The 144,179-nt window shown below is 36.5% G+C and overlaps 3 protein-coding genes, 5 non-coding genes and 3 pseudogenes across 10 annotated transcripts in view; 6 read left to right on the plus strand and 5 right to left on the minus strand.

The window, feature by feature from the left end:
- Nucleotides 1-38,004: 38,004 nt before the first annotated feature.
- Nucleotides 38,005-63,959, plus strand: LOC143575655 (serine carboxypeptidase-like 13; annotated as a pseudogene).
- Nucleotides 63,960-65,114: 1,155 nt separating this feature from the next.
- On the plus strand, nt 65,115-72,281 carry LOC143575660 (magnesium transporter MRS2-3-like). The gene is made up of 6 exons (XM_077059968.1): nt 65,115-65,543; nt 70,283-70,522; nt 70,619-70,747; nt 70,870-71,036; nt 71,666-71,891; nt 71,964-72,281. The coding sequence occupies exons 1-6, from the start codon at nt 65,115-65,117 to the stop codon at nt 72,264-72,266; spliced, it is 1,494 nt and encodes a 497-aa protein (XP_076916083.1). The 3' UTR covers nt 72,267-72,281.
- Nucleotides 72,282-82,230: 9,949 nt separating this feature from the next.
- Nucleotides 82,231-84,692, minus strand: LOC143575663 (cyclin-D4-1-like). Its single transcript, XM_077059972.1, has 5 exons — nt 84,546-84,692; nt 84,365-84,451; nt 83,064-83,364; nt 82,700-82,809; nt 82,231-82,490 (listed from the first exon to the last, which is right to left on the minus strand). The coding sequence occupies exons 1-5, from the start codon at nt 84,690-84,692 to the stop codon at nt 82,245-82,247; spliced, it is 891 nt and encodes a 296-aa protein (XP_076916087.1). The 3' UTR covers nt 82,231-82,244.
- Nucleotides 84,693-96,408: 11,716 nt separating this feature from the next.
- Nucleotides 96,409-97,644, plus strand: LOC143575656 (telomere repeat-binding factor 1-like; annotated as a pseudogene).
- Nucleotides 97,645-99,099: 1,455 nt separating this feature from the next.
- Nucleotides 99,100-99,171, plus strand: TRNAM-CAU (transfer RNA methionine (anticodon CAU)). The gene has a single exon. It is a non-coding gene; the product is annotated as a tRNA-Met (tRNA).
- Nucleotides 99,172-99,236: 65 nt separating this feature from the next.
- TRNAP-UGG (transfer RNA proline (anticodon UGG)) lies at nt 99,237-99,308 on the minus strand. Its single transcript has one exon. It is a non-coding gene; the product is annotated as a tRNA-Pro (tRNA).
- Nucleotides 99,309-104,210: 4,902 nt separating this feature from the next.
- On the minus strand, nt 104,211-104,282 carry TRNAP-CGG (transfer RNA proline (anticodon CGG)). The gene has a single exon. It is a non-coding gene; the product is annotated as a tRNA-Pro (tRNA).
- Nucleotides 104,283-106,635: 2,353 nt separating this feature from the next.
- TRNAP-AGG (transfer RNA proline (anticodon AGG)) lies at nt 106,636-106,707 on the plus strand. Its single transcript has one exon. It is a non-coding gene; the product is annotated as a tRNA-Pro (tRNA).
- An 86-nt stretch (nt 106,708-106,793) lies between these two features.
- TRNAG-UCC (transfer RNA glycine (anticodon UCC)) lies at nt 106,794-106,865 on the minus strand. The gene has a single exon. It is a non-coding gene; the product is annotated as a tRNA-Gly (tRNA).
- Nucleotides 106,866-108,194: 1,329 nt separating this feature from the next.
- LOC143575657 (zinc finger protein AZF2 pseudogene) lies at nt 108,195-108,578 on the minus strand (annotated as a pseudogene).
- Nucleotides 108,579-142,116: 33,538 nt separating this feature from the next.
- LOC143575662 (phototropic-responsive NPH3 family protein NPY2-like) overlaps nt 142,117-144,179 on the plus strand; it is a 3,041-nt gene continuing 978 nt past the window's right edge. For 2 of the 3 annotated variants that reach the window (XM_077059971.1, XM_077059970.1), the window contains exons 1-3: nt 142,117-142,460; nt 142,667-142,736; nt 142,816-143,985. In XM_077059971.1, coding sequence (XP_076916086.1) covers nt 142,402-142,460; nt 142,667-142,736; nt 142,816-143,985 — 1,299 coding nt within the window. In that variant the 5' untranslated portion in view covers nt 142,117-142,401. The remainder of the gene's footprint in view (nt 142,461-142,666; nt 142,737-142,815; nt 143,986-144,179) is intronic. The other variant, XM_077059969.1, reaches the window with a different exon arrangement.

Raw genomic sequence — 144,179 nt, forward strand, 5'->3', positions numbered from 1 at the left:
TATTTTAAAATATGCAAAAATTATCAAGCAACAAAAACTGCTGCAGACCATTTATGTAATTAACTCTAACCTAAAGGGATAACAAAAATGGGCTTTTCGATTTAAAACTAAAAGTGACGTGAGGGAAAATGAGTTGAGTTTGTTAGAATTGTCAACCATGATTTTATCGAGAGTGCAAGAAACAATTTTATGAAGACTTACATAAAGTAGTTAGCATGGTAGTCGTCACCACAAGCGACGCAAGCATTTACAATAAGAGCATATAATATAAAATTGATACGCATTCATTTTTATACGGCAAAATAGAATTGCGCATTTGTCAGTTACTGACGCAATGTACGGAACAGTATCACAAATATATATACACTTATAAATATGCGTGTGTATAAATAGAATGCCGTTAAGCGCAGTTAGTAACTTATTTATGCAACTGAAATGACAATCTATTATCAGACACTAGTTTACAATGTGACATGATATATGTGTTGATATATTACTTTATACTCATGTTATAAGTGCACGTGTTAAGATGGATTACAAAGAATCTCAATATGGTGTTAAACAAGATGGATTACCAAGAATCTCAATATGGTGTTAAACTGTTAGATAAGCAAATAGTTTGTTAAGATGGATTCAAAGAATCTCAATATGGTGTTAAACTGTTAGATAAGCACATTGTTACAAATATCTATATTATGTATGCCCTTTAACTACAATTTAACCGGGACTATTTATTGAGACTTAAATGTAGTAGTTAGCATGGAGCCATGGAAGTTCAAAAAAGCGGCACAAACATGGCGTCAATCAAATGTGTACGTAATGCAACGCACATGATTTTCATTGACCAAATAAAGTCATTAAAACAAATCACACTTTTATTTCAAAATGGCATAATAGTATCCTGCAACTGTTACTTATCAGCTGATCAGGTCATGGACCAAAAACAGAATTATGGAAACATATATTTTTAAAGGTAGAATAATAATGAAGCCATCATCTACCATGTCATATAACTGGGTTCACGTGCTACTAGCTAGTCATTCGTTTACCACTAAAATAAAGTTATTAGTATATCACAGTGACACAGTATTTAACATTCATGTTAAAAGTAATAAAGTGTACTTGTAAACTAAAACTCTAAAAGATCTAAAAAGAGAAGCATTATAACAAATAAGGATAGCGTGCATTTGCGTTGTGTTCCGAGTTTAACAAATAAAAGAAAAAGAAGGGAAACAGGATTAAAGGAGAGAAAAGAAAAGAAAAGAAAAGAAAGAGAGGGGAAAGGAAAAATATAATGTAATTTCTTGTTCCAGAGTTCGAGGGAAAGAAAAGAAACAAATGTGATCCCAAGTTGAAAGGAAGATAACCAAAAGTTACAAATTTACAACTATAACCCTTCGTCCAAATTTTTATACCAAGACCAAGTGGAAGGATAAAATTAGTAAATGGTAAAATATTATATTATTATATTGTATTTGATTACTTTTTCTCCAAATCCGTTCATCTTGGAAGGAAAGTTAAAAGGGAAGATTATTAGAAACATTCCTTTCTCTTCTTTCCACTTCCTTCCATTAAAAAACTCAAAACGCAAATCTTTCCGGTTCCTTTAAAAAGGACTCGAGAACCCAACGTAAAGATAAGAAAAAAACATTAATATACTTCTTCTATCAAAAGAATCGTGTATGTTCTAAAGTCACTCGACTTCATTAGGTGTCCAATTTGTTGAAATTCTTTTATAAATAAAATTAACATGAAGTAGAAGTTAATAGTGAAGAAAAAAAAATCACTAAAAAATGTTGAATTTGAATCAAATTGGAAAAGAATAATTAAATAGTAATCATTAATCAAGATTCATGCATGTTTCATTTGCCTCACTTAATTTTTTAAAAGAAAAGGCAAAAGATTGAAATTACCCCAAATATTGGTGTTAGGCCCCGTTTTGTATATTTCGTCTTTTGTATTAATTCAGTTATGTTTTTGGGCCGATTGGTCATTTTGTACGTTGTTGGGCCACGGTCCATTGTAAAGAAGCCCATTGGGCATTAAATTTGTTTTACTTCTCATACATGCTTCCCTATAAATAGGAAGCATGCCATGAGAAGTAAGGGGTTGTGAAATACAATAGAAAATTCTTTCTCTTCTTCTCTCTCTCGGCTTTCTCTCTCTCTCACCTCTCCCTAACCGAAAATAAACTCAAGATCCGAGACCTCTTGGTTGCTTAGTGTGATTTCCGCTAGCACTAAGTTAGGTTGATCCAAAGACGTTGTTAGATCCACCCGAATAGGGACCTACAATTGGTATCAGAGCTTCGGCTCACTAGTTGAGGGTTTTTGGATCACAACCTTGGGTTTTGATCTTGAGAAGAAGAAAATAAGTGTTCAAGTGTTCTTGATAAGAAAATATCAAAAATACAAAATGAATTGGCAAAAACTTCATAAAATGTCTTAGAAAGTGTTCTTGGTGGAAGTCTTAAGTGTTAAAGGTGGTGTTTACGGGTTCCAAGTTTGTTGGATTGATAAGTTAAAATTTCGCTTCGCTCAAGCATTGTACCAAACCTTGTACTTGCACTGACAAAAGTGGGTGGAGCAGATCCCAAGGAAGATTTGCTTTCAGAAAGATAAAATTCTTTCGCTTCGCTTGGATTCTTTCGCTTTGCTTAGATTCTTTCGCTTCGCCTTAGAATCCTTTCGCTTCGCTTGAATTCTTTCGCTTCGCTTGAAGCTGTTTCGCTTCACTTGAAGTTGTTTGTGCGAAAAAGTTGACTGTTTTGAAGATTAAGCTTTGTTGAAGGCTTATAACTACTTAGACCATGGCTAGCACTGATTCAGAACTATTGAAGGGTTATTTGCTGTTGGAAAATCAAGTGGGAACACCTCAAAAACCTCCTAAGTTTATGACCTTAGATGATAACTTCATTGATTTTAAATGGAGGTTCATGAACTTTATCTCATTAACTGAAACTGATTTGATGAGATGTTCTGAAGTGGGTCCTCATATTCCAGTAACTCGCACTGATGCTGGGGAACAACCTAAGGCACCTGAAAATTATGATCAAGATGATATGGATAAGTTAGCACAAGACAAGAAAGCGTTTCTGCTGTTGACAGTTTTTCTTTCAAATGAGATCACTGAGACTCTACGTGAACACATAAGTGCCAAGGGATTATGGGAAGCTCTTGTTGAGATGGTTGAAGGAAATGCTGAAATTAGAGAAAACAAGAAAGCACTATTGAAGGAAGAATTCAACATGTTCAACCATCGTCAAGGTGAAGTTGTGCTAGACTTAGTGAAGAGGTTTGAGAAGCTCATGGTCAAAGTAAGAGCTGCAGGTGTTAACATTCCCAACACTAAGGTCAATCACAAGTTGATAAACTCTTTGCCTTATAGTTGGAGTGTAAACACAATAACGATCAAGAGAACCACCAATCTGAATAGGATGACAAACAGTGAATTGATATCCACTTTCAAATCATTTGAAATGGATGAACAGATGAGAATGAACAATCACATGAATTCTCTGAATCAAGCCAGAGTGAGTACTACATCTTCAAGTGTGCCAACTGCTTTTGTCAGCAAAACCCAACCGAATATGTATCCTGTAACCAATCCAAAGTACTCACCAGGTGTTCCTTCACAATCAACAACATTCATCTCCACCAGCAACCCATCAACTCCATCCAGTGCAAGTTCGTTTCAAAAGGCAGTTGACAGTGCAGTTGCTCAAGCTCTGAAGGCACATGGAATTTCTGCAACAAAACCTCAAGCAAACAAGCCCTCCAGCTATTGTGAAACCATTCCCATGCTAAATGATTCAAATGTAACACTTGTTAAAGCTTTTCTGTCTTGTCATGAAGAGCTATTACAAGGGAATCTGTTACCGGCTCAGTTTGAGATAGGTGATTTGAAAGACATCAATCAAAAGGATCTTGAGAAAATGGACATCAAGTACCAGATGGCCATGGCTGTGCAAAGGGCCACCAACTTCATCAAAACCTATGGGAAGGACAGCTTTAATGATTCTGATCGAAAGCGAATTGGTTTCGACAAGAGCAAGCTTCGATGCTACAATTGTGCAGAAATGGGTCACTTTGCCAGGGAGTGCACAAATCCTCCCAAACCAGCAAACGATATTCATGTGACAGAAGTAACTGATGAAGAGAATGAGAAAGCTGCTGGAAAGAGGCTTGAGGAACAAAAACCAAACAACTCAGCTCCAAGAATCGGGAATCGTCCACACAAGGGCAGCTCAAGTTCAAACTCAAGAGCCCTTGTCTCTCAAACAAAGGTCCACACTGGTATGGATTGGGACGAACAGTTTCAAGAGCTGCAGAATCTACTGAATATGGCTAGCATGGTTTTCACTTCAAACAATGAAGCCTCTTCATCTACCGCTGGTTCAAGTACATCACACCTTGATGAGGTAAAACGAAATCTTTGCATGGAAGCTTGTCTTAACAAGGTTACATACTATAGATACTTACAAGACGAAGTTTTGAAAGAAAATGCAAGATTTCGTCAGTTGAACACTGAATATGTAAAAGCTGATAAGATCTACATTGAAAAGATCAAAACTCATCACGATGATGTAGCTAATCTTAGACTTGAAATTTTTCGAGAAAAACATAATGTCATTTATTATAAAGACATAATTAATGATTTAAAAGAAGAAATTACAAAATTAAAACTCGAAGTTTCTGATAAGAAAGAAAAGGAAAAACAAGTCGAAAGATTTGAGGCATCATCTGAGAAATTAGATGATCTTATTGGAGCCCAGAGAAGTACTAAAGTTAAAGCGGGGTTGGGGTACGATTACACTGCTGTACCACCACCATTCAATGATAACTACACCAGTTTGCCCCACTTTAGCTATAATACTTCTCCTGATGAAGAAATGGCATACGGGGTTGGTAAGATACCAAAACCTGTGACATTTGTTGCCGCGGCATCTTAAACTGTTGCTCCAATCCAATCATTTGATAAATCTAACGTCAATGTGTCTTATGGAGCAGGTGATGTAAACAATGGTGATTGTGGGAAGGTTAATCAGGGTTTTAAGCAAAATGGAGGATTAGAACCACGCTTTGAGTCTTGTGTGGGTTTAACAAAAACTATTAACAACCCTGTCTGTAATAAAGTTTGTGAATCCATGTTAGGATGTTTGATGTCGGGATCAAAAACTGTATTTTGTGAAACCACTAGTGAAGACAGTTGTAATGATGTATGTAATGAAAGTGAATTTTCTTCGTCTGATTCTGAGTGTGAAACAGTTTTTGATGAAACAAAAGAGGCAAAAGTTGATGTACAGACAAGTTCTAGTTGCTCGTCAACTGATCATGATATTGAGAACTTAAGAAAACAAGAAACTGTCTTTGAAAATGAAAAACCAAGCACGTCGTGTAAATATGTGCCTTCAAAGAAAACTTCATTTTCACAAAATACTAATTATAGTAAAAGTTCTCAATTTTTATGATCAATTTGATAGTACCTACTAGTACTCTGGTCAGAAACCAAGGCAATCAAGTTACTTTGCATATAATCATTCAAATGTGTTCTCAGATAAAGTTTATCAAAATGTTAACCCTACCACATCACATCACCCCACATATTTCAATGATCAACATGTCTATGATTGTAACAAAAGAAAATGTTGTTTTGTGTGTGGAAATCCGTCTCATCTTGCGAGACACTGCAAGAACTAGCATAAGCAACAAAGAGACGCAAAAATTAAGTTTGGTCAGACATTTACTAAGTTAAATGTTCAACCTAAGAAATTGTCTTATCAAACTTGTACCTCAGCCAGTAAGATGGATTCAAGAATTAAAAGAACCGACAAACCCAAGAAACCCTTTTGGCTAACACAAAGAGAAAGGAAGCGGTTAGCCAAAGGGTCAGAAGCTGAAAACCCTAAAAACCCCTCTAAACCGTTTTCCAAAGCAAACACAGAAGATTTGATGGTTAAATTCAAACCAAAACGAAGGAAATCAAGAAAATCTTTTCAGAGCCGAGGAAATCTTAACACAAGTTCCTCGAGTGATTGCACTTCAGATTCAGATTCTCCAAAAGATTACATTTTTAAGAATCATAAAATAAAGTTGGGTGATTTTCTGTTTGCTTTTCCCGAGACAAGTTCGTCTCGGGACCCTTCTACTAACTAGCTGCTCATGTATGTAGGGTCAGCCTGGAAGACCTGTCAACAGTATTTGGTACTTGGACAGTGGCTGTACCCGACATATGACAGGAGATGAGTCCCTGTTGTTTGACATTAAACCATTCGATGGCGGACATGTTTCCTTTGCTGGTGACGTAGGAGGAGAAATCATGAAACAAGGCAAGGTCTCAAATGGCACATTGACCATCGACGAAGTCAATCTTGTGGAACAACTCAACCACAACTTACTCAGTGTCTCTCAAATATGCGATAAGAAATTTTCAACTCTTTTCACTGAAAATGAATGTCTTATTCTTAAACCAGGCTTTAAAGTCCCTGAAGAGTGGATTATGTTGCGTACTCTAAGGCACAATGACGATTATATTCTGGACATGAGAAGCAATTATTCCATGCGGACTGCTTCTTGTTTGATGTCCAAGGCCTCGGAGAACGATTCATCCTTATGGCATCGTCGTCTAGGGCATGTCAACTTTAAGAACTTAAATAAGTTGGTTAAAGGTGACCATGTGAGGGGCTTGCCTGTAAAATCTTTTCATTGTGCTGAAAGATGTTTATCTTGCTCTAAATGCAAACAGCACAAACTCCCTCACCACCCCAAGACTGTCAATTCCATAAACTCCACTCTTCAACTGTTACATATGGACCTTTTTGGTCCCGTTCAACCAATGGCAATAGGTTGAAAAGCCTATTGTCTGGTTATTACTGATGATTACTCGCGTTTCAGTTGGACTTTTCTGCTAGGACACAAGGATGAGACATCTCAGTTTCTTATCAGATTTATCGTGTTAGTTGAGAATCAGACGGACAAAAGCGTCAAGTTCATTAGAGGTGACAATGGAACAGAAATCTGCAACAAAGTTATCAACGAAGTCTGTTACAACAAGGGGATTCTTCGTCAATTCAGTGCACCCTACACTCCTGAACAAAATGGGGTGGCTGAACAACGAAATCGTACACTGGTTGAAGCCGCACGAACCATGCTGTCATACTCCAAACTCCCTTTATTCTTCTGGGGGGAAGCCATTAACACTGCTTGTTACACTCAGAATCGTGTGTTGCTGAACAAAAGACTGAATAAGACACCTTATGAAGTCTTTTATGGGAACAAGCCAAGGGTAAATTTCTTCAAGACATTCGGATGTCCTTGCACAGTGCTTCAGTCAAATGTTGCTACAATTTCAAAGTTTGCTGAAAAGGCAGATGAGTGCTACTTTGTTGGTTATTTCGCTGACAAAAAGTGCTTATCGTGTCTTCAACAAGAAATCCTGAGTGATTTTGGAATCCTTCAACATTGATTGGCAAGAACTGAACCCTACCGATGCACACAATGATCCTGATTGGATGTTTGATTATGAAGGCTTGTTCAGGCAGTTTCGAGGAATGTATGTACCACCTTCTGCACCAGTGATGTCTCCTGTTGTTTCTGCACTAACTCCGACAAATGTTGATCAATAAATCTTGATGCACGCCGTTATGAAAGGTCTGACAGATATTCAGATTGCTGCACCTACACCCGCACTTAATGTTCTACACGTGGCAAATCAACCAGTTCCAGCAGTCAATGTGCAAACATCTGCAGACTCTACTGAAATACCCGCTGTCGAAGACACAGATTATTCAGACACCGACTCATTTATGTCAGCTGACAATGTGGAAAATAACCAGACCAATCAAGCGGTGGATCAACAAACCCACCAAATGGAAACTTCCCAAGCTGATAATCCGAGTATAGTTGAATCAGTTCCTACACCTTCTTCTGAGGAAGACATTCATGGATCTGCTGAAGAAGCTATTCAAGAGAATGTGCAGAATGACACCGTTCCTATTGGAACTTCTCGCAGCACTGACTCATCGTCGGTTCTTGCAATCGTCGTACCTTTCTACGACAACCTATGGGAAGGCGCCATCGCTCAGGAACATTTGGTTGATCAAGAAAAAGATGCAAGCGATCCCCAACCAGATACTGCTGTCGATGTGACCGCAGTCTTTCATCCCATAGAGAGCTTGACCATTGAGCTTGAGGCAACACCAGTCGAGAGTGTCGAACAAATTCCACAGTTACCAATCCATCGCGGACATCCGACTGAGAACATCATTGGAGATCCGATCGCTGGCATCCAAACACGCAGCACCTCTGATAACGTTAACAGATGTCTTTTTGCTTGTTTTATTTCACAGGTAGAGCCCAAGGACTACAAAGTTGCGTTGAAGGAGAACTCTTGGGTTGAAGCAATGCAAGAAGAGATGATGCAGTTCAAGAAGTTGAACGTTTGGAGGCTAGTGAAGAAACCAGATCACAAGAAGCCGATCAGAACAAAATGGGTGTTCCGTAATAAGAAAGACGACAAGGGAGTGATTATTAGAAATAAAGCCCGGTTAGTTGTGCAAGGTTTTTGGCAACGAAAAGGACTTGATTACGATGAACTTTATGCACCGGTGGCCAGATTGGAAGCAATTCGTATCTTTTTGGCCTATGCCTCGTACATGAATTTCAAAGTATATCAGATGGATGTGAAGACTGCTTTCTTGTACGGGAAAGTAAAAGAAGAAATTTATGTGAGCCAACCACCAGGTTTTGAAGACCCAAATTATCCTAACCACGTTTACCGTCTTGACAAAGCACTTTATGGTCTTCACCAAGCTCCTCGTGCTTGGTAAGCCACACTGGCTGATCATTTAGTAAAGAATGGATACAAGAGAGGCATTATTGATCAAACTCTTTTTGTCAAGAAAGTGAAGGATGATTTGATTATCGTTCAAATATATGTTGACAACATTATCTTCGGGTCCACGAATGAGACTCTATGCAAGGAGTTTTCTGAGATCATGCAGAAGCTATTTGAAATGAGTTCCTTAGGGGAGATGACTTTCTTCCTGGGCTTACAAGTTGAGCAAAAGAAGGACGAGACTTTAATTCATCAAGAAAAGTACGTTCATGACATTGTTCAGAAATTTGGATTCAAGGACTCAACAGCTTTCATGACACCAATCGCTACGCGTCCTGTTCTCGCTCCTGATCCATCAGGAAAACCAGTCGATCAACACCTTTATAGGTCAATGATTGGTTCCTTGATGTATCTCACTGCAAGCAGACCGGACATCATGTTCCCTGTTTGTCAGTGTGCCAGATATCAGTCTGACCCAAGAGAATCCCACATGACTGCTGTCAAGCGTATCTTCAGATACTTGAAAGGGAGACCACGTTTGGTTCTTTGGTATCCAAAAGATTCTCCCTTCGAACTTCATGCGTACACCGACAGTGATTATGGGGGTTGCAACTTGGACAGAAAATCCACATCTGGTGGGTGTCAATTCCTGGGAGATCGGTTGATCTCATGGCAGTGCAAGAAACAAGTTACTGTGTCTACATCCACAGCCGAAGCCGAGTACATCGCCGCATCCAGCTGCTGCTCTCAAGTGATATGGATCCAGCATCAGCTGCTGGATTATGGTTTGAATTTCTATGGATCAACGATCAAATGTGATAATGAGGCGGCTGTTGCTATTGTCAAAAACCCGGTCCAGCAATCAAAGACTAAGCACATTGACATCCGGATACATTTTATTCGTGATTGTTATAATCGCAAGCTTGTCGACATAAAACGGGTCCATACTGATTTTAACTTTGCAGATCTCTTTACAAAAGCTTTCAGTCGTGCCCGATTTTTGTTTCTCGTTGAGTCATTGGGCATGATTTCCTTTCAGTAAATTTTATCGTCTATCTTTTAATTTAAAACTGTAAATATTTTTCAAATATGTCACACTTTTAGAGGGAGAAAATGAGTTAACTTTAACTCACCAAAAAGATTTTAAATTTACTTTCAGTAAAACAGAAACAAGTTATTTGACTTAACAAAAAGATTTTATTTTTATATTTCAAGAAAATTCAAAACAAATTATCCCGTTTAGAGGGAGCTTCTGTTTAGAGGGAGTCGGATAATTAAAGTTTTTCAATCAAGAATTTGATCCGACTTTATGGAAAGTGATAGTACATTGGTTTGTAATGACTCTAGCGCGTTAAAAGAATAGAACAAAAGGCTACAAGGTCAGTCATTGATGTGTAGGTAGGCTTGACAAACAAGTAAGTGTCGGGTGATATAAACTTAAACTAATGCCGGTACTAGTGGATATACAATTATGAAGCAGTTTCTTGATTCCGTAAAGTCATATTCATGAAGGCAAAAATGTAACTATACATGTCATACCCAAGCCTCTCTTTACCTTATCACAGTCGTCTTATGAAAGTCAGTGTCAATTTTAGTTTTCATTGAGTCAAGTAAAAAGTCAAGAAAAGCAAGAAAAAGAAAACAAAAGAGTCAGAAACACAGAAGAAAAGAAGTAAGAAAAAGAGTCAGTCCTAGGAATTTTAACTTCTGCTTTATTTCTTCACTTATTTTCGACTCAAGCCTTGGACTTTCTACGTTTGTTGTCATACAAGATCTGATTGTTAAGGCCCTGAGTCTTCTGTTTTGTTTTATTTTCTTTCTTTTGTTCAAGCCTTGGACTTTCTCTGCGCGATAATATGGTATTATCCGACCTGATTGTTATGGCCTGAACTTCTACCTTATTTTAATCTTTCTAGATCGAGTCAAGTGTGCAAAGCACAAAGTGTCATATGTACACTGCACAATAAGTCAAGTTTGTTAATAAGATTACTGTGATCAACTAAGAAAGGTCTAAGTCAAGTTGAGGTGATATGTTAACACAAAGTAGGCCTGAGATATGATGGAATCAGTAACATGTCCGATTAAGTGGGGACCACATAAGCACCGTGCCTAATTGTACTTTAAATGTATCATTTCTGGCATCAAAACACTTGTCAAGTTAAAAAGAAGGTCAATATCTATAGTCAATGATGAACTTGTGTCACAATAATTTCAAAATGGTAACGCGATCTAGGGCTTTGCAAATCAATATGATTCCATATCGTGATCATTCTTTGAAAATTAACCAAAGAAAATTATATATAAATTAATTTACTTTTATTAATTTTAACTTTAAAATGCTTTAACTTTTTAAGTATCTGCATAGTTTAATTTTTAATTTTTTTTAATTTTTATTTATTTTATTTTATTTTATCTTATCATATCTTTAATTTTATTTTAGTATCTTCTTTTATTATATTTTGTTTTAACAAAAGAGATCGAACGTGCAAATGTTAACAGTTAAGGACCGACAAAAGAAAAACCTTATAAATAATCATGTGCTTGGATTCGGTGGGTAAATGTTTTTCGGGTTTGAAAATGCAAACATTTTTAAAGACCGAGGACTGAGAGTCACTCACGATGTTTTGACCTTATCGCGAGATAGGCTGACCCTATATATAAGGGAAACCTAAAATATCCTTCACTATTCACCAAACACTTTTGAGTTTTTATACTCTTCTCTCTCACATCTTCAAACTCTCAACCCAGATCTTCTTCCATTTTTCAAAAGATCTGGCCCTCATAATCATAATCATGTCGTTGAATCCAGAATATCCACCTTCGGTATAACATCAAAACACCATAAATCATTTCATCTTCATGTTTCTGGGTTCTCGTGGATCGAGACGACGGTTCAGATGAACCGTCGGCTAGATTTATGACTGATCTTCATATGAAATTGATTGATATGTTATGAATAATCTGTCTTTGGACTTATTGATCTTGAGTATCATCATTAATTATTAGAATTAGGGTTGTTTGTATAAAGTTTGTAGATCTCAGTTTTAGTTCATATGTTCTAAGGGCAAATTGACCTAGTAAACAAAGGAGTTTTAAGTTCAAACGTTTCAGAAACCTAATTCGCATATAGGCGATCTTGAGTAAAGAAAGGCAAGGATCAAAAGGGGCTAAGTACAGGTCTTTGCATGAAAGGGTCTTTCGCTTTGCTTGAACCCTTGCGAAGCAAAACACCTTTCTGTTTCGCTTCGCTTGACCCCATGCGAAGCGAAACAGAAAGGTGTTTCACTTCGCATGGGGTCAAGCGACGTGAAACAGAAAAGTGTTTCGCTTCGCAAGGGTTCAAGCGAAGCGAAAGACCCTTTCATGCGAAGACCTTCGCATGGGGTTATACGGCATGAGATGAATACTGGCACCAAGATCAGCCAGCGCATGAACCAACGTATCATCATTCAAGGTGCAGGGAATTGTGAAACTCCCTGGATTGGCCCTCTTCTCTGGTAACTTCCTCTGTAAGATAGCAAAACAATTAGCACTCAAAGGGGTGGAAGCGGCCTCAGCTAACTTCTCATTGTTCGAGAGAATATCCTTAAGGAACTTCGCGTGTTTAGGCATCTGAGTGAGTGCCTCAAGGAATGGGATATTGAGGTAAAGCTGCTTCAAAAGATCAAGGAATTTGGAGTTCTGCTCCTCATCTCTATCTCTACGGACTCTCCCGGGGTATGGCAATCGGGGTTTGTAAACTCTCGGTGGCTCGCTCGGTGACTGCTATTTCTCGGCCAGTGCTGAACTCCCTGGGCTGCTCCTCTGATGCACCTGGGCCGGCGGAGACTCCATCTGAATCTCCTCATCCACCTGCTCCTCTCCATCGACTGCAGGCTCCTCGACAACTCCTCTTCTAGATCTCTGCTGGATCACGGGCTCATCTCGTGCCCCTGCACCGCTCCTCGTCGTCACAGCCTTCACGAATCCTCTCGGGTTCTGCTTGGTATTACTCGGCAGCGTACCCTGCGGCCTCTCATTTAATCGACTGGCTATCTCCCCCATCTACCGCTCGAGATTCTGAATTGACGATGTCTGATTCCTTATGAACTACTCGTGCTCTCGAAGCTTCTCCTGCGTCTCCTTGTGTCGGGAATCCTCACGCGTCATAAGCTGCGACAACATCTGTGTTTGCTGGGCCATCATCTCCTCCAAAGTGGGCTTCTTCTCCCCACTGCTCGCTCCCTCACCGGCATCCTGAAATAAACTCTGGCGTTGCTGAAACCCGGGCTCGTTGCCGCTCCTCCAGTTGGAGTTCTGATTGCCTCTCCATCCCGAATTATAAGAATTGGAAGAATTTGGATTTCGGTTTGGATTTCCTATGAAGTCTATGGCCTCCTCCTGTGAACTGACTAGGCACTGAACGGTATCATGCCCCCCTTTGCAGATCTCACACAACTTGCTCTTCGTCTGCATATCCTTCACCATCTTCGCCAACGCCTCGACCTGTGCCGTCAGTGCGGTGGTCGTGTCCATCGAATGCATGCCTCGTGAGATGGAATCGACGGTCTTACCTCCTCTTGCGGGTGGTCTCTGGTATCCACTCATAGCTAGTCCATTGAATAAAGCGATACACTCATCAGGGTCCTTAGTCGTCAACAGATTTCCTCCCGCCGCCGTGTCGAGCATACTCTGCGTTACGTACGTCACTCCATTATAAAATTTCTCGACGACCGCCCAATCTTGCAAGCCGTGGTTCGGGCACAACGCTAATAGATTCTTGAATCGCTCCCAGGTCTCGTAAAAACTCTCGGTGTCCTCCATCTGAAAAGAATGTATCTGGTTACGCAAACGAGCGGCTTTAGCCGGAGGATCGTATTTTTCAAGAAATTGGGTCTGCATGGCAGCCCAAGTAGCTATAGATCCCTGTGGAAGGGACTCGAGCCACAGACTCGCTTGATCAGCGAGTGAAAACGGAAAGACGCGGAGCTTAACGACGTCTTCGGAAACGCCCGTAAGATGGAAAGTGTCGCAGATACGCACGATGCGGGTGAGATGAGAGTGCGGGTTCTCATGAAGCAACCCGTGAAACTGAGCAGAATGAGCGATGGTATTTAGAATGTTCGACGGGATCTGCCAGTTCGTAGCAACTCCAATGGCGGGTGGTACGATGCTGGATCTCGCGCCAGCATTGGCCGGTCGGGCCCGGTCCGCAACTGTCCTCCTCGGTGGAATGTCGCCCATGATCCTATCCCTGTCGTCGGGGTCAACGGATGAAGAAGTGGACGAGGGTGAAACAGGACGATGTCTCTCACGAAACTCTCTCTCTGGCTCGGGAAATGCTTCAGTGTCGGGTGGTCCACGAGATCGAGTCTGTCGCATAAAAACTGTAATTAGAAATAAGATTATCTAAACTATTCTAACAAATAAGTAAAATAAAACAAAAATAATTACAAGTAGCACAAAAGGTAAGTCCTAACTCGGATTGCTCTCAAAACGCCTAAAACCGTGTCCCCCGGCAACGGCGCCAAAAACTTGATGTGTGTCTAATAACCCTATAAAAATGACCCTCACAACTAAGCTTTAATACTAAAACGAAAATCCTGAAACCACACACAACCGGCAAGTGTACCGATCGCAAGTAGTATAGACCTAGGAAGTCCGAGTATCGAACACGTGGACACGTAAGACGCTAACGATTACTAACCCTAGACAAGACCTGCCTTAGAATAATATTTAATTGATTTTTGATTTCTTTTAACTTAATTGAACTAACCTAACTGACTGACAAAATTTATCAAAAATAGAAAACTTAACGGAAAACTAACTGTGTTAACTTAGGATGGAGAAAAACGTCTACCTAGGTCTGAATCAAATTGTAGGCCTAACAAGCTAATGGATTGAATGACTTCAAGACACCGGTCCCTAAAGATGACACGACTAAGGATCGCTCGGGCTCACTGGATCACCTCTCGGTCTCACTCAACAAGCCTAAACTACTCAAAATCGTCTAAAACGACCAATCCGGGAAACAATTGCTAACGTGTTCTAATGAAGAATCACCTCTCGGTCTCACCAACACTCGACCCTAATGGAAATGAATACTACACAACCAAGGATAGAGGAACAATTCAACTTAAACCAAAATAGATCAACTAATCGCTCAAAACACCTAAACCTGACAAGAAACGAACTCGCTCTCGCGCAATCCTTATTCTAGCATGCAAAGGCAATGAGACAACCCTAACTTCTTATCACCTCTCGGTCTCAAAGAAGGTGCCTAACCGCTGTACTTTAACCAAATAATCATGCAACAAAACCCTACGGTTGTTCCTACCGCAAACAAACCCTAAACACCAAGTCTAGAATTAAACAATGCACCAATCAATCAATACAAAACTAATCAATCAACACACGAGGTTTATGCAATAAATTGATATAATTTCCAGCCACTAAACACAACCTATTTCATGTCTAAATCAAACTTTACAATAGCAATTCAAGTCCATCAATCAAACAATCCATAAAACTCGTCAAACACTAACAATTAACATCATCCCTAGGTAGAACTAACAAGTTTAGCCGATCATATTATTTGGACAGCAGCATATACTCAATAAAAACTCCATAAAACTCATACCAATCATCTTAACAATCGTCCAACAATCAATTCTAATCATAAACATTTCAATCTCTCAAGTAATTGCAAAACAATTCAACAATTAAGCAAGAAACTAAAAGTGTATGAACAATAGAAAAGATGTAAGGATATGAGATGTTCCGGGGCTGCTCTCGGCTGTAAAAAACAGTGGTGAATGATCCTGAGGCTTGGTTCTTGTGTCTTCTTCCTTCCCTAGCCGACTAAACCTTCAAACCCTAAGCCGAAAAAACTTTTTTTCCTTGCCTCCTTGCTGCCTGGTCTGCGATCGCAGCTTCCTCCTGCTGCTAGGTTTTTTTAAATTTTTTTATATTATAATATGATATAAGGTTTGGGCCTCCATGGTGCATACAGGCCGGGCCTTGAGCTTTGTCTTGAACTTGTATGCGTAAAAGGCTCGTAAAATGCTCGAAAAGTCCCGGTTTCTTCCTTTCTTTTACCCAAAACCTACAAGATTAATAAATGTATGTAAAACCTATCTAAAACACGTAAAAACATATAAAATATAATATAATATGTAGATAAAACGTGCGGAAAATACGTGTGTTTTACAACACATCAGTTTCAAACATAGAGCCACTGATCTGTTTTTACTCAAATAAACTGTTTGGTCCAGTGGACTGTTTTGAACTTGATCTTTGTACAGTATGATCTAATTAACTTATAGATTAACTTTTTAACTCATTTAATCTAAATTGTACAGTATAAAATCTAATCTATCTAATATGTAAATACTTAATGTCTATGTACATATCTTGTTTGTTTTGTTTTGTCTTAATGATGATTCTCATGATCTTTTGATTTTCAATTTAAGGGTCATAACAACTTCTGTGTTCTCGAGTTGCCTAAGGCAAAGGCTGATAAGGTGTTCACTCCTATGGTCAAGGGGCTCAGGCAATCACCCCTTGCCTATGCTATCACTGCAGATCCTGCCATTTACTACAAGTGGGTCTTAGATTTCTGGGCATTCGCCAGGGTTGCAGATGATTCTCTATCATTTACAACAACCATTGCCAGACATGAATTAACTATCACCGACGATGACATTAGAAGGGTGTTAAAGATTGACAACCAGCCCGATTACAAGTATGAGAGAGGAAACAAAAAGAAGCTGGAAGGTTTCGTTGCTCAGATGGGGTACAACACGGAATGGAAGAGCTTAGAGAAGGGTCATCTGTCGCCATACTGGAGAGTTCTCTTCCACATCATCACTCATTGTTTCACAGACATTCGAGGTGGTTTTGACAGCATGAGTACGGACTGGGTTCGTGTTATGTCCGCATTGACCAACAAGGAGAAGTTCAATTACTCAAGACGGATATTTTTATGCATGCTCGCGAACATCAAGAGCGGGGCTACATGGTTGATGTACCCGAGATTCGTGCAGATGTTGATAGATGATATGATTCCAGATGTTCAAAGGCCGGGATTCAAGAAGGCAAAGGATAAGAAGTCACACCCTGAGCCATTTCATGTACACCAAGGGCAGAGGTCATCAGTATACGGGACCACGACCTGGGCCCAAGTTTGGTTTGTTTGAAGAGACAGAGCCTGCTGGGGATGAGGCGTCTGGTGAAGGTGAAGGTGATGAAGAACCCGTAGCTGAAGGTGGTCAAGATTCATCTGATGAGCCGGCCGAAGATCGAACAAAGGCCAAGCATGATTTGAAGAGAAAGGCGGCTGAAAAAGGAAAATTGATAGAACTTGAGGAGGAGGAAGAAGACCAGCCGCCTCTGAAGCGTTTGAGGAGACTTGGAGACTCCCAGAAGTCAACCAAGTCTCATGTCAAGTCTCCCTCACAAGACAAGCCCTCAGACCAACCAAAAATAACCAAAGAAGCCTTGGCCCAAGCCCTCAAAACCCTAGATGTGACTAAAATACAAATCCCTGCCCACAAACCACCAAAAACCAAAAAGAAAACCAAAGCCAAGAAAACCAAGACCCTACTTCATGACTCACCTGAATCCTCACCTAAACCCTCACCCATAGACCAACCAATTTCAACATTCCTACCCCAAATACCTTCCTTACCACACTCACCACCACAACAACAAACCCAACCCGAACCAACTCAAGCTTCAACACCACCTACACAACCAACCTCATCCATATTTACTTCATCAGTCTTTAGCTCCCCAATACAAACAACAAGCATATGGAGCAAAACCATCCTTACTTCCCCAACCCAATCCGTCACACCATCTGCAATAAGACCAACACCACCCACCACTATAACTCCACCAATCCTTACTCAAGCCATCACCTTACCATTGCCAACAACCTCACCACCCCTAACAACCACCACCCCACCATCCACCATTATCTCACCCAAACCCATCTCCCGAGGGATGTCTTCGACACCTCTAGTGTACGTTGATCCTATCCTCGATAGGATCGTCGCACTGGAGGAATCAAACGCCAAACGGGCGGAACGAGAGATTGCGCTCCTCAAGCTCATCAAAGATATGAAGCAAAAGGCTCTTGAGGATGAAAAGGAAAAGGCTGATCTGAGGGAAAGGATCGGGGTGTTGGAAGAACAGAAGGCAACAAGCGATGAAATTGCTGAAAATCAACGGTTATTGACCAACACCTTCCACATCCGAATCCAGAATCTACAAACGTTGATGAATCATGAGGCCTCTGAAAACGCTAATCTGAGAGCCGATCACACTAGACTTGGAGATAGACTGACTACACTTGAAAGAGATTTACCAAGTGCTAGTAATCTCAGATCAAGCGTAAACAAGAAGATTGAAGATGCTACGAGAAGGTGGGATGTTGAAAAGGAAGCTACAAACTCAAGAGTTGCTGATTTGGAAAATCAACTTGCTTCCTCCACCTCTCTCGATACACTCAGAGCAGACATGGAGGCCATTAAAGAAAGAATCAAGGAACAAGTCCGTATGAATGAGCTACAGCTCAAGACTAATGAAGAGATGGTAAGCAAGTACCAGGCGGCCTCAGACCTCATGGGCATTCAAGAAGACAAATTTCACGGTCTAGAGGATAGGCTTGACGCTGTGTTTAGAAATTGGAGAAGGTCTGGTGAGACTTCTCAAGTTGGTGGTTCACAACCTGCCGCAGGTCCTTCTGTGACCATGCGAGGCATACAGGTTGCGGTGTCTGAAGGAGAGGCGACTGTTGGTCGGTTAGTACAACAGGGAGGCCAATCTAGCGATGTTGGTGGTGGCTATGATGGTGATGATGATGATGATGATGATGATGATGAAGATGACAACGACGTTGAAGTTCATGACAGCTTTGATGATGATGATGGTGGTGGTGGCAACGGTGGTGGTGGAGATGGAGGGGCCGGGGCGGTAGGAGGTGGAGGTGGAGATAACACTCAATCACCTCCACACTCTCAACATGATACTCAAGACCCTGCTAACCCCGGTTCAGCCAGCAAAGTCAGAGAGGATGACTCACTACTCGATAGCTTGTATAAAGATATCATCTCTCCGACTGACAATACAGGTGTGATCGTTGATTTTATTAATGCAGGTATGAGCTTTGAGGAGTTCATCGAAGGAACGGGAACGGAGAAGGCAACAAATGAACAAGACGATGACATTAACTACTCGCCAAATCCGGATACTCCTCCCGCTCAAGCTTCAGAGGCTCCTGCAACAGATCCTGTCATTGACCTACCGCCAAAGAAAAAGCGAAAGACGCACATTGTCTCAAGCTGTGCATCTGCCCGCGTGCTCAACTATCCATATCACGATGACTCGCTGATTGTATATGCAAGGTATGATCAGCGGAATAAAGTTTGGGCCATCAGACATTACAGCGGGGACCTCATCTATCTCAGTCATCACGAGCTGAAGACTCTACCTGAGCTTGATCTGAACTATCTTCAGAAAGCTCTGGGTCATGGTGCTACTGGAAGTACGCTGGAAAGTTGGGTACCGACTTATCTACAGCGTCAATCGAGAGTCAACTACAAGGACTTCGAGCCGAATAAGGGTCGCAGGTACAAGAACCCAAGAGAGATAAACCTGGCTACCGGAGAGCCTCGCATGATGTGGAGATACAAGACGCCAAAAGAATGTCACGAGATTTATCATGGCGAGCCTTATCTTCCCAACACTCTCCGAGACTTCATAGATTGGGAGTTAGATAACACAACCGGCGAGGCCGTCATTCACTGCCGTGATATGCACGAGATCAGAGTGTTTGACAAGCATGAGCTTAAGGGACTACACATTGAAGATGTGAAGAAGCTCTACAACAAGCCGCCGGGAACCGTCGAGGATTTGGGACGTCAGAATACCGACCGGATAGTGGAAGCGTTCAACAAGTTCGTGCGTAGACTTGTTGAACTTCCACTAACCGAGGACGAATGCTTGGTATACGACACCGAAGGGTTTCAATACTAAAGACTAGAGGGAGATTGTTAGGCCCCGTTTTGTATATTTAGTCTTTTGTATTGATTCAGTTATGTTTTTGGGCCGATTGGTCATTTTGTACGTTTTTGGGCCACGGTCCATTGTAAAGAAGCCCATTGGGCATTAAATTTGTTTTACTTCTCATACATGCTTCCCTATAAATAGGAAGCTTCCCTATAAATAGGAAGCATGCCATGAGAAGTAAGGGGTTGTGAAATACAATAGAAAATTCTTTCTCTTCTTATCTCTCTCGGCTTTCTCTCTCTCTCACCTCTCCCTAACCGAAAATAAACTCAAGATCCGAGACCTCTTGGTTGCTTAGTGTGATTTCCGCTAGCACTAAGTTAGGTTGATCCAAAGACGTTGTTAGATCCACCCGAATAGGGACCTACAATTGGTCAGTTAGGGTTTCAATAATCACCACAACAATAACACACAGAAACAAGATTACAAATTTCCCAGCTTAGAAGATATACGTTACTTGAATGTTCCGATCAGTTAAGAGTGCCAGCAATAAGCAGCGAACAGAACGGGTCGTTGTTCATGTCAATACTACCCATGTGGAATGAACAAAACCTCAAACCCGACCCATCTGACCTGACCGAAGTAACTCAAATTGGTTCATAGGGGGTGTTTGACCTAGCTTTTTTTTACAAGTTTGGTTTAGCTTTTTAAGCTATGCTTATAAGCTTATATAAGCTAATTTGAAGAAGCTTATTTGAAGATGGTTGTTTAGCTTATTTGATTTGTCCTCAAATGATGGTGGATTAATAATTATTGAAGCAACTTATTAGTATAACAAATTAAAGAATTGTGGATTTAATTACTTATTATCAACTTGTAGGATATAAGCTAATCCAAACACTTAAAAAAAGCTTATCAAATAATATAAAATAAGCTATAAGCTACTTTAAAAATATAAGCATAAGCCAAAAAAATAAGAGTTAGGCCAAACACCTCCTTAATATTCGGGTTGGGTTCGAGTCTAGGTTTTTAAAAACCATGCCCTATGCATCAGGTTCGGGTCGGGTATAGAACTATGTATTCTAAAATCGGGTATTTGAATATCCTATTTTCGGGTATTGAAAAAACCATATGTTCGGGTTTTTTCCAAGTACATTTTGGGTATATATTGGGTTTTTTTAAAGGGGCTACACTTTTTTTTTGGTATTTTTGTGGTATTTTTCATTTATTTATCAGGTAATTTCGATTATAGATCAGGTATTTGAAATACCCAGTCTCGGTTATTTGGAAAAAACAGGTTCCTGGTATGGAACCGGTACTAGTTTTCGAGTATTATCGGGTACAAATCAAGTCCGGTTCCGGGTATGAGTTTTGGTGCTGAAATACATACTCTATCCTTACCCTACGGGTAGGGTCTGGTACGAGTTCGTGTAGTAAAAATCCGGGTATAAAAAAACCGGTTACGGGTTTTTTTTCGGGTCCGGCTCCTAGTTCATGTTTTTTGTACACATCTGCGGATCTACTTGGGTATGATATCTGGGTTTCATGTATACCCAAAAAACCCAAATAAACTTTTAGTTTTAAAACAGAATATATTTTTAGGTATAACAAGCTAACCTTGGCCACTAAGGTTATCAGAATTTGACTCAGGTCTACTATTCTCGTTCTACCTATTATGGATCAGCTGTTTATTGTTTATTTGTGTTTTCAAGTTATGACTAATCACGTCCCTTATCGAACAGCCCTAATCATGGTAACGACCTAGTGGTTCATTCGAGTTATGATATAAATGTTTTTCTTATTATGGTTTAAATGATGTGTGATTATGATTTTTGATTGGTAGGGTCAATTATGGTTTGATTATCATTCACTATCAAGCTCGATTATGGTATATTTTGTTTAATCGAATATGATTCAATAACAAATTTGATTATGGTATTGGTAACTTTATTTGATCTGTTAATAGGTTCACACGTTCAGTTAAGTTCGAGCGTGGTATAATGACTTTTTATGATTTCAAGTGAAAAAAAATGTGTAGCTTTTTTTTTATTTTTTGGTAGCTCTTTTTTTAAATATATTTTTACATACTCAAAACCCGATTAACCTTACTCGAAATAACCATGAGAGATTTGAGTTGAGTTTAGGGCCTAAATTCTAGATTAAAAACTTTGAAACTCAAAGAACCCAATCTAAAAAACCCGAAAAACATCCTTACATGTAGTTAAACAAACTAAAAACTTTCAATATTTAATTTTGTTTGGTTTTCTTCTGGTTTACTGATACCAAGTTGTGTATGTTGTGGTGTTTTTACTCATGAGATTAAGAGTTAGTTTTTTAACACCCGATTTAAGGTTGACTAAGTTAATTTATTGTAAAACTAGGATAGAGCCCGTGTTATACACGGGTGGTTAAAAAGTAAAATAAAAAAGTTAAATTTAATAATATACATATTAACATATCTTATGAATTCATAAAATATAAATAATCACCTAAAATACATAGATTAGTAAGAATAATTTGTATTTGTATTTTAAAAGTAATAAAATGAAAGATTGTGAATCTATACCAATTAAGAAAAAAGAAGACTAACATCAATTCATCATTGTTGGCTTGGTAAGCCATAAACATTTTAAAAAAAGCAAGGTAGTGAGTTCAAATAGGTAGATGGTGATATTAAGGTAGAGTTTGGTATACAGGAATGACAGTAGGAATGGAATTATTCATTACGTGGGACTGAAAAAAGTGGTGTTTGGTTGCTCAATGGAATGGAATCATCCATTACACATGGAATCCCATTCCATCAAAACCATTCCTTCCCACCCCCCTTCTTTTTTTTCATTTCATTCCCCCTTCACCCTACTTTCTCAACAACACTCCCACCTAACAACCACCACCACCACTACCATCGGCACCACCACCAACTCCGTCGACACCACCGCCGCAGCGGCGGCTTAATCCGAAGATGCAGGAGGTCGTGAAGAAGGAGATCATCAAACTCCTTGATGCGGGGATCATTTTCCCCATTTTCTGATAGTTCGTGGGTTAGTCCAGTCCAAGTGGTTCCCAAAAAGGGTGGCATGACTGTCGTCACCAATGAGAAGAACGAGCTCATTCCTACTAGGACTGTGACCGGTTGGAGAGTCTGCATCGACTACCGCAGACTGAATGATGCCACGAGGAAAGACCACTTCCCTCTACCTTTCATTGATCAGATGTTGGAGCGTTTGGCAGGTCAGCAGTACTACTGCTTCTTAGATGGTTTCTCCGGGTACTTTCAGATTCCTGTTGCTCCCGATGACCAGGAGAAAACCACGTTTACCTGCCCATACGGTACGTTTGCCTATCGACGTATGCCGTTCGGACTGTGTAACGCTCCAGCCACATTTCAGAGGTGCATGGTGGCTATATTTCATGACATGATCGAGGACTCCATGGAGGTGTTCATGAACGATTTTTCTGTATTTGGGAGCTCTTTCGATCGGTGTCACTCCAACCTTGAGAGGATGTTGGCCCGATGCGTTGACACCAACCTAGTTCTTAACTGGGAGAAGTGTCACTTCATGGTATGCGAGGGCATCATTTTGGGGTATCGTATTTCGAGTGCGGGGATAGAGGTCGACCGAGCAAAGGTCGATACCATCTCTAATCTTCCCCCGCCCACTTCCGTGAGATCCATCCGGAGTTTTCTGGGTCATGCTGGGTTCTATCGCCGGTTCATTAAAGATTTTTCTAAGATTGCGAGACCTATGACCAAACTCTTGGAGAAGGATGCCCCATTTGTGTTTTCTGAGCAGTGTGTCGAGGCGTTTGATCTTTTAAAAGACAAACTCGTTAACGCCCCGATCATGATTGCTCCCGACTGGTCGCTTCCTTTTGAGTTGATGTGTGATACGAGCGACTTCGCAGTCGGAGCGGTTCTTGGACAGCGGAAGGATAAACACTTCCATCCGATTTACTATGGGAGCCGGACCCTGAATGGTGCACAGGAGAGTTACACCACCACCAAGAAAGAGCTTTTAGCTGTGGTGTTTGCATTCGATAAATTCAGGTCCTATCTTATTCTGTCCAAGACGATTGTGTACACGGATCATTCTGCCATTCGTTATTTCTTTAGCAAACAGGATGCTAAGCCACGTCTTATCCGTTGGATCCTTTTGCTTCAAGAGTTTGATATTGAAATCCGTGATAAAAAAGGGGGCCGAAAATGTGGCGGCCGATCATCTTTCGTGTCTTAAGGTAGCTGAGTTAGGAGAGCCGGGGGTCATGATTAATGACCACTTTCCGACAGAGATTCTTATGTTTGTTTCAGCTCAGGATGAGGGTTTCCCATGGTTCGCCGACTTTGCGAACTATCTTGCTGACGGGTACTACCCGAAGATGTCTTACCAGCAAAAGAAGAAATTCTTTGATGATGTTAAGTTTTACCTGTGGGACGACCCGTATCTTTTTCGTATAGGTGCTGACCAGTTGATCAGGAGGTGTGTTGACGATAAGGAGGGATGGAAGATTCTAAACCATTGCCATGTTGGACCGACAGGAGGTCACCACGGTGCGAGTTTGACGGCAAATAAGGTGTTTGATTGTGGATTCTATTGGCCTTCGATTTTTAAAGATGAGCACGCGTTTGTGAGGAGTTGTGATCGTTGCCAGCGGGTCGGCAACATTTCTTCGCGAAATGAAATGCCCCAGAATGCTATTCAGGCTTGTGAGGTTTTTGATGTTTGGGGCATTGATTTCATGGGACCGTTTCCATCTTCGCGTGGAAACAAGTACATACTCGTGGCGGTCGACTACGTTTCGAAGTGGGTTGAGGCCAAGGCCTTACCCACGAATGATGCCCGAGTTGTACTCCGTTTTCTCAAGAGCCTTTTTGCTCGTTTTGGTGTCCCGAAGGCGTTGATCAGTGATAGAGGAACTCACTTCTGCAATGTGCAGAGAAGGCGTTGCGACGCTATGGGGTCACCCATCGGCTTGTGACCGCCTACCACCCACAGACTAGTGGGCAGGTAGAAGTGAGTAACCGGGGATCAAACGTATTCTTGAGAAAACGGTTGGTTCGAATCGTCGGGATTGGTCCGACAAGCTGGATGACGCGTTGTGGGCCTTCCGTACAGCCTACAAGACTCCGACCGGTTCCACACCGTTTCGGATGATTTATGGGAAGGCCTGCCACCTGCCTGTTGAGTTAGAGCACCGTGCTTCTTGGGCCCTACAGAGGGTTAACTTCGATATGTCTGCCGCAGAGAGCACTCGTTTCCACCAGTTGCACGAGTTAAAGGAGCTGAGAGATCACGCTTACGCGCAGTCATTTAGGTTTCAGGAGCGGACGAAGGAACTGCACGATAAGAAGTTAAAGGGTAACAAGCAGTTCAAGTGTGGGGATTTGGTTTTATTGTATAACTCCCGGTTGAGGTTATTCCCGGGAAAGTTGAGATCCCGATGGTCGGGACCGTTCACGGTCACTGAGGTCTTCCCGTACGGCACTGTTGAGATAGAGGATAAAGGCGGGAAGTTTAAGGTGAACGGTCACAGACTGAAGCACTATATAGGAGAGCCGGTGACTGATCAGACGGTCGAGGCATTCTACCTTGACGCGCTCTCCGAGACTTAGACGCGATGGATGCACACTCGGGAGACTGCCCGAGTTGTAGAGTTTGTATTTATGTATTTGTGTGATGCTATCTGTTTTCTTTGTTTTAAGGAGTATCCTATATATAAAAAAAAATTATAAAAACCAAAAACACAAAAATATGTTTATTTGTTTATGTTTTTGTTTTCTGTGTTGTACGCCGCTACATGCGAGCGATTTTGAGTTTTGCAGGTTATATTATGCGCATAGTAGCTATGGTGGCGTTTTGGAACAGGTTCTCCCGAGGTTGCGGCCGCGAATGAAATGCTATACGGTCGTTTGGATACTACTCAGCTGTTGAAGATTCTGCACACAAACCAGGGGAGTAACCCGTTCTTTGTTTTTACTCTTGTATACTTTATTTTCATTTTCTGTTTTATTTTATTTTATTTCTTTTCCTTATACTTATCGAGGACGATTTCGTTCTAAGTGTGGGGATGGGGTTTATTTTACTTAGTTGTAGAAAAAATTTTGAAAAAAAAATAAATAAAAAATAAATAAATAAATAAATAATTTTTTAAAAAAATAGTCCCTTGAAATTTGTTTTCTCTACGTTAAACAAGAGATGATATTATTACCGAGTAGTAGTTATTTTATAAATTCTTGGTGGGTTCAAAAATATATATATATAATAAATAAGAACAGTGCCCATTAGACCCGCACGTAATGTATGGTAACCGAACGGTTTAGACTCAGTAATCGGGTGTCGATAAGCTTAGCCTTTGAGAATGAAAGGGCGGTTTGGTTGTTGACCTAATTGAACCTCTTAAATGGCCTGACTATAGTGGGAAACATCTTAGGGGTTTTGTTTGTTTAACTAAGCTCGTGACAGGACTGGAATGAAAAGCTGGGTCATACTCAAGTCTCGAGTCACATGATCGTCTGAATATATTAGTTGTTTTATCTTTTGTATTTGTTTCTGTTTATGCAAAAGCCATGTAATATGAGTAAAAAAAATTGCAAAAAGCCAAAAGGCAGAAAAAGAAATAAAAGAAAGAATGCATTTGTAATTATGTGCACTTGAAAGAAAGCTAGAGTTTATAGTTTGTATATGAGTCGAAATGTTTAATCATGTGGCAAAAGGTTTAAGTCAAGTTGGGGTGGCTTGGCCCGGTAAAACCATAATGGAATTGGTGAAGTGGCAGCAGGGCTTTTAGATGTGAGTTCCACTTAGTCATACAAATTAATAGAATTGTCACGCCTTATTTGCCTCGGTAAGTATTGGGGGCATGGGTTTAAAGTGGACAACAATACCGGCAATCGACCTGATCTAGCTTATTAGGTGAAAGTTGGAAGGGGTAACGGGTCACTTGTTCTAATACTTTAAAAAGAAGAAAAAAAAATATATTATTAATAATAATAAATAAATAAAACCAAGAGTTGTCGGTTAAAACTCGGATATGATCCTGTGTAGTATTCTTTTTCAGGGACGAAAAAGTCTTAAGTGTGGGGATATTTGATGTGTTATAAAACACACGTATTTTCCGCACGTTTTATCTACGTTTTACATTATATTTTATATGTTTTAACTCATTTTAGATAGGTTTTACGTAAGTTTAATAACCTTGTAGGTTTTAGGTGAAAGAAAGAAGAAAACCAGGACTTTTCGAGCATTCTACGAGCCTTTTACGCATACAAGTTCAAGACAAAGCTCAAGGCCCGACCCGTATGCATCATGGAGGCCCAAGACCATATTATATTATAACATAAAAAAAATTAAAAAAACCCTAAGCTGGCAGGAGGCCGATCGGAAATCACAGCAGGGAAGGAAGCAAAGGAAAATCTTTTTTCGGCTAGGGTTTGGAAGTTGTGGAGCTAGGGAAGGAAGAAGAAGGCAAGGACAAGTCTCGGGATCATTCACCATCAATTTTACAGCCAAGGAGCAGCCCAGAATCACTCAATATCCTTCCATCTTTTACTTTGTTCATCAAACTTTATTTTCTTGATCAATTGTTAATTTGTTTTGCAATTGTGTTAGAGATTGAAATGTTTATGATTGTTATTGATCGTTTAATGAATTTTGAGATGATTGGTATGAGTTTAATGATGTGTTTATTAAATGTTCATGGCTGTCCAAATAATATGATCGGCTAATCTTGTTAGTTCTACCTAGGGATGATGATTATTGTTAGTGTTTGATAGGTTTTATGGATTGTTTGATTGATAGACTTGAATTGTTATTGTAAAGTTTAATTTAGACATGAAATAGGTTGTGTTTAAGGGCTGGAAATTTTGGTGATTCATTGCATAAACCCCGTGTGTCAGTTGATTAGTTTTGTATTGATTGATCGGTGCATTGTTTGATTCTAGACTTGGTGTTTAGGGTTTGTTTGCGGTAGGAACAACCGTAGGGTTTTGTTGCATGATTATTTGGTTAAAGTACAGCGGTTAGGCACCTTCTTTGAGACCGATAGGTGATAAGAAGTTAGGGTTGTCTCATTGCCTTTGCATGCTAGAATAAGGATTGCGCGAGAGCGAGTTCGTTTCTTGTCAGGTTTTGGTGTTTTGAGCGACTAGTTGATCTATTTTAGTTTAAGTTGAATTGTTCCTCTATCCTTGGTTGTGTAGTATTCATTGCCATTAGGGTCGAGTGTTGGTGAGACCGAGAGGTGATTCTTCATTAGAACACGTTAGCAATTGTTTCCCGGATTGGTCGTTTTAGACGATTTTGAGTAGTTTAGGCTTGTTGAGTGAGACCGAGAGGTGATCCAGTGAGCCGGAGCGATCCTTATTCGTGTCATCTTTAGGGACCGGTGTCTTGAAGTCATTCAATCCATTAGCTTGTTAGGCCTACAATTTGATTCAGACCTAGGTAGACGTTTTTCTCCATCCTAAGTTAACACAGTTAGTTTGTCGTTAAGTTTTCTATTTTTGGTAAGTTTTGTTAGTTAGTCTAGTTAGTTCAGTTAAGTTAAAAGAAATCAAAAATCAATATAATATTATTCTAAGGCAGGTCTTGTCTAGGGTTAGTAATCGTTAGCGTCTTACGTGTCCACGTGTTCGATACTCGGACTTCCTATGTCTATACTACTTGCGATCGGTACACTTGCCGGTTGTGTGTGGTTTTAGGATTTTCGTTTTAATATTAAAGCTTAGTTGTGAGGGTCATTATTATAGGGTTATTAGACACACATCACCCACATTTCACCTAATTTCTAATATCTCATCTCATTCATTCTAGCTATTCATGGGTCAAAGCCATTTTGTCAAATGGGTTATAACATAGTGTGGATTATATTCATTATTGAATCAAGTGTCATTTTCATACATAAGGTTTGACCAACTACACAACTTTAGTACTTTTTTTGAAATTTCTTGCAAATCAACACATGGTGTTTCTAAAATCATGCTATTTTAGTACTTTTCGTTAACCCTGTTTGTTTTTTACATTAAGTCTACATTAAATTAATTCACAAGTATTTTGAGAATCACAACTGAAATAACAGACCTTATTTATCTCTATCATTTGACAAAACCCGTGTAATACACGGGTTCAAAAGCTAGTTAACTCATATATTAATCTAACCAATTAACAAACATGCTATATTTTTCATATTGTGTCTTTTGTTTGGTATACTATCACAGCGCATGAGTTTCGTAGTGCGGCTTTTGAAGCTGCATTCTAAAAGAGAAAGAAAAACGTATGTTTGGATAGCCTTTTAATTATATTACCATTATGTTTTTAGATAATCTGATAATCTCTTTGTTTTACTATCATATTTACATCAAAACCGAAAAATTTTACGCATGCAACAAGGTGTGACTTCTATCTTACTACATATGTATATTACAAAAATTTTTGATGAACAGTAACATATAAATCAAAATTTAACATGTGTAAAGTTAAATCTATTTTTTTTTAATTTCAATTTATATAATAGTTAATATAAAACTTAATCCATTTATTTAACATTTAATTTTGTTTTTCTAACATTTTTCTCTTTAATTTTTTTTAACTTTTAAATACACAGCAATTTTTATATATTTTTTTTCCAACATCCAAATGTAAATTTTACTGAAAACAGATTTTTTTTCATAATAAAATAATTTTTTTTGGTATCTTAAACTAGATATTATCATTTTTTACCGAATAACAGTACCATATAGATATCGACCAAACAACATTGTAATAATTGTTTTATTTTTTGGTTACACACGAGAGATTTTTCGTACCATGCGTGAAAGTTGGTACTTGCTGTTGATGAATCATAATAGTTGACTCATAATGTTTCTAGATGGACATGTGTGATTACAATTTACAAAGGTCTATAAATCTTCCTATAATGTTTAAAAATTGATTATGGCTGAATTTCTAACTGCATTTGCAACTGATGACGTCTTTGTGACATTCCATTTATAAAGAATAATCTACATCTACAATATTAATATAGCCCTTTTGTCAAAATAATTACTGTTACATGCACCGTAAAATATATTTTGTTTTTATATTCTCAAATATTTATTGACTTGGTTTTTGTTAGTCGTGTTTACATTCATAGTTGATTTTTAATTAGTTTTCTTCATGGAAAAATAAAAAATCAACCCTAACCTCACCAATATTTCACCATCGTAAGTTTAGATATTATAAAATAAAAAAAGTTCAACGCGTATGACTTCACGAAATAATATAACATATATATATACACAACGTATCTAGCTTTTCCAGATAGGTGCAAACATACCTCTTTGTGGTATGAGATCGGTCTATAAGAAAAAAAGAGTTTTAATATTGTTATAGTGTGAAAATTCCGATCGTCTCATGTAAGTATATAGCGATAATAAATTGAGAAAATTGCAAAGCCACTGGATGGATACGTGTAAAAATCAATTCAGAATATTGATTAAACCAATTCAATGGTCAATATTAGCGCATTGGTTGTTTTAAAACTAAGTAGAAGTTACTAACGATTGGAAGGGTAAAGGGGGAATTTGTCATTATTTTACTTTTTTCATTAATATACTTAGGTTAGTACTTTTAATCTCTATTAACTGTTATATACTTAATTTTATTAAAAAAATATATACCATAGAACTGGAATACTTATTTCAAATACGACGTTATTATAAAAGGTGTAATTCATGGTACGATATACGCTGCAATTTTCCTATTTAAACAATGCATGCGTCCCATTTTATGCGGTGAAGATTTATTGTGTCAACGAATTTACATGGTGTAGATGCATGTCCTTTACATAGCGAAGATTTATGTCCATGTCTGAATAGTTTATTTTATTACGCTAACCACGTTGTGATTACAATTTACATAAACATATGTGTTATTGTATGTTATATTAAAGTAACATTATGTCATTTGATGTCATTTTTGACTGCATGAAATTTGACCTCTAAAAAAGGGGAAAAAGAGAGATTTGTATCACTTCATGTACGGTTACTTAATGTGCACTCTTTTTAAGTAGTTGAGACACTAGTAGTTCATACTTCCATAGATGTTTGTTGCTTAAAAATTGCACAATAAATGTTTACCATACATGGTTGACATTAATAACAACACTAGTGGATATATGACGAACTCAGAAGTCAGAACCTTTCAACCGAGCTATAGTGTAACCCTTTTACATTCGTTTCAATTGCTCTATCGACAATACTTTTTAGAGTAACATAATAAAAAACTAAGCATTAAAATAATCCTATTAATTAGAAATCTGACCAGCCAAACAGTCAAGATAATATATATATTTTTTTTTTTGGGGGGGGAGGGGGGGTTGGCATCATACTTATACCTTATGCAATAACATCACTTATACCTTATAATCTTATTATTTTTCTTCTCAATCCAAATACCCATCTCTACTACTAGGTTAAACAAAAATTTTAAAAATGTAATTTATATATGGAGATAAAGATTATATTAAGAATGCTCTAAAGCATGTAGTATGAAGCCAGCCTAATTAAGATATCCTTTTGTAACCTTGAGCCAAGTGTGTGTCTAAACTTATTTGACCTCCTGTTTCTAAGATCAATAGTGTCCATTTCTTGAAAAATTACAAATAATTTTCAACCATCAAAGGGTTAGCATTTGTTTTGGGGGCCTCTCTCCCACCAACCATTTTTGTTTTGCTATTTATTTCATCCAACTTCATATTGTTAAATTCCTATCTTGCCCTACTTCATTATAGAAAATGTCTATAAATTCCCACCCCTCATCCGACCCTGAGATCAAACAAGGAATCAAACATGTCTAAGACCATTAGAATCACCACCCTTTGCATGCTAGCAATCCTTCTCTTGTCAATGTCATCCTTCACCGACGCCCGTCCCATCCCAACGTTCAAAGACGTTACCCCCGTCAAAACTCATCACACCGTAAGTGAACATGTTTTTTCCTTATAAACATGATAATTATATACATCAATATAAAAAGTTCGTTGATTTGGGAATATAACATATCAAAAAACGTTAAATGTTCCAATTAACCCACATAAAATCTTCAAAACGTGATATTATGAAATATCTAAGGATTAACTTGATCATCTCTTATGAATATGTAAGGACGAAGAGGTGGCAAAGGCCAACGCGGTTGAGAATTGTTCAGGACCGGGAGAAGAAGAGTGCTTGATGAGAAGAACCCTTACTGCTCATCTTGATTATATGTATACCAAGAAGAATCAACCATGAAATCTTTAATCAATAAATTTTCCTTTCGCAGTTTGCAAATGACGTCTTTAAAATAAGAGAATAAGATGTAGGTTTATGTAATGTTTCTTAATTAGTTTTGTATGTTATAATGGTTAATTTCCGTATTTTCCATGAATAATTAGCTTCTATATATAACTATGATCCATATATATAATTTGGCATATGTGCTTTCAAATAACGCTATTCCATCTTAATTATAGACTTCATAATCAGCATCTCGATAGGGCGTTCTTGGTGTTCTTGAGCTCAAGTGAAGGAGAGCAAGCTGGAGAGGGAACGTGGTGGATGAGAGAGAGTATGAACGTAGTTGTGTAAAAACGTTAAATGTTCAAAGAGGTTATGTAAGAGGGGACAGAGAAAGGTTGCATTTTTTAAGCCTCATGAAATTGCAAATCAAACCCACCCGCTCAGCTCATCACGATCATAAGGTGTACAGACAAAGATCTCATATGACATTTCAGTAGATAGAATACGGGAAAGGTTAAAATACAAAATGAGACAAAAACGAAAAGCGTGAGATAGATTTGTGGCCACACAAAAAACTTTTCAAAAAAATTCCAAAAAACTAATAAAAAAAATCATAACTAAAAATATAAAAAAAAACGAAAAAAAAAAAAACAAACGCCGAAAAGACACAATGCAGAAACAAAAGACACAGTGACGAACATGAACAAAATAAACAATTATAATTAAAAAAGACACAATAGATTGCAAAATATAACACAACTCCGAATAAAATATAACACAATGTTGAGTAACATAACGCAATATCAAGAAAAAAAAGACACAATGCAGAAAAAAAACACAATCAATGACGAAAATAAACACAAAACACAATGATAAACAAAAAGACGCAGTGATATTTTTCCCTCAACATTGTTTTTTTTTTAGAACGAGAAAGACGGTGGAAACATTTTTGTGTGTTTACTTTTTTTGTTTTTTAGTAAATTTTGAGTTATGATTTTTTATTTATTTATTTTTTATTTTTTAACTTTTTTGAGGGGGTTTTGTGTGACTATAAATCATTCTTATCTTTCTTACTTTTGTCCTCGTTTGTAAAATAACTTGACCCGATAGAATACAACGTATATTAATATATAACAGTCGTTAGGTCTTGTTTTCATGAAATTATAAAAGGAAATGCAAAAACAAAATAAAATAGGCATCTTAAAGTTTTGAACAATTTATGTTTGACACTTTTAATTTTTTTAATATATTTAATCGTTTTTATCCTCCGTATTACGGAGGGTGTTTTATATTATTCGTTTCTAATATTTATATATATTTTTTGGATTTTAATTTCATTTATTGTAAGGAAGTTAATAATATACTTAGAGTTTGATGATGAAATGGTTTCACAAATAAATGAGATGTTATAAGCCGGTTTAAAAACTATATGGGTTTGGTGAAATCAATAACCTGTTTATTTTTTTTACTATAAAATTGTTTCATAAAAATAATTTTTTTAATTGGATATTAATTTTTAGTATATCCCTATTTTATATAATTTTTATATCAAATTTTTGATGAAATTTAATTTTTAATTTAATGAGATGTGATAACCTGTTTAAGAGCTATCTGTGTATGGCGAGACTCATACCCGAGACTCATACCCGTGAATTTGAGTCAAATGCATAAGAAGCCTTTATTTACAAATAAAGCAATTTGGTGGCTTGAAAGGAGATGCAGAGCAACCAAAAAGCTTTTAAAAATTTCGTTAATATACATTTAGGGGGTGCTTGGCCTAGCTTTTTTTATCAAGGCTTATAGTTTTTTTAGCTATTTTTTTACCAAATAAGCTTAACTTGGTGTTTGTTTTAGCTTTTTAAGCTTATGCTTATAAGCTTATATAAGCTAATTTAAAGAAGCTTATTTGAAGATGGTTTTTTAGCTTATTTGAATAAGCTTATACGTGTAAGGGTGTAAATTACTTATTTGCCCTCAAATGATGATGAATTAATAATTATTGAGGCAACTTATTACTAACAAACTAAAGAATGATGGATTTAACAACTTATTATCAACTTGTAGAATATAAGCTAATCCAAACACTTCAAAAGAGCTTATCAAATAATAAAAAATAAGTTATAAGCTACTTTAAAATATAAGCATAAGCCAAAAAATAAAAGATAGGCCAAACACCCCCTTAAGATTTATATGGAATAGTTAGGAGGAACTTGCATCCCCGATTTTATAATAGCAGTATAAGCTTTTTCATTCCTTAGGTTTGATAATTTTATACTACTTTCATTAAAACTTTTTCTTTTTTGCTTCTAAAACCTTAAGTTGCATTATTCTTGTCAATTTCAATGAAAGTGGCAGGTGGTGACAAAACCTTGAAAAAAAAAAAGCACCTTTGTGACAAACTCTTAAACCAACACCCACCTTAGCCTTCATTATCCAGCAGCCTCTTCTCCTATGGTTAACTTATCACTAACATTTTGTCTCATGCCAACTTTGAGTTGTAATTTTTGATTAATCTGCTTTCCGGGTTCATTTTTTACTTGGCCCTGCATGCCAATTTCAATACAGGAATCCGTAATATACACTTCCCACAAGCATCTTTTAACTATTGTGTCAGTTTTACTAACAACAACAATTATTGAATCAATGTGAAACTTGTACTTATCACATAATTAAAAGATTTCACATACATAACTTTCTACATCAAACAAATTAGTAGATTATGTGACAATTTCACATATTGCACATTGAAAGTCTTAACCCGTGCACAAGTTCATGGGTTGTTAACAACTTGTGAATTCATATGCAATATTCACTAATAAATTTATCTGGCATACTTCATCCCTGTTACCACTTATTGTTTCAACTAGCACCACATTACAATTTTGTGTTTACACTATTTTACATAACAGTCTGACGCAACCTATATTTAGTAAACTAAACCCGTGCTCACTTTCAATAATTCGCCACTTTCACAACTTTTGCATAGAAATTTTATCATAGTAATTTTCAAAGTTTACCAAAATACGATCTACCACAACATTTCATTTCTACCACACATAGTATGCCGATGTCATATTTTTTTAACTCACAATCGATGAATCATCGGTAATCGTATTGGTTTTGTCGGGGAAGAGTGGCCAATCTTCGGACAGGAACCCGATTGCCTACTATTGTGTCTCTTGGTATTCCCTTGGTAATTTGTCGTCAATAAAAATTACCTAAACTGTATTACCGACATTCATTCACCATCAAATTCTTGTCGATGTTGACCTTCACTGATGAATTGCTAACAAAAGAGTCCATCGGTATCACTCGTTTCTTTAGTAGTGTCAGAACCGTTTCATACACTCTATTAACATAATGTAATGTTTATGTTATAACATAACATTATAATAAAATAATAAAATTGTATAATATTATAATAAAGTTATATGATAAATAAAGTTCTACAATATTATGCAAGAAAATAATATAATATAATTGTAATGTAATATCATAGAATAAAATGAATTATAGTCACTTTTCTTTTAATTTATATTTGATTTTTGTTAGCAAATTTTTAGTACGTTGTAGTAATTGCAAAGAGAATCACTCATTTGTTTAGTAATGTTATAAACGTTTTGTGTATTCCAATCTACCTATACTATTAAAGCAACACAATTTTTTCACATGTCATTCAATTAGACCCTCCACATAGGCTCTAAGTATACAAATTTTAATTTTTACAATTTTCCTTCATGAAGGATAAAATGAAAAATATACTGGTGAAAATTGAATTCACTACCTTGCTTTAAAAATATTTATAGCTTATTAATCCAACTAGGATGAATTGATGTTAACTTTCTCTTTTTCTTAATCGGTATAGATTCACAACCTTCCATTTTATACTTTTAAAATACAAATACAAATTATTTTTACTAATCTATGTATTTTAGAAATTTATTTATATCTTATGAATTCATAAAATATGTTAATATGTATATTATTAAATTTAACTTTTTTATTATACTTTTTAACCATCCGTGTACACACAAACTCTATCCTAGTAACATAGTATTACACATAGTGTAATGTAATGTAACATAACATAATTAATATAATATCGCATAACCTAATATGATATGATAAAATATGGCATCGTATAATATTATCTAAGTAATGGTATATTATAATAAAACGTAATATTAGTATAGAAAAAGAAAATTTAACATAGTCACTTTAGTTTGCATTCCTATTTTATTTTTGTCACCAAAACTTTAGTGCACTGCATTAATTACGAAGAGGGACACTCAATATTATGTTATTAGATAATCTTCATCCCTTGAAAACTTTCGTTGTTTCATTCTTTTCATTTCTATTGTACGACTACTTCCTCAAATGTTATAGTTTTCAATAGTTAGATTCTAATAGCAACTGACCTCATGTTTTACGTTTTAGAGTCTTGACTGTTCTCGTTTCTTCCTTTTTCTTATTATCCTGGTTATATGTCAACTCTTTATAGTACATTGTCAAATCACCAATGAAGCAATAAACAAATCAAAAGTATCATTTACAAATGGGAGTGTTTTGTGCGCCGCGTTCTTTTTTCTTTTCGCTTTTAAATCATGAAAACAACCAAGCTGACTTTTGACTTTTGAGTTTACGAAAATGACTTTGACTAATAAAAAAATAATTTTTACATTTTTTAATTAAGAAAATGTTCCAACTAAACAGAGGTTGACACATGGCCTTTTGCTAAGGAAAATTCATGTGGGGCCAGATTCTCAAGTAGAAAGCTAGACTTATTTATAAATTGTGTTTGTAATTGGGATTCTTTTTTCATACATCATTTTTAGTATTATTCTTGCTCTTTTTATTGTAAACAGCAGTTTAAACAATAGTAAACATCAGTTTACTATGTATTTTTTCTGTCTTTTTCTTTATGGGTGTATGAAAACTAAAATAAATAATTATGTTATAATAAATATATTATTTACTTATTTTTATCTTAAAATTGATTAAAAAGTAATAACAAATTAACCTTTTTATTATTTATATTTTGTTGTTAAAATTATTTTTAATATCGTCTTTTAAGATATATATTTTATATTTTATTTCTTTAAAAAATTATTTTTAAAATAAAGTCAATATTCATATTTGTTATCCTTTTTTATTGTTTTTTTATATTTGTTGCTTTTATTTCTTTATTAACAACTTTTAGTTTGTTAAATATATGATTTAATATATAAAAATCACAAAAAAATAAACTAAATTAATATGAATGTTTTATAAGAAAAAACTAATTTTTTTTTATAAAATATTACACACACATTTTTACAAAATAGCTATTGTAAAGTAAATAAATAATAAAAAAACATTTTCAAATATAAGCTTGGCGGGCACCTAGCGCGGCTGACTGTTGTGCTAGCATAAATTTATTGTAATATAATGTACTTTTGATGCGCCCGTATGAAAATATGTTGCTCCATAGGAGACGTGCCAAGCAACAGTTGATTAGTAATTTTAAAAAATGAAGGTGGTTTTCTTAAATTTAACCATCAAAATGATCATTTTGGTGATTTTAACTTTCACTTTGATCTTAATTGATGCGTGTGTGTGTTTTTTTTCCTTTTTAACTATTTTACACAAGTGAAAGCGAGTCAATGAAAACTTGACCAAATCATACAAGATTAAAATGGTTAAAAAACAAAAGGTATTGTGGTGTGGAAATTACCACCCTTCACATGATATGTTTATGATCTATATTTTAAATTCCCCTTAAGTAATATTCACACTTTTCATGCTAATTAATTTAAACTTTGTATAATAATTATTCATCTGTAATTCTAATTGATTCATTTGACTATATATGTTATGATAGTGATAGATCAGGCCTCTTGAGTCCCATGCAAACAATTAACAAGTGTAGAAGTCAAGTAAGACCAATGTTTGCTGTTTTTCTTCTATTATTGTCCATAGATTTAATCAAGTCACAATTCCTTATTAGGACACTACCTGGCTTGGTTGGTGATCTACCTTTCACACTTAATTGAAACTGGTTAAGCTCATGCTCTTATACTTGGCCTCATTTTAATTCATTGTTGGTATTTGTTTATGATTATACCAACTTAAAGAAAACATTTAATGTGGTAAAAGTTACGTTGCGGTTGGAGAATCTGATGACGTGCAATTATTTAACTACTTCATTGAGTCTGAAGGGAACCCGAAAGATGACCCGCTTATCCTTTGGATTACTGGAGGCCCTGGTTATTCTTCTCTTGTTGGCCTCATATATGAAATAGGTGTTTCTTGAGTATAATTTAGTAATTTAGGGGTGAGGATGGATTAATTCGATTTGGCTTGGGACTAATACATTTTAGCTTTTAAATTTTCATCACTAATCAACTTTTTTATTTGTTATAAAAGGTTCGGTTATTGGTCATGATTATTTCAAACTAATTTCATTTATAACTCGGTTAAAATAAAAATATTAACAGTTTTTAAAAGGAGAATAAGTGACAACTAATACGTTATTTATATAAATTATTAAAAAGAACATAAATATCGGTCTGACGTTTCATTACCGTAAATATCAGTGATTGAAAAATCATAACACATGCTATATACAAGTGGTGTATAACTTTTTATCTAATATTATGTGTAGGCGTTTTTGGTTTCGAACGAATTATATTAAAACAGTTAGCTAGATCAAGAACATATATGTTAAAGACGTTAGCTAGACAGCTCTTGATCGATAAAACGGAACATCCGAACATGATCTGGCTATATTCTCGTTATCTATAACCACAATGTGTGCAATACAAATGTATTGATTATTCAAATTTATGTGCAATAGTTACAATTTTTGGTGGTTTCATGCAGGCCCGCTCACTTTTAACTCAGAAATGTCAACTGTTGAAAACCCTATACTTGAGATAGTCCGTGACAGGTTGACAAAGGTGTCTAATATTTACCCTACCTTTGCATATATACAACGTGAGCACACGCATTAGTTCTTGAATCTTATCGCAATATTTTTAATTAGGTTGGTAGTATCTTTGAAGTTAAAACTTGTTTGATGTTAACAAGCAGACAAGTATAACTTCCTATGTGTAATGTAGTCATAATTACATTTCAGGTAGCTAGCATAATTCTTCTTGATCAACCTGTTGGGTCTGGATTCTCTTATGCCAAAACGCCTCGAGCCTGCATGATGAATGTGTTGGAATATTGTTAGTGACTAGTCAAGATGAAAGAGCCGTTAAACTATTTGAGGACCAAGTCTATTTTTCTGTTTAATAAGCCGAGTCTTAGGGATATTGGCACGTTGTTTTTAGTTTGTTTCTTAGTCTTCCTGTTTTTCAGTTTATTTCCTATTTTGTAGATAGTAGTTTTCTTTATCCGTTGTAGTTTGTTGGCTATAAAAGGCCGGTTGATTAATGAAGTTATTATGCACTTTCAATTGAATTGTACTCTCTACACACTTGACACTTCAAGTGGTATCAGAGCACAAGAACGATCTGTAGTGTAATCGGTGTTGTCTAGCCATGGCCGAAGAAGGAAGCAGCAGCGGCAATTTTCAAGCTACCCACGTACCAAAGTTCTATGGGGATTACGACCATTGGAATATGGTAATGAAGACCCTCATCCAATCCAAAGAATGTTGGAGTGTTGTAAATGACGGGTATGCGGTAATCAGGCCGAACGAACACGCCACAGCTCCACAATGCAAGAACTATGAAGACAACAAGCTTAAAGATTTAAAGGTATTGAATTATCTATTCCAATCCATTGATAAGTCAATACTCAAGACAATCACTCATAAAGAAACCTCTAAGCAAGTGTGGGACGCTATGAAGAACAAATACCAAGGTAGTGCTCGGGTGAAACGGGCACAATTACAAAGGCTCCGAAGAATATTCTAAGTGCTAGAGACGAAGACGGGAGAAGGTGTGACCGATTACCTTGGGAGGGTAATGGTTATTGCAAATGAGATGAGATCCTGTGGTGACGACATGACGGACGTAACTATCGTTGAGAAGGTGCTTAGAACACTCACTGAAAATTTCAATTTCATTGTACGTTCTATCGAAGAGTCAAAGGATCTTGATAAGGTGTCCGTAGATGAGTTACAAAGCTCTCTCCTTGTCCAAGAACAGAAGTTGATGAGAAGATCAACTAAAGAGCAAGCACTTAAGGCGGAACAAGAAACTTCATGGGGAAGGGGTCGAGGTCGAGGACGGTCTTCATTCAGTAGAGGTAGAGGAAGAGGAAGAGGTCGAGGCGCGTTTGATAGGAGCACCATGGAATGTTTTAGATGCCACAAATTGGGGCATTTTCAATATGAACGCCCACTGGAAGAAAAAACCGTGAATTATGCCGAGTTCAATGAAAACGAGGAGCTTAATTTAATGGTAGAAATTGATGTTGAAAAGTTTGAACATGAAGAAAGGATTCTCATGGCTGAATCGGAATCAGTAAGAAACAGAAGGGAGGAAATTTTGTTTCTCGATTCGGCTTGATCAAATCACATGACCGGAAACAAGTCTTGGTTTACTCGACTTGAAACTTTCTCTCATTCGGTAAAGTTAGGGAATGATAAAAGGCTCGAAGTACAAGGGGTCAGAGATGTAAGATTACAAGTGGACGGGATATGTCAGGTCATAAGTAAAGTGTATTTCGCTCCGGATTTAACGGCAAATGTGCTAAGTGTAGGGCAGTTACAAGAAAAAGGGGTCACGTTCATGTTTAAAGAGGGTCATGCAAAGGCTTACCATCAAGAAAGAGGGCTATTTATGACATCAACAATGACAAAGAACAAGATGTTTCCGATTTTTGTCAATACGAGTGCCACGATGAGTTGTATGCATGCCGTCGTAGGGGAGGATTTATCGCACAGGAGGTTTGCACATGTCAATCATAAGGCTCTGAGAATCATGAAATTCAATCATATGGTTGAAGGTCTTTCAACGGCGACTGAAAAAACACGAGTATGTGAAGTTTGCTCCCTTGGAAAGCAAGATCGAGTAGAGATACCCAAGAAAGGAAATTGGCACGCTTCAGAAAAGTTGCAGTTGATTCACACCGACATATGCGGACCCATCAACCCAAACTCCATGAGCAACAAGAGGTATGTGTTAGTATTTGTTGATGATTTTACTAGAAATACGTGGGTGTATACTTTGGGAACAAAAGGGGAGGCATTTGAATGGTCTAGGAAGTTTAAAGCGAAAGTTGAGAAAGAAACGGGAAATAGTATCAAGTGTTTAAGAAGTGATAGAGGGGGAGAATTTTTGTCAACAGATTTTAAGTTGTTTTGTGAAGAAGAGGGAATTAAACGACAACTAACGACCGCCTATACACCCCAACAAAATGGGGTGGCCGAGAGGCGTAACCGAACGCTCATAAATATGGTTAGATGTCTCTTAACTGAAAAGGAGATGCCTAAACACTTCTGGGCTGAGGCCGTAAGTTGGGCATGTCACGTACTTAACCGGTGTGTAAGTAGGAGTCTCGATAAAAGAGTTCCCGAAGAATTATGGAAAGGTAGAAAGCCAAGTGTTAGTTATTTCAAGATCTTTGGATGTATTGGGTATGCTAATATACCGAAGCAATTAAGAAGCAAGTTAGATGATAAAAGTCATAAGTGTATATTCCTCGATGTGAGTGCTGATGTTCGGTTTATTTGTACATATTTATGTGTGTTAACTTACTCGTTTTACTCGTTTAGTTTAGGAACTATGGTACTTCATACATGTTTATTGTGTTTCAGGTCACAGGTACTTAACACGCTTAATTTGGACCTGTACGAGCATGGAATGAAGACCCGGGATGTCCAGCACGCTTACCGAGACAGTTATTTGAAGTTGCTGAGAAGAGAGACCCATCGCGCAGCGCGATGGGTGTTGAAGGTGGGACATCGCACTACGCGATGCCCTGTATTTTACTGGCGTTGACTTTGGTCCATCGCGTAGCGCGATGGACCAAGAGAGAGGACCATCGCGTTACGCGATGGTCCCTAAAATCGTGAAAGTTAGGGTTTTATTTTATATTACGTTTTGACGATCCTAGATGGCATTCTACACCTTCCAGGCGATTTTCAGAGCAGAAGAGAGAGCCCCCATCACTTCCAATCATCTCTAAGCAACATACATGGCCTACCAAATCATAACCAAAGCCCGAGAGATGCCGATGCGTGGCTAGTTCCTTCGAGTCATACCCGGGATGTAGAGTATTGTATCTTTCAGTTTTTCTCATGTATTAAGAACGAATTGATTGTAACTATCTTTGATGTTAATCTATGAGTATTGATGTCTAGTATTATTGTGCATAACGTCAGTTTAGGTTTATTTCGATCGGAACGATTAGTGTGCCAGTTGCTATGATAATTGCTTGTAGGATTGTTTTGACTTGTTAATTGCAAGAAAGCATACGTTTGCCCTTAGTTGAGTCACACTGGCATGGACCGTTTGATAACCAGTTCCGTGTGTTAGCGAGCGTGGATGCCTAAGGTTTAACCGGTTAGTCAGTCTGTAGTTGACACAAGATAGTTTATCTGTTAAGTTGCATGAGTTTGCTGTTAGGTTACGTACTTGGATTCCTGGGTGTGATTTGCTTTGTTGATTGATTGAATCTTTGATTATTTGTTTAGCTATTATAAAACCAAACTGTTTGCTAGTGTGATCGGCACTTTAATTGAATTACTTCATAATGTTAGGAATCGTTCACACTTTACACTGACCACATACTCCTCGTGGTTCGACACCCTACTTACCCTAGCTTGCTTAGGTGATTAGGACCTTGATATAATTGTTTTTTACTAGATAGCGACAGTCTAGCATCAAAATGGTGCCTTTACCGGGGAGTTAGTGCGCTTAGTGTTTTTGTGATTAATTGATTTCTTAGTTAAGTTAGTTTAATTTAGTTGTTATTTTTATTTTTATTTGTAGTTTAGTTTTATTTTCCCATTTTACGCGGGGTGTGTTATTTGTGCAGGTAACAGGTTTATGCACACCCGCCATTCAGGAAGAAACTCTCCACTGATTTACGATCCAGAAATTGAATGGTTAGCTCGGCAGAACCGAGCTCAGATCAGATAGCCAGATATGGAAGGTCAGAACCAAAACCAAGAACCACCACCCGAAATTAATGTTTTCCAACTCTAACCAAACCCATCGAATAATCAAAAACCACCAAATAATGACCTACCACCACCAATAAATACCAATCAACAACCCCAAAATTCAGCCCGACACTCAAGAAATCGAAACCGAAACATTGACAGACCCGGGCCATCAGCCCCGAACAATACCCCTCGTCACCGACAGCCGATTATTCAAGAGTTTGACCATGTTAGTATTCACACTGTAGATGAAGAAGATGGAGATGAGGAGGAATTTGGCCCGAGAAATGAAAATGCGGGTTTGCGTGTTGAAGAGGTTGATAAGGTTGAGGAACCGGTTAGGGTGAGAGGTAACAGGTGGAGGAACAGAAATCTTGATTGAGGTGGTATAGGCAGGTATCGGGAGGAACAGAGACAGCCGATTCAGGTTAATCGGGGAGGTTTTAAGGAACCGAGGGCTAGACAAAGGAATTACAGGCCTCCGGTTCAGGGTGTTAATAGTCGGTTCAGACCGGCTATTTCAGATGGTGCATCACCGATTGTCCCACAGGTGCGTGTTCAGGGACAACCGACATTTAAATCCCGTTCGTCCTACATCAACATAGTTCCACATTTTCACGGACTGGGATCAGAAGACCCGTATTCACACTTGTCAGATTTTTCAGCTATTTGCGGGTCTATTGGTGATGGTACTTATGATCAAGATGAGGTTCGGTTGCGGTTGTTCCAGTTTTCATTAAAAGACAAAGCAAAACACTGGTTCAACTCGCTACCGATGCACAGTATTGAGAGCTGGGCCGAGATGCAGCAGGTTTTCTTTAACGAGTATTATTCGCAGTCGAAGACTAACGAAGCCCGGATGGAGATTCGACATTTTGCACAGTCACCGGGTGAGTTATTAAATGAGGCATTTATTGAGTTGTGGGAGTTAGTGAAATGTTTCGTTGACGGGTTGACTTATGAGGACCGAAAGTATTTGAAATCGTCATGTAATGGAATGTTATTGAACCAACCAGAAGAGGATGATTGGGATTTTCTTGAGTTTATGTGTGAGGATTCCAAGTCAGAAGTAGCAGTTGAACGAAGACGAAAAGTCGGGGTCACCCGAATAGTTAAATCAGCCTCGAGCGAGTCAGACAGAATTGCAGAGTTGGAACGGGAACTCACGGGTTATCGGAAAGAGAAAAAGAAGGAGGTTGGTAAAGTCGGGGTGAAATTCCCGGTTTATTTAGATTGTGGTGGATTGGGGTATAAGGTTGAAGATTGCCCCGGGTTCGATGATAACGAGTATACCGATGAGGAGGAAGTCAGTTACACGTACGGGGAGTCCAAGGGCCAAGGGTCCAATTCGAACACTTATCACCCGGGCCTAAGGAATCACCCGAATTTCAAATACGGGAACGCGTCGAACCAGTTGAACCCAAACTTTCAGGGTTCCGGTTAGAACCGACAGCAGAGCAGCTACCGACAGGGTGGTTCGAACAGTCAGTATAACGGTCGGGGATATTACAGAGATGGTTACCGGGGTAACAGTTCGTCAGGTTATCAGAATCAGGATCAGCAGAAGGGTAGTTCGGGAATTTCAGATGAGTCGATACATTCAAATTTAGATGCGTTGTTGAAGGTCGTGACTGATAATCAGAAGGAAATGCAGAGACAGTTCAAGTTGAGAGACAAGTCAGCAGAAGCAATGTCAGCTTGCAGCAGATATGGCAAAGTTGCAGAAAACCGCGGGTCAGTTACCGAGTGATACCACAGTGAACATGCAGCACCTCAGTTCGAGTTCGAGTTCGAAGAAGCACGTCAGTCAGGTAAGTATTTTATGAAATGGGAAAAAGTATGATAATAAGGTTGGGGGTCCACCATTTCGGGTCGGTGGGGTGGTGAAAGATGTTAATGAAACAGTTGTCAGTGATGACGAGCCAGAACCGGTTATAATTGAAAATAATAAAAGTAAAATTAAAATAAACGAAGCGGTTCTGAAGGATGGTAACAACAAGTCTAGGACACGGGGAAGGCCAAAACCGTCCCCTATCCCGATGCCTTGTTGTCGCCATCAAAGGCGAAGATGGCATCTAAACGGGGCCCATAGTAGGAGGAAATGTGGGAAACGTTTAGACAGGTTAAAATTAATATTCCTCTTTTAGATGCTATAAAACAAGTTCCCGCCTATGCGAAGTACTTGAAAGATTTGTGTACACAGAAATGGAACCGAAAGATCCCTAAACAGATTGATTTAACAGATAATGTGAGTGCAATTCTTTCGGGTGCTCTTCCACCTAAGCTACAAGATCCGGGAACGCCCATTATATCCATTCAGGTGGGTGATTTTAAAATGACACGGGCACTCTTAGATCTTGGAGCTAGCAATAGCATCCTCCCGGGAAGTCTATACGATCAGTATGACTTCGGTCCGCTTCGGGCAGCCGCGACTACGGTTGTTCTCGCGGACCAGACACCGAAACTTCCGAGGGGAATGTTACATGACGTGATTGTTAAGGTGGAAGATTTTTACTATCCAGTTGACTTTTTGGTTCTCGATTATATTTCGGGTGAGAGAACCAAACAGCCCACGGTTATCCTCGGTAGGCCATTTTTGGCCACCGCAAATGCCAAAATCGATTGTCGAATCGGTACTGTAGACGTGGCATTTGGTAACCATAAGCTTAGACTTAATGTTTTCACACATGTAAATAATTCTCTGGTCGATAATAAATGCTTTATGGCAGACATTATTGACGAGTGCATTCCGTTATACGACTCTGTCGTGGATCCGGACGGCACAACGGAGACGTGCTTTATGTTTGACAGATTACAGGTGGAGACTGATAAGCAGCTAGAAGAGGAGGAGAAGAAGCTGGAGGTTGCAGCTTTACGGGGAGATCGACCCTCGTGGTCGGTTCAGGTGGAACCGCTTCCCGAGAAGATTGATACCGGGTTGAAACCATCTTTACAGGAAGCACCGAAAGTCGAGCTGAAGGAGCTACCGAGGCATCTGAAATACGCGTTTTTGGGTAAGAATGACACATTGCCTGTTATTATAGCTTCTAACTTGTCTTTGGAATAGGAATCTGCTTTGCTGAAGGTGCTGGTGGCGAATAAGGAGGCGATCGGGTGGACCATCGCGGATCTGAAAGGGATTAGTCCCTCGATAGTGATGCACAAAATTTTGACATATCCGGATGTTAAACCCGCGCACGATGCACAGAGACGGTTGAACCCGAACATGCGGGAAGTTGTGAAGAAAGAGGTGCTGAAGTGGCTCGATGCTGGAATTATTTTTGCCATTTCAGACAGCACATGGGTGAGCCCGACTCAGCAGTCCCAAAGAAGGTGGGCATCCAAGTCGTCAAGGACAACTCAGGTAACGAGGTTGCCACCCGGCCGGTAACCGGGTGGCGTATTTGTATTGATTATCGAAAAATGAACGCGGCAACATCGAAAGATCACTTTCCGCTTTCGTTTATCGATCAGATTGTAGAAAAGCTATCGGGTCAAAAATTCTATTGTTTTTTAGATGGTTATACGGGTTATAACCAGATAGCTATTCATCCTGAAGATCAGGAGAAGACTACGTTCACATGTCCGTATGGCACCTTCGCATTCAGGCGAATGCCATTCGGACTGTGTAACGCCCCCGCCACCTTTCAAAGGTGCATGATGAGTATTTTTTTTTCCGATATGGTGGGGGAGTCTTTAGAAATTTTCATGGATGATTTCTTAATCTTTGGCACATCTTTCGAGTCTTGTTTACATCAGCTTGAAAGAGTTCTAGAAAGATGTGTCGAAACAAATTTGGTTCTTAGCTGGGAAAAGAGCCATTTCATGGTCCAGGAAGGGATTGTATTGGGCCATGTTGTGTCGAGTCGTGGGATCGAGGTGGACCGAGCCAAGGTTCAAGTTATTTCCACCCTACCTCATCCCAAAAATGTCAAAGGCATTATATCTTTCCTCGGGCACGCCGGGTTTCATAGAAGGTTTATTAAAGGTTTTAGTGTGATCACCAAACCCTTATGTAACCTATTGTTAAAGGATGCCCCATTTGATTTTAATGAGGAATGTGCTAAGGCCTTCGACATTCTGAAACAGAAGTTAGTGGAAGCCCCGATTTGCAATCACCCGACTGGAAATTGCCTTTTGAAATTATGTGTGACGCGAGTGATTATGCAGTCGGGGCTGTTTTGGGTCAACGGGTTGAGAAGAAACCCGTTGCCATATACTATGCAAGCAAAACTGTGATATTTGAACCAAAACAAGGTACACCTCAGTATGTATTTACCGATTAAGCAAATAAACGCTTTTTGCGTAACAAACGAACGATTAACCGAACGGGTCTGGTTGTGACCCAGATATCATGGGGGGCCATCTATAAGTGATATACGATCTATACAAGCTAAAATATTAGAAATATGGTCTTAGTTTGATAGCAAACAAGCTAAACGAAAACATGCTCGTTTAACTACCCGCTATAGATTTAAACACAAAAGATAGTTACAAACCAAACATTGTATCATCCGTTAAGCCAAAAAAGACTTACCAAACACTTACTTGAAATGTTTTAAGCGATCCGCGCTATTTAACGCACCCGATAAGTTTTTCGCGCCAAAAACCGAACCCGAACTAAATTTGGACCGGGCTTTTCATATTTGGGCTTGAGAAATCAGAAACTTGGGCCAAAATGGGCCCAAAGTAGGCCCATTTGACTTCCTATCGGACAGCCACACCCCACCCCCCATTTTTTTTATAAAACTTATTCCACAAGCTTGTTTATTCATTTTGGTTTATAAAAGTTGAGGTCCAAGCAGCTGCAAGCTGATTTTCCAAAAATCTTTCAAACCCTAAGGTAAGGAGCTTAAATAAGTAGCTTTTGTACTTGTTTAACCTTGATTAATACCATAAAAACATGTCTTGATTACTAAAAATCATTTCTAACCATGTGAAAATCCCAAAAATGGTCCATAAACATGTTTTGATCATACACATGGTAAGGAACCTGTTTTGATAGTTTTTTTGGCCATAAACACGGATTAAAGGGTTGAAACGGCGTTTTTACGGTTCAAAAGTTCGTTTTTGTGCACTAGCCGAAACCCTAAGTTAAGGGCTGTTATGTTGATGAAAAATTGCTTGGTTTGTGATATAGGAATTATACCTAGCTTGCATAGAAGCACAAGAACCTGAAAACTTGATTAAAAAGTCGGAAACGAGCCAAACCCGCTAAGGTAATGCCGAAACACTCGCTTACGGGTTGTTTAGGTTAAGGTTGTTATGGGCATATTTTTAGCCCTTGAAATTTTGCAGGGACATCAGGGACCATGTCAATGAGTCCCTGTTCAAATTTGGTAATTTTTTGACCATCCCAGAATATTTGGCGAATTTATTACCGAATTGGGACGTTTATTTGGGAAAAATAGCTAAAATACTTCAAAAATTATGAAATTTTTCTGGGAACTCAGATTTGATGTATTTTGATCACATATGAATTTTGGGATCATTTGGAGAAGTCTAAAGGTGTTTTGTGTATATGCGTTCATGTGAATTTATATCCGAATTTGGGCCGAAAAGAATATCGCACGAACTTTTTACATTTTGAAATTGATACAGGTTGATTTGGGACATGATTTGAGTATTCGGGAATTTTTTTGGAATTTTTTGAAATTTTTTTGGGTAAACGGACGATTTTCAAGCGAAATATAGCCGATAAAATGAATTTTTATAAATTAATAAATCATTAAATAATTCCAAAAATAATTTTATAAAAATCTATATATTTTAATTGATAAGTGGCTAAATTTTCATAATTTAATGATTAACGGTTAACTAATTATGTTAATTTAAAGATTAAACAAATTCAGTTTTTATAAAAACCGGCAAGTTTGCGACTAGCGAATATGCGGGAATATCAAAACACCAAGAGTGATCAAAAATCATATTTTTGGACTAATTAAGTAAAAACGAACTTTTCTATGAGAAACCTGGACAATCCGGGTGGATTGTGCGCGTTTCTTCTTAAATCAAACTGAATAAACGAAAACGGGCCCCGTGGCTAATTCGGGACCCCAGTATGTGATCCTTCTTTATAACTTAATCATTTTATTAACCAATACATTTACCTAAGCTTATTTTCTCATAACTGTTTTCTGAATGCGTAAACGAACAACTTGGCCCAGCTGGGAAACGGGAATCTGAGCCAAGTTCAGTTTTAAGTATTAGACATTGAACAACATCCCAACCTAAGCCTATTGCCACTTTCTGGGCATTCCAGCTATACCCAGATTAGTTATACAGCCCAGTTTAGTATTGATATTATAATAATATTAAAATATTAATATTATTATAATATTGATTTTAGGAACTACTGATAGCGAACCGAACAAACCACGAGCTGATACAGTACTGATTATCTACTAAACCGTGAGTTTCATGACTCCACTTTTAAACTGTTTTACGAACTTTTGGGGTGAAAAGCATGTTTGATTACATATACATACCTAAAACATGTATTGATGTGAATTATCTAAGTGCTAACAAACGAAAGTCCCCACGATCACAGTGATTAACTTCGAGTCGGTGGCTTGTGAATAGTACTATTGGTTTGACAAACCCAAACGGAATCGGCCTGGTTTCCGTGTCACATAGCGCCGTTTGCACATGACCATATTTATACAAACAGGCTATGTAGTGTTAGACATAGCTACCAGGGCATGTTGTGGGCGGAAAGGGGCCACAGTGGTTAATTGAGCGTGGGAAGTGGATGCACGCAGCACATACAGTCAAGGCTTTATTGTAGCTTAGCATAATTACATCATTTACATACATACATACTTATTTCATGATTACAAGTGTTGACTTGTGAATACTCATTACTGTTTTCTTGAAACTCGTGAAAATCACCAACTCTAGTAGTTGACCCGTTTTAAACTGCTTTTCAGGTGTACCTAAATCGGAATGATTTGGTGATCTGTTACTTGCCCAAGGTGTGTGGTTGATGCTATGTGAATATAGGCAAGGGTGTTAGTAGTAAGAACGTATAGTTAACAAACTAGTTTTGTTTGTATCACCTAGACTGTAAAACAATGATAGAACAAAGAAATGTAATATATTGTAAATTAGTTTGTAATGTTTCTTTATAAACAATGTGTTGATACCAGAGATGTCTGTTACATTCCCGTTTTACGCTTCCGCATTGTGCTAGTCGGGATGTGACAAAAACCCTCTCGGACGCTCAGTTGAATTATACTACAACCGAGAAGGAGTTGCTTGCGGTAGTGTATGCTTTGGATAAATTCCGTTCTTATATATGGGGTAGCAAAGTAATTGTTTATTCGGATCATTCTACAGCTAGGTACCTCATGGACAAGAAAGACGCGAAACCCTGGTTAATCAGATGGGTTTTGTTGTTGCAGGATTTTGATTTGGAAATCCGGGACAAAAAGGCAACAGAGAATGTCGTTGCAGATCATTTGTCCCGGATTGTGATTGAAGATGGAGATAGGGATGGACCTATAAACGAGTCTTTCCTGACGAACAGATTTTGGCGGTTTCCCAAAACCCGTGGTTTGCTCATATTGTCAATTTTAAAGTTGCAGGTGATTTGCCCGAACACTGGCCAAGGAGGAAAAAGAAACATTTGATGTCACAGGCAAAGCAGTATATTTAGGACGACCCCGATCTGTTCAAGATTGGAGCTGATTAGATGATTAGAAGATGCATATCTGAAGAGGATGTTAGATCAGTATTGGAGCACGCGCATTCATCCGCGTGTGGTGGTCATTTTAGCGGACAGAAAACCGCTAGAAAAGTGTTGACTAGTGGTTTTTATTGGCCAACACTGTTTCGGGACGCTCACGAGTTTGCGACACGTTGTTTGAAGTGTCAACAACTCTGGAGTATCTCCAAGAGGGATGAGATGCTTTTGAAACCGATCCTAGTAATTAATATTTTTGACGTGTGGGGGATCGATTTCATGGGCCCATTCCCGAACTCGTATGGTAATTTATACATCCTAGTGGCTGTCGATTATGTTTCTAAATGGGTCGAAGCGATAGCCACCAGGACAAATAATCACTCTGTAGTTTGTAATTCGTACAAAGCAACATTTTTTCAAGGTTTGGAATTCCCCGAACTATTATTAGTGACGGGGGGTTCCCATTTTAAAAATTTTAGATTTGGAAAGTTGCTTAAAAGGTATGGAGTGGATCATAGAATTGCAACATCTTACCATCCACAAATGAGTGGACAGGTTGAGGTCTCAAATCGGCAGATTAAACACATTTTATAGAAAACTGTTCGGACGGACCGAAAGGATTGGTCAACGAAGTTGACCGATGCCTTATGGGCCTACCGAACCGCTTTTAACACGCCGATTGGGACCACACCATATAGACTTGTGTATGGAAAGGATTGTCATTTACCGTTTGAGATTGCACAACGTGCTTATTGGGCTACTAAGGAAGTTAATACTAGCTATGATGATGCAGGTAAAGCTAGGAAATTAGCATTGTGTGAGATCGAGGAGTTGCGGGATGAAGCGTATGAGTGTGCATTGGCTTACAAGGCGAAAATGAAAAAGGTTCATGACACAAAGATCCGGTTGAAAAGCTTTGAGATTGGTCAAAAGGTATGGTTATACAACACTAGAATGAAGCTTTTCCCGGGTAAGTTGAAGAGTAAGTGGACAGGCCCATTCTTGATTGTTGGAGTTGGTAACATGGGCAATTTGAGATCGAGGACTTTGATAACCACATTCGGCAAGTGGTAAATGGCTACAGGTTGAAGCCATATTTGGAGATGGAGGATATTCATAAGATGGACAAGGAATCGGTGAGCTTCATTGTGACCTCACCGGTTTATGAGGATAATTGAAGCATTCGAAGCGTTGTCGAGCTGTAGACACGCAATTCAGCGCTGACCGGGAAGCAACCTGGGGTTTGTAAGTGTGTTCCATTTTATTTTCTGTTTGTTGAATTGTTATTTGACTTTTGTCTTGAGTTGTGTGCAGCAAAGTCGAAGTGTGGGGAAGCTTTTGGTGAAGTGTGCATCATGGAGGTTGTAGGTTCCCTGGATGGATCAACAAGAGATATCTCGATCTACGTAGGTGCGGAATCCCTGCGTAGGTCGTTACGAGCGTAGAAGACACGAATAGATCAAACACGATACGATAAACAAACACGTTATATTATAACCAAAACACGTGATACAATATCACTATTACAGACACGAACTCTCGTCCTCACGTTACAGCTCTCGTAACTTCGATAATGATCACACGAACAACCTTTCTAAGCTAAGCCGTAACCTATATAAATACACGACAACTTCGCCTGGCATGTTCAGGCGAAGTTGTCCATAACTTCGCTTGACTAACAAGTTCGCCTAAACAGCGAACTTGTTAGTAACTTCGCTTAAGACATATAAAACATAATTAATCATTACAGACTCGATTACAGACACTAGACTATGAACTACTGACATTATGCACCAACAGAGGTTCGGTAAGTCTTGGTAAATTTCACGTCAATCCAGGTACGCATTGCAAATTTTGACTTCGGAAACGTGTTCAGGGTGTTGTCGGGATGTCGAAAAGTGACCGGGTTGGAAAATGCCCGACGCAAAATTTGAAAAAACTTTCTGTTCCCAAAGGACCATCGCGCTACGCGATGACCCTGGAAGGTTAACCATCGCGCTACACGATGGTTACCTTGTCATCACAGACAGCTAACGTCATCGCGTAGAGCGATGACGCCAGATCAGAGACCATCGCGCTACGTGATGGTCCCTAAACCCTAATCTGACCAGAATTGGGTCGTGTAGCGCAATCCCTCTCACCATGACCCATCGCGCTACGCGATGGGCCATGGATACTCCGAAAAAAAATTATTATATATATATATATATATATATATCCTCCACCACCGCCTTCCCACCTCATCTCCCTCTCTCATTCTTTTTTCTCTCTCTCTCTTCCTTCCACCGCCGTATCCACCGACCACCACTCACCACCATTGATCCATTTCTTCCCACCATCACCATCTTCTTCACCTCTTCTCCGTCACTCACCACCACCACCACCACCGTATCCACCTGCCACCACTCTCACTGTCCATAACCGTTACCACTTATTATCACCGTCACCGTCTATCGTCCAACATTCATCTCATTGTTTCCCGACATCGAGGTTAGCTAATTACTGTGTTATTATTTTGGGTTGTCGAAACTATAGTTGTGTCGGTTTGTCACTTTGGTTATCGTGTACTCGACTTGTGAATTTGATTAAGTCGTTAGTAATGTGTTTAGTAATTTCCGTCGAGTGTGGTTTATTGTTAGGTTTTGGTTTTCATGAAACGTAGGTTCGAGAGATTGTTAGATTGTTTTGTGTTATTTAGGTTGCCGGGTGTTTGATGGGTTGATTTTCGGCGGGATTGAATTTTTATCAAGTCGTATTTAAATGTCCGGATACGGGTCGGGTTTCGTATTTTTAAGAATAATAATAATAATAAAAGTAAAATAACTAAAGAAAAATAAAAATTTTAAAATTTTAATATTATATTAATATATTTTAATATTATAATATTATTTTAATATAAAAACTATAAAAGTTAATTTTAATATCTAATATATAATATTACATTAAAAAAATATTTTAATATTTTAATTAATAATATTAATAATATTTTTTATAATACATTAATATAATTTAATATTATCATAATACATAACCTAATATAGTAATATTTTAAAATTTTAACTATTAATAATAATACTAGTAATAATATTTTAATTTATTATTATAATTTTAATAATTTTATAAAAATTTTATTACTAATAATAATATCACTAAACTTAATATAACAAAATAATTTAATATAATAATATTATAATAATATAATTGAATTTCAAAACCTGATCCGCCCAATTTGCCCGAGTTTGTGAATCCCGATTATATTAGTTGTGTGCACGTTTTTCGAGACATGAGTCAGTGTGTCTGTTTTCGTGTCGTTCGAGTCTGTTTTGTTCGAGTCGAGTCGTGTGTCGTGTCGTGTTCGGGATTTTGAACGTTAATCGTATTTAGGTTATCCGCCCGTACTCAATCTCCATTCGGGTGGAGATACCTGGTTTAGCTTATCTGTATATAGGGTATCCCGAATTTTTCTCGTTTTTCGTGTCCTTTATTGATTTTCCATCTGTTTCGTGCAGTATGTCAGACGTTCCAGGACCGTCATCAGGCACCGCCGGGCGCAAGAGGCAGAGACCAGCAGGCGCGGGACGACGTGGTCCCATCGCCCAACCGAGAGGTGCCCCACAGCCCGTGGTGCGTTCACCACGGGTCATCAGGTATGATGGGGACGAGATCCCGATCACTCCCGATACGGATCGGGAGGCGATCGTGGGGGACGGCCGCTTGATCCCTCACATCATTCTACGATTCGCTCCTTTGTCGGAGGAGCAGACTTCGTATCGCCGCTTCATGGCGATGCAGCTGCTTCGACATCGGACGATCGACTGGCCACTGCTATCTGCAGTGGGCCGTGAGGAGGCCGTCCGGGCTATGTTGAGTGACCGGTGGGTCCAGGTCCTCACGTGTGACTCGGCACAGTACGTCGAGCTCACACGTGAGTTCTTTTCTACTTTCAGACACGTACCCACCGATTTCTCCGTGCCCCATGCGGTGTCGTTTGCCCTTGGCCGACAGACATTCGAGATGTCTGTACCACAGTTTGCCGTGGCCACCGGGTATTACACCGCAGAGGAGGTGCTGACCCCGGCATTCCTTACGAGCGTCTGGGGTTATACTCTCCGATCACAGACCGATCGAGAATTTTGGCTGACCGAGGCCCAGTTGGGCCAGTTCTGGGCCACGATAGCGGACGGGGCCCACTCGAGCACGGTTGTCGAGTCGTCCATTCGGGACCCCGTCCACCGTTACCTTCACCGCATTGTTGCTTGCATCGTCTCTTGGGCTTTTGAATGGCTACCGCCTAATGTGTCATTTGACCTCAGTCATTCCTCTATCGTGGGCCGTCATTCGGGCCACGATAAGTGCAGCAACATTAATCTTTTTGCTTTGCTATCTATGATCACGGGCCAGGAGGCAAATATAGCAACGCTGCTTCTAGCGTCGTTCTCCCGAAGCCGTAGTTGGCAGGGCCGGTCAGCCCCGTTGGCTATGGGGCCGTACATCACCCGTCTAGCAGAGCGCCTCGGGGTATTTGACCGTTATCCGATTGATTATTTTACTCGAGGGCCTACTACGACCCCATATGATTTGGAGGACGCCGGAGGGCTGAGTACTGTGAGCTTTATGATCCACCCATGCTCGTCCCGGTCCGACAGGGTCCTCAGGCACCACCACCTTCGGGGACAGACGCGGCTGTCGCGCTTCAGATGTGTATCCCGACTCACCGACAGCCCGTCTATATCCCCCACATCATGAGACCCCAGCAGCAGCATCCACTTCGCCAGCCACAGCAACCACAACAGCCGTAGTAGCCAGTCACATTGGACACACTTCATCAGCAGCAGCTGGCTTTGTAGAAGGAGATGCAGGCCCACATGGCCCGTCAAGACGACTATTTCCGCATTTTATTCTCTCATCTGCAGGTACCGATCCCAGCATCTTTACAGATACATCAGCAGGCTGGAGATCAGGAGGAGGCGTCAGGGTCGGGTCAGGCAGCTGATCAGCCTGACCCCGCGGGAGGAGATTAGCTAGCAGCAGACGCCGGTTACCGTTTTGGGTTGTTTTCCTTTTATTTTGTTTTTATTCATATGGTCTGTATAATATTATATTATATTTGGAAAACATGTATGGGTAACCGGTTGGGCATTATTTGTAGATATTTGGTGATGTTTGTCTGCTGTGTTTGATATATATATTTGTATATTTGTTTGTGTTGCTTTGGAACTTTGTGGGTGTGTTCACTATAAACCCTCACGAGACCTCACTCATCCACCCGGGCTACCGAGGGGTTTAAAGGGTTTGTTGCATACGCTAAATGCAACCGTGATTCCTACGAAAGTGAGTTAGGTCTTTTATTATTTTTAATTAATTAACAAAATTTTTTATGAAATTGATTAACTCGGCTCGGTAATGATTTTTATAATATAATAATAATTTTAACTCTCGAAAAACCTGAGTCTTATACTTGTGAGTGGTTGCTTATACATGTCTCAAGATTTGTGCAGATTTGGTTAGACAGTATTGGTCAGTGGTGGAGATATGTGTCACGAGTGTGTTAAGAGTTGTGGGCCGAGTTAGCATTGCATTGTCATTATTATCAGGTGATTTCAGTTTCATAAACTATTTTGTAGTTGTATTTTTTGTTTTTTAGTTTAGTTGGTAGAATTGTAATTGTATATTTTGATTTAGTTCATCACATTTGTTCCCCGAGTTTTTAAGTGGTCAAACTGGTAGTTCAACCCCGTCCCCCAAATGATTATTAATTGTTTTATTATTTTAACATTGAGGATAATGTCAACCTCAAGTGTGGGGAAGGGGGAAAATTGAAAATTTTTAGCCCAATAGTACCTCGAACAGTATTCAGAAACTTAAGTTGTTAACTGTCACTTATTGCTGTTAATGCCAAGTTAGAGGTTTTTGGTCATGGTTGGTTTTTCAGCTTCTCGATAGTTTTCTCGACAAAAGTTTTTAAAATGAGAAGTTGAAAATGGAATCGTTTAGGTCGGGATAATGAGTCAAGGGGACGGGTATACATGTTTCATATCGGCAGCCCATATTTCCAGACATATTGTGAGATTGGCCCCTATACTTAATACACATATTATATAATAGATATAAAACATGTTTTGTCATTTGTTGAGGGAAACCGGTATGTTTTACAGAATTAGAACTTGCTTGTCACATGCTTTTCGAGATCTTAATACCACCACCTGTATGGAGATTAGGACCTTAGAAAACCCATTCCGTACATATTTTCCTCACTAAATAAATTCCTTACCCGACATTATCCCCTAGGAGCCTGTTTGGACCATATTCCTTTTTCGTTTGTTAACCTGAACATTACACATCATTTCAGCCTTGGCCTTTATTTTATTTTTACCCGTGTGATGAAATCCAGTTTGTTATCGAGTTGTATATATTTCGAGTTGTACTTAGTCAGATGAATTGTAAAGTTCAGAGTTGTAAATATCAGTTATTGATGCAAAAAAAAAAAGAAAAATCAGCAAAAAGACAAAAAGAAGTTATCATTTCAGTATTGCAGTTGTTATTAGCAGTTGATTTTGTATCTAGTTCGTTTGTATTTGTGAGTCTGTATATTGGGTTGTTTAACTGGGTTTCATCCATCTGAGTCACTACATAAGCCTAATCCGCACCCAAACCTAAGCCTAAGCAAAACCTTAGTCCGAGTCTTTATGCAACCGGTGGTTAATGGGTGGAGATAAGACTGACCTGCAAGCATATTAAGTTGTAACTCATATTGGTATATTGAGGGCAGAGACATATACTGGCACATCTTTTGTCAGTCCAGATATTAAATCGAGAGGAGTGTTGATAGTGTGAGGGGTGTGAACATGTATGCTCTAACCGGAAACAAAGTACACTTGTCTGGGCGATTCTATAGTTTTATGGTAGCATTAACTTTATTTGTGGGTTATCAATCTAGAAAGTGTCAGTCTGGGAAACTGGGTATGACCTTAAACCTTGCTAGTATTAATGGTGATAATTGGTTGACCTATGATGGCGGTTAAAGTTTACTTTAGAGTTTTGCTTGAGGGCAAGCAAAAGATAAGTGTGGTGATGTGATGTTCGGTTTATTTGTACATATTTATGTGTTTTAACTTACTCGTTTTACTCGTTTAGTTTAGGAACTATGGTACTTTATACATGTTTATTGTGTTTCAGGTAACAGGTACTTAACGCGCTTAATTTGGACCTGTACGAGCATGGAATGAGGACCCGGGATGTCCAGCACGCCTACCGAGATAGTTATTTGAAGTTGCTGAGAAGAGAGACCCATCGCGCAGCGCGATGGGTGTTGAAGGTGGGGCATCGCGCTACGCGTTGCCCTGTATTTTACTGGCGTTGACTTTGGTCCATCGCGTAGCGCGAGGGACCAGGAGAGAGGACTCGCGCTACGCGATGGTCCCCAGAATTGTCAAAAGTTAGGGTTTTGTTTTATATTACATTTCGACGACCCTAGACGGCATTCTACACCTTCCAGGCGATTTTCAGAGCAGAAAAGAGAGCCCCCATCACTTCCAATCATCTCTAAGCATCATACATGGCCTACCAGATCATAACCAAAGCCCGAGAGATGCCGATGCGCGGGCTAGTTCCTTCGAGTCATACTCGGGATGTAGAGTATTGTATCTTTCAGTTTTTCTCATGTATTAAGAATGAATTGATTGTAACTATCTTTGATGTTAATCTATGAGTATTGATGTCTAGTATTATTGTGCACAACGTCAGTTTAGGTTTATTTCGATCGGAACGATTAGTGTGCCAGTTGCTATGATAATTGCTTGTAGGATTGTTTTGACTTGTTAATTTCAAGAAAGCATACGTTTGCCCTTAGTTGAGTCACACTGGCAGGGACCGTTGGATAACCAGTGCCGTGTGTTAGCGAGCGTGGATGCCTAAGGTTTAACCGGTTAGTCAGTCTGTAGTTAACACAAGATAGTTTATCTGTTAAGTTGCATGAGTTTGCTGTTAGGTTACGTACTTGGATTCCTGGGTGTGATTTGCTTTGTTGATTGATTGAATCTTTGATTATTTGTTTAGCTATTATAAAACCAAACTGTTTGCTAGTGTGATCAGCACTTTAATTGAATTACTTCCTATTGTTAGGAATCGTTTACACTTTACACTGACCACATACTCCTCGTGGTTCGACACCCTACTTACCCTAGCTTGCTTAGGTGATTAGGACCTTGATTTAATTGTTTTTGACTAGATAACGACAGTCTAGCATCAAGTGCTGAATCAAAGGCCTATCGGCTCTATGATCCCAACACCAAAACAATTGTAGTCAGCCGTGATGTTACATTCGATGAAGAAGGAAAATGGGATTGGAAGTTAAGTAAAGATGAAAAGGAAGAATTAATTGTGGAAGAAGAAGAAAGTGTAAGGCCGATGGATGAGGATGAAGAAGATGAGATAGAAGAAAATCCACAAAATGAAGAAGAGCCACATGATGAAGAAAGGTCAGAAGAGACTTATTCGCAAGAAGATGAGGCTTCTGCCTCTGAAGTTAGGCAGAGTAGAATCAAGAAAACACCTAGTTGGTTAAAGGACTACCATACCAACTTTGCAGAAGATGATGTGATGATAATGATGGGCATTATTGAAGATCCTACCAGCTATGGGAAAGCAGCCAAGGAAGAGAAATGGGTTAAAGCTATGAAGGTGGAGATAGAGGCGATTAAAAAAAATAACACCTAGGAACTCGTTAAGGCCGAAGCAAGTGTGAAACCTATTGGGGTTAAGTGGGTGTTCAAGACAAAATTAAATGAAAAGGGAGAGGTTGAAAAGTATAAAGCAAGATTGGTCGTAAAAGGTTATGCACGAAAGGAAGGAGTTGATTACGGGGAAGTCTTTGCACCGGTGGCCAGGTGGGACATCATTAGATTGTTCCTCTCTGTGGCTGCTAAAAGGGACTGGACCGTGTATCAACTTGATGTAAAGAGTGCATTCCTACATGGAGATTTGAAAGAAACTGTGTACGTTCACCAACCAGAAGGGTTTGTAAAGAAAGGAGAAGAGGAGAAAGTGTACAAATTAAAGAAGGCCTTATACGGTTTGAAGCAAGCTCCGAGGGCGTGGTATCATAGAATCGAGACATACTTTAAGAAAGAAGGTTTAAAAGGAGTAGTTATGATCATACGTTATTTATTAAGAAGGCAAACAATAAAGTCTTAATGGTAAGTTTGTACGTTGATGATTTGATCTACGCCTAAAGTGATGAGATGGTATGCATCGAGTTCAACGAATCAATGAAAAGGGAATTCGATATTTCGGATTTGGGTAAGATGAAATACTTCTTGGGAGTGCAAGTCAGTCAAACTAAAGAAGAGATTTTTCTGAGTCAAGAGCGGTATGCGAAGGAGGTTGTAAAACGATTTGGGTTAGAAGAGGCAAATCCAGTTCATGTACCAATGGTATCTGGTTTCGTCTTAACGAAGTCGGGTTTAGGGGAGGAGGTTAATGAGTCATGGTACAAAAGTCTCGTGGGAAGTCTGATGTATTTAACGGTTACGAGGCCCGATATTATGTACGTAGTAAGTCGTATTTCACAATTTATGGGAAAGCCAAGGGAGGATCATTTGATGGCAGCCAAGAGAATTTTAAGGTACATAATTGGAACTTATGAATTTGGTTTAAGGTATGATAAAGTAAAAAAGGAGGGGCTGAAAGTATATACGGATAGTAACTACGCAAGAGATAGCGATGATAGGAGAAGTACTTCCGGTTATGTATGTTTGTTCAGTGGTGCAGCTGTATGTTGGTGTTCTCGAAAGCAAGAGATTGTTACACTTTCTACGACCGAGGCCGAATATGTGGCAGCAAGTTTGTGTGCTTGCCATTGTGTGTGGATGAAAGGGTTGTTGAAGGAAATGGGAGAAGCCACTGGTATGGTAAGTATCCAATGTGATAATACATCTACTATTAAGTTGTCAAAAAATCCGGTTATGCATAAACGAACAAAACATATAGATGTTCGTTTTCATTATTTAAGAGAGTTGGTAGAGAAGGAGATGATTCAGTTGGAGTTTTGTGGTACTAAGCAACAAATAGCAGATGGTATGACAAAACCCGTCAAGGAAGAGACGTTCAAGGAGATTCGTGAAGCCATGGGCATATGCATGATTAAACAAGAAACTTGAAGGATTCTTGTTTAAGGGGAGGATTTGTTGGAATATTGTTAGTGACTAGTCAAGATGAAAGAGCCGTTAAACTATTTGAGGACCAAGTCTATTTTTCTGTTTAATAAGCCGAGTCTTAGGGATATTGGCACGTTGTTTTTAGTTTGTTTCTTAGTCTTCCTGTTTTTCAGTTTATTTCCTATTTTGTAGATAGTAGTTTTCTTTATCCGTTGTAGTTTGTTGGCTATAAAAAGCCGGTTGATTAATGAAGTTATTATGCACTTTCAATTGAATTGTACTCTCTACACACTTGACACTTCAGAATGATACATTATCAACAATACACACTCACAATTTCTTGAGGAAGGTAAGGTTACTATCATCATGAAAGGAGTTACTTTTCAGTTAACATATGAATAATAATTATAATAATGGGTACTATTCTAAATCCATATAAAAACGTATTATTATTTGTAACCTTCAAACTGGTTAACTTGAATTTAAGCCGAACAACGATGATGAAGTCATTCAAAACCCTTTAGTGAAGATGTCGACAAGTTGTGAGTTTGATCAAACAACATAATGAACACACAACTAATGCATGTACCCCCCCCCCCCCCCCTCACCCACAAAATACCATCCCGTCTTAGTTCCTTACTGACTATAATATTGTCACATTTCCAACTCTAGTTGATTTGTTCGTGCGGCGTGAGGCTAAGTAAAATATGTCCACATATGTTAATATAGCTATCAATCCTGCCACATAGGCCGAGCACTGTTGGTAAAGCCGACGCAATCCTGCCCCAATTGATGGGTAGGATACAGTGGGCTACACCGACACGGATTATGGATTGTGTATCATGTCTCTTCAACTACATATATAATTATTCATGTCATTGATGCTTTAGTATAAAAGCTAATTAAGATAGAACATTTGCTTGCAGTGGTTGTTGGATCATCCTAAATTTCTAAACAACCCATTCTATCTCGGTGTTGATTCCTACGCAGGCATAGTGTTACTGATGATTGTTCAGGGAATCTATAACGGTAGTCGAAAATACTTTAAGCCCTTGTCATAACATAACATTAACACGTTATCTTGAAATATGTAGGTTACATATTCTTGTTCCCCTTGTAGGTAATGATCGAGGCTGGAGAAAGGCCACAGACAACATCAAAGTACAAATTAATCAATGACTTGAATTTTTTTTATATTTATTAACTTAATTCAATCAACAACGCTAATATTTCAAGGATCACTTATATTAATATTATTTTTCCAACTTAGGGGTATTTACTTGGTAATCCTGTAACACACATAATTGATAGACTATAATTCAAGAGTCCAATTTGCTCATCATATGGCACTTTTGCCAGATGAATTGTACAAGGTAATCAACTAATTTCATGACTTTTTGTTACTTAATATTATCATTTGAACATTCTCAATTAAGTTAAAAAAAAATTTTCAGTCAACTAAAGAAATTGCCATGGAGATTACTTCAATGTAGATCCCAACAACACTATGTGCATGCATGATCTTCAAATGGTAGATAAGGTGCAAGATCGACCTAGATTCCGATCTTGATTTTCACCTAATAATGTCATCTTCAGCGCGATACTATTTTTAATGCATTTTTTTTTTGCTTGAAGTCCCTTGGAAGAATAAAGATGCCACATATCTTGGAGCATGCTTGTATCATATCAGATAGCTTAGAAGCTAATCCTTTCATCAAAGGTGCAAGAGCTAATGTTAAGACTTCTGCGGATATATTACCTCAAGTTCAGCCACAACAGTGTCGAGTACTACTCTCTCTCTATACCGGCGGATCTAGAAATATTTTTTTACCATATGACAATGCTTCGGTTGTTTATGTACAGAAAAATAAAGGGCCAACGAAATTAACCAAAGTTATCTGTTAATAATGTACACTGTTACATAAACAATGTTCCGATTCAACTAATGTTAAACATAAAAGAACTTCATAATCCCTCAACTTCTCTTTCTTTTGGGACCTTCAAATATAAGAGTCAACATTTACATAACTTACATAAGAAATCAGAAAAATCATTTGGTGTTTTTTCCTTCTTTTTATGATTTTAAGTTGTCACAGGAAGCAAATTACATATACCTCTATGCTTGGGCTAATCGCAGAGATGGGAGACAAGCTCTTCACATTCATGAGGTTTGTAGCTCACCTCAGTTTTACTCACGAATTTGAAGGATAATAATAACAATCTCGCGATCATCAGGAATTTGGCGATATTGAGTGGGTGCAATGCAACGAAACCTTGCATTATCGTTACGATATATAAGAAAGTCACATCTTACACAACCAATGTCATGAGCAGTGTTGGCTATCATCGAAACCTTACCAATAAAAAATGTCGAGCCCTTGTTTATACATAATACCCTTTATCGGCATGCTTTTTCTCATCACTCTGATATTATAGAACTTGTAAGCATAATATCATTTACCATTTTTTGTGTTTGAACAGTGGAGATCATGATATGCTTGTTCCGCATTTGGGTACGATGAAATGGGTTAGATCGCTAAACTTGTCTGTTGCAGATGATTGGAGACCATGGCTAGTTGACGAACAAGTAGCCAGGTTAGTTTTATTTTGATACTATGATGCTAACTTATTTTGATACTATGATGCTAACCTTTTTTTATTGCAGCTACACCATGAAATACTCGAAAGGCGAATACAAGTTAACATTTGCTAATGCTACTGTAAAGGTAGCAAATCAACATTAAAACTTTATTTCTCATTTTGATATTAAACTTGTAAACATTTTAATCTAATGATGGTTTACCTTTTGTGTGACAAAGGGAGGAGGTCCCACTGCTCCTGAGTCCCGAGTACAAACATAAAGAATGCTTAACCATGCTTAAGAGGTGGCCTGCTAATGATACTGTTAAATCAGGTTTATCCAGAGCTGTTATTGAATAAATCAGGAGATGAAGCATTAAGTTTTAGCAGTATTTAGTTTGATTCAGTTTTTTAACCATTATCTGATATACAGTTACAAATTTCATGTCCAATTCAACAAGTATCAGTTTACAGTTCAATAAAAAATAAATAATGCTAAGTTATATTGTATTCCAATATACTAGAATAAAACTAAACCTAATTAACTAAGTTTGTTTAATTTAGCCTAAATTTATTACCCATTCATCCGGATTAGAGTTGTTCATTAGTTAGTTTCAAAAGATTAAACCAAAAACTAATCAACCGAACTGTAACGAATTAAAACTGAACCAAATTGCAAATTCGGTTTTCAGTTAAGTTGTAAACCGAACCCGAATTAGGTATACGGTTTCGGGTTTGGTTTTAGGTTTAGTGAAATCTGAAATTTTGAATTCTGTTTAAATGAACAACCCAATTAACCTATATTTAATTTAATCCAAGCTTTAGTGAAGTAGAAAATATTTTCTAAAATTTTCTAAAGTAACAAAACGATCAAAATGTCTATTTTACCCGTTAAAAGTAAACAAAAAGTTTATTTGATCAACTATTTTCTAAAATATTCACTCCAAATTCATTCGACTCATTACTTAATAATCATCACCCGATGATATTTTCAACCAACAAGATTTAGTCATACATCAAAAAAAATCTCGACGAAAGCCAAGAAAAATCCATCGATGGAATAAAAAAAATCTCTTCGGGACGCCTAAAAAGCCCCCTCAGTTCAACAGTTTTTTTTCAAAAGACCCGAGCGCCATGTGGCCTCATCTTTATCTTTTTTATGAACAGTCAACGAATTCTTCAAATTAGTGATTAAATTCAGCACATCGAGATACACTCATCTTTCGATTTGAGGAAAACCCTCATATATGGCCCATACTCGTGAACACTCAACCAAAGAAATGAAAGTCAAATACTCACTTAGTCTTTTATCATTATCCAGTATCATAGAAACTAAATGATATGACAGAAATCAAACTCGGGTTACACATAGCATTCCTCCTCTGTTACACGTGTAAAGCAACATTGTTATTATTTTTTAACCTTATCTATTATTATTATTATTATTATTATTATCCCCCCAATCAATAATAATCAATCATGATGATCCGGTCACACCCCTAGTACAACCCAGTCATGAGAGTCACTCCACCTCCGGCAACCTTGGCCTTCGCCGCCACGCCGGAATCCGACACCCTCTTCGACACCATCCCAACCGCCGTCGCCCAAATCACCGGACCCGGCCTCCGTAAAAAGGCCACCGGAGTCCGCCCATGGCTCCTCCTGGACTCCACCAGCCACGCTCAGATCATCGAGGCCGGAAAACACGCCATCATGCGCCGTACGGGTCTACCCGCCCGCGATCTCCGGATCCTTGACCCGATTCTGTCGTACCCGTCTACCGTTCTGGGTAGAGAACGGGCTATTGTTATTAATCTTGAACATATTAAGGCCATAATTACGGGTCAAGAGGTGTTGCTGCTGAATTCGAAAGATCCGTCTGTTGCTCCGTTTGTTGATGAGCTTCAACGAAGGATTTTGCGTCATCATCAAGCTTCTTCTCAGGTTATTATTATTATTATTATTATTATTATTATTATTATTATGTTGTTGTTGTTGTTGTAAATATTAGGGATGCAAACGAGCCGAGCCCGAGCTCGACTAGGCTCGAGCTCGGCTCGTTTAACATACACTGAGCTAGCTCGGCTCGTTTCGAGCTCTATTTTCGAAGCTTCAGCTCGGCTCGTAAGTAAATTTTCAAGCTCGAGCTCGGCTCGTTTACTATTTATCAATTATTTTTTTATATAATTATAATTATTTTTATATATTTTTTCTATTATAATATTTTATGTATAAAATAATATAAATTATTTCGTTATTTTATTTTTTTTCATAACATTATTTATATTACTTAATAAATATTAAATATATATTTTAAAAAATTATAAAAATGACAGGCTCGTTTAGGCTTGCGAGCCGGCTCGAGCTCGTTAAGTGAAGCTCGGGCTCGGGCCCGTTTACTAAACGAGCTTAGTTTTAGGCTTGAGCTCCAGCTCAGGCTCAATTAAGCTCGGCTCGATCGAGCTTTTTAACGAGCGGATCTTGAGTAGTTTGCGAGCAGCTCGGCTCGTGTGCACCCCTATTGTTATTGTTGTTTGCAAGCAATTTAACTTAGAATTTTGTAGGGGCGTGCACGGTTCGGTTCGGTTCAGTTAGTAACCAAAATGAAACTTGGGCTAAATTTTTGCTTAGAAATACATGGAATGAATGCATAAATACATGAAATAAAGATATAAATACATTAAATGGATGAATAAATATATGAAATGAAGCTATAAGCATATGAAATGGAGGTATAAAAGCTAGAAAATATGAATGGTTCGGTTCGATTAATTTCAGTTAATTTGGTTCGGTTTCGGTTAACAGTTTAGTTATCAAATGCGCTAGGCGCAAGGCGCAAAAAAAGCGAGGGCCCGAGGCGTTTCGGGATAGACTAGGGGTAGCTAGTATATCAGATAAAATAAGAGAGAGGCAGATTGAGATGGTTTGGACATGTAAATAGAAGACAACAAACGGCTCCCGTTAGATCAGTGGAAACTATCTTTGTAGAGGGGAGAAGGGGTAGAGGTAGACCCAAATTGACCTGGGACGAGAGAATTAGGTATGATTTGCTAGATTTGCACCTCTCTGAGTACATGGTTCACGATAGGACTTCCTGGAGACGTAGAATTAAGGTTAAGGACCCGTAGAAGGAGGGGTTATTTCTTGTTATAACTTTGCATTATATTATTTTCATTATTAGTATTTTCATTGCTATACTTATGGCTATTATTATTATTATTTAGTCTATCTATTATAGATGTTGCTTAACTGTTAACACTAGTTTATTGGTCCTAAGATAGTATTTATATACTACTATTTCCTTTTATTTTTTATTTTATTATTGTAAATTTTTTTATTATTTTATTATTATTTTTTTATTTTATTTTTTATTTTTTATTTTTTTATCTACCAATTTTTGAGTTGGGGGTCTCACCGGAAGCAGCCTCTCTATTCTTAGGGATAGAGGTAAGGTCTGTCTACATCCCACCCTCCCCAGACCCTACAGATAACGCTAGTAGTTATTTGTGGGATATGCTGGGTATGATGATGAATGTAAAATAAATGCAAAATATATTTATGTACTCCAAAACTTGAATCACATTGTTTCAGTGCCAAAAGTTATCCAATATCAAGAGTTCAAAATTTTTAAAATTATCCAATACCAAAAGCTAAAGTTTAATGGCATCAACATCCAACAAAAATTTGCAGTCACCAACTAATTGAAGTCAGCTCTACAGATTTAAGATTAAATTGGACTACTAATTATGCTCTGCAATTTCTAGAACAAAAAATAATATTCTAGATTAAACAGTCCACCTTTAACTTTTAGTTATAAAGTTTAAATCATGTAATGGGAATTTAGCAAAGCAAAGCAAATTAAACTAAAAGAAACATCATCCGAATTGTCAATGATCATATAGGAAGATTGGATTAAGTTAAATAAATTTGACTTTATTTTAGGTAGCTTTGTTAATGAAAAATCAAAAGAAATCATAAAAAGAAAATTTTAATCAAAAAAACGGAAATTGCTCATAGAATTACGCCTTCCCTATTTAGAAGCGCTAAAACAGCACCTCGCCTAAAAATAGCGCCTAGGCGCATCAGGCGGTCGCTTTTAATAACTATGGGTTGATAGTTCAGTTATTGTTCACCCCTGGAATTTTGAAATCATAGGAATTAAGAATTGCAGAATTGAATAATTTGTTGACTAAATGATGCCTTATTTTGAACTTAAATCTTTGTGAATGTTAAAACATGCGATTCAACGCTTTATTTAATAGAACTAGAGGGGTGTCGGATGCTGCGGGGAACACAACGCATTAACTCAGACACTTGTAAAATATCACGTCGATTTGAAAGTATAGTAAAAGTTTATAAAATAAAAATGATTTTGCAAAATTAGTTAAACAGCAAATTGATTGTTTACATATTAAAATTCTGATGGAATTTCGTTATTAATTTAATAACTACAAACTTAGGTAGCGTTTGGTATGCAGGAATGACAGGAGGAATGAAATAACTCATTGCGTGGGAATGAAAAAAGTGATGTTTGGTTGCTCAATGGAATGGAATCATCCATTACACATGGAATCTCATTCCATCAAAACCATTCCTTCCCACCCCCCCCCCCTTCTTTTTTTTCATTCCATTCCCCCTCCACCCTACTTTATCAACAACACCACCACCTAACAACACCCACCACCACTACCATCGCCACCACCACCACCTGGCCGCCACCGCCACCACCATCGTCACCATCGCCGCCACCACCATCTTACCACCAGCGCTACCAGCGCCACCACTGTTGCCACCATCATCGCCGTAACTACCGCAACCATTGTCACCACTGCTGCATGACCATCACCGCCACCACCACTGTCGATGCTTGACCACCACCACCATCGTCACCGCCACCCTACCATTGTCATATCTACTAATGCTACCACTACTTGACCACCGCCACCCCCCCCCCCCACCACCACCACCACCACCACAACCACCGCCGCTACCGCCTGACCACCACCACCACCATTTTTCGTCGCTGGAGCTACTACCACCGTCGTCAATGCATTTTTTTTTGGTAAAAAAATATTTTGAGATAAGAGTGTTTATATTATTTCTATTTCATTCCTACAATTTATCTTGGATACCAAACAAAATAAAGTAATAATTCATTTCATTCTATAGGTTAACCAAACAAGACAAATGAATGGTAATGATCCATTTCATTCTCTTGTCCATTCCATTCCTTCTCCCATTCCATTCTCCCTTCATTCCATTACCTCCAACCAAACACACCCTTAAGGTTGTAGTCTTAACTAATGTATGGTATTTATAGTTACTCAGTTACCTTCTTTTATGTTTAACTAGGATGTAGCCCTTGTAATACACGGGTGGTTAAAAAAATGCAACAAAAAATTAAATTTAATAATAGACATAATAGCGTACCTTATGGATTTATAAGATATAAATAATAATAAGTAAAATTTCATAATTCCTAAATATATGAAAACCTCATTTAATACAGCATTTAAAGTTATATTTGTAACTTTGTTAGTAATTATATAAATGGTAATAGTATTAAAATTAAATAGCTTATTATGTGTAAATTATTATTTTGGAAATTGTTGAGGTGGAATCCTATGTGGATAGCTTAGTTAAATGCCAGGTGGAAACTATGTATTGCTTTAATATAGTAGTTAGATTATATTAGATTATATTAGATTACACAATAATTGACTTGTGTGGGTAAAAGATAATTAAGGTTGTTAAATTCATAAAAAGACAATTTTGCCCCCTTGAACTCTTAAAACTTAATGTAAAAAGACAATATCGCCCTCAAATGTATTATGATACAGTATCATCTAATATATATAAAACACAAGTTTGATGCCGCTAAGCCGCCATTGGGCCACTTGGCGGCACCATACTTGTCCATAACATTTGTTTTTTGTTTTTTTTCGTTTTGATATCGTAACGAACATAACGGAAGCTGACCAAATGACAATTCTGTTTTTCCTTTTGTTTGTTTTAATTCCAATATCATAACAAACGTGACAGAAACCGACCGAATTCGCATAGGCTCAACGCCTCAACGCCCGGAACCAACAACACTCGGTTTTACCAACGCTCGAGTTTACCGACCGACAGCACTCCATTGGTCCACTCAATTTTCATATTTTTTTTTCTCTTTTTTAGCTCCGGTACCGTAACAAACGTAGCCTAGCTGGAACCGACCGGATTTATGTTAAGTCACCGCCTTAATTCCCAGCACCGATAACGATTGGGTTTTACCACCGCCCAAGCTTACCGACCAAACAAACGTCGTTTTAAAGAATTTATTTTTTTATATGTTAATTTGACGAATATACTTTGTATATGTTAATGGCGTCTATACCGTAACGAACGTAAACGATACTAACTGAATTCGCGTCAACTCACCGATGTAACACTCGGGTTCTACCAACGCTTGGGTTCTACCAACACCCAGATTTAAACGTTGAGGTTATACCAATTGCCCCGGCGCAACGCACCGGGTGAAGATCTAGTTGATATATAAATTAGAGTTTATAGTTTACCGTAATTAGGCGATATGATTTGATTAGGTCTATCTTTATTGTACTCGTATGTAATGATTAGCAATACACAATACCTTACTTGGCCGATTATTTGCTAATATTGATGTTCTTGTAACTTATTAGAAGGAAACCGTGGGTGGGGATAATGACTGGACCCATTTGTATGACTTGGGTGAGCCAAGGTCAAGGGAAGTTAGCCCGCCTAGACCAGCTGCCAGTGTCAGCACCCCCGAGAGTGGTAAGGAGGTTAAAGCGGATGGAAAACAGTCCTTTGATAAGCGGGATGGGCCGAAGCTTCTTCCATTTGAGTTCATTGCACTCGAGGCGTGCTTAGAGGCTGCCTGCAGTTCTTTGGATAATGAGGTGAGAGAAGTTTTATTAAATCGGCTTATTGGTAGTTTTGTGTTCATCATAAATAATTTCTATATTTGTTTGTTAATGTTTCAATTTTTAAACTAGGCGAGGACTTTGGAGCAAGAAGCACATCCGGCTCTTGATAAATTGACGTCAAAGATCAGTACTCTCAATTTGGAACGTGTCCGTCAAATTAAAAGTCGGTTGGTTGCTATTACAGGACGTGTTCAAAAGGTTTATTGCGATGCTCAGATTCATTCTGATTACTGAAAGAACAAGTTTTTTTTCTACTTTTTTATTTTTTATTATTATTATTATTTGAACAAAGTGTTAATGATGGATTCATGTTGATTCAGGTTAGGGACGAATTAGAGCAATTGCTAGATGATGACGGAGATATGGCTGAAATGTATCTAACTGACAAGCTGGAGCAACAGCTTGACAATTCTTCATCTTCATCCTCGTTTGTCAACGAGGAAGATGACATGAACGAAGAGGTTCTTCAAACAGAAATTGATGACAGGTTCAGGCTCTGTACAATACTTAAATTATTTTCTTGTGCGGTATAAGGGAAAATCAAGAAAATAGACATATTGAGTCGTTAGCACCTATTTTTACTAAAATAGACATTGGCTTTTAACCCTTTAAAAAATAAACATAGGCAAAGCAACCCATAATAATGCCACATTAGCGGATCCGGCTAAGAAGACTGAAATTTAGTTGGCACAATAATCTTTGAACAGTACAATGGGTCCACAAAACAAACCAGTCAAATCGATAAACGTGTAAAGCACACACTGATCTTAGCCGCCTCAGGAAAGCGCCAGCTAAATCTTAGCCGACGCTTTTCAGAGCTGGCTAAAATTAGTTGGTGCTTTGCACGTGTGTTGTTATTATTATTGATTTATTTTGTGTACCCTATTGTGCTTTTCAAAGACTTTTGTGTTGGATAACTCCCAGTCTTTCCGTCTCTGTTCATGCGGCGTGTTATCGTTGATTGCTTTTGATATGTTTATATTTTAAAAGGTTAAAGCCAATGTTTATTTTGTAACAAGTGCGTGTGTCATTACGTCAACATGTCTATCTTCGTGATTTTTCCATCATTAAATCTCTAGCAAATTATTATCGTATTTAATATACTAAACTTCACAGTGAGGGTTTAGTGGATGGGAATGTGAATACAAACTTAAACGAACGTGATATAGATAGTCAATCTGAACGGCTTTTCCGAGCTAACACGCTCGGGAGAGAGAGCCGTGGGACCCGCACGAGCACCACACGGAGTGGTAATAGCAAGCACCTCGATGTTGAAGAACTTGAAATGCTCTTGGAGGCTTACTTTGTTCAGATTGATGGTACTCTGAACAAACTATCCACAGTACGTGCGCACTGTTTAAATATTAGTATTTTATTTTATTATTCGTGAACTAAACTGCGTGTACGTCTGCAGCTAAGGGAGTATGTGGACGACACAGAAGATTACATCAACATAATGTTGGATGACAAACAGAACCATCTGCTGCAAATGGGTGTAATGTTGACTACTGCGACGCTAGTGGTGAGTGCTTTCGTGGTGGTTGCTGGAGTGTTTGGTATGAACATTACTATTGAGCTGTTTAATGATGAGACCAAAGAACTGAAAGAAGTTGGTATGCGTAAGTTTTTGTGGACGGTCGGTGGCGGTACTACTGGCAGTATTTTCTTATATATTATTGCGATTGTTTGGTGCAAAAGCAAACGACTTCTGGAGTAACGGACGTGAATATGGCTATACACGCATGTTTTGAAGCTGGCATCTTTCGATGTTAATAGAATGAAAACTTGTTTTGCTCCTTAAAACACACCAGATATGCTTTATATATTTTTAATAATAAAGTTATTATTGAAATGAAAGTTAATTGCTTTTATTTCTTAATTATGTGTATCAAGAAAATATTTGGAGAAATTTTGGGGCATATTTATCATTGGTATTCTATCAAGTGTGTTCATTTATATTTGTATAGAAAATGCTGATTTGATAATTCTAAGTTGTAATAGTTGGCTGATTTTTGTGACTTGGCTATTTTTTTTTCCTTCTATATTTGTGGTTTTTGAAAGTAGTTCATTTTCAGAAGTACACCATCATCGTCATACTCAATAAATCCCATCAATAGCAAAGCTATGGTAGGGTTTGAGGAAGGTGAGATATAAACAACCTTACCTCTACCCTGTAGGAATAGAGAGGCTGATTTCGGTGAGACCCCCGGCTCGATAGTAGTTTTTAGGGGTGCAAACGAGCCGAGCCGAGTCCGAGCTCGACTAGGCTCGAGCTCGGCTCGTTTAACTTATACAGAGCTCGAGCTCTGCTCGTTTCGAGCTCTATTTACAAAACTCGAGCTCGACTCGTGAGCAGATTTTGAAGCTCGAGCTCGGCTTGGGCTCGGCTCGTTTACTATTTATCAATTATTTTTTATATAATTATAATTATTTTATATATTTTTTCTATTATAATTATATGTATAAAATAATATATATTATTTAGTTATTTTTATTTATTTTTTAATAACTTTATATATATTAATTAATAATTATTATATATATATTTAAAAAGAATTATATATATGACAGGCTCGTTTAGGCTCGCAGGCCGGCTCGAGCTCGATAAGTGAAGCTCGGGCTCGGGCTCGTTTATTAAACGAGCTTATTTTTAAGGCTCGAGCTTGGGCTCGGGCTCGATTAAGCTCGGCTCGATCAAGCTTTTTAACGAGCCGATCTCGAGTATCTCACGAGCAACTCGGCTCGTTTGCACCCCTAGTAGTTTTGCATCAAGCCTTGGACATAAAGCAGATAACACTCAACCACGGGGGACACCGGCCGATTGGTGCGTGTATCTTGTCTTTCGGCTATTAACACCACCACATGATGCCTGATTAACCTTCCGCCACTTTTAACGTTATTTTCACGAGATTAGTAAAATAACGTCAAAATTAGTGCAATTTCACTTTTGCTCACCCAAGGGTTCATACATATATACATTATATAGGCACACCACAAGCAGGGCGTCTTTTTCAAAAGTACATGTATAGGTAATTTACTGTTGGTAAAAATTATAAAAATACGAACATACATGGGATTTAGGGTATAAACAATTTACAAGTCTATCACTACTAATTCTTTAAACTAATAGAACTTATTTATAGTTCTTGCTTTCTTAGTATGTGTAGATTATTTGTAGCTTCTAAATGCCAAGGTTATTATGATCAATATGTTAGGGCTTTGGGTCTATTTTTAATGTAGTCTGGTCCATTTTATTATGTTGCATTGTGGCCTAAAATCATTTTAATTTGGTCAAAACTCTAATAAAATCATTTTTTCATGTAGTCTGGTCCATTTATCCACCGTCGAATGTCCCTTGATTCCCATTTTCATAAATCACCAATTGTTTCTCCACTACTCTAGTGAATATTGAGGTTTGTCTAAACTCTAATAAAATCATTAGTTTCATTTTCTTATGCATTCTTTTCTTTTTTGAAACAGCTAACTTTATAAAAGCCACATTAGCAAGCATAAAGGGGAAACAAAACCAAAATTGCATCACCAAAAAGGGGTTTTTAACCAATCAACGAAACCTATTCTAGCTTTAGAATACCATAGAAAAGAATATTTAACAATATCATCAAAGGTAGAATCACTTTTCTTTAGGCTTGCAGCAAAAATCATGCCGTTTCTATGCTTCCAAATCACCCACCAAGTAGTCATGATAATAGCATTCAAGATCAACCTTCTTTATTTACTAATAGTAATGGTATCAATCAAAAGGTTAAATCTGAAGGAGTCAAAGACGAAGAAAAGATCACCTCAAGCCAATGAGCCACCGCTTTCCAAATTCGAACAACCAAAATGCATTCTCCAAATATATGCTCGTTTTCTTATGCGTTATCAGTCATTATCTCTATTTATGTTCTTGTGGAGTTTGTTTTATTTCTTTAAAAAGATTTAGTCGTAGTTGATTATAGGTAACGAAAAGTATTAGTAGTATAGCTATAGCTCATTATTAAGTGTGAATGTGAACTTGAAAATAGTTAAATTAGCCTTAATACAATTCAAAGGCACAAGATGTAAATGTGAAAAAACATAAGAGTGAATTATTTACTTTTTATTTAGACATGTTATATATACCAGTCCCAGAAACGTGAGAAGCTATGAGGACGTGCACGTGTTTCAATGGTTCTTGTTACACTACTGCCCATCAAAATCGTAATATGTGGTTCTAGTTTAGTTTGGTTTTAATTATATTGTTAATTTGCCAACTAATGTTTCAATAGGGTTTTAACTATATATGTTGAAAATAAAGTACCTTAATTTGGGTGAACAAGATATTGAAAATGTGATCTTTGTAGCACATGAACAAAATTATAACACACAAATGATGTCCTATTCATCTCACTCAAAAAGAATTCCACAAGATATATATTATATATATATATATATATAGTTATCATAGAGTGGAATTTGAAACTGACAGCTGAATCAAAATCCAAGATTGATTCTCAGCCCTTCGATAAGCCAATAGTGAAATTTAAATCTGAGCGTCCGATAAGAATCAAGATTGATATCAACCCTTAGATAAGCTTTAGCGGTTACTTGTTTTATCACGTGTTCATTCTATTTATTCTAGAAGGGGAGGTTGAGGACGGTTCTTGTTTCCTTGGATTATTCCCCACGTCTTCTTCTCCGATTGAAAATGGGTATTTTATTGTTGTGGTGGCGGTACTACGCCATGGAGATTATCGAAGTGTTGAAGAAGATGCTGGTGGTCTTTTGGTTTGCAAATATGGGTGTAAAACTTCCTACCAGAGGTAAAGCTGACCTTTGTCTTCTCTTATTCTTTTTGTTGGACTGAAATTGATAGTTTCTTCATGTTTCATTTGAGCATGGTTATGAAATAAAATTCTTATACTATTAAATCAACACAGAATTTAGATAAACGTCTCTAGAAATGATGAAGAAAATGACTGCACATAATGTATTTATAGATCATTGACACCTTAATTTTCATACGTGTTTTAACAAATTATATATATAGTACCATGTGTCTCGCATGTTGGTTAGTACCATGTGTCTTTTAGATTATTATTATATTGGGTTTTTGTATTTAAACTTGGTTTTAATTTTGATGTTATGTGCGTTTAATGGGGACGAAGGTGGCTACATTTAAGATTAACTTGATATGCAGATGGAGTCCTAAGGATTTTGAGGTCTATCAAGAAGGTTTGCAAGGACTACATATCAAGTCCTTATAAGTTATGCTACTTTGTATGCCCTTTTCTTTAAAGCAATTATATCATTTGATTACTAAGTTTGGTTCGCGCTTGATTTCATGCTGCATAGCCCGATTAATTGTTTTCTTATTTTACTTTAATTTTTTTCTACAGAAAAACAGATCACCCACAGAGATGTGAAATCATCCAATATTCTTCTAACTGTGGTTAATTAAATTTGCTACCTGGACACAAGTATTAAAGTGGGCAAATTTGCATGATTTGGACCTAGATGCAGATCAAACGGGTAGAAATGGATAATGGGTCATATCGGTCACATTGGTAATGAGTAAAGTTCAAGTGAATGAAAAATTTGCATTTTTTACTCACTTAACAATACTATATATCAAATTATTTGAAAAAAAAAATAATGAACAGATATCAATGTTGTGACCAAAAACAAAAGGTCAAGAATTTGTGCAGTTTGACCGCATAAAGTCAAGCTGCAGGTTTTTGAACAGCAAGTGAACGAGTAAATAACAGAAGGTTTGATACTGTTATTATTGATAAGGTTATATATATATATATATAATATTAGAAATTATGCTAATATTTTGAATACACATATAAATTTAGGATACAATATCAAAAGATGATATGGTTATTATTGATGGGGCTAGTGATAAGAAAGCTATTGAAGAAATATGTGAGCAGGTTTGTACTCCATCACTTAGTTATTATTTATTAATAGACGAATAAACATGTGACTTACATGTATTTTTTTTTTATATTGTTACAGTTGAGATCATCAATCAAGCAATTCTGATTATGATACCAAGAAGTTGCAGATGTTCATATATTATCTTGATATGAGCAACATTTGTTTTATTATAAAAATGAAAATAAGTAATACTAACATTTATTAATCATATTGGAGGAGCCAGTGAAGTCAATGTTGGTGAGAAGGAGTTTTAAATGCTGCCAGCCAAAATAAGTATTAGTAATACTGATGCTTTAAAGTTTAAATGCTACAAAAGCTGCAGCTGAGTTAGGAGTTTTATATGCTACCAGCTAAACTTAAAATATTTAGCTTAAATAAATTGGTCATAATTGCATACCATGATATAGGTATCCTTTTGTTTTCTAATTTTTTAAGTTATCTATGTGCAGGTGGAGAGTATAGGCTTCCAAGGAGCTTGGAAATCTTCATAATGTCAATTTGGACCAGAAGAATGGTGTTCAAATAATCCAAAATGCTCTCACGGTATATTCATAAGCTTTGTTAAAAGTCATAACTTCACATTGTTTACTATTTGAGGCGTGTGGACCATTACTTCTCATGTTAGGTAATCAGGTCCGGTCTGAATTATTTTTAGTTGTAAAATAAGTATGAATATATATAATTTAAAGAAAATTTGATAACTAAAAAGGTTTATAAGACCTGCGATACAAAGATAAGGGTGTTAAAACTTAAAACTATTAAAAATAATCAAACTCCAAGTTTGACCTTTGCAATAAATTTGTAAAGAAACTGTAATTGAATAAGCATGTGGGTGCTAAGCGGGTCGTGTTTGTGGTTGCCGGGTTGAACCTGTTGTGAACTCGAAATTTGGCACAAACCCGAAGATTGTGTCCCGAATGAAACAAATGCATACGTGTTGACATGAACACAACCTGTTTAACCCGTTTCCGGTTTAGTTTTTATTTTATAATTTTGTATATTAGTACCTTTTCATTACAAATTCACAAGAATACAAATGTATATAAACATTCTTTAGTTATTTATTTATTTATTATTTTGGCTTATACAACCCAACCATTGCTATGGCATAAACCACATTATAAAACTCGTCTTTTTCAGAGTTTCAAATCAGGATTCTAAGTTGTGATAAACTTAGCCAATGGGATACCGAGACCAACCAAATTTTGTTAATGGGATACATGAACTGATTAAAGCACATGTAATAAATGTTTCTGAAGTTTAATTATTATTTTTAATCTGCTTCTTCTATATTTCCTAATATGTGGTTTTTATCAGACCTTGCCACAAATTTTAGATGCAAGAGCGGGGCTAGGTACACTCCTATTGTATTGTTACAGGTATGTATTGGGCTTGTGGCATGCTGTTTTTTGCCTTTCTGGCATTTAGAAAAAAGTTCAATAGTTAAAATTAGAAAAAAATTTTTGCTTAAATCCGTGAATATGCGAAGGTGGTTGGATGGAACAATTATGGCCAGGAACACATTCCTCACTTAAAATTCTTTTACGAATCTTGCTCCGGTTGATCGGGCTCTATGCCACCCTGGTTGAAAGGCTCCTGGTTTACCTTTTCCTGGCTAATGGCAGTCTGGCTTCAAGCCTTGGAGGTTTGTACTTTGTAACATTGTCTACTGTTTTATTATATTTATCCAAAAGTCAACACAAGCCATAGGTTGACTTTATAAAAATGGAAACTTTATGGCATATGTGGGGGTCCCAATTGACAATTTAAAAAGTAAATGTACGATGTGTTGTGAGTACTACGCCAAAGTGGTTAAGAGTTGGTACATTATTTTGGTGTTTCAGATTATTGTGGTCCTTTGCAAAATGGGTGGATCGGGTTGGGTGTCGGGCACTCGAGTCAAAACGGTTCGGTCAGACTTGGTTTAGTCAAGCGTGTTCAAGTCAAAATGGGCCACTTTTAAAATATTAATTTAGATCATGTCAAGACAGGCCACTTCAGTTTTTTTTTGTTCGGGTCAAAGCAGGCAGGTCAGATTGGATGCCAGGTCAAAACGGGTTTGAGTGAAATGAGTTCGTATGAAAACGTGCCACTTTAAAAAGAATAAAATTGGTTCATGTCAAAACGGGCCACTTAAAGAAATCAAATTGGTTAGGGTCAAAATGGGCCACTTAAAGATTGTCTTATGTCTATGATTTGTGTTTTTGAATATATGCATATAGTTGTTTATTATACGACTTCACATATTGTGTTAGATTGGGCAATTTTTGTGACATTAGGTTTAATGGAAATTTGTTAAGCATAGTCTTAAGTATGGCAAAATGGGTGGTTCGGGTCAGGTGACGGGTCAGACTTGGTTTGGTCAAACGGGTTCGCGTAAAAATGAGTTCAAGTCAAACGGGCCACTTTTAAAAAATCAATTTTGCTCATGTCAAGACGGGCCACTTAAAAAAAGAAGTTAGTTCGGGTCAAAACAGGCAGATCAAATTGGGTGTTGTGTTCCAAACGGATTCGAGTAAAATGAGTTCTTATGAAAACGGCCACTTAAAGAAAAATCAATTTGGTTCGTGTCAAAGCGGGCCAAATAAAAAAATCAAATTGGTTCGGGTCAAATTTGGCCACTTAAAACTTAATCTGGTTCGGGTCAAATCGGGCCATTTAAAAAAAGTCATTTGTTTTAGGTCAAAACGGGCCACTTAAAAAAAACAATTTGGTTCGGATCAAAACGGGCCACTTTGAAAAAAGATCACGTTCGTTCCGGGCCAAAATGGGTTAGATTTGATTCAAACATATGGTATCTAATTCCTTTCATAATGTCTAAATTTCAGGTTAATCGCCACTGGATTGGCACGTAAAAGAATCACGATTGGGGCTGCACATGGTTTATTATATCTACACGAGCAATGTGACCCGAAAACGTTGATCAACCTGTGGTGGTTACCTGTGGCCTAGCTAAACCCCCTGTATAGCTATTGTTCTAGAATACAAACTCTTTTTGACTTTTTATGGTCAAAAAGTAACTTTAGCGGCTGCTTAATTTGATGTAGATCATAAATTGATATTATAGCATTGAGGTAACCTAAATTAATATAGTCGCCACATTACCGTGTTATTATTCCCGTTCACCAGAAGGGTAAAATACTAATTGGTTGTAATGACCATACCTTTAGGTATATATGTCTATATGGTCAGGACAAAATATGCACACCTAGTGGTGTTTCATTTTAATGTGACACAATGGTTCAATATCTATGTAGTATATACACGTGGGCTTCTCCCATTGGCTATCTTTATTGTGTTATATCCACATCGCTCTTTGGCTTTATCTTTCATTCGTACCTATTTCTGTCTTTTCTTAAAATCATGTGCATTTCCGTTATATTCGCAATATTAATTTTACAAATGGACGTCATAAAAAGTTGATGTGTACGTCACTTCGTCGTCATTTTGTAACACATATAAATATATAATTATTTTTATGTTTGTCCTTGTAATAGGGAGGAAGGGGCGTGTTCGGGTAGTTCCAATAGCTAGCGCTTTCAGTTGGGGGATAGCGCAAGCAAATTATATACCGTTCGAAGTTTGTAGCCAATGCCCTTTGTGGTATTAATTTTAATTAAAAAAATAAAACTTCATTCCTATTTGGAACCAATCTTTTCACCATTTTACACACGAACCCAAATACACACGCAACCAACATTTTCTATTGAAAATTCAAAAATTTATGCAACAAAAAATCCTATAAAAAACCCAAGAGGTGGTTTGACCGGCCAAGGAACCGGTTCCAGTGTTAGAAGAGGCAGTTCGAACATGAGAGGATGTGGTTCGAACGCAAGAGGATTTTGTTCTAGCATGAGAGGAGGCGGATCGTACACGAGAGATGGTTCGAATGTGAGTCATCAAGGGTATACATCGAATCCTTTTTATACACAACCACAACCTAATTCTTATATTCAGCTGTCGCATTTTTTCACAGACCCTACTCTAGTTACACCTGATCGATATGAAAACCCATTGGAAGCTCAAAATGTGTTTGAGCCGTTTACATATAGGATCGCACCTTGACATTCCCCGCATGATAGTGTGAAAAGCCCACTCCCTCTTTATTAAGACCTCAATGATCTACATTATGTGCCGGAAACGCAAGATCCATTTAATTTTAATGATGATAATGTCAAAATGCCAGTTGAAAAAAACAAAAATTAGGATGAAGATGACCGTGATGATGCAAGTAGAGAAATATTCCAAGGACAGAGGGAGCGCCAAAAATGAACAAGAGCGCGGGAAATAGCTTTAGCTAAAGCATGGGTTCATTGCTCCGAAAACAAAAAGAAAAAAAAAGTCATAAATCAACAGAAAAAAAAATGAAGTAAGAAATGGTTTTTGGAGCAAGGTCGTTAACCATTACAACTCACTCGTGGATGGAAGTGATCAAACCGTTCATCAACTCTATTCAAAATGGGAGCCTATGAAGACTATACTAAATTCGTTCAATGGATTTTAATGTCAAGTGATAAATTTTCTATTCATTAAAAATATTATTAGGTTTAGTTTAATATAGTGTTAATACGTGTTATTATAACTCTAGGACTGTTAAGAGAAAGAGGGTGCGCCGATGTTGATGTGATGAAGAAGGCATTAAGTGATTATCAACAAAAACATATGTGCCCACATTCTCAGGCGCCCAACGCTTGTTGCCTACTCCATGAGTCGCCCGCCCACACCACGCTCGTGGACAGTGGGCAATGTTCCCGTGTCTATTGTCCAACGTGTCAACACACATCTCACACCCACATCCCTGTAACATATATGCAAATTGATGACCAGGTGATTGATATTTAATTAGATTTATTGAGGTTAAAGTCAACTAAGGTCAACAATGGTCAATTTTGTCAACAATAATTTATTTCGGTTAGTAGTGGTTAATTTGGGTTATTGACGCTTAATTAGGAAGAATAATGATGGATCGATTAGGTCAACAATAGTTTATTCTAAGTTAGTGATGATCAATTAGAGTTATTTACAATCAATTAGGATGAATGCATTCTTCATGTTCTATAATAAACTACGATTAACTTTTAAGCCCCGTCACGACTTAGTACGACGTTACCACCCATCGCATATCACTACGACTAAATAAGGCCACATACAACATGATGCTACCAACCATCATATCACATTATAACACGATACAATTCATCACGCTTTTGTAAAGAGACTTTCAATATTTGAGATGGGTTGATAGAAAACAGCAAAAAATGTCCAAAAAGACTAGTTAAGACAAGTATGGTACATTTGACAGGACACGTGGCGAAACCCCACATGAGCAGAGTTGCAGAACAAAAAAAGCCTGCATATTCACATGAATGTTTTGGTCACGGGCATCACTTGCATAACCCCACCCCCATTTAATTCTTCCCTCATTTATTATTACATAAAATCACTTTTATTTATTTTTATAACACAAATAATATACATGTACACAAATAATTAATTTTGTAATCTCTAAATGATATTAGAATTATATATTAGTAAAAGAGCAATACTTTATAAAAATTATAAGCTAAAATAAAATAAATAAAAAATAATTAGTTGAATTTAGAATCCATTTAACACTATTATTTTGTTTCACCGTTCAATTTCATAACACAGCAAAATTTAACTTAAAATTTAAAAAAAAAAAAAGGTTCTTCCCTTTTGTTTTAATTTAATCCAAGATAAAATATTAAAATTAATAATAATAGAAATTGAGAAATTGCTTATCTAATATCTATGGCTCTTCTTCATGTACAATAGCCTTTACTTCCTTTCCTTCATTGTCCGAGTAACGGAAAAACGGCACCGAAGAACAGGTATCGCAGCTGACGCAAGTTGCTGCATCCAGAACACCGTCTGGACTTGACGGTGTGTGCGGTGGCTTATTGGAGAGCCACTGCTTTGTGACTTTATGAACGGCCGACGGGCAAGGGTCCACCAAATACTCCTCCATTAGTTGATGACAGCTTCTCACCATTTCCTGTCCAAATCAAACAATAATAATAATCCTTAAATCACGTCAATTTTCTCATCTTTTCATGCTTCTATTTTCACACTTTATGACGAAAAAAAAGGTTAGTATTATTTAGAAGAAAAAAAGGTTATTATATGGTGTGAAATTGAAGGTTATTGGTTCAAAATTTATAAAAATTTATAGAGTGTAAGCATTTAGTCATCAAAAACCCGTACTTTGTTTACTTTCGCGTAGTAACTCACTGGTATCTCCACACCTTCGCCCACAGCGGATATCACTGCTGCCGCCGCTATCACCGACGGCCGGAACCTTTGAAAGTCAACCACTGCCCCCATTCATAAAAAATATGTTAAAAAAACCAATAGCGTAATCTTGCGTAAGTACAGGGACTTAGTTGTCGTAGTTACAGACCTAGGGTTTTTTTAGTTACTTTTTCTCCTAGTTCGAGTCTAACAAGGATTTGTATTATAAACAGGGGTTATTTGTAATCAAGTTAATCATAATAACTAATAATGCAATCGAGGTTTGGACTTGAAATCTGATTGCTTTTACAAACAAGAAATAAAAAAATGGATTTACCGCGAATGGTTTTGATGATAAGATCCGAACATATCGAATGTAACTGGTTGTCGTTTGTTGACGAATGCGGGAGGTTAAAAATGAAATAGTCGATGAAATCGAATGGGGTGATGGATCGAAGCCTCCAGTCGAGTTTCTCCATGACCAAAAGCTCCATTCGTTGGATGGTTTTTGGTTCAAAGACGAATCGAGGCTCCAAAACTTGGAGATCTAAAAGCAATGGTACCTCAGACTCCTCCATTTTAGCAGCTAAAGATAAGCACGCCACTGATAATAACTGGAATTCCCATCCACTATTCAACTGTATTCACAAATATATATAAATTCAAATACATATATAAATTTCATGCACGTATATATATTTTCAAGTACGCCTTGCCTGCGATGTGCGCGTATAATATATACATGTGTGAATTCTCGGGTGGGCAAAAGTGAAATTGCACTAATTTTGACGTTATTTTACTAATCTAGTGAAAATAATGTTAAAAAGTGACGAAAGGTTAATCAGGCATCATGTGGTGGCGTTGATAGCCGGAAGACAAGGGTACATGCACCAATCAGCCGGTGTCCCGATGGTTGAGTGTTATGTGCCTTATGTCCAAGGCTTGATGCAAAACTACTATCGAGCCGGGGGTCTCAAGTCTCACCGGAAGCAGCCTCTCTATTCCTACGGGGTAGAGGTAAGGCTGTCTACATCTTACTCAGACCCTACCATAGCTTTGCTATTGGTGGGATATACCGAGTACGATGATGATGATGATGATGATATATTTTCAAGGCCAATTATAGACCGACACACCGTTAGACATCTAATCTCACACCATTGCAAAATGTCATCCGAAAGAGGTCAGGTGGCCGTTTTAACAAAAGAAAATTCAAAGTTTGAAAGTTTATGGTCAGAATGGATGTCTGGAAACGGTGTTTTAACCAATAATTTTTAAAGACCCGTCAATGGTTAAAATGGTCGTTCCAGATATTGTTCAAACGACCATTTTCACCGGTAAGTTTTAAAGTTTACCTTTTTTTTCCGTCAAAACAATCGTCTAAATGTTCTTCTACTAAGGGGTGTTTGGGATTCCGTATTTTTACATCCTTATAACTTATTTTTAGGATAAGTTATATATTACAGTATTATAACTTATCAGCTTATCCTCTCGTATCATAACACCTTTTCAAAGTTATAAGATAGCTAAAAATAAACAAGTCTAAATGGTTATTTTATGTATTTATTTATATATTTATTTATTTTTATATATGTATATACCTCAAAAGAGGCACTGTTAAAAAAATAATAATAATACCTCAAAAGTGGCAGAGGATAAAAACCGGTCAAAATAGTTGACCGAAAGTATGGCGGTCAATGGTTGAAACCGGTAATGTGAGTGAGCCTGAAATCAATTAAATCAACTTTAGCGTTTAATAATATTATATTATTAGTAATAATATATGAATGTGGATAAATACATAGACTCAAAAACCTACATTGAGTATCCAGTTGATGGAATCTTGACGGTGAATGAGGTTGACTGACCGGCGGCGAAGGTGGTCGGAAAGTGGAGAGTGACGTGGTTCGGCGGCAATGAGTGAGTCGATGACGGAGTCTTGACGGTGGCTGACGACGGCGGACATCATTTGTGGCCGGTGGCGAGTGGTAGTGGTGGTGGTGGTACGGTTGTGGAGGAACACATGGCTTATGGGCCGGGAAACGACATGTTTTTTAATTATATGTTTTTGTGTCTGTGTGGTGTTTGTTTGTTTGTGTGTATTTAAGGACGACCGGCTGACAGAGCATTTAACGCGAGAAAATATCGGATTTCGGTCAATTAGCGATATTTGAGATATCGGTTATCACGGCGGTAGGATATTGGTATTTTAATATTATATAAAACCGATACATATAGCAATTTAACACTAATAATTCAGTATAATCTTCTGCTACTAACAAATTAACCTTTTACAGCTTGCAAAAGACTAACAATCGTAACATATGGGAACTGATTAAGACTTAAAAGTTAAAACACTAACATTGAACACCAAAGATTGATAATTAAGGCTTAAAACACTGATATCGGGAATATCGGTGATATATCGGCCAATTTCGTCGATATTATCGGTACCGATATTCTGATTGATATTTTAAACCGATATTTTACCAAATGACTGATAACCAATATATCACCGATACATCAGTGATATATCGACGAAATCGACTGGAGTGAAAATATGTTACGATGGAAGATGAATCAATGGTGAGTGTATTTGGAGTATGGTAGTAGGAGTGGGTGCAATGTAGGGGATAATGCTGATTCATGGGAAATCGTGCATTGACTACTACACAACTACAACACTGGTATTTTGGATTGTTTACATTATTGGGAATTTGAGATTCATTTTACAACTCTTTCTATTTATTGCAAGAATATTATGAATATTATAATAAAAATTATATATGATATTCACCCATGAGCTATTTTTTTATTTTTAACTAGAGGGATTGTTCACTGTGGTTGAAAGAGATTGAACTCAACCTAGCTATTAATTATTTTTATTTTTTTTATTTTTAACGCTGGTTTGTCGTGTTTTTATAATTTCTATAAAAATAATTGATTTGTTAAAACCATAATGTGAGTTGCGTGGGCATCCACGAGACAGCGATGAGCAAGCCATGAACTCTGCTATTGTGTTTGTTCGTTAGCAGAGCGGCCACTTTTGGATGTGGTGTTTGTGTAGAAGGATACTGTATGAGATTATGAGGTGGAGGTGAGGTAACTTAACAAAATTCATTTTTTTTATTTGATATGTGTATGAACATAGAATTTATGTTTAGGTTAAATTGTTGTCTTTTTGCATATAATATCCTAATATTTACTAAACTTAAAAAAATTCACACGTGTATGAAACAGTGATTGTTTAGATTATAAACTATTATCAATTTCTTTATTTACTTAAAAATTTTGATATTAAAATATAAAAAATACTTGACCATGACATAAAATATAACTTTAAAAAGTTTAGAAATAAATCAATAAATCCGTAAGCACAATACCTTGACCCAAGCAGCTAAATGTATTCATGGATTTGATCCAAGTAAACCCGAATCCATTTGGGCCAAACAAAACCGTGAATTTTGTGTTAAATTTATGTAATTTCATAAACTGGTGCTGCTAATAAAAATGCTATAGAGTAGCTATAAGTTGTTGAAATAATGAGAGAGAAAAATGTATGCTTTTTTCTTAAAAACAAAATTTGTACCTTTAATCGCATTAGTTGATGGCTAGTTTAGCCCCGGGTGGTTGTTTATAAATGTAGCAGATAAAAATTATATATATACCTTTAAAATGTTCTATCCTGATTCCTGGACATGAAAGTGATTTGTCAACTGTAAAAATAGTAAAAATAAATATTCTAGACATACACCATTAAATTAGTGTTTTGACTATTATACTCATCAATCAATGCCTTCTTTTACCATTCTGTATGGTAAAAAGTAGAAATAGTAACAAAAAATATTATATCTGATAGGTATTTGATGAACAAAATATATACAATTAAGCTTTTAGATGTTTGGTATTCTCTTAATGAAATTTAATAATTTTATTAAGGTTATCTTTGAATCAGTAAGATGCATAGTGTGTTTGGTTACATAATTTAGTGACTCATTGAACTCCTTGATGAGACACGTTGAGTGATTCAGATGCTACTACTTAGTTAATCCGACCATTTATTGATTCAGCACTAGATTGTCAAACAACCCCTAAATGATAGATTTTCTGTTAGTTTTGAATTCATGGAGAAATGACCCGAGGCCTCTTTGGTGGCGTTGGACCAAAATTCGTCGAATCATTGTCCGTTGGTACTTAATTAGTCTGAAGGGGTAGGCTACTAATTCTGAGCGTGGGATTCAATATTCCAGTCAAATAGTTTAGTTTGTATTGCCGGTTTTTAAATCTCAAGATAATAAGATTTAAGGATAAATAGCTATGACTCATTAGCTTACCGATAAGGATAAATAAAACTTAAATTACCTAGTTAGCTCCTCAATTAACTTAAGTAGTGTTTGGTATGAATGAATAGAAGATGGAATAGAATTAATCATTCCAAGTGAATGAATTAAAACATGTTTGGTTGTCATATGTTAATAGAATGGATTATTCCTTAAGGAATGAAACTCCTTCCATTTATTGGATTTTCATTCCTTTAAGGAGGGTTTTTTTTTTCGTTCTTTCATTGAATGAAATGAAATAATAATAATCGTTATTATTGTTATTATATCAATGTTATATTATAATTATTTATATAATTAATTTTGTTATATTATCAATATTATACTATATTTAATATCAATATTATTGTTTTTGCATAATTTGGTGAGTTAGCATTTCACAAAGTGCATACGTGATTCAACGTTTTTATGATTATTTTTATTTGGTTAAATAATCTCATTGTAATGCGCGGGTCTTAAACACTAGTTATTATGAATATTTATATTATTTATTATTATTATTATTTAATAATAATAATATTAGTTAGGAAATAATAATAATAATAATAATAATACTAAAAAGTGAATAATCATTTCATTCTTACATGATAACCAAACATGACAATGGAATGCTAATGATCCATTTCATTCCTTTGTTCATTCCATTACCATGTCCATTCCATTCATTCACTCGTTTCATTACCCCATACCAAACATACTCTTATAGTTATACTCGTGAAAATGTAAGACTATAAAAAAGTCATTGTTGTTTTATGACATAACCACTATGTTATATAGTTACTAGTATACACATGGTCAACTCAACGATTTTGAAGGCATAAATCAAAATAAGATTTTATGACTCATTCATGATAATTGTGAATAAAAAAATATTTTTATTTTATGACCATTTCATGATAATTATGAATAAAAACAAAAAAAAAGGTTTTTATAACTGGTCTCAAACTCATGACGTGCAATTTAATAACACATATGTTTGCCACTAAACCAATGCATAGTTTTTTTTATATAATATTTCTATATATACTTTTTTTAAGCTTAAAGGTCTTAATTAAGTGTGCACCTAAAACCCTTGTATGGGTTTGCTGACCCATAGACCGGTCATGAGCATACCTTAACGCTGCATGCTATGGTGGGGGGGCTTCGAAGCCCCTCCACAGTGCCACATCGACGCCACGTGGGCACTGAGGGCATCGAAGCCCCAGGGCATAATGCCCCTCTATAGTGAGGGGAGCTTCGAAGCCCAACCTTTTTTCTTTTTTTTTAATAAAACAAAAAAACCAATATAAATAAAAATAAAAAACATACAAATAAAAAAACCAATACAAATAAAAATAAAAACCCTACAAATAAAAATAAAAATCCTATAAATAAAAATATAACTAATGCTCGTCGTCGTCATCCTCGTCCTCGTTTGCATATTTGGCCAATATCTTTGCTCTTCTTTTTTCCATCACCGCCCGCGACACAGTATCTAGATGCGATAGATCTTTTGTGATGAGCTCGAGTTCCTTTTGTTTCGTTCGCTCTTGGTGCATCGCTTTGTATTCCGCAAGCATCTTCTTTCTTTCTTCGTGCACTTTCATGAGGCCGTCCTGTTTTTGTTTTTAATGTTGGCAACCTCGACTAGCCTCAGCTCCAAGTTTTCAAGATGTGAGCTCATGTCGGAACTCTTAGAGGATGTGGTTCTGGACGAAGATCCTCCACCTCTAACCGCCGCCTTGGCTTTATCTCTTCCTACCGACCGTGGCAACTCATCCGGTTCGTCAAAAATTAATTCCGGATCCAACTCGTTTAGATTAAATTGACAACGACCATCAGACATGGGCTGCGACGGCGATTGATTGGCCGAAGTAGACGTTGTCTTTGATGTTTGAACGGGTTGCTAAGGTCGACGTTATTTGCAAGCAAACTAGCCCACCACATACAACTCGGATCCCACGGGTTTTGATTCGGGTTCGGATTTGGGTTCGGTGTTGAGCTTGAGCTCGTGTTCAGTCTCGGGTTCGGGTTCGAGTTAGGATTCATGATTTGGTGTGAAGATGAATGTTGTGAAGATGGTTAAATTTGGTGTGAAGATGGTTAAATTTGGTGTAAATATGAAAGTTGTTTGAGTAAAATTAATAAAAATGTTTGAATTTATATAGAAATGTTAATTTTAATTTTTTTTAAACGGCTACAAATTTTACCGTTGGGGTGCCCCCCCCCCCCCCACCTCCCTTCCGTGCCCATCATCCCCTCCGCCCCCCAGCGGTGTTTGAAGCCCACCGCGCCCCTCCCCCTCCCTTCTGTGCCCCCATAGCGACCAGTCTAAGTGGTAAAGACGGATACCCAGGAAGTAAAAGCAACAAAGCATTTTGTAATAATAAATGTCGAACACACATACTATAGTGACGATTACAGCTAATCAATCATTTTAAGCAACCCTAAAATTAAGCATTAGTCTTAGTCAAGCCTACATCCAACTTTGTCTTACCAAACTTTGACAAATTACTAAAGTCACACATCTCAATTTAGTCTTATTTCTAAACACTAATTCATCATGGAAAGAATACTTTACCCGACAATAATGTTACAAACATGCGGAATTTTATACGCTTCATCCTATAGATGGATACAGGCCAATATATATAACTCATGGAATGAGCTGTTTAAAGTGCATTTCATGCCTTCAATGTTAGCAATCACTTTGAAGTTTGAACCAAATGCAGCCCCGCTAATCCAACATGCGCCATCTTTCTCTGACAAAGACAAAACCAAAGCCGAAAAACCACGTATGATTGCCGAGCTCTGGCCACTTATTGATGCTATTGTACTTCCGTGGATTTTTAGCTCAATCGCAAATCAAATTCTTGATTATATAGATATAATCGACATTACTCTTATACTATATGTTGATTATATCTATACCTATTAACAATTACAAAACCCTAATCATGTATAATAGTCACGACATGAAATCATACATCAAGTCAATCATATGCGAGTTTTAGTTTGGTGTTCGTATGTTTCTCAATTCTTTATACATCGAAACGGAATTAGTTATCTTTTTTATTACTTTCATTTATGTTCATCATATAATACTCAGGAAAGTAAAGGACCGTAACGACAAACTTGAACCAAATGGCTACAGGCGTAACAGGCCATATTACGGGACATATATCCAACAAGACAGAATTTCACGAATGGTCCTTATGGTTTAAGTCAAATTTTATGTATGGTCCCTATTGTTTAAAACTTGCATGCATGGTCCCTAAACTTCAAATTTGGTTTCATTATTGGTCCAAAAAGATAACTCAGTTAACTTTTGGTGTTAAATGTTGCCCGTGATGGGTAGTTTGGTCTATTCCCTTTCCTCTTAGAGCATTCCCATCCCTTCAACTACCTTTAAATCTAAAATTACACTAAAAATCATTATATTTTCTCTTTATTTTTTTAATTAAATAATACTTTTTTATACCTTTATCATTACATTTTCTCTCTCATTCACTCACAACCATTTCCAAAAAATATTTAAAAAAAATATATGTTGCTACATGAACTTTTCAAATACAGAGAAAAAAATATTAATGTAATTTTAGATTTAAAGCTAGTGGAAGGGATGAGAATGCTTTTAAGAGGAAAGAGAGAAAGACGAAAGAATTAAATGGACCAAACTACCCTTTACGTGCAACATTTAACACCAAAAGGTTATCTAGGTTATCTTTTTGGACCAATAATAAAATCAAATTTGAAGTTTAGGGATCATGCATGCAAGTTTTAAACATTAGAGACCACTCATTTGACATTTTGACTCAAAGCACAGGCACTATCGTAGAATTCTCTCATCCAACAATAACAAAGCAAACTTGATGAATACCAATACCATAGAATTTAGAAGATATGACAATTTTTTAAATTCAGCCCAACAACAGCCCGAAGAACCAATCCAGTAACAGAAGTAGCCCAATATCAACAACCAATTCGGGTTTAAATTTGACGACCCGAATAACCCGAGACCTCATTCGGGTGGGTAACTGCTTCAGCAACTCAGGTGGCCCTTAACATTGATCAAATCCAGTTTCCAAACCCTAATTTCATCACAATTCGCACACCAAAACCGTCCAGTACTGGCTTATAACTGCATCCTGCAACAATCGTTCTTCGTAATGCAGCAAAGGTATAACCGAAATCCACAATTATTCATGCATAATTTGATTGATGAATCGGTAATTTTAGCTTGAATGCTCGTGTAACTGTATTCGATTGTACGATAACTGATCATATTACGGTTTATATTATTGTTTTGACCTAGTGCCATGACTCATGACTGTGAATTGTTTGATCGTGTTGCTTTTACGAGTCAATTTTCGATACTGAATTGTAATTTAACGAGTGAAGTTTCAGATTCTGAATGATGTATGTGTTGTGTTTGTGATTGAAGATATTAAAACTGGCTTTCCATTGATAATGTGTTTATTGTCATCCCTAAAATGTAGGCCTGTAAACAAACACGAGCGTAGGCATGTTCGTGTTCGTTCGTTAACTTTAACTGAACACGAACACGAACACGAGCATATAGTCGAACGGTTTTCTTTTATTCACGTTCGTTCATTAAGAAAATAGGCATGTTCGTTTGTTTAAATCATAAATATTCATGAATGTAAACAAACTTAAACAAACATAACTGAACAAACATAAACGGACAAAAAATTAACATAGTTCAATAAAAATTTAAACTTAAGTTTGTATTTATATATATATATATATAGGGTAAGGATCCTAAGAGAACCATTGGCAAATTGAGAACTTTGAGAACCATTTTGGACCACTAAAAAAACCCTCTAAAAAAATTATAAAACAAACAAAACCGAAAATTTTAAAAAAGTAAAAAAACCAAAATTCTTATATTTCATTCCGGTTTCATTAAAAAAAAAAAAAAAACCAAATTTTTTTTTTCTTTTTAATTCGTATTATACCTATACACATATGTATACTTTCATTTAATCTCTAGTTACGTAATATACACATATGTACATTATCATTTACCTTAAATTATACATATGTGTATAGGAAAAAAACATGTGTGTACATATGAAGAAACACTAACCGAACCCCGGGCAGGTTACTGGTAACCTGGGGGTTGGAGAGATGTTTCCCACGAGGGGTTAGACCCTTGGAAGATGGTTCTTCTGATAACCTGCAAAACAGACACCGTGAGCTCGTCACTGAGAAGGGGGGGGTTCCTCCTTGTGACCACCCTCCGGCGTGAGAATCAGACTAGATTGCTCTTTAAATATAAAAGTATATTAAGAGATTGCTAGAGCAGATATCAGGTATAATATGATGATAATGTAGTAAGATATGATCAGATGAGATGGTCATACCATTTGTGGTATTTATAGCCGAAGGTAGGTTTCCAAGGAGGTATGGCCAGCTGCAACAGTGTTCCTGTTCCACCAACAGTGGCCTACGCACGTGCCCTGCTGGTAGTTGGTGGGTAGGTAGCGGCTGATAGCGACCAGGCCTGCTGTATACTATTCCTTTTCCACCAACTGCCGGCTACGCACGTGGCGTGACAAGAGTTGGTGAGTAGGCAGCGGCTAATAGTGACATACAGTGTAGGAGCATGCTGCTCGCCATACTGTTGTCCATAAGCTGTCGTATCTTTAGTCAGATCTTTTTCCCATACCTCGTCAGGTACAGTACAGAAGATCTTCCCGTATCGTACGGACTGGCTTATTTGGGCGGGAGTATTCCCCCTCCCGCCTCTGTGCGGGATTGCTCCCGGCTTGGCTCATTCCTTCAGGTGACACTGCGATTGAGAGCTAAGTGCCTTGTGCGTGTAGCCATGCTGCGCGGGTGGCCTTCCCTCATGGCTTGTATCCGAGGCTGCGGGAACAGGCGGAGTCCACCATGGGAGGCATTTCCTGCGGGACCAGCTTGCATACTGCGCGTAAGGACGTCACTTCTCTGAGCATGGTTGGTCCTGCGGATCCAGTTGGTCTCTGCGCAGACGTCCCTGTTTAAGGTGAGTCTTGCGGGTCCAACTGGGCTCTGCTGGGACCTACCTCTTCAAGTCCCCCCAGTCCAATGTTCTTCTCATGAGTGTTTAATGAAGTGAGGTGAACTTTTGGACTTGAGCAAAGGGTTTTGAAAAGGGGTTTTGTAAGGTTTTCCATGGGGATTCTTTCCGCGGAAGTCCTTGTCACTTGCAGAAATGCCCGAGTTTCCTGCTTGGTCTTTGGGTATGATGCGGGTAGGTCTGTAACCTCCTCGTAAGTCAGGAGCATTGAGTCCCAGTTGTATGTATTTTCCATGAGGTTTTGGTAGTTTTGAACATAGTGATCAATTATGTTAAGACCACCAATTCCATCCTGGAGCTTTAAACAACGTAGTTCTCGATGTTCCCGCTATGCGGGGATGCTATTTCCGTTTCCGCAAGCATTGCCCAGAAGATCCTTCTTGGTTTCAATTCCCAGCGGAGCGCTAGGTATGTGAAGGGTTTTGCCTTAACACTGTACCTGCGCTCGTCTTACGGTTACTTTACTCTCAAGGTATTCCTGGCGTCAATTCCCTGCGGGTGCTAGGTATGTGAAGGGTTTTGCCTTAACACTGTACCCGCATCCGTCTTACGGTTACTTGTTCACCAAGGTTCTTGGCTTCAATTCCCTGCAGGTGCTAGGTATGTGAAGGGTTTTGCCTTAACACTGTACCCGCAGCCGGCTTACGGTTACTTGTTTGCCAAGGTTTATTTGGCTTCAATTCCCTGCGGGTGCTAGGTATGTGAAGGGTTTTGCCTTTACACTGTACCCGCATCCGTCTTACGGTTACTTGCTTGCCAAGGGGTAAGGGGTATTTTCCCGCTTACTTTTTAATACTTTCGAAGTTTGAATTTTGAAATTCGAAGAGTTGGTGAAAAGATAAACCTCTGAAACGTCGTGCGACGGTTTCTTCTGACTGTGTCAGGACGTGCAGGAAGTTATGGTGACGTGACAGAACATGGTCATTCCAGTCGCTTTTTCAGGCGCGTGGGAGCGATTTTTCGGGGGCGTGGCCGCGAAATTACTGGCACACGTCCTTTCAACAGCTGTTGCCAGCTTGCTTTTTGCCACGTGTCATAGTTTCATTGCACATTTGATTTCTCTCTCCTCCGCATTAAATTCACCGCATTAATTGCGATTACTATATAAAGGGGGAGAGGGTTATTTGCAATTCACACTTTCCACTTTCATCTCTTCTTCTCAAGTAATTTCCGGCGAATTTTTCTGTTCAGTAAAGCTTTACCCTGAAATCTCTTTTCATCTTTCTTCCACCATGTCTTCTCATGATGCTGATGACCAGAAGACTGCTGGCGAATGCCAGTGCTCTCTTCCTGTCGATCTGTACCAGTATATCGTCAGGAAGTTCATGCTCGAGTCTCTCGAGCCTGAGTTTCCTGAACCCCACCATACTGTGTACGATGCCCCTAGTGGCAAGATCGGGGTTTATGCTGCATTCTTTGTCTACGGGAACCTTAGGTTTCCGTTGACAAAGTTTGTGTACCGTGTCCTAGAGAGGCACGGTGTGCACCTGACAGAGGTGCACCCCATGGCCATTGCCAAGGTCCGGCACTTTGAGTGGGTGTGCCGGATACTGGGCCTTGAGCCCCTCGTTGATCGCCTGATGACCTTCTATACATGGAGGTGCATCCAAGGGTGGTACACTCTTACAACCCGTATCAAGGGTTTAAAGATTTGTACCACCGAGCGGAGTCTTCGCTCATGGAGAAGAGAGTTCTTCTTCATATCCGCTCGCGCCATCCCCATCGCCATGAAGTTCAAGAATGGCCAGGCGCTTCCGAACCTTCCCGCCCTCAACTACGAGGAGGCGGAATGGTTCTCGAAGATTTCCCGGGTCCAGTCCCCGGTTTTCCGTTTTCCGGAGTCGGCGATGGTGATGTTGGGGATGAGCCGGGTGTGGAAGGCGGCGAATGCGGATAAGGTTCCGATCGTCCTTGAATATGGTTCGAACTCTGTCCCTTATGGTACGTCTTGTTTCATTTTGCTGACTTCGATTTTTACTAACTTTCTTGTTGATTTCAGAGGGGAACGATCTTCAGTCGCTCCTGAACCCGCGGGAGGAAGATGGTCCCGCGCGGATGGGTACTCGTGCTCTGGACGAGAACGAGTTGCCCATCTTAGAGCAGACCGCGGGTCGGTTCGTGGAGGTTTACCCGCCAGGCCAAGAGATCCTGAGCCACCGACGGCCAGGTAAGCCTATCTTCTACCCTGAACCTCTCAATGCTGTGCCTGCTGCTGGAGTTCATGACATTTCTTCTTCTGAGGAATCCGCAGAAGGTCCTCCACTGGTGCGGAAGAAAAAGGCTGCCGTCGGGAAGGGCAAGGAGAAGGTGGCCTCTACGGCCGACCCGGTAATCCTATCTGACTCGGAGTCAGATAATGCAGAGGTGGCGGGGAAGCCCGGTGGTGAGGAGACCACCGCTCCGGAGGCTGCAGGTGTTACCTCCGGGGAGGCAGCGACGACGACGGTTACCGGTGTCAAGAGGCCGGCTCCATCGGGTTCGCCCCCGCTCGTCCGTGCGTTCAAGCTCAAGAAACCCCGTGAGTACCCCCATAATTCTTGTCTAGATTTGTTGTTTCAAATAAATTTTTCTAACACTTTTGCTTGTGCAGGTGTGGATGTTGACGCATTCCAGGTGTGGATGTACATATTATACATATATGTATATGTATAATTTAGCTAAACCGAGAACTTTTTTTTACGTTTTTTTTTAGAAACCGGGATGATAAATAAGAATTTTGGTTTTTTTACTTTTTTTATTTTTGTGTTTTTTTTTGTTTTATGATTTTTTTTATTTTTGGGTTTTTTTATGGTCTAAAATGGTTCTCATAGTTCTCAATTCCCAAAAAGTTCTCACATGATCCTAATCCTATATATATATACATACATATATATATATTTAATATAACTACTTATGTGTTTATTAAAATTTAAATGAGCATAAACGGACGTGCATGAACATAAATGAACGGAAAAAGCGTGTGTTCATTTCGTCCGTTTAATTTAATGAACAAAAATTTTTGTTCATGTTCATTCGTATATTAAATAACAGAACTTCCCGCCTAACAGTTCATGAACGTTTGGTTCGTTCTGAAATGAGTAACAGGCCATAACTATTGAACAATTTGTGTTTACTCTAATTGAAATTTGTGCATTTTATATTTTTTTTCTTTATTAGAAGGCAATTGAAGATCAAAATGCAGTATAATTGTATCAAAATACTAAAGTGTTCATGGATTCATGTCATATTTCTTATTTTATGATTACTGATATGATGAATATGTTATGTTGTACAGGTAGAGCAGTGTTACTTAGGGTTGGCCTGATGGGTGCTCCAAAGCAGAAATGGCTACATAAAGAAGAAGTAGCTTTGAAAGCTGTAGTTGCTAAACATGGAGCAGGAAGATGGTGCACAATTCTTAAAGATCCAGAGTTTAGCAGGGAGCTGTACCTTCGCTCTAACGTGGATCTTAAGGTTTATGTTCTCTTAATTTCACCTTATGTAGATATTATTTGTAGAAACAAAGTGACCTTAATTGTTGGATGTTACATGGATTAGGATAAATGGAGGAACATGAGTGCAATGTTAAACGGGTTGGGATATAGGGCAAAAGCTAGGTTAGCCCTAAAGAGAGTGCAACAAGCTCCTAATGCTAAGGATGACAACCCTTTGGCACACACAATCATAAATCATAATGATGAAGGCTCAGGTTATGTTAGACCTCTTCCGTCTTCTAGTGGCTCTCCACATATTGATAGTTCCAAAAGATCCATGATAAGGTCGCACCTCTATAGTACATACTAATTTCGTTCTTATTCTTTATAAATTGTGTACAGCTATTTTACTAAAAATTATAGTTACAGGTTGGACGATCTTATAATGGAGGCAATAAACAACTTGTAGGAGCATGATGGCTCTAAGAAGACTGCAATCTGCACATACATTGAGGTACTTGTGTTATATTATACTCTCTCACCCGTGAGTTACAAACTAAATAAAAAAGATAGTCGAGCTTATCAGCTTGTAATATATTGTCTTTTGTTTTGCAGGAACAGTATTGGGCGCCTCCAAATTTCAAAAGACTCCTGTCTATGAAACTGAAGCTTCTAACAGAAACAGGTGTACTTGTTAAGGTACGGTTTGTGTTATCAAGTGTCACGTGCCATCACATGTTTCATTGGAGTTATTTATACTGATTGTTGCAGACGCAACGGCAAAATAGAATATTGTCATCTGATGAGAATAAAATCCCAACCATGGTATGCATAGAGGGAATGCAGAATGGTAGTTCTGGTGGTCCTCCAGTTGATAAGGATGAAACAACTGCTCTTTCAAAAAGTCAGCATCATTTGAGGAGTATGACTCCAGAGGTGATTGCTGCGGCGGTGGCTCAGGCAGTGGCGGAGGCGGCCATTGCAGCAGCAGAAGAAGCGGTAAGAGTGGCTGAGGTAGCTGAAGCTGATGCAGAAGCCATTAAAGCTTTTGCAGACACTGCAATGAAGACACTGAAGGGAGAACCACTCAAATGCTGGTAAAAATCATGAATTCCAGTTCATAATTATTATTATTATTATCGGGTTCGGGTTAGTACGCTCACTCGTGGGGTTGGGTTGGCTGGTTGACCCACAAAGGCTTTTGTTCATTTTGTATAAATATCGAGTCTACTGATTATAATTAGAAAAGTAATAGTGTTGCTATAATAATTAATACTTTAATAGTAATAATCAAAGTCCATGAAAGTTGAAGGCCTAGGTGGTGGTATGCATCATAAGTACAGTTTGGGTTTTTAGCAGTTTAATTTACTCTACCTGTTAGACAAAACACAGCCCAAACTGACCCTTTTGTAAGTGAACGGGTCAAAATTGCAAACCATACATTTTCGGCCATTTAATGGTGTGACAATTCAACCTGTTGCAGATGATTCATACATGACAGAAATGGGAATGCTTTGAACGGGAGTTTTGCAGTTGTAAATAACATCGGGGTTATAGTTTTGCAGATGATTTGTTGGCTTTTTGTTAAAGTAGATATAAAAATATATAATAAAAAGCTGGTTGATGTTGGTTGTCAACATGGCATGCTTTAATTTGGTTACTGTATTCTTTTTGTGGATATTTTGTCTGTTTTACAAGAGTTGTAGCCTTATACAGATTCGGAGCATATTGGTTGAGAAATATGGACTTATTGTTACTTTTAGAATCGCTAATATAAATGCTGAGGTTGTAGTAAAAACAATAAATTGTGTTTGGACTTTGGACGATACCAAAATCAATAATCCGTGGCATCTAAATGGAATACTGATTGTAAGATCGCATCTCATGTTATACATTTCAAGAGCTTATTTGGTTATAAAAAGTTCCTATATAGTTAATAGTTTTACGTTTCTGACAATTTCAAAACTCTATTTGTCATATTTTTCAAGATTATATAATATATTCGGTTTTGATGTTGGTAAACGGGTGTGAGATTTATTTCGTGTGATTGAGAGATCATCCCATGTCCATGAAAATATTAATAAATATTTTGGCTCTTCCACCATCCTTTTGTTTTTTTACGTTCGCCTGCATGATATTGAAATTTCATTTTTTTTTAAACATAGCTATTGTATTTTAGGCGCCCTAATTGGAGTGATAAGACTTTTGATTAGCAGCTTATGTAAGTTTTTTTTACACCATATAATGTATCAACCAAATATACAGTTTTAACATAATCTGGACTTATGCACTTTTGGGCTGCTAGTGTAAATCAATTCATTTTTCTAGAAAGAGAGTTTGTTTCTTCTTGGTTTTTATTTCTAAAAAACAACCCGAGCAAAAGAACTCTCAGGAAAACTCGTATATTATTTTGAAATTGAATTTGGATTTTCATCCTCATCATAAATAAATAAATGTAGAAAATTGCGAAAAGAATAATTTTTATTATTTTGGTCAGAAAGTTGTCGAAACAACAATATTCCTTTTATAAAAACATTATGAGCCGTATATCATCTAATCAGAGTGGCGCAGCGGAAGCGTGGTGGGCCCATAACCCACAGGTCCCAGGATCGAAACCTGGCTCTGATAAATAGAGAAAGGCTTCCGCAATATTTTTTCCTGTTATTTGAAAATTGTTTATTAGATAAAAAACAGGGGCATTCCGAGAATCGAACTCGGGACCTCTCGCACCCAAAGCGAGAATCATACCACTAGACCAAATGCCCATTTGTTTTTAATCCTTGGTTTTGTTCCTAATCACAGTCATGTGATATTACTCCACCTATGTTTCATTTATCAATCATGAATTTGACAATTGTTTTTATACCTCTATAAAGTATTGAATTATTTTCACTTTTCTTCGACCTTTTCTTTTACCAATTTGGTGCCTAAATATAAACTGTCATATTCTCATATCACCAAACATTATGTTTTTGGCAGATAATATCGCTTTGGTTGGTAGATCTATTTCAAAAGTCTTGAGTTAACTTTAGTTTCTATTAGATCATTAGTAATACTGAAATAGAGTATGCATTTAAGTAAAATAGTTCGTATTAAATGACTACCTTTTTTTTAAAACATTGGCACATTCTAGGGGGGAATGGGTACTCATGGATACTAACCATCATCAACCGTCCAATCTTGCACTGTCATCTCATTTTATCCTTAAGTATTCACAAACAACAAAATTACTATCAACACCTATCCCCTAGAATTTTTTGTTTGTTTTTTAGTTCTCCCAGTATAATAAATGTAAAAAATGAATCAATTTTATGTGGCAAATCTTTGTCATTGAATGAAGCCATGCACGCTGCCCACATGGGATGACGGCGTTGCCATGTGGTTTGGAAACCATGCAACCTACCCAGATTATTGCTTGTCCTCTCTAAGAATTAGCCCACCTGATAGTAAGCCGATTCGAGATGGCTAATCTCCTAATTGATATACCCTTTGAGCGAGTTAGACTCCAAGAAATATTAGAGAGAAAGAGACAATAAAACTTTGCTAATTTTCTTCTTAACATTAAACATAACAAAAAGGCCTTATATAGGCTTACAAACTTGAAGAGATAAACGTGCATGTGCAAGAAATGATGAGAACATGGACTAATAAGCAACAAACCCGCTACACTAATTAAAGGGAAACATGCAGCTTGACAACAACAACAACAATAATCATACCCAGCATGTCCCATAGATAACTAAAGCTATCTGTAGGATTTAGGGAGTGTGAGATATAGACAAACCTTACCTCTATCCATAAGGATAGAGAGGTTGCTTTCAGTGAGACACCCAGCTCAAAAATAAGTAGATAAAAAAAAGATAAAATAGAATAAAATGATATAAAAGAAAAGAAAATAGTAGTATATAAATACTATACTAGAAACAATATACTAGTGGTAACATTTAAGCAACATCTATACTATATAATAAATAAAGGTTTCTTAATGCCACATGGCATCATACAAGATAGCTTCTTAAAAAATTTCCCCACCTCTCTCTCTTATTAAATATATTTCTCTTTCTTATTTATAGTTTATATTTATCTTTTTTTTCTTTTTAATCTATTATTTATTCTTTTTAATAATTATTTTTGATTTAAAAACTTTAATACCAACATAAATACATTATTTAGTTTTATATAAATATATTGTATTGTTATGTGTTTTATTATCTAAAGTAGAAAGTAAAAACAAAACAAAACTACTAATTGTGATATGAAGGTTAAAATTACAAATATTGTATGCAAAAAAAATAGAGATTTATGAATTTTCAATAATTTTTATTTGCATATTGTGTAATGTGTAATTTATTCTACCATATATTATATATTTATATCTTTTGAACATATTTTTATATCACATTATTATTTAAATAAATTTAGTTATTATAACCCGTGTTCATACGGGTCTTAATGTCATATATGTTATTACACATGAGTGGTCCTTACAAATTTTTCCACATCTCTCTCATATTAAATTTATATTTCTTTTTCTTATTAATAGTTTCATATTGTATTCTTTTTTCTATTTGATATGCTATTTTCTCTTTTTATAATTATTTTCTGGATACCAACATAAATTTATATTTCTTTTCTTATTAATAGTTTCATATTTCTATTTGATATGCTATTAACATTCAACACGTTAATGGATACCAACATAAATATATTATTTAGTTTTATATAAATATATTGTATTAGTTATTAACATTAAGCTTTTATAAGTAATGAATTTTCACGTTATTTTAAATAAAGTAATTAATTTCAAATTTCAAAAAAAGAAATTTTAACTTTATGTTTGTTTTGCAATGAAGATTAATAAAAACTAAGACCAATCGATTTAGACGGTTTGTTTCTAGACAACCTGTTTTAACACATGGTCAGTTATGTGTTCCGTTATTTAAAGTTGAAATCAAAAATAAAGTGAAACTACTCATTTTAATATGAAGGATAAAATTATAAATTAAATTACAAATATTGTATACAAAGAAATATTTAGAGATTTATGAATTTTTAACTTTTTATTTCCATGTTGTGTATTGTGCAATTTGTTCTACCATATATTATATTTTTTTATACGTTGAACATATTTTTTATATTTCACATTGTGTTATTATTTAAATAAATTTATTTAGTTTAATCCGTGTTCTACACGGGTACCTAACCTAGTTTATAATAGATGAAACGTGCAACTTGAATGCAAACATAAATATTAATAAAACTAAGCATGGCTTCTTGAATGTGGATAATTGGTTGTTGATGTGTTCGACACGTATCACTAGGGGTGTAAACGAGCCGAGCTGCTCTCAAGCTACTCGAGATCGGCTCGTTAAAAAGCTCAACAGAGCCGAGCTTAATCGAGCTAGAGCTCGAGCCTTAAAAATAAGCTCGTTTAATAAACGAGCCCGAGCTTCACTTATTGAGCCGGCTCGCGAGCCTAAACGAGCCTGGCATTTATATAATTTATATATATATATATATATATATAATTATTAATTAATATATTTAATGTTATGAAAAAAAAATAAAAATAACTAAATAATATATATTATTTTATACATAAAATTATAATAGAAAAAAATATATAAAAATAATTATAAATATATAAAAAATAATCGATAAATAGTAAACGAGCCGAGCCCGAGTCGAGCTCGAGCTTCAAAATCTGATCACGAGCCGAGCTCGAGCTTTGAAAATAGAGCTCGAAACGAGCCGAGCTCGAGCTCTGTATAAGTTAAGCGAGTCGAGCTCGGGCTCGGCTCGTTTGCACCCCTACGTATCACTACCACCCAAAACCAAAATCATACCACTAGACCAAATGCCCGCTTACGAAGAGATATGATACCAGTCCCTTTCAATCGGGTTAGTTCAACCCACTTACTGTGCCTATGTTGCAAATTGTGTGGGATTCATGGTAGCCCAATAGGTTTAGCCAGGGCGTTGATAACACGACCCAAATAGGCCTCACTCACCGGTATCTGTGCAATTCTTCCTGTTGCTTTTACAGAACTCCCTTCTTGTATCAGTAAACCATCACCCATTAAAACAACACCAACATTAGTTGATTCCAAATTAAGAGCAATACCAAGGCCTAAGGGGCACCAATCACATCTTCGGTAGTCTATATAAAAGCGGTTACACATTTTATTTTATTTTTTTTGGATTTGGGGGTTGGGGGGTGCATTACTCTTTGACCATGAAAGGTAACAATAGCTAATAATAATATAGAATTCAAGGTGCGCAAAACGGGAAACGGGTCGCGCCAGGTTGTGCCCGCTGGAACAAGGTTGGGCCTCTCAACCCTTGAAGATCAAAAGGTGTAAAAATAAGTTTTTAAAATACTTAATAGTTTGAATCAATCCCAAGAAATCTGGCATGCCTAAATCATAATCTGTCTTCTATTATATTGATAGAGTTTGAGACTGTTGTAGATGTTTCATTAATCGTTCTTCTAAACAAATAAACAGTTGATTTCTTTGCTTTTGATGAATTGCTTGCAAAGTATTATTTTTGTTTGAATGAATGGATTCAAGAGAACTACTTGCAGTTAATTTTGTTGACTTGTTTGAATTGTGTTGTCCAAATTTGCCAATAGATTGTTCATATATGGGTTATTTTTGTTATTAATGTTGTCCAAATTTGCCAATAGATTGCTCATATGTATGTTATTTTTGTTATTAATATGCAGGTTCATTGAATAATGCTTCAAAAGACAACATACAGGTTATGTAATAAACCATTCATGCATGCAAAACGGGTTGTGGTGTAGACTGGTTCTAGAAATTCCATTTAAAACCTGTTTTTTTGTGACCTATAACAAACCCATGAAAACCGCCAACCTGTCCCGTAGAACACGTTTCAAAACCCAGACCGGCCATTTGTAAATGGCCCGGTTCCGGGTTTCAAAATTCCATGTAAACAGTTCTGGTCCAGATCGGTCCCGTTGCACACCCCTAGGATTGGTGCTAGAGGTGGAAGTATCTCACTTTGGTTTCATGTGGTTTACTCAAGGAGTTTGGCAAGCAATCTCATTTTGGTGCAAGGTTCTTCATATATACGCCTTTACTATTCGGGATATCTTTGAGTTTCATAAGTTTGCATAATTCTCAAGAAAAAAGGCGATTATTTCCATGTGGTTTGTCTTGTTTCATTGTGGAGTTTATGAAATGCCCGCAATGACATAGTGTTAACGGTTCGACAGTGACAGTGGGTGGTGTCATGAGTGACATTAAAGATCTAAGCTATCTTTGGGTTAAAATAGATCCGCAAAACCTCTTTTGTCATGAGAGAATTGGTGTAGATTTAAAGTGTAATTGTTGTTAGGGATGTTGTGTTAACTAGTGTCTTGCTAGTCTGAATGTTTTTTACTTGTCATTTTTACTTTAATAAATTTGCTTTGTTGACAATTTAAAAAAATCAAAAAATAAAGAAAAACATATTTTAATAAATACTTTTAAAGTCATTAATAAATAAAAACCCTACTATAGCCCTATCCTCAATTTGGTAAAATAAATAAATAAATAAAGTAATAAACTCATTGTTAATGCGTTGGTTTGCTATTCTTTCCATAATTAAACAAGCTTGTGTGAGTATGACGTATGTCCAAAACAAAATATTAAAGACCAGATGGGGCATTCCGAGAATCGAACTCAGGACCTCTCGCACCCGAAGCGAGAATCATACCACTAGACCCAATGCCCAATTGGTAAGTTTTTAACTTAATAATACCTATTACCTGTAAGTTCTTAAAAGGGGTATAAGTTAAAAGGGATAATTGCAGAAGCCTCTCTAGGTTTCGATCCTGGACTTGTGGGTTATGGGACCTGAGGGTAATGCCTCATTTTTTTAAACATTAAACAATTTTTAATAAGTGACTATTATATTTCATTCATTAAAGGTATGTTTGCGTCAATAGAGAAGACAAATTGGCAAACAAGCTGTACCACTAGCCTAATTTGAATAACAAATTAAGTCAGTAAATTATAACTTTTTTCTCATCAACACTGGTTAAGACCTTTAAGCAGTGGCGAAGCTTGGACTAATATACCGGGGGGCCGGACTCAAAACGTATACAAAAATTCACAAACGATGGGGGCCGGACTCAAATTTTCGGCCGAAAACGCCTAAATTTACACTACGCATAAAAAAATTCGGGCGAAAACGGATAAATTTACACTACTACGCAAAAAAACCGGGGGTGGCTAAGCTTCGCCATTGCCTTTAAGACCAACTCTGTCTACTAAAGTGAGAGTATTGTATGACAAAATAATAACATATCTGACAAAGAAACGTATTATGGAAGCTTTTGTTTAGGCACCAAATTCAAATTGACGAAAACTACAATAGTATTACCAAAATGAGGCCCCGGACTCTAGAATCAGCTCTTATATGTGCTGGTAATTCCTCCATCCCTCTCGAACTTGTTTGCATCATACATATGTAAATCCGGCAATGCGTTTTGTACCAATCCTACATCATTGCATCGGTCTACCATGAAAGAGGATCCAACAAACTTTATTATATTTTATATAATGCCAAATATTGAAATATTTTATCAGTTGCATAGAAGATGTTGGAAATTATTTAGTATACTGGTTCATTTGTATGATTATATGACTCATTCAAACAAGTAGGACTGAATACCTAAATCAACTCCAATTCTGACACTAGTTATATTTAAGGAAATTTCACCAAAACAAAATTTGAATGTTGGTTTTTCACTTATAAACATAGACCAATTAAATGAATTCGAAAATGGCACCGGTATCTTTGGGCACCGAGTGCACACAAGGACCATCAAAACCCAAAGGTATTAGAAGCAAGTAGTTTATATTCTTAAGACGAACCTTAAAGAGTTAAAAGACATATTACATAAGCCTTGTGCACAAAGCGCTGCCATCAGCAGCCAAACCCAGACAGATCACACAAGCCTTGTGTGAGTTCAGGAGAGTTCTATTTTTTATTTTTTTTAAAAAAGAAATTTTTATTTATAACATTATTCAAACTGATTCATGATCTATACATAAACATATTCTAATAAATATATCCATTTCGACAAAGTCTTTTAACTCTATTCTTTTAGCATTTTCACTTGTGGGTGCCATCTGACGTTTTTCTACAAAAGAGTTGAACCCACAAGAGTTTTACTCCCAAAATGGCATTCGTCTCGCTTTAGTGGTCCTTCTTTGAATATTTCTATGAGAGGATAAAAAAATAGAACAGGCTAGACGTAAATCAATAGAAATAAGAAGAGCCGATGGTAAAGAAATACTGAATCGTAAATAGAGTTCAAGTTCTAATTCCATAGATAATATAGACAAATGAAAGATTTTCTCAAGATTATTTTGAAAATGGTTTAGTTGAATTTGAAAATTCACTCATTGAAATTGAATAAGTAAACGATTAAATTGGATTCGGTTGGATGGTACTAACAAAATCGTATGCTAACTCCCATTTCTTATTGAATTAACCGATCTACTTGTCATTGGACATTTATTTTGAATGCGATAATTCATTTTCGCAAAAAAAATAGATCTTTTTTACTTTATTATTATATTATGAGTATGAATCCAACTACTTTAGTTCTGGTATTGCCATGCTCGACAAAAAAACATTGGGCGTATAGCCCAAATAATTGATCCGGTACTAGATGTAGCTTTTCCGCCAAGCATAATGCCTAATATTTATAACGCTCTGGTAGTCGAGAAACTGTTGGTCAACCAATTAATGTAACTTGTGAGGTACAACAATTATTAGGAAATAATCGTGTTACAGACGTTCTAACGAGAGAAATGGATGTAATTGATACTGGAGCTCCGTGCAATTGATCAATGTTTATAAGTGAAAACCAAATTTGAATGTTTGCTTAAACAGGTTTGACAAGTCAGACGTTTATTTTGGTGGGTTCCTCTATATATAAAACTTTTCTAAGGCTGTTAATATTCCTCACGATTCAGACTAACATGTAATATCCGTGTTTTAGCAGTCATTTTAGTGTGTAGCTTTCAAAAAAATACGCGTCTTAAACATTACGAATACCAGTAGAATACAACCGGGCATTTGGTCTAGTGGTATGATTCTCGCTTAGGGTGCGAGAGGTCCCGAGTTCAATTCTCGGAATGCCCCACTTCAAGTTTATTTTTGAAAACTGACACATCATTTCATACTAAAAAAACGAGAAGCAAGAATCATATTCCAAAGAAAATTGGAAATGCGTTTGCCGGGAGTCGAACCCGGGTCTATTGCTTGGAAGGCAATTATCCTAACCGTTGGACTACAAACGCTGTTGAAATATTTTCTTTCAATTAAATACATATCAAAGTTAATGTTTGGTTCATTTGTATGCAAGAATGATATATATTAAGACTAAAAGAAGAACTCTAGGTATAAGAATTTATGTTACGGGATAAGAAAATTGAGAATTATGTGCGTTACATCCCATTGCTTGTACCAACCAATATTTAGTTTATTTACTATGAGCTTGCAAGTTACAACTTTGTTTTTGTTACTCGACTAGAGATTTTTCAAGAAATTAGTCATTCTGTAATGTTTCTCATCCAACCACGCTTCACTTGGATCTTTTCTCTTTCACAATCAAATGCGTTGATGATATATGATTAAGAATATTTCTCATAATCAAATGTCTTTTCTTTTTGGTAGACGAAAGATAAGATTTATCTAGGGTGTCACCCTTGGTCCAGGGACTCATGGTGTCACGACCACCATCCAAAAATAAAGTCTTGGTGTTGTTTGTTTTAGCAATTGAGACCTTGCTAATTTGTTTTGTTGTTACACAAGTAAACCTTTCCTTGGTCATCCATTCATTCAAGTGTACATGCTAGAGTTCAAATATTGCTGTTACCTAGGTAGGTGAATCGTTAGACCGGTGAGGCAAACCTCATCAAGGACAATGAGTACCTATCAAGGTGGTTGCATTATCTTATGTACATCCAGCGTTGTTCATTTACATAATACATATGGATCATTATTCAGCCTATTTATAATCTTTCGTATCGTCTTCTTGATTGAGCCCGATTAGGGTTTTTGTATATACAGATATGTGTTGGATGACTTGGATCTATTGATATCTTATGAATTTATACGAGTTCGTTACAATGATGAATTTCGTTTGAGTGTTATATCCTATACACATGTTCTTATAACTTCATCAGGTTGAATCGATTAAAAGATTTGTTTTGGTTTGGAGTTTTCGATTTGTTGAATCAAGTGAAGTTATATTTCTGACATTCACTTAAAATACTAGACCGAAAACATAAAAACATGAACACCCAAAATGATTTTAGAGTATTTGATCTATCATGAGATCTTGAAACACCATACCAAATCTCAAACACAAGAAAAAAAAACCTTAAATATTTGTACATTTCATCATGGTTAGAAATAGGAACATTATTTATTTTTATTATTTTTTTGTTTTCTATTTTTATAGGTGTGAAATTAATTTCTAAGTTATTAAGGTGACGTGCATGCTGTTTGCAACTTACTATTTTAGTTCAAATCTTATTAAAGTTGCATGAAATGAAATATAACAATATTATTATTCATTTATTCAAACAGTCAATACAACCACTTGGTCATGTCACCGGTTACTCTTATTCAGGGCAGGCGGGCAGGTTCAAGTCAAAGTCTCTCGGTTGACCCCGGACGGCATGAGCTCCACTTCTCTGACGGCCACCATCATAATGACGCCGTTTATGACCACCGAGTGCCTGACCGGTTGCGAAAGTCATATGGCAGACATCACACTCATGAGCACCCTTAACTTCATTGCTCTTAAACTCAAAGGTGGTGGCCGGGTGGTCAACGGTGCTTGGTGGTGTGTTTTTCCTGTGACCTGATTTGTGGCCACCTAGTGCTTGGTATGTAGGGAACCGTCTGTCGCATACGTCACATTTGTAAGGCATGGACATGAAGTAGTCGATGGAATGGCGTTGCGGTGGTGGTTGATCGGTGGAGTTGTCTCCGGCTAGCAACATGATCGGTGTTATTAATATAGAGACTTAGAGAGAGCTAAGGTGGTGATAAAACATGCATAATGGGGTAGAGGTATTTATAGGTGTGAGTTGGGACCAAACTAGACTGACCCAATAAAACAATATAACTTAAATTTGGAAATTAATTGTTTAAATGACTATGAATTTCGTATGCATTTTGCAACGGGTACGTCAGTAACGGATCTAGAAATATTTTATATAGGGATCGGTGTTAAAATTTTATTGGAATGGTCGGAATTAAAAAAATACATATATAGTATTAATTTTTTTTTTATATAGGACAGCTGACCCCCGTCCAGTATATTAGCTAGGGTCCGCCTATGGTTTTGTCACTCAAGCGGGAAGAAAAGACTCAAAGTTGAATGCTATGCTTCATTAATCAAAGTCTTATCCTGGTAAAAATATGTTCGGTGATTTTATTGGCATTAAATTATTTTAGGTAACCGCTTGTGGTTTACGTCACTTAAGCAGGAAGAAAACGCCAACTGTTTATATGTGAGTAAAGGATGGATGTTTGCTTCATTAGTCACGTTCTTATCCTAGTAAAATATGTTCGGTAATTTGATATGCATTAGACTATTTTAGATAACCGGGATTTACTCAAAAACCAAATCAGAAGTCACAAAATAATCAAAACAATTTATGAGGGATGGAACTTACAATTGTCCAAGACTTTTGTAATTATGGAGACCTGGGAACCTTTGGGGTTTTAGGAGTCGCGTCCTCTTGGTGGGGCTCCAGGGACAGCGTCCCTAGTTTTATTCAGACATGCATGAAAACTTGACAGATGGAGACACATATACTATTCTTGAACCTCTTTTTGGTCTTTTGTGTAGATGAATTTTACATGATTTTTTTTTATCAGGCAATGTAACTTTGGGAATTAACTTAAGGTAACTGATACCAAAGCACTTAACAATATATAATTGTTTTGTGTATCAAGGTTTGGTTTTAAGTTTAGAAACTAGACTAGATACGCATTAAATATTGTTATATGCTATATCAGAGTATCTTGCATCTAGCTTGTTAAGTTGAAAGGTCATCACATTCACCCACTTGCTACACAAAAGAAAAGCTAGTGCTTGTATGTTGTAAAAAAGATTAGAAGCCCATTTTACTTGATGTATTGAAACAAAATGAATTTCTAACATTACTTTTGACTGATACGCTAGGAGCATATAAGAACTAGGATTTAAGATCAAGTGTGTGTGAATTAAAAACAACTAGCCGGTGATTCCTCGCCCAATGCTAGGAGTTGCATGAGAGAATTGAAATGGACGTGCCAATGGTGGTTCCTATGGAACCTTGTGGAGATGAAGAGACGACTAGCTGACAATTCATTTCCAGTGCTGCAATGCCTAAGAAAAACAAGTCATTTTGCTTTGTAATTTCCCTTGCGCGTGGAACAAAGCTACATTCTATTCTATTTAATTCGATATTAATTCATATTTAAAATTGTTCTTTCGACATGATGATAGTTTATGCTTAACAATTCTTCATTCTAAATTGAATCGATGAAATTACCATAGCATATTGTAATCAACTTTCTCGTTCTAATTCAATCAAGGTAAGAATCAACACTCGAATACTCAATATAAATATTCTATGATTTTGTTAAGTGTTAACCTAATCTACTTTGTGTGCTAAACTTCTAAGCTAATTTTTTTTTCTGTTTAGTGTTAACCTGTAAATCCCCCAAAATAGACAAGGAACATGAATTTTTCTAACTTAAGATAATCATTTTTATTTAAAACAAGGACAAAGTGTTTTAACCGTTCAAACTCCACGCATGTTACCAACCACTTTTTAAACTCTTTTTTTTTCTTCAAGTACCATTATACCACAGACTTAATTTTGAACTCCCAACCTTCTATTTCACACTCTAATCAAAAGACGAGTATAAAGAATTTACTTCTTTTCATATATAAAAATATTAAAGAATAAAAAATTTACTATAGAAAGTGGTTGGTTTAATGGTTTGTGTAGATTAACTATTTTGATTGGTGTTGTAAAAGGAACCAAAAAAATGTATTTCATTTAAGGCTTATAAAAAGGCTAACCTGCACCAGTGCACCTTACCTCATTTGAATTGGATTACAAAAAATTCTTTTAGATTGATAAATTCACTCATTCTCTAATTCAACGAAACCAAATTAATGGTACTATGTTACTAGTATTATTATTTATCATACATGTATACAAAATTACAAATATATATCTTTATTACAAAAAATACAACATAATATATTTTTTGGCACATTTATGATTTTCAGTTGAGCCAGAATTATTTATTTATACTTTCTGAGTCGAGTGACATCCTTAATTTATCATCTCTGTTTACTTTGACTGAAACTTTGACTTCGCTGAAATCCGAATTTTGACACAATCTCGTACTACTACTCAGTGAGTTTCTAGATTTTGTCTATACTTGACGGTTATTAATTTATATTATATTGAAGTTTTGATGTATGTAAATTAGAAAGTATAAAATAAATAATCCTGTATGAATCCGCATATGTGGCCTAATGGTAGGAGGCTTGGGTTTTTCAATGAAGACCCTTGTTCGATCCTTACTGGCACTTTGGGTGAATATTGATAATGAATAATTTGAGTTAAACCTTGTGAGGTTGTCTGTTTGATTCCCGAGCCCACTGGGTTTTAGTCCAACCGTGTTTTACGTCAGAGAGTTCTGCTCTTGTTGTGACACAACGACTGTCAAGTGGCACACTTTGAAGCCAATGTGGGTCCGGTTAAAACAACATAGTATGGCCAGAATGGAGACTCTCTGAACTAAAAAGTGCGGTGGCCTAACACAAAAAAAAAATGTCGTTCTAAACATAAAGAATAATCCCGTATAATGCGTTAATGAAGGTAGGTTCATGTACAAAATAATCTTAACATGAGAATGTAGGAAACAATAACAGTCTACCAAAAATGACGGTGTAAGAGCAATACCAACTAGAATACCAATAGACATAAGGAATGTTTTATAATAACAAAGAAGAAACCCAAATAATAAAAACAAAATAATCAAAATTAAAAATAAAATAATAACAACAAATACTTATAACATCATAAGAAAAAAACCTAATAACAACAATAAAATATAAATCAACAAATACTTATAACGTCTCATAATCGGAAGTCAGCAAATACAAACAAAAACTAACATCAAATACTTATTAAAAAAACCTAATAATAATAGCTAACTGATTCTTACTATTTTCATGTTACAAATGATTTGTATTTGATCCTGAAAATTAAAATATATATAATCGGTTTGGTTTTATGACTGGAAGTTGTAAAATAAAAGTTTTTTTTTATTTAAATACTAAAATATAAATATCACTAAAATCTATACCGACCATATTTTTCTTCACTCAAAATTAATTATATAAAAATACACTTACCTCGTCACCAAAACAAGTCAAGTCTCCAAGACTCCAACATTCAACTAGAGGCAAATTTGGTCTCTATCCAGATTGTCCAGGTTTCTCATAGAAAAGTTCATTTTTACTTAATTAATCTAAAACTATGATTTTTGATTACTCTTGATGTTTTGATATTCCCGCAGGTTCGTTAATCGCGAACTTGCGGTTTTTATAAAAACTGAATTTGTTTAATCTTCAAATTAGCATAATTAATTAACCGTTAATCATTAAATTATGAAAATTTTTCCACTTATCAATTAAAATATGTAGATTTTTATAAAAATATTTCTGGAATTATTTACAGATTTATTAATTTATAAAAATCAATTTATCAGCTATATTTCGCCTGAAAATCGTCCGTTTATCCCAAACAATTTCAAAAAATTCCACAAAAATTCCTGAATACTCAAATTATGTCCCAAAACAACCTGTATCAATTCCAGGATTTAAAAAGCTTGTGCAGTATTCTTTTCGGCCCAATTCGGCTATAAAAATTCACACAAACGCATATGCACAAAACACCTTTAGATTTCTCCAAATGATCCCAAAATTCATATGTGATCAAAATACATTAAATATGAGTTCCCAGAAAAATTTCATAATTTTTGAAGCATTTTAACTATTTTTTCCCATTAAACGTCCCAATTCGGTAATAAATTCGCCAAATATTCTCGGATGGTAGAAAAATTACCAAATTTGAACAGGGACTCAATGACATGGTCCCTGATGTCCCTGAAAAATTTCAAGGCCTAATAATATGCACATCATAACCTTAACCTAAACGGCCCGTAAGCGAGTGTTTCGGCATTACCTTAGCGGTTTTGGTTCGTTTCCGCCTTTCTAATCAACTTTTCAAGCTCTTGTGCTCCTATGTAAGCTAGATAAAAGTCCTATATCACAAACCAATCAATTTTTCATCAACATAACAGCCCTTGAGTTAGGGTTTCGGCTAGTGCACAAAAACGAACTTTTGAACCGTAAAAATGCCGTTTCAACCCTTTAATCCGTGTTTATGGCCAAAAAAACTATCAAACCAGGTTCCTTACCATGTGTATGATCAAAAAATGTTTATGGACCATTTTTAGGGTTTTTACATGATTAGGAATGATTTTTGGTAATTAAAACATATTTATATGGTATTAATAAAGGTTAAACAAGTATAAAAGTAGCTTATTTAAGTTGTTTACCTTAAGGTTTATGTAATCTTGCTGGAGAAGAAGGTTATTTCCAGAATTTTGCTTATGGATGAATGTGTTAAAATATCTTAGAACTAGTTTATATGTGAAAGAAATCAAAAAGTGGGGGGGTTCCAATATTGCGGCCGCAAGGTTGCTTGGGCCCCCTTGGGCGCATTTTGGCCCAAATAACCGATTCCAAAAGCCCAAACACGAGAAGCCCAGTCCAAATTTAGTTCGGGTTCGGTTTTTGGCGTGAAAAAATTATCGGGTGCGACAAACAGCGCGAAAACGAGTGTTTTTCGGCTAGTTTTGTGTAAAATTATAAAAACATACTATAGGTTTGTAAAAATCAAAAATATTTTCACGGATCTCTTAAAACATTTCAATTAAGTGTTTGGTAAGTCTTTTTTGGCTTAACGGATGATACAATGCTTGGTTTGTAACTATTTTTCGCGTTTAAATCTATAGCGGGTAGTTAAACGAGCATGTTTTCGTTTAACTTGTTTGCTATCGAACTAAGGCCATATTACTAATATTTTAGCTTATATTAAACGTATAACACTTATAGATGGCCCCCCTGGGATATCTGGGTCACAACTTCTGTCACACCCCGACTAGCACAATGCGGAAGCGTAAAACAGGAATATAACAGACACCTCTGATATCAATACATTGTTTATAAAGAAACATTACAAACTAATTTACAATATATTACATTTCTTTGTTCTATCATTGTTTAACAGTCTAAACGATACAACAAAACTAGTTCATTAACTATACATTCTTACAAATAACACATTTGCTTCTATTCACATAGCATCAACCACACACTTCAGGCAAGTAACAGATCACCCAATCATTCTGATTTAGGTACACCTGAAAAGCAGTTTAAAACGGGTCAACTACTAGAGTTGGTGAGTTTCACGAGTTTCAAGAAAACCGTAATGAGTGTTCACAAGTCAACACTTGTAATTATGAAATAAGTATGTATGTATGTAAATGATGTATGTGATGTAATTATGCTAAGCTACAGTGAAGCCTGGACTGTTCGTGCTGCGTGCCTCCATTTTCCACGCTCAATCAACCACTGTGGCTCCCCTTCCGCCCACAACATGCCCCGGTAGCTATGTCTAACACTACATAGCCTGTATGTTTAAATATGGTCATGTGCAAATGGCGCTATGTGACACGGCAACCAGGCCGATTCCGTTTGGGTTTGTCAAACCAATAGTACTATTCACAAGCCACCGGCTCGAAGTTAATCACTGTGATTGTGGGGACTTTCGTGTGTTAGCACTTAGATAATTCACATCATCACATGTTTCAGATAAGTATATAGATATAAGCAAACATGCTTTTCACCCCAAAAGTTCGTAAAACAGTTTAAAAGTGGGGTCATGAAACTCACGGTTTTGTAGATATTCCGAACTGTATCGGCTCGTGGTTTGTTCGGTCCGCTATCAATATTTCCTATAATCAATATTATAATAATATTAATATTTTAATATTATTATAATCTCAATACTAAACTGGGCTGTATAACTAATTTGGGTGTAGCTGGAACGCCCAGAAAGTGGCAATAGGCTTAGGTTGTGATGTTGTTCAATGTCTAATACTTAAAATTGAACTTGGCTCAGATTCCCGTTTTCCCAGCTGGGCCAAGTTGTTCGTTTACGCGTTCAGAAAACAGTTATGGGAAAATAAGCTTGAGTAAATGTATTGGTTAATAAAATGATTAAGTTATAAAGAAAGATCACATACTGGGGTCCCGGATTAGCCACGGGGCCCGTTTCCGCTTATTCAGTTTGATTTGAGAAGAAACGCGCACAATCCATTCGGATTGTCCAGGTTTTTCATAGAAAAGTTCGTTTTTACTTAATTAGTCCAAAAATATAATTTTTGATCACTCTTGGTGTTTTGATTTTCCCGCAGGTTCACTAGTCGCGAACTTGCCGGTTTTTATAAAAACTGAATTTGTTTAATATTCAGATTATCATAATTAATTAACCGTTAATCATTAAATTATGAAAATTTAACCACTTATCAATTAAAATATGTAGATTTTTATAAAAATATTTCTGGAATTTATTTAATGATTTATTAATTTATAAAAATTCATTTTATCAGCTATATTTCGCCTGAAAATCGTCCGTTTACCCCAAAAAATTTCCAAAAAATCCACAAAAATTCCTGAATGCTCAATTCATGTCCCAAAACAACCTGTATCAATTCCAGAATGTAAAAAGCTCGTGCAATATTCTTTTCGGCCCAAATTCGGCTGTAAAAATTCACACGAACGCAAATAAACAAAACACCTTTAAATTCTCCAAATGATCCCAAAATTCATATGTGACCAAAATACATCAAATCTGAGTTTCCAGAAAAATTTCATAATTTTTGAAGTATTTTAGCTATTTTTCCCAAATAAACGTCCCAATTCGGTAATAAATTCGCCAAATATTCTCGGATGGTCGAAAAATTACCAAATTTAAACAGGGACTCATTGACATGGTCCCTGATGTCCCTGAAAATTTTCAAGTCCTAAAAATATGCACATCACAACCTTAACCTAAATAGCCCGTAAGCGAGTGTTTCGGCATTACCTCAGCGGGTTTGTCTCGTTTCCGACCTTTTAATCAAGTTTTCAGGTTCTTGTGCTTCTAAGCAAGCTAGGTACAAGTCCTATATCACAAACCAAGCAATATTTCATCGACATAACAGCCCTTAAGTTAGGGTTTCGGCTAGTGCACAAAAACGAACTTTTGAACCGTAAAAACGTCGTTTCAACCCTTTAATCCGTGTTTATGGCCAAAAAAATTATCAAAACAGGTTCCTTACCATGTGTATGATCAAAACATGTTTATGGACCATTTTTAGGATTTTTACACGGTTAGGAATGATTTTTAGTAACCAAGACATGTTTTTATGGTATTAAACAAGTTCAAATAAGTAAAAAAGCTACTTATTTAAGCTCTTACCTTAGGGTTTTGGAAGTTTTCTGGCTGAAACAGAAGGGGGTTCCAGATTTTTCCAAGAAATGATGTTAAAATGGCTTGAACCTAGTTTAAATGTGAAAGAATAAACAAGGGGGGTGGCGGCTGCGATCGGACCATCATGGGCCCCCTTTGGGCCCATTTTGGCCCAAATTTCTGATTTCTCAAGCCCAATACGAAAAGCCCGGTCCAAATTTAGTTCGGGTTCGGTTTTTGGCGCGAAAAACTTATCGGGTGCGTTAAACAACGCGAAAACGAGTGTTTTTCGGCTAGTTTTGTGTAAAATTATAAAAACATACTATATGTTTGTAAAAATCAAAAATATTTTCACGGATCGCTTAAAACATTTCAAATAAGTGTTTGGTAAGTCTTTTTCGGCTTAACGGATGATACAATGCTTGGTTTGTAACTATCTTTCGCGTTTAATTCTATGGCGGGTGGTTAAACGAGCAAGTTTTCGTTTAACTTGTTTGCTATCAAACTAAGACCATATTTCTAATATTTTAGCTTGTATAGATCGTATATCCTTATAAATGGCCCCCCGAGATATCTGGGTCATAACCCGACCCGTTCGGTTAATCGTTCGCTTGTTACGCAAAAGGCGTTTATTTGCTTAATCAGTAAATACGTACTGAGGTGTACCTTGTTTTGGCTCAAATGTCACATAACCCGACCCGTTCAGTTAATCGTTCATTTGTTACGCAAAAAGTGTTTATTTGCTTAATCGGTAAATACGTACTGAGGTGTACCTTGTTTTGGCTCAAATGTCACAGTTGGCGGGGCTAGGGTTTGGTGGTGACGGGTGGTGGTGGTGGTGGGTGAATTGCAGGAGAGAGAGAGAGAGAGAGAGAATTCTTATACTGAGCCACGTAAGCTGCCATATAAGCAATTTTTTGACAACTAGGCGTACCACATCAGCAAATCACTAACGGAGTTAGTCATCCGTTAGTCGCGGCCCATTAAAAACAAATACACCAATAGTTTTTACTGCCAGTAGGCAAGTGTAAAGTTAAGACTGATATTTATCAATAGGGCATAGTTATGATTATTTAAAACCAATATTCCTTAAATATGTGATGTCTAAATCCGCACGATTGGCTATAGGAGAAACCATTGAGGTTTGATAGAAAAATAACTTGTTTACTTTGTGCAGCAACTGTCTCAGCTTGTTTTCTAAAAATATGTGAGGAAGATTTCTATATTATACGGTATGGTTACCTAAATAAGCAAAATTTTGGGAACCGAAACCTGAACAAATAACCAAATTCACAATTCTATTTGCCGTGTTTATTAAAGATAACCTGCATTTTTCGTTTTAACCTGGTGCTGAAAAATGATTAACACCGCCACCTCACCATTATGTGATTTTAAACTTATTAGCGTTGACAGAGCTATGCATACGCAGCTCTATTAATAACTTAATAATTAGTACTTAGGCATGTGATTATATAAATAATAAATGTCATACATTTACAATCACCTTTGTTTCGACCATCAAACATTGCACATATAATATGCATTTACAAATAATGATCCGGCACTTGCAAATAACTTAATATACAACTACTGAACCTCCGTGTTAATAATACGAAAAGGAAAAAAATGTCTAAACAGTATGATGTCCTTGCAGCTAACATCAAATAAAATTAAAATTGCAATATTGGTGTCGGTTACGTGTTAAATCCTACCATGTGTCGAAAACGAAATACGAGTTTGTATTGCATAAAGTTAAAATAAAATTATATGTGTCCAACTATTCCCTCCGCTTACGGGTTACATACGGGCCAAAAACAAAGTTAAAACTCTGGACACGGTTACGACTACCATATGAGTGAAAACGAACTTTAATCACAATACACAAGTGTTTTAAAATGTTTCTTTTCAACTAACAAACTAACACTTCTCTTTTGCAGCTAAGCCGCATAACCAAACAGTAGGTCATGTTTTGAACATGGGTAAAACATGTATTTTGCAGGTAGTTAACTTAAAAACTTTAACATGAATCACTTATTTTGTATAAGTGTGTTTATAATAAGAAATGTATTTTGAAGCTGCAATATGACTTATTCTTACACTTTGTTAGTAAAACCTTAACAGTATAATCAAACAACTAAACAAAAACTAAGCCAAATTATTATTTTATTGCGGATATTTCTAATGTCTTCAGAAGTGACTTTCTATTCCGCAACAAATTGACCTGATAACCGAATAAAATTGTACTATAGTGGTAACATGACAAACAAACATACAGTTCGATTTACCAACACCAACTAGATAATGAGCTACCCGACAACCGAACTAGTCATGGCACCAAAAATGCTCGCTTTGGTACTGGTACCACATGCAAAAATTCGGTAAATGCTAGTGCCAAAGACCTTGCATTATATAACCAGTCTTGATTTTACACATAGTAATGTTATGACTCCAAGATCAGCAAATATAGTTTTTAAAAGATTGGGTTTTGCGATTCAAAAAGGGGTAGCGACGCAGCTTGTTGCCCGCTTGCCTTCTGTTTCGATGTAATCCAAAAGACATTAATCACCTTTATTTAATGCAATAAAAAAAATGTAACTAATGTATCTCCTTCGTAAAGGATTTCCCATAACGAAAATCCCGACCCCGATTTTCCTAAAACTGTGGTACTGGTAAAATTTGCTCATCCCTAAACTAAACTTCTTCATTTACACCTTTTATACTTAAATTTATTTAGTATACCCTTTTGAGCATTGACGAATCCATAATTCTTTGCCGGTGGAGGCAAGAATGGACTGATAGAAATGGGTTAGGTAAAAAATGAATCAAACAAAACGGATCAAATAATAATGATTTAGTCAACTAATTTTTTAAAAACACAACAAAAAACTCCACAAGCACTCTAACTTCCTTAGTTGCAAATTGTTTCTAACTCCAAAAACTACTACTCACCACTCACCATAGTATCTCAGAACTTAACCCAATTTGAGTTCATATTTATTCTCACTTATGATCATACATTCTCACTACATTGATAACTTTAAAATCATAACATCAATAAATAATTATAATACAGTTCGAAAAAAAATAAATAATTATAACATCAATAAATAATTAAAAATTATGTCGAACCATTTTATTGTCTAGAATTTACACTGTTGGGCCCCAAACTGGGTTTGTACTAGATCAGCCCATACTTTTGTGACCTGTTAGAACTTCTTTTCTATGCAAATAAGGCATTTCTACCTTACACTATTAACTTAAAATCGTGTAAAGTGTTAAAAATAGCATCATATCTTCTTTAATTTAATAATCCATTTTATATTTTAGTTATTCCTTGTCAAATGGTATTAGTTCTCTCTGTTTTTTTATAAAGGTAAAGTTTCTATAAATTAATAACGTTAAGACCAAAATATTTTATTAATTTATCAATATATTATTATATCAATAAATTAATAATATATTAACTTAAATAGATTTCAGATATGATCTTTAAATTTCCAAATGCAATGTATATTCACAAATTAATCAATTTGTTAAGTTCAAGTTGGGACTGGACTTAACAAATTTTATCAAGGTTAATAATTTATCAAGTATATAATGTATAAATTTATTGAGATTTTACTGTATCGGGGACTTTTGAGTACTTATTGACTAGCCGGCCTGTTTGGTTCCCCTTCACTAGTAATGCTCCTCTTGATCCAGGATGTCTATCACTGACGACACATTGTTAACGGTTGTCTCAACCTTCCTTTATTTCAAGATTGCCTTGATTCGGTTTTCCTATTCTACTCCTTGGATGGCTAGACTCATGCATAAATGTTGTGAACATACTGGAAATTAATGAATTTTCTGTTCTTCAAATGTTATTAGGTTATGCTAATGTTAAAAATATTCTCAAAAAGCACCGTGTAACCAAGATTTTGGACTACAAATATTACTAAACAACAAGAGGTATCGTTAATATTTCTTAAAGCTTTATTAGTGTCATCTATTTTTTCCGCTTCTTTTTTTTTCACGTGATAATTAAGTTTGTTTTCTACTTCTGTTTTTTCATTTATTCAAATTTCTCAATCTTTATTAATAACTATCTAATACTTTTTTTATTAAACCCGTGTGATACATGAGTTTTTAGTTTAGTGTTGTATTGTTCTGATTAATCAATTTTGTAATTATTACCAAAATGGCAAGATGAGTCCATGTTTATTCTCATTGTCATTTTCTCCTTTTCATTTGTGTGTTCTCTTTGTGGTGGTGGTTAGAGGTGGGCAAGTAAACTGGTTAACTGAGCCGACTCGGAAATTGAACCGAAACCGAACCGATTTGAAACCGATTATGTAGAAACCGGTTTGGAACCGATTGAATCCGTAGGTTCGGAACCGGTTTGTCATTCATCAAAACCTGTTTCACACCGGTTAACCGAACCGAAACCGGCCAAAACCGGTCAAAACCCGAACCGAAATCGATCGTACCATGGTAAGAAACCGGTTTCAACCCGAACCAAAACCCATCATAAATCGGTTTTAACTTTTGTTGACCAAACCGAACGATTTTAACCCAAACCGGTTTTGAGCTTTAAACCGGTTTGTGCACCTTTAGTGGTGATGGGGTTATAATTAGAGAATAAAACTATTGGAGCTAACTCCTCTCCTAGCTTTTAAATGCAATCATTATTATATGACATTATATGGTGGCCATGTGATGTGTGTAATACCATACGTTACCACACTTTTCTCCACGTATAATCTACCAATTTTTTAAACTATTGTGTTTATTTTAATGGGAGTAAACTGCCATTTTTGGTCTTGGGTTTTCTTTTTTATCAATAAAATTTCACATTTACTTTTTGCGTTTGTATGAACTTGAACCAATAACTTCATATTTATAAGAGGAGATACCAGATTAATAAACCAATAGCTGATGGTTATGCTGTCTGTTGCGGTGGTGTGAAAAAAGGGAGAGAGTTACCACCTAAGCTCGCTTTTGATACGCAGACATGCCACATGGCCCACATCATCCAAGACTAACGAACAAACAATGGGGCTATTACAACTCACAAAATATTTCATTAGTTGGGATTTTTTGTCCGCCATTAAATAATAGTTCATATTATTCAAATCCAATATTTTTTTTACGGTGCTAGTTTATTGTGTATTTGGTGTCCATTCGTGTCATATGTTAAGATCAACATATCTCACCGACTTATTTGATTGATATTTTTTTAACCAATATAAGAGGAAAAAAAACCTAATGTTGGTTTTGTTAACTTGAATCGATAAATATTTATGTTAAAAGTAATCTTACCTTTCAATATAAGAAAAATGAAACAATGGATTTGGGTAGAGTGCAAAAAAGAACCAGATGATCATGAAATGAGATGACAAACCCTTTGACCATCATGTGTCAAATTGTCAATGTCCATTTCATTATCACATCTTTTCACATAAAGTTCGGTTCCACACTTCCTTTGTATTTAACTATCATCCTAAGGGAATAAGTTTCTTATTTATTTATTTATTTTTTTAAATGGCTAATATATTAAGAAAAAGAAAAACTTTTAGTAAGCAACAAAACAAGAAGTCCGAATATATAAGGAATAGAAAAATCAAAGCAAACAACAACCATAATCTATAAATTGTACCATTTTTTCCGTTCAAAACTTGGTCTTTTGTATCTGTTTTTCATCCAAAGAAATGAAATAGTCTCAATTTCGTTTACCTTCATGGTGATAAAACACTCTATTATGTATTTTCTCATTCTTCGCTTTTCAAGTTAACTATAAAGAGACAACTAAGATAGCTTGTGACGTCACCTCTAACACGCTTGACACATTTTGTACACTCGGGCGTTCAAGAATACTATAATAGTATTGAGGTGAAATTTGTGGGAGGTAGTTTCACCCATTGGAGAGATGGCCGACAATTATGTTAGAAAGTAAATTAATAATAACTCAATTCATTAAATAGTAGTGTTTATAATTATGTTAGAACGTAGAAGCTAATAATTTTTTTAAAAAAATTAATATAATTCTATTCATTAAAAAAGTAATGTTTACATCAGAATTAAAGACAACAGAAAATAAGCTATTTCACTTACCATTTCTATAGCATAACTAAATCATTTAATAATTAAATTCATAGATCTTAGGGTAATAATATTATTAATTATGATCCGTTTATCTATGATAGTGCAGTTACAAACTTTCAATAGTTGAAAATGGACCCTAAAAGAAAAGAGGTTTTTGGATAAAACATAAACTAAGTTATTAATAGAAAAAAATAATAAAAATAATAAAGAATTAGGAGTGATGATGATCAAGTAGCAGAAGGTGAATTAATTGTGGGATAGTCAGAAGCATGTGTTTTAGGCTGTTGGGAATAGAGAGAATAAGAAGCCATTAAAACAACTTTTAAACCATGTGCAAGTGCAAGAGGATCCCTATGAAGTATGAACTTCGACGTGGAAAAGAGATAACGACGTGAAAGAAAAAGGGTGACTCGATGAACATGAAGGAGTAAAGGGCTGGTTAGACGGTGGAGTGGGCCGGTGGTTAGGTCAGGTGATTTCATATTTTATCTTAAACTATGTCATTTAAAAGTTAAATAAATAAGTTTCTAATTGTAACATAGCACGTTTATAATCCCCACTTGCAGTTTAGTGGTAGAAGGCTTGGTTTTTCAATGGAGACTGAAGTTCGATCTTCACTTGTGGCACTTTGGGTGATATTAGTAACGAAAGATTTAAGCTAGACCTTGCGAAGTTGTTATAGTTCGAATCCCGAGCCCACCTGGGTTTTAGTCCCACCGTGTGTTACGCTAGAGTTCTGCTCTTATAGTAGCACAACGACTGTTAAGTGGCAACCGACGGTATGGTTTCTCAGGGAAACGTCCAAGTTAAACTCTGAATCCATCCTGGGTCCGATTAAGACAAAATAATCTGGCCAAATTGGGACAACGGGACTCTTCAAATTGAAGACCGTGATGGCCTAACACACAAGAAAGTTGCTGTTTAAAACATAAACATAGCACGTTTACAAAACATTACTTACAAAAGCTATGGTATTTTTATACGTTTAGAAGCATATGCAAAATTATAAGTGTAGTTTTTTTATTTTATCACGATTTGTTTATTTAGTTGTACTAAATATAAATTTACAACAGGTTGTATTATAATTAATTTTAAATTTAAATATACAATATATAAATAGTATGTGTAAATCACTAATATGAAGTAAAAGTGCGTTTGGTGATAAATAAATTAATATTTAAAATATTGACAATATAATATTGCATGATTCAATATTTTAGATTCCCTATTTATTTTAGTATGTGGCAACGTTAAAAGTTAAATAGAAAAATGATAATAGTCTAAGGTAACTCTTAATTCAGAAGATTAAAAATAAAGAAAAGTTAGTAAATAAAAATTTAAAAGATGCAATAACTTATTTTATTTGGGACGTTGTCACGTTGCTATTCATCATACTAACTTTTCGTATGATTATTAACCTAGTAAATAATCTGATGTTGACCATTACAGGTCCAACATGTACAAATAATAACATCTTTAGTAGATATTAAATATATGGCTTTATTATATATTTTAACTCTAGCTCAAGAATCAAATAATTTTAAAAACTTTCAATTCCAACAACCATTATAAAACTCATAACTGGCAAATCATATTTTATAAGATATCAAACAAAGTCATATAATTCGTTATTTATCAGTTCATTTTGAGAAACTAGGATACGTTAATATTAGACCTTTTTTTCATACACCCCGATATAGTAATTATATATATATATATAGGGAATGGATCATGCGATAAGTAATTTATAACCTTTGATTAAGTTTAATCAACGGCCTACATTAAACATGGCAATCTTATAATTATTTCATCCTTTGTTTTAATGTCTTTTAGTGCAAAAGGGTGTTGTTGTATTTTTCATTATATGCACAGCTTTGTAACGTCTGATTGAAGATCGTATCCCAAGTTTCATGCCACCATCATCTCTCATAACATAATCAAAATTTCCCAAAATTAAGACGGTGGGAAGAAATCATCACAAGCTCGTTCTGTGTAGGTACATATAATTCTTTGTGTAGTTATAGTTCATTTTGTGTAGGTAATTTTTTATATTATTTTCAGATTTTCTGTGTAGGTACATATCATTTCTTTTGTAGTTATAGTTCATTTTGTGTAGGTAATTTTTCATATTATTTTCAGATTTTCTTTCTATATATGGCATATTTTTTTACTGGTATTTATAAAATAAATTATGAAACTATTAATTATACATATATGAAATAAATCATTAAAAAAATTATTATTTGTAACTTCTCCAAAAAGTATGGCTTACCATATATAAGAAGACATATGTGTTTACTATTGTACCACTGTCATTAAATAAATGATAAAACAAAAAGATAAATTGTGATTGGTTGAATTTATTTCTCGCACTTCTCACTAGAAAAACACTTATGTAATGAACCAAATCCTATATATATATATATGGGATGGTTCAGGAGAGAAATGAGATTACTGTGAGAAATATAAGAAATGAATATGGGCCACTAGTTTTATTTTATGTTTTAAATGTTTAAAGGTAAATGAGGAAAACATTAATATATTCCCTCTCTTCAATTAATATAATTAACAAATATAATAGTTATCTATTCAATTAATATAACTAATCAAATTATTATAATTGGAAAATAATAAGAATTCATTTGTTTTTATAACTATTTTTTTTCTCTTGAATTTTTAACCCACACAAGTACAATTTATTCGTACATTAAAATTTCTTTCTATCTAAAACCAATTTCTTCCAACTCAATATATTAATATCCATCAACACGTAGTTACATTGTGATGAATAGTACAAAAAAACTATCTTACACGTGCTTGCATTAAATATAAAAAAAAGTACACAACCTATACAAAAACATATAACCTACACACGAAAAACATATAACCGACACACAAAATTCAGCATCAATAAACTACACACACACACACGAAAACGTATAACCTACACACGAAAAACATATAACCTACACTTGAAAATTTATCCTACACAAATACCATTTATTCATATATTAAATTTTTTTCTATCCAAAACCAATTTCTTCCAACTCAATATATCAATATCAATCAACACGTAGGTACATTGTGATTAATAATACAAAAAACTATTCTACATATGTTAGCATTAAATGTCAATAAAAAATATACAACCTAAACAAAAACATATAACATACACTTGTTCTAAGAATAAGAAAAACATATTGCCTACATACGGAAAACATGTATAGGATATGTGTATCAATAATTAGAGAGTGATTTATTATGGTTATATTAGTTGTATTAATTGAAGAGAGAGAATGCATTTATTGTTGCATTTACATTTTTTTAATTTATTTTTAAACATTTAAAACCTAAAATAAAGTTAGTGGCCCATATTCATTTCTCACAGTAGTCTCATTTCTCTCATGAACTTAAACACACACATATATATATATGGTAAAGTTAACATACAAATGAAAAAATTGTGCAAAACATGCGAACTAAAATAAAATAAAAGGCGGTGGCATTTTTGTAAATAAATGGAAATTATGTTTGCAGCGTAATTACTTGATAATACAATAAAAACGCATAGCTTAACTTAATTACACTATATTTATTTGATAAGTAATGTAATTTAATTACACTATATACTTTACAAATAGAGTAATAAAATTACTCTATTTGTAAAGTATATACTGTAATTAAATTACACTATATAGTGTAATTACTCTATTTATAAAGTATATAAAGTATATAGTGTAATTAAATTACACTATATAGTGTAATATAGTATATAGTGTAATTAAATTACACTACTCGTTTCAACTAGCATAATTATTTTATTAGTAGAGTAATTATTGAATACGCTTCTTCTTTTTCTTCAAATAACTTGCTTCAAAAACACCCCTGTAACTACAAATTGATTGCCAAATCGCACACTATGTTGCTTCAATTGACCGATTTCTCATCTGTGTAACTATAATTGATCAATTGATTGATCGATTTGTCACACCCCGCCTTCAGGCCTAGGCGTGTGACTCACAGTTGATATCACTTTTGTCAATTTATCAAAGTTTGCAGCGGAAAATGTTAATTTAAAATATTTACTTTTATAACACAGGGAATTAAATACCCTTGTTTGTTTTACAAAATTTACTTGTTTAAAAACAAGTTTAATATGTATGCTTCATTACAAAATTTGCTGAGCCACCAGCTGCATTCTATGCCTAGTGATCTTCTATCTTCATTGGCATATTCATCACTATTCCTTACCCCTGGTTACCTGAAAACAGTTTCAAAATACGTCAGCTATATGTTGGTGAATACACTGACTCAATAAAACATTTTCTCAATTCGTAATGACACAACACCAATAGTGTTCAACGACTCAGTGGGTCTCAATCCCATCTCGTCGGAACTAAACATACGCACAAACCACATAATTGGACTTCACTCGCCCTAGAGACAGTCACTTGCCTCATGGTCAGTATGTCTGTAGTGTGCCCACTACAGTACATGTATGTAAGAATCCAGACACATGTGTATTTTAGTCTGAGTGTTTAGTACTACCTTGTATCAAAACGTTTTAGAGGATTTGAACCAACCCTCATGCAAATACTTTCATAACTCTTTACATATGGATAACAGTCCATAGTTATTAAGAGTAAATATCTTTTCAAAAAGACAATACATAGACGTATTCACGTCATTAAACATTTCACGCTATAAAAGGTTTGGACGTATTCACCTTTTGATATATCAATATATCTCACTGACAAATGCCCGCTCTTTATCTCGAACCTATAGTACGAGAATAATATTTCATAAATAACTAGATCTACAAGTCTAGCTTTAGACCTTTAGTCTATTTACATAACATTTACCTTGATGTTCTTTTCTTTTAGAAAACCCATATGATCATGAAGAAACGTATATATATATATATATCTAATTTCTATCATAAGAAATATATTTACACGATAATAAAGAATAATATTTTATCCATAATCTTATCTTATGAAAGCTTATTACAATTACTTATCTGATCAAGGTATAGACTATATTCCTGACTAAGGTCTAAGTCATATAAAATAATAATAAAATAATAACTAGAGCAGAACCCCTACCTTATGCGGGTATTTTATTTGCCTAAGCTTTGCGTGGGCAGCACTTCTACTTCCTTATCACGTACTGAAGCCTAAATCGTCAGAACCTTGTTTCGAACTTGCTTAACACATCTACGGGTCGTTAAAACTTCAGTTCTTGCATGAATTATGAGAAATTGGAACCACAGAACCTCACACGAGTCGGCACGTCTCCCAAGGTTGTGTGTGTGAAAGTGAGTATGAAAATGGGATAAGAATGCTTCAAACCCGTAGCCCCTTTTTATAGGCAAAGTTTTGACCACCATCGCGTAGCGCGATAGGGTTTTCCCCCTGGCCATCGTGTAGCACGACGCCGCAATACACCAGAGGTTGCCACGTGTTGACACGTGGTTGATCCGGTTACTTAACCGGGTCATCGCGTAGTGATGTAACACAAAGTGTACATCTTATTACATCGAATTATCTTCGTATTTATCCCGAACTCTATGCAAATTCATTATTTTAGGTACTTATTTGATATATTTGTGAATTTGCAGGTCCGGGTGCCCGCCTGACAAAGAAAACATGAAAAGATGGCGTTTCGAGGACAAAAATAAGCAATCTGCCATACCTGCACGCCCATGCCAGCCCGTGCATGGGCCCGTGCCAACCTGGAAATGTGCCAGTGCAAGCCAATGCATGTTCTACAGCTAAGAAAGTTCAAAATAACCAGCCCGTGCACGGCCGTGCATGCCTGTCCAAGCCCGTGCCCGAACAGAGAAATCTGACTTTTTAGTCATATTAAAGCAATGGGTTGACTTTCCACATTAGTGCACGGCCGTGCGTGCCCGTGCCAGACGTCCAGAATGCATAAATACACTTCCATTGTCCTCATTTCAAGTGTGGAGCCTTAGGGGAATTCTCTAAACTTGCTGGAAAATTATTGTGTGTTGCTAGAGAGAATTCAAGGCTTCCATCTTGTGTGATCATCCTTGCAATTAGCAACCATCATCCATCTTAGTTTGCAATTTCTTGTTCTTAACAATGCTTTGTAAGACTACTTTGATTTTGTTTGTTGTATCAAGCCTTATGGGCTAAATACTCTTGTTACTTAGATTATGTTGAAGCTTTTGCTTATGTGATATTTATCTATGCATGATTTTGAGAAGTTGGTGTTCTTCAAGTTTATGACGTGTTCTTGAATAGAGTTTGATGGTTGAATGCTTGTTTTAATTCCTAGTCTTGTTAGTTTAATAGATGTTTAACCATAATATGTTGGAAAACTATGTGTTGAGCATTTGTTTATGAACTTAGTTTGTGTATGTATACTTTGTTTATATCATTAAGTTAGGAATGACTAGTGGAAATTAACTTGGTTATGAATTTTAACAAGCATGAAACCTATCACTTGATATTGGAAAATTGTATGGTGATAATATGATTCTTTGAGTTGGTTAATATTTGCTAGGGATCATAATTCTTGGTTCATATTTTGCTAATTAAAAGTTTCATGTGTTTAACTAGTGTTCTTGAACTTGTCTATTTTACATGATTTTAGGTGGTTAGTTTGTTGTTTTCAATCTAGCTTTCCTTTGATTATGAGATTAGGTAGTTTTGACAAACTTACTAATCTATGGTTATTAACTTGTTGAAAACCCATCATGTTGTTTTGTTGCTAGTATTAGGTTGCCTTGATTGGAATTTGATGTTGGTGCTTAATACATGATGTTTGTCATTATAATTGCTATTTTGTCACTAAGTTTGACTGGATGCGTAGTCTAAGTAGCCTTGTTTGGATTGATTGTTAGTTGTATTTTACTTGCTCTGTTATTGTTGAATGCTAGTTTAGTTACTTGAAAAATTACTTGGATTGTTTGTTTGGTTAAATTAATTACAAAGATTTAGTATCAAAGGTTAGCCATGTCCATGGATTGACACTCGGTTCTTACCAATACTTCGCTACAAACGATAGGTACACTTGCCTTTCGTGTGTGGTTTGGTTGTTGGTGAAAACCATTTTTAAAACCCGATTTGTGTGAAACTTTTATTTAAATTCTTATATATATATTCGCACACATCAGTTGCCTTGATTGGAATTTGATGTTGGTGCTTAATACATGATGTTTGTCATTATCATTGCTATCTTGTCACTAAGTTTGAGTGGATGCATAGTCTAAGTAGCCTTGTTTGGATTGATTGTTAGTTGTATTTTACTTGCTTTGTTATTGTTGAATGCTAGTTTAGTTGCTTGAAAAATTACTTAGATTGTTTGTTTGGTTAAATTAATTACAAAGATTTAGTATCAAAGGTTAGCCGTGTCCATGGATTGACACTCGGTTCTTACCAATACTTCGCTACAAACGATAGGTACATTTGCCTTTCGTGTGTGGTTTGGTTATTGGTGAAAACCATTTTTAAAACCCAATTTGTGTGAAACTTTTATTTAAATATATATATATATATATATATATATATATATATATTCGCACACGTCACGTAGCGCGATACCCCCTTCCTTCTGGACCATCGCGTAGCGCGACGCCCCTTTTTCTAAACTCATGAGAAACTGAATCGCGTAGGGCGATGATTTAGTCTGTATACCCATCGCGTAACGCGATGAGTCTGGAAATCAGAATTTTTTATTTTTAGTCCTTGAACTTTAGTATCTTGTCACTTTTTGGTCTATCTTCAAAAATACTAAAGCGGCCCTTATGCGGCTCGCGGCGATACGAGCGTGCGAAGTGCGCCATCAAAATGCCACATTACGCCCATCACCCGAGTCTGAGTCCATGCGTGTGCGCGTCGGGTGCTTCGCACCCTCAGCTAGGACTAGTGAGTGTGGTTAACCATACAAGAACATTACCCTGGAAAACTCCTTCATTTTAAAGTGCTTTCATTTCTTTCCCACTTTCCATGTGGGATGGAGTTTTCTTACTTATTCCCTTAACATAATATGCTTTCTTTTTGTTGGTGCATAATGTCAGTAGTTCATAGTCTAGTGTCTGTAATCCAGTCTGTAATGTTAATTGTGTTTTGTTTATGTTTAAGCGAAGTTACTGACAAGTTCGCTTATCAGGCGAACTTGTTAGTCAAGCGAAGTTAGCAACAACTTCGCCTGAACATATCAGGCGAAGTTGTCGTGTATTTATACACTAGGCCACGGCTTGTTTAGTGTAGTTGAAGGTAATCGTATACAGACGTGTGTGAGTCGAGAGACGTGAGAACCAGAGAGTATTGAGTCTGTATTCAGTGAATATATCACGTGTTTCGGTTATAATATAACGTGTGTTCGTTTATTCGTATCGTGTGTTTGTTTGATTCGTGTTCTACGCTCGTAACAACCTACGCAGGGATTCCGCACCTGTGTAGATCAAGATATCCCGTGCAGATCCATCCAGGGAACCTACAACACGAGCTTCCAACCGTTGAGAAGTCGAATGTATGTGAAGATAGAGTAGTTGATGATACAGAATGGGAGGAGCAGCCTAGATGGAAGGAAGGCTATGCTCATTGGTTTATCAAAACGAAGAAGCCAGTGGTACCTACAATGTTCAAGAAAAGTTATAATATTAAAGGGTACGCTGAGTCAAAGAAAGGCATTATCTGTTGGTTATATGATGAACAGCTAAAAGTGTTCGTGGTGAAAAGATATGATGGGATCCAATACTTTAAGAGGACGTTGAGATCTCTAAATACCTTACCTGAGTGTGAGGTAAAGGATTTGGCCAGACTGGGGTTGATTAATAGAAGTGATGATAATATGGCCAGAGTTATTGGGAAGATAGTATGGAAAGAAAGTATTAAAGAGAAAAAGTTTGAGTTGTTAAAACCACAGAAAGGGAAATTAGTTGAAGATACTGAAAGAGGAATGAGAGCAGATGGCAAACCTTGGATGGTGATGAAATATAAGCCGATTCGGTGTTTGAAAGAGGTTCCAATGAAGACTATGCCTCAAGATGTGCTGAAAGATCTGAAATGGTGGTATGTGGATTGCCAGACTGCTGAAGCCGTGATGGAAGACGAAGACGAACAAGAAGTGCTAAGAGTGTATGATCCGATGCATCTTGTTAATTTATCTAAAGCTGATCTGCAGGTGTTAAACGAGAAGAAGATATTCTATATTCCTGCTTGGAAAGGCGAAGCGAGGAAATATCAGCGAGTAGTCACGGTCTGTGTAAGAGAGGGAGTGCATACATGAAGATTACAAGACAAGTGCTTAAAGATAAAGATATGAAGCTACTGCCAAGGGGGAGTCTGTTGGTGCATAATGTCAGTAGTTCATAGTCTAGTGTCTGTAATCCAGTCTGTAATGTTAATTGTGTTTTGTTTATGTTTAAGCGAAGTTACTGACAAGTTCGCTTATCAGGCGAACTTGTTAGTCAAGCGAAGTTAGCAACAACTTCGCCTGAACATATCAGGCGAAGTTGTCGTGTATTTATACACTAGGCCACGGCTTGTTTAGTGTAGTTGAAGGTAATCGTATACAGACGTGTGTGAGTCGAGAGACGTGAGAACCAGAGAGTATTGAGTCTGTATTCAGTGAATATATCACGTGTTTCGGTTATAATATAACGTGTGTTCGTTTATTCGTATCGTGTGTTTGTTTGATTCGTGTTCTACGCTCGTAACAACCTACGCAGGGATTCCGCACCTGTGTAGATCAAGATATCCCGTGCAGATCCATCCAGGGAACCTACACTTTTCTTTCTCTCATTTCTTCCCCCTTACTTATCTCATAAATATTTTGGGTCCTTTATCTTTATAAACTTGTCAAATTTGGGACCTAAACTTTGTGGGTGTTACACGATTGAAAGTAATTTCAGTTTGCCACCTGCAAAAATTATCATTGTTTCAAGAAACTTTGCAACACACAAAATAGTTAGCAAACAAAATCGATGTTTTGATTTCTTCAATTGATTGGTTGATTAGGTATTTACAATTGATCGATTGGTTTAATTAATCAGTTTATTAGTTGTAAGAAATCAACGATCAATGAGAAACAGGGATTCTTCAATTGTTCAGGTATTCTGCTTCATTAATTAGGGATGCTTCATGCTTCTTATGGATTGACGAAATCCAAAACCACGTGATTTGGTCGATTCCTTCACTTCTCACGTTTAACACGCTAACTTTATTTGTATTTGATCCAAATCCTATATATATATATATATGTATAGATAGATAAAGGATAAAATACAATAATCCTTTATCGTACATTACGTACGCGACACTTCAAACCGTTGATTTTCAAAAACCAAAAATCGCAATTACACTCGTCTGTCCGTCCCTCACCCTCAATCCGTCTCCACCACCCCTCACCGACATCAGCACACCTCCTTCACCTCCACTCGCTGGCGCCATCAACACTCTTCGTCACTATCATCGTCGTCGATAATGAACTCATCGGAAAAAAGCAAAACTCATCACATGTTTGTTTAGTTGATTGAAATAGAAATTGAAGCCAATTGATCGGTTAATCTTTGAAATCGATTCAATTAATCATCAATTTGAAGCTTCAATCGATCAATTTTGAGTTCTGGATGATGGGTTTTTGACATTGAACGTTTAAGATTTGAAACGTATTAGCAGAATGTATTATCACAACGTATTAGCAGAATGTATTAGCTGAACGTTTAAGTTTTTGCCTGAACTTTTTAAGGTTTTGAACGTTTAAGCTGAACGTATTAGCTGAACGTATGTTGCATATGTAATGTACGCTAAGCGTTTATTGTACGTTAACCTTTTATATATAGGGGAAGAATCATGCGAGAAGTGATATTATAGCGAGAAGTGCGAGAAATGAATATGAACCATTGATTGTGTTTAATCAGTGGTCTGTATTATAAATAACAAATTCGTAATTAAAAGCACATATTTATGATATATAATTTAATAAAAATGTTAGATACCTCTTTTGTAGTGTAAGCCTCATTAAACCAGATTTTAATGCTTTAAGTGGTTACTTTTTTGTGTCCATTTAATGCTCATTAAAAGGTTAATACTATTTTATTTTTTTCATTAAAATTGTGATTTTTTTTATGGTTGTTTAAGTTGTTTATTTGTTTTTAGAATTTGTTCATAAAACACATAAATTTTACAACATTACATCGTATATTAGGGATTTGTTTATATAGTACATACAATGTTTTGAAGTAAGCCTGATTTTATTTGGTTTGCCGACATTTTTTTATATAAACTAACTGATTCTTACACAACAACATACTTGCCTACACTATGTTAGATATTGCATTAGTTATAACTACACAATATTCGAAAGTGTTCATACACTATATTTCTTTTTACCAACGCTACATTAGATATGTGTAAAAAAAAGCAGGACCCTTCCTTTTTTATCGGTCAAAGTTAGAAAAACACGGCTTTTTAGTATTTAATTTTTATACCATCGGTGTTCAATTCATTTATTATATGTCAGAATAAGTTAGGCTGAGGGGTGTGGGGCTTCAACGGGGGCGCTAGAGGCCCTCCGCTCGCGCCCCCAGGCGCTAACACCACACCACCGGGGCGCTAACGGGGACGCTAACGGGGCGCTAACGCGAAAAACAATGCAGGGGTGAGCTGGTTAGCGGGAGAAGAGAGAGAGGAGCACACCTTTTGAGGTATTTTGGACCGTTGGGAGCCGAAAAAAACAAAAAAAAATATATTTTCTATATAGGTTTACGGAAAAGAGCCGTTGAGCTCATATTAAATTAAAAAAAAATATTTTCTTAAACTATAAATATATACCTTTATAAAATATACTTCATTTCACAATTATACACCTTTCCTCCTATTATCCTCTCAAAACTAACACAAAAAAAATGTCGTGGTACTCGTCTGATTCCGACTCCTCCGAAGAGGATGATTTGCTTCTTCATGTAGGGGGAGTTTTGACCGCAACCATGGTGGATCTCTTGCAAAATCAAGCCCATCAACCTCGAGTCCCGAGAGTTAGAGCACCACCTCGTGATCGTGATCGATCGGGTGCTAACGATACTTTGATTAGGCATTATTTTAGCCCTCTACCGGTATACGAGGAGTCGGATTTTCGAACTCGTTTCCGAATGAGCAGACAATTGTTCATGCGTATAGCAAGTGATTTAGAGGCACGGTATCCCTTTTTTCAACAAAGGGAGGATGCTAGGGGTCTCCCCGGTTTTACATATCTTCAAAAATGCACGGCTGCTATCCGTCAATTAGCGTACGGCATCTCGTCGGACGCTTTGGATGAGTATTTACAGATGTCGAAAAGGGTTGCACGTAAATCCCTTCATTTTTTCTGCCAAGGTAAAAAACATTAATTTTAGTTTTTATTAAATATTTATTACATTTTGTAATATATATTATATGTTTATAGATTATTTTATATACGTAGGAGTCATATCGATTTACTCTCGGAGATATCTGCGTAAACCTACAATGTATGACATCCAACGCATATATGAGGTGCACGCAGAAAAACATGGTTTTCCTGGGATGCTAGGTAGCATCGATTGTACGCATGTTGGATGGGCTATGTGTCCAACGGCCTGGCGAGGTCAGTTCCACTGTGGTGATCATGAAGGGCCGACCCTTATACTTGAGGCGGCGGTGTCACAGGATCTTTGGTTTTGGCATGCTTTTATTGGTGTTGCTGGGTCAAATAACGACCTTAATGTTATCGATCAGTCACATTTGATCAACGGCCTTATCGACGGGGTTGAACCACCTCAATCTTTTGTTGCAAATGGAGAACTCTTCAACTATGGGTACTATCTGGTCGATGGTATTTACAACGAATGGGCTTTGTTAGTTCAAGCTTTTACAGATCCAATCGCCGATAAACGGAAGTATTTTACGAAGAAGTAAGAGTCTGCTAGAAAAGATATTGAAAGAGCTTTTGGAGTTCTGAAAAAACAATATTATGTGCTGGCGAACCCGATACGTTATTGGACTCGGGAGAGGATAATGGACGTCGTCTACACGTGTCTGATCCTACACAACATGACGTTAGAAGACGAGGGCAAAGCTATCTGCCAAAACTACCAAGGTGACATTCCGCCACAACCGTCCACAATCAGTGATCAACAAAGACTTCATAACATAGCATATATCAAGAGCCGTGAGATACACGGGAATCTTCGACATGAGTTGGTTGAACATTTGTGGGCGAGGCGACCCGATGATCTTGTATTAGATTAGTGTTATTATTAAGTATTATTGTTTGTTTAATTTTTAGTATGTTTTTTTTTGTAATTTGAATTTTAGATATTAATGTGTTTTTTTTATTAATGTGTGTTTTTTTAATAATTTATGAGTTTTTTTAATAATACGTTGTTTGAATATATTTATAAAAAAATAAAAATAAAAATTTTCGCTGGAGCCCCTGCTGGAGCCCCTCCACACCAGGGGCCAGGGCTCCAACGGGGGCTCCAACAACCCCCTTATCCAGTTTCTCTCTCTGCCACACGTCATAATATTATTGGTTGAAGCCCCCACTAAAAGCCCCATTAAAGCCCCCCACACCCCTCAGCCTTATGATGAGGTAAACATTGTAAAATGGAAGAAAAAGATCCAGTGAGATTGAAGAACAAGGCAAAGGTACATTTCACATTTACTCTCTTATGTGACATGAATTCAGACTTCACCACTTTAAAGGGGGTGCAGGAAGGACGTATCTTTGGTCTCTACACCACTCATGACTCACCTCATCTGACCTTGGAAATGCAAAATATGGATTTAGTTTTTTATACACGAGGATCACACACAAACATATAAATACAAAAGGTTTATATTTCTGTCACGGTCTACTCAAACAATTAATTTTAAGATTTACATACCTATAATAAGTATGGGTAAGTAAGGTCGTCTCCACAGGGACTCAAGAAAAATGCAAGTTTATATTTTTTTTAACTAATTAATTAACCTAAGTGGACAAACGATGTCAAACGGTTTTTGAAAAGATTTAATTAAAACTAAAAATGATTACTTTTAAAGATTTGTAAACAATACTAATAAAAAGTATTCATTCTAGGTTCGGGTTATGTGTTTCATACGTTAATCACAGATTCTCTCGTCTTCGGTGTTATAATAATTGCTAGTCCTATGGTTTGATTTATGATGACAAACGATACCCTAACCGAATTGTTGACACAAATAAACCCGGACTCCACAATTGTCAAATCTATGTCTAGGAAAACTAACTCAATGATAAGGTTTGATGATTTTAGTTCAATGACACAAGAGCTTAAACCCTAAATGTTGATGAACAACCAAACAAACGTTACACAAATCAATAATCGCAAACACAAACTTTAATCAACCAAATAACTAATTAAGCAAGACAAATTCATATAAAATCAATAAAGCTATAATCATTAAGCATAAGAATCTGATCATAACAGTATTTCACACAAAACCTTAGCTTTGAACGAACACACACGACTAGCCGGACATCGACATAATCGTTAAAGCACTTATCTTGATGAACATACGATCAATGATGGAACCGGAAGCTTCGGGATGGCTGAAAGTCGTCCTAGAACACCTCTTCTGCCTCTGGAAGTCGTGATATGCCAAATAGGGTCGAAAAATCGTTTATATGGTGAAAAACCCTAACTTTAGCCGACTTTAAGCATCTTCGCGTATCGCGAAGTTGCATGTCCTGCATCTTCGCCTATTGCGACGTTGAAACTTACTTCATATTCAGATTCGTCTCGTTGAGAAACATGAAATTCATATATTATGGAATCCGTAACTCATTTTCTAGGTCGAGATATGCCTGTTTTACTAAAAGACACTTTATTGGTAACCCATCTTGTTCAGTTTTCACTTCGGCTTCAGGTTTCTCATCCAATCATTTCCCGAATCCTTCTTAACCCTCCATATATGTTTCCCCATACTTTCATCTTCTCGACGCTTGCTTAATCTTCATCTGGATGGCTCTGAATTAACTTGTTTAAGCTCCTTAACTTCCAATGTCCTGAAAACACATAGCAATGTTTGAAGTACCAATGTTCATTTATTTATTTACCTAAATATAACTAATTAATATATAATAATAAATAACTTTTATCCAACCATCAATATATAAATAAATATAAGGCTGTGTTATGAAAGGTTAGATGAGACGTCAAAGGCCACGTGACTAAACGGGTGCTAAACACCGTCTCATAGAGGCGTGAAAGACTTCTAGTGAGTGAGAGAGCCATTTAAGTGTTTTTTAATCTATTTTCACCTCACTCCGTTATAACACATGCTTTTTTTAATGTTTGTGAAAACCTCATTTGTCAAAGTGGAAGTTGTAAAATGCCTATTTGACATAACTTAAATCACACCTCTCTTAAAACATACCCTAAAAAGTTAAATGTAACTTTACTTTTATGCAATAGACGATATCCTTTTTACAATTTTAATTGCATTACATCTATTCATTTATAAATGGGTTTTATGACTTCCAAATTGTGGATGCTCACTACATGCATGTTTTTGGTTAAACACTCGACGAGATATATCGTTCCTAAAAATTTATCTAGACGTGGTTGTATACCTAATATCGGCTGTTTAGGCCAACAGTCAGCTAGATCAAGTTAATTGCACAAATGCCCTTCTTTGCATACAAGTCATCGCTATTGAAGCTTTTCCACCCAGAGACGTAATATTTGGAATTTTCTTCATATGCAGTTGTGTATTTCGATTCTCTCCCAATATTATTGTTGATTATTGTGGCTTAGAAATAGGTTTATTCGATCAATATTCTACTAGGGTTTTTGTATATACGAACCATACCAGTTATATTGATTTTGCATACGACTCTTACTGACACTAGACATGTGTTTTCCTTTCTTTTGATTTAGGTTTGCAACTTAGGGTTTAGGGGATATGGTGTTTGGTGGTTTTATTGGATGCGAGCGGATGCATTTCAATTTTCAAGTAGTTGTATTTGAGGGTTCAACGGTGAGGCTTCGATCTCTTACTGGTCTAGGTGAGTAAGGATGGGGTTCGTAAGCATAACGGTGGATGGTAAGGGGTTAACAAAGACAACTAGATTGTGTTTGATGTTGGACAACTAATAGTGGACAAATAAAAGAAAAAAACTAACATGATCAATGACATGGATGAGCAAACAAACAAATGAACATAACAAAATCCACTTACACGGCATGGTGTAGGTGGCCCTTCCTATATTTTAAAATAAAGTGTAATTATAAAAACATAAAATCATATATAAGACTATGTGTAATGCTTTAACTAAAAAATAAAAATGATTGAAATATAAGCACGAGACTCTCACTCATTTTTTCTCTTCATTTTTGAGTACAATATCTTAAGTAATAAATTAAATAAAAGAAAAAAAAACAAAAAAAAAAGCAAAAACAATATGTGTGCGTGATTGGTGAAACAAATACGAACTCCATGCTCAAGAGCTAGTTCACTCACCATAGGCATGGAACCTACGCCCCCTGGCATCCCCTATTTGTCATTTGTGTAATTGTGTTTAATGCGTATACATATATGGGCGTGCATTGATCGGTTTTGGCATAATACCACAACCAAACTGAGATGACGATTAATAGTAGTTTCGGTCAATCAGTGTTGAAAATTATAACGAGTCGATTACAGACAAATAACTGGAAATTTGGGTCTAGCTAAAATAGCTTTAGAACAATATAAATAAGCAATATTTGATCCTCAAAGTTTAGGCTTTAAATATATTTTATAATGAAACAAGATTGTTATTACACATTTGTATATAATAGTATCTTACATAGCATTAAGAAATACATATAATCTATAATATTAAAAACTAGTTTGAGACCCGTCTATTATACTGAGTATTTCTTGAAAATACAATATTTAATAAATAATCAATATACAAGAAACAATAAACATATTAAACACTATTAATACACAGTCATCGTATAATAGTATTTAAAACAACTTTAAAGTAAAAGATTATTATAAATATCAAATATTTAAAAAAAATAGGAAGTAAATATTAATTAACAAATTTTGAAGCATAAGTTTTAAGAATGGTAAATATCACTTTACTATTATAAATTTGTGAAAAATGGTGACGTTTAATATGAGAGTGACAAGTGACAAAACTTGTAGCTTTTTATTAGAGAGTATAGATATAGATATACATATAATCGGTTCGATTTTGACGGTTATTGAAACCTTGTTAACCATAACCGACGAGTTTTCAGAATATCATTAAACCAACTCACTGGTTTCTTGCACGCTTCAGTTATATGGGTTCGGTTTCATTAGTTAATCCTATTATGGGTCAATTAATTTGGTTTTTTGCGCATCCCTACATGCCCATATGAAGTGGCCCCCCCTCACTACACTTGGCCTAAAGAATTAAAAACAAAAATTAACTAGTTAAAAAGTAATGAAATCAAGCTTACTTCTATAAATCTAGTTAAAATATACTTGTTAGATTTTTTGAACTGAACTGATACATTGTCTTGTCTTCGAGCGTGTGTTTACAGGTGTTGGCCTTAGGTGAGGAATTTTCCCGAAACAAACGAGTATATCTCGACGTAATTTAGCTAGTAGCACACTAGCACATTTAAAGAATTCGCTTGCCAGTAAAAAAAAATCTGGTTGAAAAAAGACTAGTTTAAAAAGCAAATCAAATGAGTATGATCATGATGAAGAACCAAATTACAAAAGGGAGTGCTAGTCCACATTAAAAGCAGCCTGTCAGCATTGGCGTGCATATATCATAGCAGCAGATTGGGCTATTTAGTCTTCAAATTAATCACTACACCCCTCTCCCCTACAAAATACAACTCACCCAACACCAAATCAACCCAAAAAGACTACCAATTGAAAGCTCTGTTTCATCTTTTATCCCCACACCCAATTAAGGTTTGTTTCAAAGAAAGCAAAAGTGCAAGATTCTGAAGACCAAAAGCTATTGGCTTGTCTTCTTTACAAACAGGGTAACTGTTCATAAGGATGCTCTGTTTCTGAATATATTTTCTTGAATAGTTGAAGTAAACCATATGATCCACAAAATGTGAACTTTGTTTGTAAATATGCTGTTTTTATATTCTTAAATCCAAGTGGGCAAATGGGTTTTGATTTAACTTGTAAAAAAACAACTGTTTTTGTGATCTTGATTGCTCTAAAATTATTAATTTTTAAGTGGGTTTCTTGTACTAAAACAGAGCAATAGATGCTTGTTGTCTGCTGTTTCAATGGCTTATTGTAACTGATTCCAAGATGCTGTTTTCCATATGTTTTGCAGGGTTTCCTGATCTTTAACGGTAATTTTTATTTATTTAAATTTTAGGGCTTCAAAAATAACTGTTTTTGTGATCTTGAATTTTTTTTTAAAGTAAGGTATTTAGATAAATTTAAAGTGTTTTTAGGTGGGTCAAAATATAGATTTTAGGGTAGTCGGCAACTTCAAGTAGCTTATCGAGGTAGCAGACTCGAATAGAAATGTTTTTTTTTGTTTTTTTTTTCTAGATGTTTATTCTTTTTCTAAGATACTTTAGTATTTATTTTTTTTTGCCGTTCAAAAAAAAAGATACTTTAGTATTTATTTTTTTTTTGTCTTCTTTATTCAAGTCCGGGGAGTTCAATAAACGGACTTGACATCTCACCAAAAGGTAGTTAAAGTCCGTAAATTAAGACATCGGACTACCTAAATGCACTGGAAACTCAGGTTGAATAAAGAAAACCTCAATTTACTAAAAAATTTTGGTCACCTAAAAGTTTTCTATAAATTCTAAAAATTGGAACTCGAAGTATAAAGATTAAATTTTTACCACTATAAAAAAATGTGATTTTTGAAGTCAATTATCAAGATTTAATAAAAAAGAGAGACGTTCTAAAAATTGGAACTTGAAGTATAAAGATTAAATTTTTACTATTTTAAAAAGGATTAAAATTTAAGTCAATATTCAAGATTTAATAAAAAGGAGAAAAAATTCAGAAAATTGGAACTTGAAGTATAAAGATTAAATATTGACTATTAAGGAAAAAAAATAAAATTTTTAAAGTCAATATTTCAAGATTTAATAAAAATGAGAAACATTCTAAAAATTGGAACTTGAAGTAAAAAGATTAAATTTTTACTATTTAAAAAAGGATTAAAATTTAAGTCAATTTTCAAGATTTAATAAAAAGGGAAAAAAATTCAAAAAATTGGAACTTTGAAGTATAAAGATTAAATATTGGCTATTAAGAAAAAAAAAATTTTAGTCAATATTCAAGATTTAATAAAAAAAGAAACATTCTTAAAATTGGAACTTGAAGTTGAAGTATAAAGATTAAATTTTTCTATTTAAAAAAGGATTAAAATTCAAATCAATTTTCAAGATTTAATAAAAAGGAGAAAAAATTCAAAAAGCTGGAACTTGAAGTATAAAGATTAAATATTGACTATTAAGGAAAAAAAATAAAAATTTGAAAGTCAATATTCAAGATTTAATAAAAAGTAGAAAAAATTCAAAAAATTGCAACTTAAATATAAAGACAAAGATTAAATATTTACTATTAAGGAAAAAAAAATAAAGTTTTTTAAAGTCAAAATTCAAGATTTAATAAAAAAAGAAAGAGACAAGAAAAAACAGAGTTGTGTTTGTGGGGGTTGGTTTTAGTGTTTTATCCTCTCTCTCGACTGGTTTTCTAGAGAGAGAAAGAGTAGTTTAGTGAGAAGAGTGTGTGTTACTGTTGGTTTTGTCTCCTGATCCATCCGGGTCGCCCGGAGTCCGTGGGCTTTGCCGCTGAACCAGGACACACTCCCATTATCTCATCCTCTTCTTCATCTTCAAGTCACCACCAAATTACCAAAATACCCCCACTCAAGATTCTCAGCAAATGATATATATTTCAACCCTTTACCCAGATCTCATTTCTTCTCCCTCATTTCAAAATACCCACAAAAGATTCATCAAGAAATCATCAGTCTTGAACCCTATTTCAAGAATCTTGAAACAAAAATCCAATCTTGATCTTTTTTATTTTTTATTTTTTTTGCAATTTTCAGGGTTTGGTGGGTCTGAAATTTGGGGATTTCAATGATTTTGACTTGCTTTGAGGTGAAATCAAGATAAATAGTTTGGGGTTTTGAAGCTGCAAATATGAAGTTCATGAAACTTGGATCCGAGCCTGATTCATTTCAGACTGAAAACAATGTTTGGTAAGTTTTTATTTTATTCCATCTTCTTTAATTTGATTTGTTAATATGTAAAGAAACCATGATTTGTGTTGTTAGTTTTTGAATTAATGATTATAAAAAGTTGATTTCTTGCTTAATAATCTGTATATGTTATTAGTTTGTTATTAGTGATTATTTTTTTATCCCCTTAATTTAAGCACCATATAAATAAGAACCTTGCTATGCAGGTATGTAGCTTCAGAGTTAGCAACCGATATCGTTATTAATATAGGAGATGCAAGGTTCTATCTTCATAAGGTAAGACCGAGCCTTCCAGCCTGTTATTTTCATGATTTGTTGCGTTTGAAATAATACTTTTTGATAATCAATTTTGCAGTTTCCATTGTTGTCGAAAAGTGCTCGGTTACAAAAACTAGTAGCAAGCACGAATGAAGGTGTCGGGAACGGTGACGAAATCGATATTCATGACATTCCTGGTGGTCCCGCTGCATTTGAGATATGCGCCAAGTTCTGTTACGGTATGACCGTAACCTTAAACGCGTACAACGTTGTGAATGAGCGTTGTGCAGCCGAGTATCTTGAAATGCACGAAACGATGGAGAAAGGTAACCTAACATACAAAATCGATGTGTTTCTGAACTCGAGCGTGCTTAGAAGCTGGAAGGATTCAATCATCGTACTACAAACGACCAGATCGGTTATGCTGTTATGTGAGGAATTAAAGCTAGTTAGTCATTGTATTGATGCTATAGTTAGTAAGGTTTCAACTGATGTTTCTAAGGTTGACTGGTCTTATACTTATAACCGTAAGAAGCTTCCGGAAGAAAACAGTAACCATGTGTTAAACGGAGGTGTTAGAAGCATGACTGTGCCGGCGGATTGGTGGGTGGAGGATCTTGCTGAGCTGGAGCTCGATTTGTACAAACGGGTTCTTGTTAATATTTTAAACAAGGGTTTGGTTCATGATGAAGTAATCGGCGAAGCGTTAAAGGCGTTTGCTTCTAAAAGGCTACCCGGGTTTAACAAAGGTGTGGTAGCGAGTGGCGATATGATTAAAGCTCGGTTGGTTGTTGACACGATTGTTCGGTTATTGCCAAACGAGAAAGGTAGTGTGTCGTGTGGGTTCTTGTTAAAGCTTTTGAAAATGGCTATGGTCGTTGACTTGGGGGAAACGGGGGTGATGGAGTTGGTCAAACGGGTTGGTCAACAGCTCGAGGAGGCGTCGGTTAATGATCTTTTGATTCGGGCGAAAGAAGGTGAGCCCATGGTTTATGATGTGGAGACGGTTCAGAAAATAGTTGAGGAGTTTATGGTTCGGGATCAAGACCCGGGAAATGAGATTCAAGAAGTGAGGCGGTCGACCGGCGGAATATTATCAGAAGCTTCAAAGTTAATGGTGGCGAAACTTGTTGATTCTTATCTTGCTGAGATTGCAAAGGACCCGAACTTACCGTTATCGATGTTTACTGATATTGCTGAGACAGTTTCTGGGTTTTCAAGACCGGCCCATGATGGGATATATCGGGCCATAGATATGTATCTAAAGGTACAATTCAGAAACACTCATAACTTATTGCTGTCAATAGTGTCGGGCTACTTGACAGGTTGCGGGTTGAATCATTCAACCTGAACACGACCCGTGTCTTAATTTTTGTCGAAAACATATCAACCCGAGCGCGAAGCGTTTAACTGGTCAATCCGAACACAACCCAGTTTTTTTTCACGGGGTGTTTGCCAACC

This window comes from Bidens hawaiensis, unplaced genomic scaffold (genome assembly GCF_021521415.1).
Source record: "Bidens hawaiensis isolate Kalapana, Puna unplaced genomic scaffold, B.hawaiensis_p1.1 tig00027569_1, whole genome shotgun sequence".
In the NCBI taxonomy this organism is placed as follows: Eukaryota; Viridiplantae; Streptophyta; class Magnoliopsida; order Asterales; family Asteraceae; genus Bidens; species Bidens hawaiensis.

Coding starts and splice junctions, on each gene's coding strand:
- LOC143575660 (XM_077059968.1), top strand. CDS start 65,115: ATGAGAGTCACTCCACCTCCGGCAACCTTGGCCTTCGCCGCCACGCCG. Junction 65,544..70,282: donor ATCATCAAGCTTCTTCTCAG/GTTATTATTATT, acceptor GTAACTTATTAG/AAGGAAACCGTGGGTGGGGA. Junction 71,037..71,665: donor CAAACAGAAATTGATGACAG/GTTCAGGCTCTG, acceptor TAAACTTCACAG/TGAGGGTTTAGTGGATGGGA.
- LOC143575663 (XM_077059972.1), bottom strand. CDS start 84,692: ATGTCCGCCGTCGTCAGCCACCGTCAAGACTCCGTCATCGACTCACTC. Junction 84,452..84,545: donor CCATCAACTGGATACTCAAT/GTAGGTTTTTGA, acceptor AATTGATTTCAG/GCTCACTCACATTACCGGTT. Junction 83,365..84,364: donor TATCCTCTGCCACTTTTGAG/GTATTATTATTA, acceptor TTGTGAATACAG/TTGAATAGTGGATGGGAATT.